General features: G+C 46.4%; 2 protein-coding genes across 6 annotated transcripts; one reads left to right on the top strand and one right to left on the bottom strand.

Moving 5' to 3' along the window:
* Positions 1 to 780: 780 nt before the first annotated feature.
* LOC307203127 (multidrug resistance-associated protein 1-like) lies at positions 781 to 78,501 on the top strand. Of its 3 annotated transcripts, XM_079953664.1 has the most exons (33): positions 781 to 922; positions 21,360 to 21,536; positions 22,551 to 22,676; positions 23,783 to 23,920; positions 25,165 to 25,290; positions 32,743 to 32,804; positions 35,186 to 35,317; positions 36,656 to 36,883; positions 38,516 to 38,693; positions 40,525 to 40,686; positions 41,722 to 41,814; positions 42,521 to 42,724; positions 45,468 to 45,614; positions 47,359 to 47,446; positions 48,086 to 48,158; positions 48,502 to 48,628; positions 49,146 to 49,322; positions 49,677 to 49,844; positions 50,334 to 50,511; positions 52,086 to 52,103; positions 52,202 to 52,225; positions 55,922 to 56,006; positions 58,202 to 58,340; positions 61,774 to 61,981; positions 63,636 to 63,946; positions 66,083 to 66,282; positions 67,877 to 68,003; positions 69,078 to 69,179; positions 70,424 to 70,570; positions 71,717 to 71,875; positions 73,604 to 73,770; positions 75,328 to 75,522; positions 77,183 to 78,501. In XM_079953664.1, the coding sequence occupies exons 1-33, from the start codon at positions 872 to 874 to the stop codon at positions 77,289 to 77,291; spliced, it is 4,626 nt and encodes a 1,541-aa protein (XP_079809790.1). In that variant the 5' UTR covers positions 781 to 871; the 3' UTR covers positions 77,292 to 78,501. The 3 variants fall into 3 exon arrangements, with proteins under 3 accessions (XP_079809790.1, XP_079809791.1, XP_079809792.1); XM_079953665.1 differs by lacking the exon at positions 52,086 to 52,103; XM_079953666.1 differs by lacking the exons at positions 52,086 to 52,103; positions 52,202 to 52,225 and having other exon boundaries at positions 782 to 922.
* Positions 78,502 to 80,639: 2,138 nt separating this feature from the next.
* On the bottom strand, positions 80,640 to 112,324 carry LITAF (lipopolysaccharide induced TNF factor). Of its 3 annotated transcripts, none has more exons than XM_079954088.1 (4): positions 112,172 to 112,324; positions 86,067 to 86,257; positions 84,382 to 84,538; positions 80,640 to 82,204 (listed from the first exon to the last, which is right to left on the bottom strand). In XM_079954088.1, the coding sequence occupies exons 2-4, from the start codon at positions 86,251 to 86,253 to the stop codon at positions 82,096 to 82,098; spliced, it is 453 nt and encodes a 150-aa protein (XP_079810214.1). In that variant the 5' UTR covers positions 86,254 to 86,257; positions 112,172 to 112,324; the 3' UTR covers positions 80,640 to 82,095. The 3 variants fall into 3 exon arrangements, with proteins under 3 accessions (XP_079810214.1, XP_079810215.1, XP_079810216.1); XM_079954089.1 differs by lacking the exon at positions 112,172 to 112,324 and adding an exon at positions 90,853 to 91,022; XM_079954090.1 differs by lacking the exon at positions 112,172 to 112,324 and adding an exon at positions 86,702 to 86,726.
* Positions 112,325 to 112,743: the final 419 nt, after the last annotated feature.

Raw genomic sequence — 112,743 nt, 5'->3', positions numbered from 1 at the left:
GTATTCAGTAAAGCAATTACTTCGAACGCCTATTATTATTGAATTATTACACACACACACATATGCACACACATTTATATATTCAGTAAAGCAAATAATTCAAACGCCTATTATTATTGAATTATTACACACACACACACACATATATATGCACACACATTTATATATTCAGTAAAGCAAATAATTCAAACTCCTATTATTATTGAATTATTACACACACACACACACAGATATATATATATATGCACACACATTTATATACAGTATTCAGTAAAGCAATTACTTCAAACGCCTATTATTATTGAATTATTACACACACACACATATATGCACACACATTTATATATTCAGTAAAGTAAATAATTCAAACGCCTATTATTATTGAATTATTACACTTACATATACACCCATATATGCACACACATTTATATATTCAGTAAAGCAAATAATTCCATTAGATAGCGCCTATAGGATATCGAGAGACAGAAGCGGCACCGTCGCGCTTCCGCCGCACTGGGCAGACGGGCCCCTCTCCAAGAGACCAGCGGGGCCTGCTGCAGCCCAGGGGGCCTACTCTGAGCAAGGCGCCCGTGGCCCGCTACGCGGCCTCCTTCCCCGGGCAGAGAGGCGGGCGAGGGCCGGGGAGGAGGAGGAGGAGGAGGGCGCGCCTAGGCCGCGGCTCTGAGGCGGCTCCTCCCTCGCCGCCCCCGGCCGCTCCGCCCAATCAGCTCCGGCCCGGCTCGGCCGGCGGCTCCTCCTCCTCCTCCCCGGCAGACGCTTCCTTTCCCTCCAAGCCGCCGCCGCCGCCGCTGCCGAGCGAGGAAGAGCTTTCGCCGGCCAGCCTGGGCAAGCGCCGACGCCGACGCCCGCCATGGACGTCCAGCGGCTCTGCAGGGGCCCGGCCGGCTCCGAGCCCTTCTGGGTGAGAGAGGGTGGGGGAGAGATGGGGCAGCAGCCCCGGACCCAGAGGCCGGGCTTTGTGGGGCGGGAGGGGGGTCCCGCCTTGCCCGCCTTGCCTTTGTGTGCGCCGCCTCCACCCTCGGCAACTGGGATTCAGTGGGGAAACTGGGAGGCTGGGACAAAGACACCCGCCCCATATCTTCCCTTTTGAGGTGCATCATCTCTCCCTCCCCCGGTTTTATTTTTCATTTGGTTTATTACAGAGCTTGGAAAAGGTGCAGGGTTTTTTTTTTTGTGGGGGTTGTTTCTTTTTCCCCTGACAAAAAAATATTTTATTGGTGTGTGTGTGTGGAGGGGGTGTTTAAAGGCAAGGAGCAGCGAGGAGGAAAAGCTGCAATGTTTGGGGAGAGGTGATTTTTGTGAGTGTGAACTCTGTGCATGCTCTGGGGAAAGGGAGGTCTTTCTCCTGGCAGCTGTGAACTGCCCCCAAGACCTGCAGAGGAAAGGCGGTATGCAGATTGAACAGGCCAATAAATAATTGGGAGATGATCCACATTTTTAGCCCGGCTGCACAGTTGGAACTCGCTGCCACAAGCTGTGGCAAATGGGGATTGGAAAAATTCTCAGGCTCGGAGCCATGTATCTGAATTTTAGTCTCTTGGGTTACAGAAGGCCAGTTGCAATTATGTCCTACTTCTGGGCTGTTGGGGTTTCTGCTTGATCCCTGTGGTAAATGGGTTGCTGGACTTGGGATGTTCTTATTCTGACTAGGGGAGTAACTCCCCATTGAGCGCACAACAGGGCCTGCTCATGAGTAAGCATATTAAGGATTTGCACTGCTAGGCAGTCACCCTTCACACTCATTAACCTGGGAGTAAGCACAGTTGCATATGCTTCTGAGTCATGTGTGTGCATTTTGGGCTCCGCTACTCTTTTTTTGGTGTCTGCTTTAGTCTGTAATTTACACACACTGTAATGCTAAGCATGTTTACTTGGAAGCAAGTCCCATGGAGCTCAGTGAGGCTTACTCCCAGGTGAGTGTGCATGGGATCATAGTCTTTCATATAAGTGGGCTTAACATATTATGTTTAAAATTGCATTAGAACTGTCAGCAGTCCCCCATCTCCCTTCATTGCCATGAATATACTGTGTTAAACTCATTCCAAGATCCCTGCATTGCATGACCCTCATGGCCCCTTCCAACTCTACAATTCTATCATGTTGCCAACTGCTCACTGGATGCAACCTGGAGCAAAGAAATCAGGTTTGCACCCGCTCTGCTTTTGCCTGCTCTCATTCAGGATCGTCAGGTGATCCCCTGGCCTGCTTCTAAACGTGGAACGGTTTTCATAAAGCAGAAAAAGGGAGAAGCCTTTGCAACGTGTCTGTTTTTTTTAAAATATCTGTTGGATCTTCTTTCCTGGTACTGGCCGCCTGGCAGTTGCTATTGTGGCTAATCTCTGGTTCATCTTTTGTAGAAGCGTTTGCTTTTGTGCTGGTGTCATGTTTAACACGTCACATGGAAGCTGTGTGTTTCAGATGGCATGTTTTACCCTCTTGCAAAACTTCAGAAGATGCCCTGAACTTGTTTTGCATTCCTTTTTTCTTGTTCTTGTTCTGAAGTGGCTTCTGTGTTTAATGTGGTTAGGGTTGTCTTTGTTACGAAGCGATGTAATATGTTACACACACACACACACAACTGTGTGCACCAACAGCTTATATAACAGGCCCACACCTAAGAGATTGTAATATTGGAGTACAGGGCAAGGAAGTGGTAAATGCTGCTGTCTTAACTCCTGTTACAGATAGGTAGCCGTGTTGGTCTGCCATAGTCAAAACAAAATAAAAGAAAAAAAATTCCTTCCAGTAGCACCTTGAAGACCAACTAAGTTAGTTCTAGGTATGAGCTTTCGTGTGCATGCACACTTCTTCAGATACAGTGTGCATGCACACGAAAGCTCATACCTAGAACTAACTTAGTTGGTCTTTAAGGTGCTACTGGAAGGAATTTTTTTTCTTTTCTTTTGTTTTAACTCTTGTTGCTTTTCTAAAAAACAAAAACCTGTTTTTGCTGACTTCTGCATCTGTTCCTTTGGATTTAATTTCTGTGTGCAGAAGCTACTTAGGCTGCAATCTTGTGTACCCTTAACAAGAAATAAACCACATTGAACTCTATGAAATCAGACTTTTGTCTGAGTAGATGTGTAGGTTTGCATTGTTAGTGGAAGTTTCTTTATTTCTGACATACGGTATATTTGTTGGCACACGTGTTTTAGAGAGAATCTGACACTTGGGGGCAAATACTTTTACTTTTCTGCTCTGTACTGCAATAATGAGCCTTAATGCTCTTGAGTGATGCAGGTATGTGAAGTGAAGTGGCATGACTCCAGTTCGGTGAAAGTTTGCATGGAGAAATTATGTCTCATCATGGCTTTCTCTTTAGAATTTCATAACCAGTGAAAGCTGGAGGTAGTTGGTTTTACCTGGTTCTTGTCATTCGTGTATTGTGCATTAATAAAGTGGCTTTCTTATTAAATAAAAGGGGCCTTATTTGGTTAAAAGCATTTATGCTGCATAATTTTTGTAAGCTGCTTGAGGGTTTTTTTTTAAACAAGCAAGCAGTATATAAATTGCATTAAAAAATGAGCAAAAAAATTTTTCTGAACCTCTGAGCAATGTACAGTCTAAAATAACAAAACTCTGTAATTGAAACAAAAAATGCAGCCTAAAACCAGTAAGCAGCAGTATGAAAAGGAAGTAAAACAGAAATTCAAAAGATTCAGACACATGAAACAGAGCCCTATCTTATGGGCCAGGGAAAACCTGAAAAGAAGTATCACATGATGTGCCATTTGATCCTTCTTTAAAAAAGAAAACTGGAAAATCCAGGTGATCAGTCTGGCAGAGCCCCCTCCCTTAGCACTGACCGTTTCCCTCCACTGTTCCCAAACTCTGGATAATTTTGGCCTACAATCCCCATTGTCCCCAATCACCAGTATCAGCTGCATGAGAGGACTGCAGCTTCTAGTTTAGCCCTCCCCAACCTAGTGCCCTCCAGGTGTGGTTGAACTACCGCTCTCATTATCCCTTCCCATTGGCCATGTTGTCTGGGGCTGATGGGAGTTGTAGGCCAAAACCACTGGCGGGCGCCATGTTGGAGAAGACTTGGTCTAACTTTGGAATTGGGGCAGAGGCACCTCTCGCACGCACTTGTATGGCTCTGTAACTGCCATACGTTAATTGCACTGTGTAAAAAAGCAGCCTTGCACCACCAGGAAGCCTGGCACTAATTTGTATGCACCCATTTGATCTGATGTAAAGCTGGGTGTGTCAACCTGCCTGCTCCTTTAGATCAGCTTCTGATGCCTTTCCCCGAGTGCACACATCCATTCTTTGAAAGAGATCAAGTTAGCTTTCGTCAACCTGGTTCCTTCCAGATGTTTTAGACTAAAAAGTTCAAATCATTGGGGAAGGCTGGGTTAAGTTACCAGAGTGGAGCCTTGTCCTGTGTGGCAGCACCCTGTTTATGAAACTCCCCCCTGGGACATGGCAGTAAATTGATTGCCTGATGTTTTATGGATCCATTAAAGCATCTGTTGGCAAAGATTCCTGCTTTTTCATGCCTCCAGAAGTTGGCTCGATGTCTGTTTTTCCTCCCTTTGCTGTTTGTACTGTTCTTGCGTCAGACTTTTGTGGGTGTTTTATAATCTGATATTCTGCATGAGATTTAAATTACTTTGATGGAATATTTTTTTGATGGGAAAAGTGGGATATAAAGGAGTTAAATACAACATTTTATAGCTTACCATTGGTGGCTACCATTTTTATGCTTAAGCAAGAACAAAAAAAGTAATGCGCTGTTAGTAAGATATTGGTTGGAAATTTGAGAGTGATTAAAATGGGCATTTCTGTCAGCCACTTTCCTTTTTTTTACCCTGTGTAAAAACTTCCTCCATGCTGAAATTTTATTAATGGTCATAAGCAGGGTGGATAAAAATCAATGATTTTTTAAAAATATAAAAATGGGTTTATTTTTTTAAAATCTTTTTTATTTAAATTGGATTTTTAAAATAAAATGTTTTTGGAGGAAAAAATCTTTCTAAAGATAGTTTTCTATTTAAGTTACATTATAGTCCAAAGGCTATTTATCAGGAAATAAGAATTTGTTTTAAGTTTTTCATGTGTGCTGAAACTCAGCCTAAGTTGAGTGTTTTGTTTTGTTTTTTTTTAAAAAGTTTAACCACATCAGTTAACAAACATGGATACATATGCTATAATGTTATTGTTTTAGTTAAATAAATGGTTTAAATTGTTATTAAGGAAATGATTATTTTCCTCCTTCCAATAAAGTACAGCAGAAAAGTTGTCCAAATATAAACAGTTAACTTATTTAACCTCACAGTAAGTTCATAATTATCTGTCTATGTATTTCTAATAGTATAACCAAATCAGTAATTTTTGATATCCCAGTAAATGTAAAAACTACTCTGAAAATTTATTATTCAAAAAATGAAGCCTTCTTCTGGTTGTAAATATTAATATTATACCAGCAGGAATGTCTTTCTGTAAAAAAAAAAAGATTTAAATCAAGTCTTACTGCCTAGTGATTTAAATTGTGATTTAAATCAAATCCACCCTGGTCATAAGGGAATTTGAGAATATGTCCAATACTGTGGGTTACTGCTTAGGTAACTGGTTTGTCTGTCCTCAGACTTGTGCAAGGGTGTATACAATGGGGTTCCTCTCCCTCATGCAAATATTATGATTTACCACTTGCTTTCTACCTGCATCTGAAAATTGCACAGAAGACTCTATATATAAGTGATCTGTCGCTGTTGGCTGAATGAGCGTTCAGAGCACCATTTGCAACAAGAAAGGAACGAGGCCTGACTTACTGGGATCACAGTGCTCTGTGTGTTCATGTTCATGGGGGTGCGTCCATGCCCTGGGGTGCTTGCAATTGCTAAGCCAATAAGTAGGTTCTTGCTCTCCTGACTTGGTAAAGAACCAGCAGCTTTGAAGTCCCACCTAGCTGCCCTTGCAAAGTCAGGGTAAGTTGTAGCTTGCTATTTTGGCCGAAGCTTTGTGACTAATGAAGGACTTCGGAAGGTTGGAACGCTTTGATAACTGGACCCACCGGCTGGGAAATAGTTATTGCACAAGCCAAAGTTGCAGCGGAGACTTGTTGAAAGGGAGGTTCCCTGTGGGGACTCAGATTTTCCTAGAAGGCCCTTCTTGTGTGTTCTGCCTTTCTTGCTATGGCAGTATTGGTATTGCTGGAGGGAAGCGTGCCTTAAATCAGATTCCAGTTGTGTGCAGCTAAACAAAATTGGTAAGGGGTGTGCGTGCAAGGCTTTCTAGAATACTTCTGCTATGAGGCAGCTCTGTAAATTAAGCAGGTAAATAGATATGGGGGAAACAAAATGTCACTTGGAGAAGGATCTGAAATATTTTCCTGGAAGCTTGAATTTGTTTTACAGTCGTACCTTGGTTGCCAAACGCCTTGGAACTCATACATTTTGGCTCCCGGATGATCGAAAACCGGAAGTGAGCGTTCTGGTTTTTGAACGGTTTTCGGAAGCTGAGCATCTGGCGTGGTTTCCGATTGACTGCAGGAAGCCACGCTTTGGTTTTTGAATGGTTCCGGGAGTCGAACGGACTCCCAGAACGGATTCTGTTCGAGAACCAAGGTATGACTATTCTGGATTGTTTCCTTTGATGTTTTAACGTGTTGCAAACCGCTTCGGGATTTTTTTCTTTAAAATATAAAGCGGAATAGAAATGAAATAAATAAGAAAAAGAAATTTCATTGAGTGGAAAACAGTGCCTATACTTTCCATTGCGGCACCAGCAACCCAGGTTTAAGTTGGCCTGGCGCCTGGGGAATTTCTAACACTGCTCCCCACTAGAAATTTGCTGTTTGCATTCCTGTACCTGCTTTGATTTTGGTGGGAATTTGTGGGTTCCTAGTTCCACTGTAGAGCTGCAGTATTATGCACTCTAGGCTAGAAAATATAGGCCTACTTAAGCCAGTTAGATGGGCATGGTGTGGCACAAGGTGTGCCATCCTCCTCAGCCTCATGGTCAGTGCTTTTTCCTTTAAAAAAAATTGTTTAGGAGTACTCTTATTTTCCTACTCATATGGAAATACTGTCCCTCAATGAGGCCAAACATTCACAAAATGTTTAGGGGTATGTGTAGCCCTGTGTCCCCCCAGAAGAAAGCACTGCTCAGGGTAACTATTAGCATGCCAAGGGCTCAAAGTATTCATAGACAGAGGGGGCTGCCTGGTGTGCCTCTGTGTGACTCACTGCTCTGGTCTTCCTTTCTGTCTGCCTCCATTTGGGACGGGTAATTCTTCCTCCAGCCTACATCCCGTGTGTTTGAATAATTCGGTCACTGCTGATGCAGACAGCAAAATGATTTGTTCTCCATGGAGGCTACCTGTTGCCTCTCTGTAGCAATTGCTGATTTCAGATTGCCTCCGACTTGCACAGACGGGGAAGGTGGGCCTATCTGCAGATGGAGAATTCTTAGTCTTCTACACAAGTTAATTGTTTCAGGTGTAAGAGCATGTCTCTAACATTGATTCTCAAAACACACGAAGGCCTAGAAGTTTCAAGAATGCAGTCATTGGAAGAAGCCTTTCAACACAGAGTTGGCTGTGGGCAGAAAGAAAGGGAGTTTATTGTTTGTTGAAGGTCATGCTAACTCCCTGCTGAGTTTCCTTTCTTATAGTTTTTAGCAAAAGTTTCCATTGGTGCAGTATGCAAAGTCCAGTGTGTCTAGTTTTCAATATGTGTGGATGTCCCTTTCCTTATACAGTACTGCAGTAACTGATTGAACATCATGCATTCTCCGTCTCGCTTCTGTTTTTGGCTTTTTTCCAGAGTTTGACAAGAAAGCCAAAACCTTTACCCAGTTCCATTTAAGTCCTGCCTTGGTGGCCTTAATTAAAAGAGCAATTACTGTTTTCTGATTCTGCTGTTTTGCCTGCTAACTTGTAGTCGTTCTAGTAATGTTGAAAAGAGAATGGCTTTGTTCTGTGTCTCTGTAGGAATGGAGCTGTGTGGCTGATTGTAACAGCCTGAGTTTCCAGTGCAAACGGATAATTCACCTAAACAGGCTCAATTGAAACAAATTTGAGCTGCGAAAAACTCAAGCCTCTTAGTTCTCTTCCCTTCCTACCAGATTATCTCCCCACATATCATGGGTTGCCATCACAGTTTTGGAAATTATAGCTGAACTGCTGGGATTGGGAGTAGGGCCAATGGTTAAATCAATAAACACCTCTTCTTTAATAATACTGAAAGTTAATGTGCATATGGGGATATGTGCCAGGCATGTAGGATTATTATAAGTTATGCAAGTATATTGGAGGCTGAACAGTAGTTATGACTGCAATTTATTTATGGCGAGAAAGATGATTAATTGGAGCGAATGTGCCATTTCTCTAGAACAGGGCAGTCTAACTTTTCTTACCAAGTGGGCCACAAGAGTTATTCAACACAGAACTCTCGGACCACACGCTTAATTTAATTTCCCCATTGTAAATTAAAAGGGTTTGCAATATATTTAATATACACAATATATTTAAATATATGAATTTTAAAAAATATTAAACAGAATTAATACACAAACAGATGGTAAGGGGAGAGAGACGTTATGCTGGCCACATAGCTGGGATAGCTCAGTTTATTAGAGCGTGGTGCTGATAACACTGGGGTTGCAGGTTCGATCCCCGAATGGGACAGCTACATATTCCTGCATTGCAGGGGGTTGGGCTAGATGCTCCTCAGGGTCCCTTCCAATTCTACAATTCTGTGATTCAGGCAATGCCTTGCCCCACCCTCTAGCCCTAGGAGCCTGGAGAAGGGAACTCCTGCTGCAGGCATTATGTATATGTGTTGCTGATTTTTTGAAGAACTGAACAGTGAGTCATGAGGATGGGGAACATGCTTGTATGAATTCAACAGTGCTTAGTTAACTTTTGGCTGCTGTTTGTTAAAGCTTTTAATGCTGCTTTATAGATTATGAATGCTGTGAATCCTATAATATGACTTTTATTGTAATTTTTTATTGTAATTATGCCATTCAGCTTTTTTTCGAGCTGTTTTGTAAATAGCGTCTTATAGATTGTAATCGTTTTACTGGTGATTTCTTAATTATTCTATATGGTTTATGTTGTATTTGTGATGTTATATTAGGTTATCGTTTATTGTTTGAAAGCCAGTTTGTGGCTCACGTGAATGAAAAGTGACATGGAAATAAAATCAATCAATCAATCAATGACGCACACACACAAAATATAAGGCTTTAAGATGCTTTTCCTTGAATGTTGCCAAGGGCCGCCCAAACAGGCCTTGCGGGCTGGTCTCTAGAGCTTTTGCTTTTGTTGAAACTGCCAAATTCCTGGAGAAAACATTTAACGGATCGGCTCCTATGTGTCTCTGCTAGAGAATATTTTTACTCCTCAAGGATACCATCTTCGCTTCTCCCTGGTATTGTTAGTTATATTTATGCTGTCCTTCCTTCGAGGAGCTCATGGGGATGCATAAGAAAACTCCTCTGCATTTTATCTTATTTGTACCCGGCTCAGGTAGGACTGAGAGACAAGAGATTGGTCCCAGGTCACCTGGTGTGTTTCATGGCTGAGTGGTGATTTGAACCGGATTCTCCCTGGTTGTTCTCGTAATACCCTAACCACTACCCCTTCTCTGGTAAACCTTGCAAGCTTCAGTAGTTGTACAGGTTTCTCATATAGGCAGAGAGCCATGGTTGCATTTGAACCTCCTTTTCCTCAAAGTGTGAGCACGAGGCACATATTGCTTGTGAGGCATCTGATCGGCCACTTTAGGACTGGGATGTAGGCCTTGATTCAACCCAGAACAGCTCTTTTTGTGGATTGGTTTGTTGTTGTTTAGTCATTTAGTCATGTCCGACTCTTCGTGACCCCCTGGACCAGAGCACACCAGGCACTCCTGTCTCCCACTGCCTCCCGCAGTTTGGTCAAACTCATGCTGGTAGCTTCGTAAACACTGTCCAGCCATCTCGTCCTCTGTCGTCCCCTTCTCCTTGTGCCCTCCATCTATCCCAGCATCAGGGTCTTTTCCAGGGAGTCTTCTCTTCTCATGAAGTGGCCAAAGTATTGGAGCCTCAGCTTCACGATCTGTCCTTCCAGTGAGCACTCAGGGCTGATTCCCTTAAGAATGGATAGGTTTGATCTTCTTGCAGTCCATGGGACTCTCAACAGTCTCCTCCAGCACCATAATACAAAAGCATAAATTCTCCGGTGATCAGCCTTCTTTATGGTCCAGCTCTCACTTCCATACATCACTACTGGGAAAACCATGGCTTTAACTATATGGACCTTTGTTGGCAAGGTGATGTCTCTGCTTTTTTGTGGATTTAGCACCCTCTTTACAACCTGTGCCACCATTCTCCTGCATTTTACCTTATATTCAGATAAGGTGCTGAACTTTTGTGTGATTTTCTCCCTCCGCCCCATAAGGAAAGATCGGAAGCTTTTGCTTCCATTTTCAGTTTAGTGTTTTGTCTGAACCCTAAACTGTGGTTATCTTAACTATGGTTTGTTGTTAGCTAGTTTCAGCCAAACATACTAAAGAATTGCCACATTTGTCTGGGTTTGGATACAGTGGTAAACTTCAGTTAATTTAAAGATAGGAGCGAGTTTTTTCCCTGTTCTTCCCCTGACTCCTTCCATGCAGCAACAGACTTTCTACCCAACTCATCTTTTTGTTTCTTTCCATGGCTTAGTGCTTTTTTCTGCAGATATTCATGACTCATGATTATGATGAATGCTGTGCAAGGAGAACTGAAGTTTGGAAATGATACTGCACAGTACTTAAAAAAAAATATTATTTTTTACTGTCACATAAAAATGCTAGGGTGAACTATGTTTAGGACACGGCTGTTCTGCTTTTTGAAGTCGTGCAGGAAACATCTCTTCCTGCCACGAGAAACTGCGTATAGCAAAATTCTACCTTTTGCACCGCTGTTGGAAGGAAAACATGGCCCTCCTGCCTTGCTTGACATCCCTGAAAAGAGACCGCTGTTTAAAGGGCTGCAGTTTGTTCCAGTAACCCGCTGAAATAGAATGCGAAAGAAAATCTGTTTACTCTGCATTTGTGTGACCCACGCTGGAGCAATCTGTTTGAGGACTGCCGCTTCTCTTTGGGCTTTAAATGCTGAGAGGGTGCCTTCGCTGCCTGCTGGTGGGCCCTGCAGCCTTCTGACTCTGGCTAATCAATAGCACCACTGTCAAAGCTGATCTGGACATTTCTCGTGTGTTTTTGGGCTGCTGATCTGGTGGTTTCCCCGTGAATGCCGTTTGCAGCAGGGGAAACGAGAGGGGTGGAGAAAAAGGCATTGTTTGAAAAGGCCAGTGTTTTTCATATGTGGCACTACACACAGTAGTGTGGCGTGGGGGACACACTGGGTTAAACCACTGAGCCTAGGGCTTGCCGATCAGAAGATCGGCAGTTCGAATCCCTGCGATGGGGTGAGCTCCCGTTGCTTGGTCCCTGCTCCTGCCAACCTAGCATTTCAAAAGCACGTCAAAGTGCAAGTAGATAAATAGGTACAGCTCTGGTGGAAAGGTAAACGGCATTTCCGTGCGCTGCTCTGGTTCGCCAGAAGCGGCTTAGTCATGCTGGCCACATGACCTCCGGAAGCTGTACGCCGGCTTCCTTGGCCAGTAAAGCGAGATAAGCACCGCAACCCCAGAGTTGTCTGCGACTGGACCTAATGGTCAGGGGTCCCTTTACCTTTACATGCAGTAGAGGCAACTCTGCTATAAGTTACATTTGAGGCAAGCTTATTGTCCACATTCTCCTTGCAACTTACAGTTTTTGTTTTGTGGCCCCCCCCCCAGTGCCTTTCATACACCCAGTAAATCTTGCCCTTAAAACAAGCTGTTGTTTCATCAGTTGCTTGGCTCTTACAACTAGCTCGCTCTTGGGTTCACAACTCCACTACACCACGACCCTTTCTCTAGGTATTTCCCATTTTTCCTTTCCCAAGAGGTGCCATAAATCAGGACACTTTGTGGAATTTCCATTCTGCTCAGAAGAGAGGAACTGTGCTCACTTAATGAACGGTTTTCTACTTACCTGTACAGCCAGTGTGTCAGTATCTTTATTACTGACACATCCATGGATTTCCTCTGAATCTTGTGCCTGTTGGTTTTTATTTTAGTGCCGGTATTATTTCCGCCTGTGGAACTCAGTGCAGAATTTACAAGGGTCCCCAAGGGGTCTGTTGAGATACTGAGCCAATCTCAGTTGCTTAGCTTCAGCATAGTGGCTGGATCATGTGCCTTCAGACTGTTTTTCACAATTTCTTTTACTTGTTTTCTCCAGGAAGCGAATTCCCTTGTGCTTCTGAATTGGGCAGGCTGATTTCAAATCTATTTTATAATGTAACTGCAGGGCTTAATGATGCACGATGCGGATAACAGTATGATTGCTCTTATTCTGAGATAAGTGAGTTGCTCTGTTAATATGTCCTAATAACCTTGCAGAAACAGATCTGGCCAGATCAGATCAGATAATAATGTTTGCCTACGTAGTTGATGGTTGCTGCAAAGTACATACATGCAGGTTTTCTGATAGTGACTTTTCTGTGTCCAGTGTCTGATATGCAAAAAAAAAAATGTAGCTTACTAATTCAGATTATATTTGTCTTCAAAGGATTAAAATTCTAGAAATACCTGTTGCAGTCTCCATTGGTGCACAGTAATATTAATTGGCTGTTAAGTGTTTTGAACTCGGAACAGGTTGCTTTGCTTTGTCCTCCTCTTTGGCTTGGAGTTTCCAACCAACATTGCTTATCTTTTTGAGCCTCTTTGTAGCAACTTGCTTGCTCTTTTCTATTTCCTTTAGTTAAAACTGCAGATTGCCAGGATCTTTCAATTTGGTGCTAGGAACACAGCAAACTTCTGAGTGTAGTTAAAGTGTAGTAAAAGCAAAATAACAGTGGCAAAGGTTGTTTTGAGGTGCTGTTTGAGGTAAAATGCATGCAGCAGATGTTCATTGATTTGCAGAGATAGATTTTTCAGGCATTTTCTTCACAGAAGACCTGGTTGAATTGCCGGTGGCTGTAATTACCTGCAGGATTTTTTCAGGGAGGGGGCAGCAGTGTTTGCCATAGGGATGGGCACACCCTGCCATGAAGTAGCAGCATATTGCAGTAATTCCATTTTCGATGCATTGCATCTTGTTGCACAGTTAAGTCATAGAAAATACCCGTGGAAGAAGTTGGTGGGGAGGTGTGTATGGTTTTTCTCAAGGTGGTCAAAGTTTTTTGGATGTGCCCTCAGATGACCTTTAAGATGACTCGGTTCAGCTGAGGGTTCTTCCTTGGGGAACCTTTCCACAAGTCACCCACCTGTTGCAAGCAACCTACTTGTTGCTTCTGCTCCCCCCAAATATAACGGGGGTCAGAAGGGACCTGCTTTAAGAGCTGGTGTTTGTTTCGCTCCTGGGATCCATCCCAGGTCGTGGTATTTTAATAGTTCACAACATCAGAGGTGGAGAGAAATATACCAAGCTCATCCCACTTGAATAGTCTGCTTTGTATCTTTTGCCAAATAAAAACATTAGTGCCTAGCACCGGCACCAGCTAATTAAGGCCACGCTTGCACAAGCAGCAGATAAGGTGGCAAGTCTGTTTCTGGGCAGTTATCGCTTCAGGCTGGGAGTTTGTGTGGCTGGATGTTTCCCTGTGAAGAAAATTCCCTTTATGTAGATAATCAGCTTGTTGAGAAAGCTAGTCTAGAACTGTCCTCTCTATGATAATCTTATTTTCTCTCTCTGGGATTTTTCTTTTTAAATATATATATATATTTCCCTTCCGCCCGAATTTTGGATGAAGGAACATTGTTGTGTGATTTCCCCTGCCGTGAACCTCAGTCTGAAGCAGCAGAGCAGAGAAATGAGCTTCCCAGGTTGACGAGCTCCATGTGCCCCTCACTTCCCGCGAGATCTGCCTTTCTCAGCCTTGGGTCCCCAGATTTTTTGGCCTACAACTCCCATCATCCCTGACCACTGGTCCTGTGAGCTAGGGATCATGGGAGTTGTAGGCCCGAAACATCTGGGGACCCAAGGTTGAGAACCACTGCGCTAGATCATGTGCAGAAACTACCTTCTTGACTGTTGGTCTTGTCTGCTCAATCTCCTGGAGCCTGTCTTTGCACGCAGGGGAAGTCCCTAACTCACTGAGGGTTTGGGACCCCACCCCTGGCTTAGCCGGCCAGTCAAAGCCATTTCCCAGAACGTGGCTGCTGTTGCCTGCTGACAACTTCTAGGAGCCACAGGTGAGAGCCGAGTGCAGGGTGGGGACCAAAGATGGACAGACTACCCCAGAAGGAGCACAACAATGGCCAGTGATGATGGGAGCTGCGGTGAAGCAACACCTTGTACTAGCCCATCCTTGTACTAGCCCTTGAAAGCTTCTGCCATCTGAAGACATCTGAAGGCAGCCCTGTTTAGGGAAGCTTTTAATGTTTAATAGAAAGGAAGACTGGAAGAAATTTAAGGACTATCTACAAAAATATTGTAAATTGTATGAATGTTAAGAAAGATGTAAGATTAGCAAAAACATGGCTTCAACAAACTAGTTATAAAGAATATAAATTTAAATTTAATTGGAAGACGAAAAGATAAATTTTGGATAAGTAACATTTTATGATTAAGTTTCAATAAGAGTATGTTGAATCCCAAAATTTGAGATATTAATATTGGAAAATTATACTATATGAATTAAACCAAGTTAATAATTTGCTGGTAAAATTTATGAATTTAGAAAGCAGGAACAGGGGTTGTGAGGAAGCCCAAAGATGAATATGAAATGTGGATATTGGAAAAGATTGTGTTATTATCTATGTATTTTATTGTTAAACTAAAATTTAATAAACATTATAAAAAAAAAATAGGCTATTGTATTTTAATATTCTGTTGGAAGCTGCTCAGAGTGGCTGGGGAAACCCAGCCAGATGGGTGGGGTATAAATAAATAAATAATAATAATAATAATAATAATAATTATTATTATTAGTCTGTTGCAACCAGACTGCTGCTGTTTTTGGGTGCCTTTCCAAGGGATGAAGAAGCAGGTGTTGACCCTAAGCTCATCCTTTAAATGTGGTGTGAGTTACTGGATTATTGCAGGATTGACAGTGCGTGCAACTGCCCTGAAAGGCTGAAGTACTGATAATGCCAGCGGAAGTGGTGCGAAAGCTTCAGTATCTCTGGAGGGCACAGGAAAAGGCAGGAAGGGCACCTGCCTCGTCTTCGTTACGTTAACTTTTAAAGTAAGATCTGGTGTGTGTGTGGGGGGGCTGTATGTGCATCCTTTTGCACGCTCAATAAGCTTCCCAGATTGAAAAGGCAGGTGCTCAAATGTCAAGCATAGGCTGGGGTTGAAAGATGCCTTGCTATATTCAGCCCCTGGGAAGGTTATGTGAGGCTTCACTCGGCGCCGGGTTCACCCAGGGTCACCCACCACAAAAAAAAAATGTGAGCTGTCATGCCTTCACCCCTCCTCTACTTTCCAGAGGCTCCTCTTAACATCTGCAGAGCTGTCAACAAAGGAGTGCAGATTCAGGTCATGCAAAAATGGCTTCCCGTCTCTTATCTTTCCGTTGCCCCATTGTGCAAATATAGTCCCTTGCGTTTGTCCTGCATTTTCCTTCTTTTAGCTCTGAGCATTCCTGTCTTTAAAAATCTTCCCCCGCTTCCTCATTTAACAAAGTCTTTGGTTTTCCCCTCCCCTTTTATATAATTGCTGCAATCACGTAAGCTGGGGCGTGCTTATTCTGTGAGAAGGGAGCTCACATTCTGGGCTTAATCTCCCCGTGGATGAATTCTAAGCAGGTTGCTGGGTGACAGGCTGGGGGTATAAAGTTATTATTTTTAATGGGTTGTATCCTATCTTAGTCCTACTCAGTGGACCCGATGAACATGGCTAACTTAGATCTGTTGACTTCAGTGAATCTGAGTTGAACTTGGCTGGACAAACTTGTTTTATTCTCTACTTGATCTCTGGAGTTTTTGTTCAGACCAGGATTTCCTTTTCCCAACAGGGCAAGGGGCGGGGAGCTTGATGGCAAGAGGGTGAAATTGGTACACAATAGAACCAACTGTCTTAAAGCTAAGTGTTGATATGCTCTGTAACGTAAGCTGTGTGTTGCATCACAAATTCTGCAAGGAATGCTGTAGGCGTGGGATAGCAATAGCCAAGAAGCCTTCGCTGCAAAAGACATGCGGTTAGGGGAGTGAAATTCTATACACGCTTTTAAGTCCTGCTGAACACGATGGGATTTATTTCAGTGTATGCGTTCTTGGGATCAGGCTGGAAGGCTTGTGAGTGCAGCACCCACCATGGAGTGCAGACTTAACAAAAGCCGCAAAGGTACTTTGTACTCCTCGTCCGATGACTGAACTACAACTCTCCACTTAAACCAAAAGCAAAGCTGTCACCCCAAAACCTGTGTGTTTGTATAGAGATTATGAAAGCTACCAGGCTGTATGAGTCTCTGAAAAGGTGGAGATATCAGCCCTGATTTCCGAGAAGAATAAACTCTGTCCTCATTGCAGAGAGGTGATCCTTAAATGCAACTTTTGCTAGATGTGCTTCGAAACTATGAAATTGTTTTAGAGTTGTTGTGTGTGTTTTGTAACGGTGCTGAAATAGCACACTGTTATTTTGCGTCATTTATATACTCTTCTCCTCAGGTTCCCCAAGAATTTGGAATTTCTAAACAGAGAACAGGAGAATAGGGGAGCTAGGTGGGCTGAAGTGATGGGAACTTGCAGAATATGTGCCTCTTCACCCAGGCTTTTCAGGGTGGCTGATTTTGTTTTAACCACCTGGAATTGATGAATTGCCACTACCTGTGCTGTCCTTTGGCCTGATTTTAATTTTTAATTTTTCAGACATTGTTTTCTTTGTGTTCAATCCTGGGATTGCACACAGTAAAAAAAACAAATAGATATGGACAGCCATGAGTAAAGGACAAGGAGTTGCATCGGGCACTGAATCCCTTGCCTTGTGCCAGTACATCTCTATCCCCATCTTTGGGCACCAAATTCCATGCATGGGACGGGACAGGAGACCATTCTACACTGCAGAGACAGACATCATGTCCAGAACCCTTGTCTTTTTTCATTTGGGAAGGTTTCGTGTACCTTCTTTACCCTGGCTTATAGAAGCCTCAGAAGGTGTCTCCATGAAAAACAAGAGTGTGTGTCGTGAACTGACCTTTGATCTTTAGATGAAGGGTAGTGTACAGATTTAATAAATAAATGAATGAATAAATCTCTGTTGAATTTTGATCCAACTTCCCATTTCCTTTGGAAGGTACTTTCTCTGTTCTCACCATCTCTCCTTCAGTTACGGTTGGCTTGCTGCTCAATTGGGTGGGAGCTTTTTAATCTTTTGTTTTTTTCCATTAAAATAGCTTTCCCTTTGCCCACGCTCTGCTCATAATTAAAAATAGCCAGCAAATCTCTCTCACAGGGTTTTGGAGGGGCTACCGGGAAAGCTAAGCTAATCTTGTTAGGGCATTTCTGGCATTGCTGTGAAGTAATCGGATGCTGTGTCATTACAAGCGCCAAAAACTCAGTGGGTGCGATCTGGAAGGCACTTTTTTTGCTGGGCGTCCTCCCCTTGCTGAAATCAGGCTGGTGCTGTGAAATTCCTTGCAGCCTCTTGCAATGCTGGAAGGACCCACAGCATAGAATTTGATAGGCTTCATAGAGAGCAGAGCTGCTTACAGGTGAAATCTTGCAGGGTAGGAAGCAATTGTATTATTGCAGGGTTGCTGAACTGAGTTGGCTAGAATCTTGATAATATCTATTACTGCCAATTTGATTAGCACTCTGGCGCGGCTTCTAGGTGTGCTTTTGAAGACGCCAGTGTATATGTTTGAAGATGGGACGCGGGTGGTGCTGTGGTCTAACCCACTGAGCCTCTTGGGCTTACTGATCAGAAGGTTGGTGGTTTGAATCCCCATGATGGGGTGAGCTCCCTTCCCTCTGTCCCAGCTCCTGCCAACCTAGCAGTTCGAAAGCCATTGCAAGTAGATGAATAGGTACCGCTGCGGTGGGAAGGTAAACGGCGTTTCCGTGCGCTGCTCTGGCTTCTGTCACAGTGTCCCCTTGCACCAGAAGCGGTTTAGTCATGCTGGCCACATGACCCGGAAAGCTGTCTGCGGACAAACGCCGGCTCCCTCAGCCTGAAAGCGAGATGAGCGCTGCAACCCCATAGTTGCCTTTGAGTGGACTTAACCATCCAGGGGTCCTTTACCCTTTTTTTTTTTACCTTTTACTTTTGAAGATGCAGGGTGGTTTTCCCCATGGAATGCACCAACACCAACACCACCTTTCCCCAATTTGGTGACCTCGGGATGTGTTAAGATTACAATTCCTTGCAACCCTGACCATTTATTGGCTAGGGAAAACAGGTGTTGGGCCCAAACTTCTGAAGGGAACAGGTTAGGGAAGGCTGGTCTAAGCTTTGGCATCCAGGTACACACATCCATAAGAACATAATAAGTGTCTGCTGAATCAGGCCAATGGCCCATCTGTTCCCACATCTGGGTAGTCATCGTGGCTACACAGATGCTTATGGACCCGGACACAAGAACAAGCTTCCCCTGCTGTGGTTTCCAGCAAGGGGTGTTCAGAAGCATATTGTTTCCAGGTTTGGGGGCAGAGCATCGCCATCAAAGCTCCTCCTCATGTTTGTCCAGTGCTCTTTTACAAGTCATCCAAAATGGGGGCCATCACTGCCTCCTGCGTGTGAGAACTCCATAGTTTATGCGCTGCCTAAAGAAGTATTTTCTTTTATCCGTCTCAAATCACCCAGCGTTCAGCTTCATTGCATGTCCACGAGTTCTATCGCTATGAGAGAGGAGGAGGGAAACTTTCTGTCTGCTACTGTTCTATGCCACGTACAATTTAATCCACCTCTATCGCGTCTCCTCTCATTCACATCTGCAACCATTCCTTGTAGGGGAGCCGCTCCATCCCCTGTTGCCCTTCTCCGAACCTTTCCCAACTCTGACAAATACAGTGGTGCCTCGCAAGACGAAATTAATCCGTTCCATGAGGCTCTTCGTCTAGCAGTTTTTTGTCTTGCGAAGCAAGCCCATTGACAGCTTAGCGGATTAGCGCTATTAGCGGTTTAGCGGCTTTTAGCGATCAGCTGTTAAGCGGCTGATAAGCGGATCCGCTGATAAGCGGATTAGCGGCTTAGGAAAAGGGGGGGGGGAGGGAAAAAACCCCGCAGGAACTCGCAAGACATTTTCGTCTTGCAAAGCAAGCCCATAGGGAAATTCGTTTTGCGAAGCGCCTCCAAAACGGAAAACCCTTTCGTCTAGCGGGTTTTCCGTCTCGCGAGGCATTCATCTTGCGGGGCACCACTGTATGCCTTTTGAGGCGAGGCAGCCAGGGAAATGGTGTGAATTGCCATTTGCCCGAGTGGCTGCAACAAGTCAGAATCGCTCTGTAGATTACCTAGTAGGAAAGCTTTGCAAAACTCGGTGTTTCGTTTTTTTTCTTTTTGGGAGAACGGCTGTAGATCAACAACAGAGCACCTGCTTTGTATGCAGAACGACACAGGTTTGTTTCCTGGCAACCCAACATAGGGCTGGGAGAGATTGCTGCCTGAAACCCTGGTGAGATGCTGCCAGTCAGTGTTGACTGTACTGAGCTAGATGGGCCTTTAAGTCCACTTGTGTTGTTGATTGTTGTTGCTGTTTTAAAGCGACAAAATAACTCACTTTATGAGTGGAGCAGTCAACTTTTAGGTCAGTGTTTGGAGACTTGACTTGCACACGACTGGAGGAGCATAATGTTTCTGAGTTGGCATGAACCAGACAGACAGGAAAACCACCAAGCAAATGGCTTGGCACAACAATACAGCAGGTGACCCTGTTGCACCCAGTTTGTCTGGGCTCAGGCTAATGAGACAGAGGAACAGGAAGCGAGCAGAGGAGCCTCCCTTAAAAGTTTTCTTGCCCAAAGACTGTGTCTGGTCTCAGTAACTTCGCCTTGACGCTCCTTGCCCGTTACGCCAGAAACCCGAGAGTTAAAAAGTGGCTTTCAGAAACGGAAAACAATTCTCGCTTCCAAATTCTTCCTCTGTTTCCCCCAGCAGCAGTGATAGCATCAGTCCGGAGTAAAGTTGCAGCATCTCAGTAAAATCTAATCTCTAGATTATCTCTTGTCATTTGTTGACAAGAGTATTGCAGGCAATACAAAGCAGCAAACAGCGTAAATAGATAAGCATTGGCACAGCCGTATCAGTAAACAGTAAGCAATATAAATTTGTCAGTCGATAGAAGCAAAAGCCGTAGCAGGCACAACTAGCAGTGTGTGGCGGTAGCAGTGAAGGTATAAGCAGCATATGAAATGCAGATATAGTTTCAAGTATAAATAGAGCCAGAGCAAGCTTAAATAGAACAACAGAAGAGCGGTAGACACCTCCCCAGAAACACACAGCCACCCACTTGCAAGGAAATGTAGTCCCATGTCTCCAGCAAAGGCCCAGGCAAGGAAGTAAGAACCCCCTCCAATTGAAATAGAAAGACGATTGAAAAGAAACGTAGGAAGCTGGCTTGTAAGAGCTCATTGGTGCATTTAGTTTCTCTCTGCAGTGACAGGCAGTGGCTCTCTGGGGTTTCAGACAGGGAGGAAGCATGCCGGTGCTAACTTAATTACATAAATATATCTGCTGACAAGGAGATTCGCCTTCTCCTGACAGCATCTTTTTTACCTTTATCACCTACAAGGAAGGTATTCAGTGGGTGCAGCTCTCTCGCTTCCTCGCATTTCCATGTGGAAAGAAAATCTTCACTGCTTTTTGGGCTTCCTCTTTGCCCTTCAGCCGTTAAAGGCATACGTACCCCACCAAGTAGCATTGCTTATCAGCAGGCCCCAATCCTCAATGTATTTACTTTCATTGACCTTTCAGTGTCACCACAAGAGAATAATGCTACTGATTTGTAACACTGTTGTTGTTCAATTGGCGGCGATTGATCAATCGATTCATAAAACTTTTGGCCAAATGGCATTCCTGAGATAGCTCAGTCGGTAGAGCGTGAGACTCTTAGTCTCATGGTCGTGGGTTCGAGTCCTGCATTGCAGGGGGTTGGGCCAGATGAGCTTCACGCTCCCTTCCAAGTCTATGATTCTATCCTGCCTTTTGATTTGAAGGCTCTCCAGGTGGCCTGCAAGAAGTGGGAACAGAGGAAACTGTCTTATGCAGAGGCAAACCACAGGCCCATGGAGCTTAGTATTGTCTGCACCGACAGGCAGCAGCTCTCCAGGGTTTCAGGCAGGGAACCTTCACAGCCCCACCTGGAGATGCTGAGGATTAAACCCAGGGCTTTCTGCAAACTCTACAGCGTGCTAACCCGTTCCCTTCTTTTCTCAGGACTGGAATTTAACATGGTACACCGAGAACCCAGACTTCACCAAGTGCTTTCAGAAAACCGTCCTCACCTGGATCCCTTGCATTTACCTCTGGGCTTGCTTCCCAATCTACTTCGTGTACCTCCAGCGCCATGACAGGGGATACATCCAAATGTCGCATCTCAACAAAGCCAAAACAGTAAGTGGTGCATGCATGCTCCGATGAAAATAAAGGTAAAGGTAAAGGTACCCCTGCCCATACGGGCCAGTCTTGACAGACTCTGGGGTTGTGCGCCCATCTCACTTAAGAGGCCAGGGGCCAGCGCTGTCCAGAGACACTTCCGGGTCACGTGGCCAGCGTGACATCGCTGCTCTGGCGAGCCAGAGCCGCACACGGAAACGCCGTTTACCTTCCCGCTGGTAAGCGGTCCCTATTTATCTACTTGCACCCAAGGGTGCTTTCGAACTGCTAGGTTGGCAGGCGCTGGGACCGAGCAGCGGGAGCGCACCCCGCCGCAGGGATTCGAACCGCCGACCTTTCGATCGGCAAGTCCTAGGCGCTGAGGCTTTAACCCACAGCGCCACCTGCGTCCCTTCCGATGAAAATAGGGACGTCCCATTCCATAATGATAATTTTACTATTTATACCCCACACATCTTACTCGGTTGCCGCAGCCACTCTGGGAAGCTTTCAACATATATAAAAACATAATAAAACATTGAACATTTTAAAAATTTAATGCTGTATAGTTTTTAACACTCGATTGGAAGCCGCCAAGAGTGGCTGGGGAAACTCAGCCAGATGGGTGGGGTATTAATAAATTATTATTATTATTATTATTATTATTATTATTATTATTATTAACAACTTCCCTATACAGGAATGCTTTCAGACGGCTTGGGGGGAGGCGGCTGTTGGATAACTTCATGCCCTCCAACATCTCTCCAGTGAAAATAGGGACATCCTAAGGAAAAGCAGGACATTCCAGAATCAAATCAGAAACTGGGATGGCTTCTCTTAAGCCCCTGGAAACTAGGGACACTTGGAGGGTCTGCATGATATATATGAAAGCTAAAGTCTTCAGAATCAATTGTTCCACCAGCCCAGTCCAAAGCAGCTCCATACAAAATGCTGCTAAGAGACCCTGTTCTCCTAATTCTTTGTTTCATGAGGACTATTCATCTGAAAACAATCTCTTTTTTCCTGTTTCAGGCCTTGGGCCTCTTATTGTGGATAGTCTGCTGGGCAGACCTTTTCTACTCTTTCTGGGAAAGAAGTCACAACATTTTCCGAGCTCCTGTTTTTTTAGTCAGCCCTACGATTTTGGGCATAACAATGGTGAGTGAAAATGATATTTTATTCTTCTGCGGCTTCATTTTAGCAGCGGAACTTGTTTTGTTTGTAACCAAGGACAATGGGGACAGCTAAAACGAGCCGTTTCCACTTGTAGGAAACCTCATTATGCTTGTGTCCTGATTGTAAATCCCAGCAGTAGCTTGTTGCTGCCTTGGTGCAGCCTCACCAGATCGGATTCCTGCACAACGCCTGATCAGAGAACCAAGGAGGAATGGCTTCAAAAGTTAATGGACTATGCGGAAATGGCGAAATCTAATGGACTACAGCGGAAATGGCGAAATCTACAGTGATAAAAGTGACCAACTGTTTATGGAAGAGTGGAGACCCTTTTCGGACTATTTGAAATACTGTTATAGTCAAATGAAAACACCGGCAGGGTTCGAATCACATGCGCAGAATGAAAACAATGATAAGTGAAACAGAGGATAATTGTATTAGATTAAAGTTTGTCATATAAAGCAGTAGGTATAAGGTGGAAATAAGAACATCACAGAAGTAAGAGCAGGAAGTCAAAATTTTAAGAAAAACATATGTTGAAATATAAGTAAATTTTTAAAACCTTTGAAAATCAATAAAAACTATATCTTAAAAAAAATACAGTCGTACCTTGGAAGTCAAATGGAATCTGTTCCGGAAGTCCATTTGACTTCCAAAACATTCGGAAACCAAAGCGGGCTTCTGGTTGGCTGCAGGAAGCTCCTGTAGCCAATCGGAAGACGTGGAAGCCACGTCGGACATTCGGCTTCCAAAAATAGTTTGCAAACCAGAACAGTCACTTCCAGGTTTGCAGCATTCGAGAGCCGAAACATTCGGAAACTAAGCTGTTTGAAAACCAAGGTACAACTGTGGATCAATAAATATCATAAAGTTGGAAGGTACCCTGAGAATCATCTAGTCTAATCCCTTGCAATGCAAGAATATATGACTGTCCCATATGGGGATCGAACCTGCAACCTTGACATTATCAGCCCCATGCTCTAACCAACTGAGCTGTGTCCAAGGGGAGGATTTGTGGCCTTGTTCTCGTTTTGCTTTGCCATCATCGTTCTGATGGAACAGTAATCTCCTGCCCTTTGATATCTCCACAGCTGCTTGCCACATTTTTGATACAGTACGAGAGGATGAAAGGAGCCCAGTCTTCAGGAGTCATGTTGCTCTTCTGGCTTATTGCGCTCCTGTGCGCCACCGTAACTTTTAGATCCAAAATTATGCACGCCTCGAGTACGGTAAGCAGCCTCCGCTAAGCACAGATGACTCTTTGGAATCGTGAAGGGAATCAGTTGCTTGTTTAATGATTTAACTCGGGATTCTTGGCAATCTGTGCAGCCACACAAGTGAGTTAATGACCCATTAAACCTCATTCCGAAGCGTTAAAGGCCACTAAAGCGTGCTCGCTTTCCTTTTTTCCTTTTTGTTTGAAACTCAAATCAAAGCCTGGATGAGCTTGTCAAGGGACTATCAAAACGGCCCTGCAGCCTCCTTGGAAGTGCAGTTTAGAGATACACCCCCCCCCCCGACCAAAGCTGTGGGCAGCGGCTGTTGAAAGAGCTGGGGAAATGTTTTGTTCTTTCTCCTGATCATTATGCAGAGAATTTTCTGCGTTTTTATTTTTTTAAGATGTGTTAACTAGTGCGTTCATGCGCATGCACATTCTAGCATGCTGTAAAACGCAAACACTTCCATTTGCTACAGCTTTTTTACATTATTATTATTAGTAGTAGTAGTATTATTAATATGATTATTATTATGATTTCTATACCACCCCTCATCATAAGCTCTCAGGGTGGTTCACAGAATAAAACACAGGATAAAAACAAGTAAATAATGAAAAACAAAACAACCCTTGAGGAAATGGTTCGTTCTCAGGTGTGTGCAGAGCTACCTCCGAACATGGCGAGTCTATAGATCAGGGGTCAGCAAACTTTTTCAGCAGGGGGGCGGTCCACTATCCCTCAGGCCTTGTTGGAGGCCGGACTATATTTTGTGGGGGGAAGAATGAATTATTGTGTCCCACAAATAACCCAGAGATGCATTTTAAATAAAAGGACACATTCTACTCATGTCAAAACATGCTGATTCCCAGACCGTCCGTGGGCCGGATTTAGAAGGCAATTGGTCCAGATCCGGCCCCTGGGCCTTAGTTTGCCTACCCATGCTATAGATTGTCATGGAATAATAGCCATTGGAATCCCCTTCTCTTCCTCCTCTTTGGACTTCTCTAACCCCCTTCAAAACCTTCTAAAACTGTGGCAGTCAGCACGTTTTACGGCGTACCATATTCCAGAAATTAGTTACACCCTGTGTGGAGACGCCCTTCTTTATCTCTGCCCTGAATCTCCTGCTGATCAATTTTGTCTGATGCGCCCAAGCATTGATGAGAGAGTTTTCTCCATCTCCTTTCTCTACGACGCACGTTATTTTGCTGGTTTCTGTCAGTCCGCTAACCACAGCATTCAATGTCTTCTTCTAGGGTTCTGAAGTCGATGTTTTTCGTTATATTACATTCTACATCTATTTCACTTTGGTGCTAATCCAGCTGATATTATCCTGTTTTCCTGAGAGGCCGCCTTTGTTTTCAGAAACAGTTCATGACCCTGTAAGTAATTTCTCTGAGGGATGCCTGGGAATTTGCTTAAGTAGGTTGCTTCTAATAATTTTGTGATTGATTGATTTTCAATTTTATACATTTCAGTAATTTTATACTCATTTTAACATTTGAAAACTTGTCTTCCTTCTCCTTTTTTCTGCGGTTCCTTAAATGTATTTTTTAATACATTCTGCATATCCAAATTAACTTAATTTGCTCATTTATTCATCCACTTTAAATATATACTCCTCTAAAACTGCAGGTTATTACAGTAACCCTGCCAATGTTCTTACCAGTTTTCTTCTAATAATTTTCTTTGACCATGTTATATGCAAACAAATTCTTAAAATAAGAATTCTGGAACTTTCTTCTTAGAGTTTCCAGAAAGAAACAAGTTTATTGGCCAAATTGTTGGTGGTGGTTTTGTTTCTTAAAGGTCATTTTCTTCCTATTTTTCTGGTCCTATAAATACTGCAGTGTGGAAACTTGTGTGTCTGTGTATCCTAAGCTGTTGTTCAAAAATCTCTGCAAAGAGGCTCATGAACTGGGAAGGGGTCATTTCTGCTATCTCGTTTGTGCACAGGCCTTCTCTCTGTTTCGTGGGATTAGCACCATTTCCCCGGCTTGACAGTTGTGATTTAGCTCTTAATTAGGTCCATAGCTGCGAGTTCTTATTTTTAGATGGTGATGTACCTTGTGGAATTAAATGGCCTCTGGTGGTTTATGTATTTGCTTAGCCAGACCATGATACTGATTTTAGTGAACAGGTGAGCTGGTTTGGGAGTTTGAGCTGGGACCAAGCGGAGGGATAAAACTGGAAAAAGAGGAGCAGTCATCGCCATTCAGCTTACTTTTCCCGATTGTAGACTAGCTAAAATCTACATACCTAACTTAGTCACAGTCATTAATTTCAGCAGGTATACAGTTGTACGTTGGTTTTTGAACAGCTTAGTTCCCAAACGTATTGGCTCCTGAACGCCACAAACCTGGAAGTGACCATTGCAGTTTGCAAACTATTTTTGGAAGCCAAACGTCCGACGGGGCTTCCACTGCTTCCGATTGGCTGCAGGAGCTTTCTGCAGCCTATCAGAAGCGGTGCTTTGGTTTGCGAACATTTTGGAAGTTGAACGGACTTCCGGAACAGATCCTGTTCGACTTCCAAGGTACGACTGTACTTTGAATAAAAGTAACTTGCAGACCACCCATAAGAATCTGATTTATACCAAGTCAGGCCCATTGGTCCATCTAGCTCAGAATTCTCTACACTGACTGGCAGCAGCAGCAGCAGCAGCTCTTCAGCTCTTCAGCTCTTTCAGGAAGGAATTATTTACCAGCCCAACAGGAGATGCCATTGAGGGTTGAAGCTGGGACCTTCAGCATGCAAAACAGATGCTCTGAGCTGCAGCCAGCAGGGGCATTCAGACACACACAAGAACAAGCTTTTGGCTTGCATACACTCCTCCTTCCTTGCACACAGTGGCTCAGTTCAGACGATGATTCTCCTTCCCGCTGCATGCTGGTTTCAGCACACTGTCACTGGGTAGCTCAGTTGGTTAGAGCATGGTGCGCATAACGTCAAGGTTGGAGGGTCAGTCCCCATACGGGACAGCTGCATATTCCTGCATTGCAGGGGGTTGGGCTAGACCCAGTGGTTCTCAACCTGTGGGTCTCCAGATGTTGTTAGACTACAACTCCCATCATCCCTGAGCTCTGGCCTTGCTAGCTAGGGGAGATGGGAGTTGTAGTCCAACAATATCTGGGGACTCACAGGTTGAGAAAGGCTGAACTAGAGGATCCTTCCAACTCTACAATTCTATGGTTCTATGATCCTGGCTTTTATTAAGCCAGAGTTCCCTGTTACATTTGGAAAAGGGGAACTGTGGATTAATGGCAACAGGTTAACGAATTAAGAGAAATAAGCCAGGATACCCTGGAATGATTACCCAACCCAGCCACTGATAGATGACTTCCTGGTTCGGTAGCAATTTATACTTTCCCAGTTCTTTCAATTAGTAAACTATGAAACCAGGTTTGAGAAGTTGCTAATCTCGGGGTGCCAAGAAAGAACAGAATATGTGAACCCAAGATTCCTTTAGTCTTATTTTTGTTATGCCCAACCACCACCTGATGTAGTGCTTGAAGAACCCCTGTAATGAGTGCGAATTCTTACGGTAGTCTTGTCCCTGTAGCGCTGCTGGCTGATTGCACACTGCGGTAGAACACGCTTCCTAAATGGAAACTGTGGCAAACGATACTCTTAATAGGTAAACAGAACAAGTTAGCAGTTATTCCGGTTAAAAACTGGATATGACCTCTAGGTTAGAAATGTTCTCCAGAAGGAAAGGGCTGTGTTCAAATCTTACCCACTCTAGGGACTTGCTTTCAGTTCCCTGTTTGTTAGTAGAGAGCTACCGTATTTTTCGCCCTATAGGATGCACTTTTTCCCCTCCAAAAATGAAGGGGAAATGTGTGTGCATCCTATGGGGCGAATGCAGGCTTTCGCTGAAGCCTGGAGAGCGAGAGGGGTCGGTGAGTACCGACCCCTCTCACTCTCCAGGCTTCAGGAAGCTATCCGCAAGCCTTGCAAGCCCGGCGGGGTTGCAAGGCTTGCGGACCTTCCCTGACCTGATCTGGAGGCTGGCGGGGGGGAGAAGCAAGTTTGCTTCTTCCCCCCCCCCCCGCCAGCCCCACAAGCTCGGGGGATAGCGGGTAGGCGGAGCGCTGCCACCCCGCTATTCCCCGACCTGATCTGGAGGCTGGCGGAGGGGAGAAGCAAGCTTGCTTCTCCACCCCCCAGCCAGCCCCACAAGCTCGGGGAATAGCGGGGAGGCGGAGCGCTGCCACCCCGCTATTCCCCGACCTGATCTGGAGGCTGGCGGAGGGGAGAAGCAAGCTTGCTTCTCCACCCCCCAGCCAGCCCCACAAGCTCGGGGAATAGCGGGGAGGCGGAGCGCTGCCACCCCGCTATTCCCCGACCTGATCTGGAGGCTGGCAGGGGGGAGAAGCAAGCTTGCTTCTCCCCATCGCCAGCCCTCAAGCTCGGGGGACAGCGGGGCAAGCCGCTGCCCCACGGAGGCTAGAGAGGCTGTCCCTGAAGGCAGAAGAGGGAGATGGAGCGCTCTGTCTCCCTCTTCTAGCTTGGGGATGGCTGCGCAAACCTGGGGGGGAAATAAAAAAATTTTCCTTGATTTCCCCCCCAAAAAACTAGGTGCGTCCTATGGGCCGGTGCATCCTATAGGGTGAAAAATATGGTACCTCACCTTAGTGGTTGCAAACCTGAAGAGATTATGGTAATTGTTGTTGTTGCTGCTGCTGCCCATTTAGAGTTATATTATTTGAGTAATATATCTTAATGAAGACACTAATGAATGGTAACATAATCCAAAGGCAGAATTTGCTTGGAACCTGAACTCGGGTCTTTTTGGTTACAGCGACTGTTTTGCTGTTAATTGATTCATTTCAAAGGGGGTGCATTTCTTCCTAACAGGAATGCAATCAGTCAGAAAGAGCAGTCAAAGCCCTTCATCGTGTTTGACCTGTTGCCACTGACTTCTGCCAACATAAATATTTGTCTTCAGCCTATTCTCTGCCTCTTTTGATCTCTGGGGCAGATAAAATCTTGCTCTCTGGCTCTTGCAAGTAGCTTAGTTTTGATAGATAGCAAAATGCTGGTGGGGCTGGCGAGCAGGCGGCTCAGGCTACCCGTCCTGTTGTGCATGTTCATCCTTTTCTCAGATCCAGAACTGAGAATCTCACTGCCTTTAAGCCATATTCATCAATGGCCACTGGCTGTTCTGGTAGTTCAGAAGGGTTTCCATGCAGATCTGCTTTCTATTACTTTTGGGAGTTGTCCGTATGGTGTGCTTCCATGGAAAACTTGAGCACACGAAGGATTGCGATAATGCGGGAAGTGCTTGGCTTTTATACTTCACAACAACGCTCTCGGTAACCAAGAGGTGGTTGTGCCGGCTGTGCCAAAGTTAGGAGAGGAAACGGGGAGATCCTTACGCCGCCCTCTTGGCATTCCTTTCGAAATAATAATCGTGGTCGGGTGGGTGGTAGCGGCTGCTGTTTCCCTTTGCTTTTAAATCAAAGCATAACTTGTGCCTGGTTTCATCCGTCTGAGATGATACGTAAGAGAATATTGGCTTTTGTTTTTTTAGCTGCTGCTTTCCGCCTTCACCAGAGGGTGGGGACCACCATGCCTCAATGTGTTGTTTTTGACCTCACAAGCCCTGCCATATGTAAACAGGCTTCCAGACGCAGATGATTAATAGGGCAGTTAGGGCTCCAGCGGCTGTTTGATAAGTTAGGGACACTCTGGTCTGTTCAACGGAAAGCAAGGACAGAGGGTGCCTTGTCTCCGGCCCGGAGAAATAACTTTCTAATGTGTTGTGTCGCTGGGCCAGGAGCAGCGAGTTCTCGCTCGGCTTGGCTCTGTGTAGCCAAAGCAGCCCTCTTCCCTTTCCCGGACCCAGCCGAATTCCTGCAGGTGCTGGTGGTGATAAGAACAGGCCAAGTGAGGTAGTCGTGAAGCTAAGAGGCCGAGACAGGTTCATGGTTGCTGGGATTGGGGTGTTGGTGGAAGCTGCCTGGCGGCAAGAGCCAGCCAGGGCTAGAGAGCAGCAGGTTGGTAAAAGCTGGCATATAAAATAGGGGAGTGGATTAGCGGGGAATGGGACAATCTGATGAAAGAAAATGGAGAATACTACTGTAAGGAATTCCCCGGAGACTCACTCCCCAAGGAGAAAGGGAAGAAACTATGTAAGAACCCAACAAGGGACAAGGATGTGTGCAAGTACAAACAGGAACAAGAAAACCTGCAGAGGGGGCATAGAAGGGACCTGAGAGCCTCAGATATTAGAACACCAGATTGATGGACAGGATATAATGGAGAAAGGACTGACACTACCCGAAACCAGGAAGAAGGGACGTTGGATAAAACTAGAATGAGAATTTCTTTTTATATATCTTTTTTATTTTTGGAATTAGTGTAATACTAATGAAACATTAGAATGTGCTGGAAAGGATTAATTGGCTTTAGCAGAAAGGTTTGAAGGAGTTAAGTTTAAATATGGTTTAAATTTTGAATTTTTAATGCTTTGAAGGTAAGATAAGGCTAAAGAAACTAACGGTAAATTGAATTGAAATTTTTTTGAATGATAATGAAATGAAATGAAGCGGTTTTAGTAATAAGGTAAAATAAGAATTTGTAAGAATGGATTGATAGTAGACGAAAATTTGAAGCTATAATACGTGAGGATAAATAATTAAGGGTAAATTAAGAGGGTATGAATTTGCTGAACCAAATTTTGAAATGGAATACAAAAAAGGGAGGTGTGAGGAAGTCAAGAAAATAAGTAAATGAATGGTAAGAAACTAAAAAGAGGGATTTTTATTTTTTATTTTTTCTCTTTTTCTTTTTATGTTAAATTTTGGGTTCTTGTGTATTTTTTTGTGCTTTTTATTGTTTATTGTCTTGTAACTTCTTTTTTTGTTAAAAATCTAATAAACTATCATTAAAAAAAAAAAGCTGGCATATAAGTACAGTGGTACCTCGGGATGCGAACGGGATCCGTTCTGGACCCCCGTTCGCATCCAGAAGCAAACGTAACTAGCGACGGCACGTCTGCGCACACGCGTCACTTTTCGCTGCTTCTGCGCATGCGCATGATGTCATTTTGAGCGTCCGCGCATGCGCAAGTGGCAAAACCCGGAAGTAACACGCTCCGTTACTTCCGGGTTGCCGCGGAGCGCAACTCGAACACGCTCAACATGAAGCATATTCAACCCGAGGTATGACTGTAGACAGCAGTAGAAAAAAGAGAAAAACCTAAAATTGAAGAAAGCCTTAACGGGATGCCAACTACAAACCTCGTTTCACTGAAGTATTCAGTTTCCTCAGAAAGAAATAGAAAAATCATAAACCTTAAACGACCTTTGCTTCACCTAAGTCGAGCTAGGATTATAATACTTCAGAATTTTTGGGAGTTCTACCCCCTTTATTTGAATTTTGGTCATATAAGGTTTATGATTTTTCTATTTCCTTCTGAGGAAACTGAATAGTTCAGTGAAACGAGGTTTGTAGCCGGCATTCCGTTAAGGCTTTGTTCAGTTTTAGGTTTTTCTAAATTTTTCCTTAAACTTTTTGATTTTTATTATTTAATCCATTCCCATAAGATAATATTTCTAGTCGATTACTTCTCCTTTCAGGGATTTTCACGGTATTTCATTTGTTTTGGGCATATAAGTAGACAGCTTTTGCAGAACAGAAAGTATAAGCTTTCTCATTCCCGGGGAAAGAAACTTGAGCAGTGTCACCGTGGGCTTTTGTGCTCACCACTCCAGGAAGGGAGTGCCAATCAGGGTTGGTACAAAGGGCTCTCCTCCTTGGCAATGTGCTCTTAGTTGAAGTTGGCGGCTGCTTTTCAGCTCTGCGGTTGGGCGTTGAGCTAGAATGGAAGTGAGGGACTGAGCGATGTCTCACCACCCGGGAGACTGCCCTTTCCGTAACCCTGACTTAATGTTGTATAATTGGCCGGGTCTTTAATCTGTTGGGAGGGACTGAGAGGCCGAATATTTTCTAGTTTGGCTGCGGGTTTCTGATGCTGGGGAAGGGAAAGTTTTTCCTGATAGCTCTAATAAAACCACTGACGTCCTTGCCATATGTGTGCTCAGGTGCTTTTGGAGCCAAGCAGCACTGATTCCAATTGACCGGAATATTTTTCAGTTTGTGGCAGGAGAATTTGAGTGAAGGGCAGTATAGTTCAGAGACAGAGCATCTGCATTGCATGTAGAATATCTCAAGTTCGGCCTCTGGCCTCTCCAGCTAAAGGCCCCTGCCTGAAATCCTGGAGGAGTCTTACCTGTCTGCATAAATAATACTAGCATCATCCAGGATTTCTATTGGGGGCCTTTAGCTGGAGATGTCAGGGTCAGCCTTGGGACATGGTACAGGCAAAGGAGGTGCTCTGAGGCCGCTTCCTGTGTTCTTGAACATGTTGTTTAAAACTTAGAGTCTAATTGCAGAGGCAGGGAGTGGGACCTTGCAGCTGATAATTAGCTAGTGGCTCCAATTTGGGGTTTCAGCATGATAAAACCTGACCTCCCCCCCCCCAAATCAGGTACTTCTCCCTATCGCTGTTAGATAGCTCTGTTTGAAAATGTTTCTCATGCATTATATACAAACACATGCTGGGGTTTTGTGAGACGCGCCATCTACGTGCTTGGTTTTAATTTGGCACACATTATTGAACTGAATTCATAATGATAAATGGGAACCCTTAGTGTTTGTGTGCAAGTTAGCGTGTATGATACAACTAAAATTTGGGATGGAAATGAGAAACTAGGTGTGGCAAGCTTTGTTGGGATTTAAAAAAAAGCACTTGGATGTTACATTCTGCAGAAAAGCAGAAATATTAAATCAGATTTATAACAGGTTGAATATTTTTCACTCCTTAGAACCCCTGCCCGGAATCCAGCGCTTCTTTTCTGTCCAGGATCACATTCTGGTGGATCACTGGGTAAGAGGACAAATGGTTCACATTTGAGCTCCATCAACCTACTTTCCCTATGCCTGTTTAAGGTTTGCTTGAGGCTCTGTTATCCTTGGCAGTTTGACATATAAGTCATATTGGGTGCTGGCTCCTCCTTAGAAAGAAATGAGAAACAAAAACGGTTGTGTATCAAGAATTCCAAGTGAAATAAACCAATGACCATATGAATAACAGCATATTTGAGGGGTGAAGCATTGAAATTCTCAAAGACAGTGGGTTGGCTGTTTTCTTTCTCTCTTTCTCTTTCATTCTCTCTGTTTTCCTTCCTTCCCTCCTTCCTTCCTTCCTTCCTTCCTTGACCACGATGGCCAATGATCTGGGGTGATGGGAATTGTAGTCCAGCACCCATCTAGTGGAGCTTAAGTTCCCTGCTGCTGGTCTAAGGCATTCACCTATGTTTGCATTTCACATGAACTGTGCTTGTGCACCTTGTGGCTTATTAGTCCCATGTTTTGCTACAGAAATCCTGGTTATACAGTGGTGCCTCACAAGACGAAAAGAATCCGTTCCGTGATTCTCTTCGTCTAGCGGTTTTTTCGTCTTGCGAAGCAAGCCCATTGACGGCTTAGCGGATTAGCGCTATTAGCGGCTTATCAGCTTAGCGGATCAGCTGATAAGCGGCTTAGCAGCTTAGAAAAAGGGGGGGGGAGGAAAAAAAAGTCGGAAAAACTCGCAAGATATTTCATCTTGCGAAGCAAGCCCATAGGGAAAATCGTTTTGCGAAGCGCCTCCAAAACGGAAAACCCTTGCGTCTAGCGGGTTTTCCGTCTTGCGAGGCGTTCGTCTTGCGGGGCACCACTGTATATACTTTTAGTTCTCTGTAAGTGGTTTTGCCACTGGGCGTTGCCCAAAGCAATATGCAATATTATTATTATTAAAAAGCAGCATGAAAACAAATACAGTGGTAACTCTAGTTGCTTTCACCTCCAGTTACGTATATGCGGCAAACCCAGAAGTATTTTTCCAGGCTTTGCTGCGCGCGCATGCGCAGAGATGCAGAAGCGGCACCTCTGGTTGCAAATTCCTTGGCATGCGACCGGAGCTCCGGAACGGATCCCGTGCACAACCGGAAGTACCACTGTACTTAAAAAACAGCAGCAGCAGCATAAATAGAATAGAATTTGATATAAATACAGTTGTGTAAAACAGCAGTAACTAGGTAAAAAGAGTTCAACTGAATACATCAAAGAAAGCTTTTTTTATTTTTGTAGAATAGACGCAAGCAGCAAAGAAAGTTCCACTCTAAGGCCAAGCCGATCTTGTTTCAAGGATAGAAGGGACCCTGAGCCACAAGCTACCCATGACTGGAGAGCTTTTGAGGGAGGCCAAATTGTTCTAGGGAGAGGGATTTGCAGTGGCTATTTGCGGTGTGGTAGCGCTACAGAGAGCTTGCTGGAGAGACCATGCATTAAAAAGGGACTCAAAAATAACTTAGACAAGGTTTTAATAACAAAAACAAAAACTCCTTATACACTAAATACATCAGCAAACCAGACCCAACCACCAACCCATCCCCCAGGGTAATGGGAGAGCTAGGTGCTGCTCCTTATATAAAAGGTAAAGGTAAAGGTACCCCTGCCCGTACGGGCCAGTCTTGACAGACTCTGGGGTTGTGCGCCCATCTCACTTAAGAGGCCAGGGGCCAGCGCTGTCCGGAGACACTTCCGGGTCACGTGGCCAGCGTGACATCGCTGCTCTGGCCAGAGCCAGAGCCAGAGCCGCACACGGAAACGCCGTTTACCTTCCCGCTGGTAAGCGGTCCCTATTTATCTACTTGCACCCGGAGGTGCTTTCGAACTGCTAGGTTGGCAGGCGCTGGGACCGAGCAGCGGGAGCGCACCCCGCCGCAGGGATTCGAACCGCCGACCTTTCGATCGGCAAGTCCTAGGCGCTGAGGCTTTAACCCACAGCGCCACCTGCTCCTTATATACTACACCCAATTGCTGACAGAGCTTAATCAATACAACTCAGCAGCACCTGCTATGTTTCACAGCTGTAAAGCTGGGTCTCGTTATTTTGCTCTGGCCCCTTAAAGACATACACATCAGGTGGAACAATGATGAACCTTTACATTTAAAGAAACAATTCAACATATATCACACTATAAAACCATGATGCCAATTGGTGTGCTATTCAGTAGAGGAGAAATTGCAGCTGTTTCTATAACTTTTGGCTTGCAGAGGGGAGGGTCTCGGTTTTCTGATTTTCTATGCACTGTTAGACTAACTCCTGCATTTTGCAGACACATGAATTGTTCCAGGTGAAACCTTGACAGCAGCTGTACACGCACCTCTCTGAGATGTGCTTCATTACTCAGTCACCTGAAAGTTGTGCCTTTTCTAACGTAGGTTGATGGTTCAAGGATATCGGCAGCCGTTGGAAGCGAAAGACCTGTGGTCGTTAAACAAGGAGGATACATCTGAAGAAGTGGTGCCTGATATGGTTCAGAACTGGGCGAAGGAGTATGCGAAGGCAAAAACGTAAGTGTTTTAAGTTTACCGTCAGGGTTAAACTACTAAGAATCTGAACGGGAGCCTGTGGCTGCCAGATGTTGCTGGACCATCCTTCCTTGTGCTGGCTGGGGCTTGTAGGGGGTAATTGCAGATCATTCTCGGTATAACTCCACTGAGGTTTCACCTTTCATTTTCTCCGTAAACTTCCTTTCTACAACAAAGTCTGTAAAACAGAAAGAATGAAGTCGGGGGGGGGGGGAGCTCCTCAACCGTTTCTGTCCTGGCTCTGCAAAAGGCGAGAAACGCTTGGTGAGTCCTGGAGAGGGGAGAAGGCAAAAAAAGTCAATGAGTAGCTGAATTGCAAACCCTGCCTTGCAGCTATTCAAAGCCTCAGACTCCGAAACACAGTTGCATGCAGGCAGTTCCAAAATTATCGGATGATTTACAGCAGGGGTCGGAAGAGTTTTTGTGGCTTGGGCCGGTTCACAGTCCCACAGACACCGCGGTGGGCCGGAGCTCCCTGCAGCCAATGAGAAGCCGGCCAGCGTCGCGGAAGGCGGTCCCCACTCTGCCCCGTGCTGGTTTAGTGCGGCGCATGGGAGCCGACTGAGCGGCCAGAGGGGGTCCCTGAGCGGGCGGCGGGGGTCCATGGGCCGGTTAAACGTCCCCCATGGGCCACCCATGGGCCTTAGGTTGCCGGTCCCTGATTTACAGCATATTTGCAAGGAACACAGGCCTGCTTCCATGCCAAGGCATTTTCCGCCTCTTCTTTGACCTTCTTGCAGATGCAAGACTTTGCATAACTTCGAAACCCATTTCCTTCTCATTTAAAGCAGCCAGATGCAAAAGAAGCCAGGGTGTGTGCACCTTTAACAGATTATTATTATGATTATTTATTGAATTTATATACCGCCTTATACCTAGGGCGTCTCAGAGAGTATTTCAGCAAGCCTAGCCTGTCACGCAAGGTAAAGCTGCTGCAATTCTCTCTTCTATACGGCTACTAAACATGCAGGCAACTTGGCTCCTTTTGCATGAGTGGCCACCGCCCTTGTCTCTCCCTCCGCCCCTCACAAAAAGCAGCAGCTAATGGCCAGGAGGACAGCTGCACCTGACCTGCCACCTGCACCTGGGGTTAGAAACTTGCTCACCAGGTGATGTTGGCTTGCCAATTCCTGGCCAGCGTTCAAGGGATGTTAGGAGCTGTAGTCCAGCAATATCTGGAGTGGGTGGCGGCGGCGATGAATTCTACACCATTTTTTTCACAGTTGTAATAAAGAAATATGAAAATACCATAAGTACATGTTGTGTGCAAATGAAGTACGCCAATGAATACAGAATCTCTGGGTGCTTCTGTTTCGATAGGCTCTCGACGCCAATGCTGTACTCGCCCAAGAAACCTACAAAATCCAGTGGCTCGAACGGGGATGTGACGGAAGAAGCTGAAGCTCTGATCATCAAACCTTCTCAAAGGGACAAGGAGCCGTCTCTTGCTAAGGTGTTATACAAGTCGTTTGGGCCATACTTCCTCATGAGCTTCCTCTTCAAGGCCTTCCATGACCTTATGATGTTTACAGGACCTGAACTCTTAAGGTAAGCAGAGCGCTGTCTTGCTCCCATCACTGTAGAGTGCATGGATAGTTGCTGCTGGTATCAAACTTTTCCATGGGTGGTGCTTGATTGCTTTTGATACTCCTCTTTCCTTTATAAAGCAGAGAGTTGGTTTACTTGGGTCTCCCAGCCCAGGCACCTCCAAACTTGGCCCTCCAGATGTTTTGGGACTACAACTCCCATCATCCCTAGCTAACAGGGCCAGTGGTCAGGGATGATGGGAGTTGTAGTCCCGAAACATCTGGAGAGCCAAGTTTGGGGGTGCCTGAGCTAGCCATTTCCCACTTTCACACTCATCAGAACCAGAAGTAGATGTCCCCAGATTTCATACAGTCTGGCACGCTTAGGAAAACTGCTGTCTAGGAGTTTACATGGTGTTTCTGTTCCTCCACTTACGACAGCGGTTTTCACAGCCTTTGGAGGCACTCTTGGCAATCCCCTTGGAAGATTTTCAAACATTCCTTGGTGAGAAGGTACAGAACATCTTCCCTGAAGATGGCTTGCTAACCCTCTCCTGACCTTCCCCTTCACTGCAGGGCAATGTGGCTGTGTTTGAGCAGGAACACTTTGTTCACATAAGTGATTGAACTCTAGTAAGTTTGCTCAGCGATCCATGTAAATGGGCTGTGCCTCATATGAAAGTCAAGCGGATTTGTTCATCTTGTTCAAAATGTACTTCTCTGGTGCACAATAGCACTCTAGGATCTTCAGCAGAGAGATGCCTTTTGCATTGCCTTCTGCCTTCTGCTTTTAGTCAGAGCTGTCTGGGGTTGACCCTTAAAAATGCAAAAATTTTGCTCTTCCATCAAACTCCGGTGCTTCTCTCTTAACATCGCACCCTGGAGTTTCAGATAGAGAACACGGGCAATGTGATTTTAAAGGAAATATTTGGGAAGGAGGTGCTGAAATCTCAGTGGCAAGCTCACACCGTACTTACTTTGGAACGAACATTGTTTTAACCGATTCTAATTTTTATATAGTTGTAACCCCTGGAATCTTACGGTGGTGGAGGGAGGGGTAAGAAAGCCAAATAAACAAATCCACAAGAACCTCCCTTATGCATGACATGCTTGGAAGTCTGTCCGGTCTCATAAGTTATGTATTTTCCCCACTTTAAATCTCCCTGGCTGGGTTATTGCACAGCAAAGGCAGCACTCTGAAATAACCAAGCGTTGCCAATGGCCTTTTTAGTAGTGGCTCTGCAGAATGCTTTACCCAGGCTGCTTGCCTGGTCCATACCATTAAGTGTCAGGCAAGGATGTTTTTTTTAAAAAAACCAAAACTTTTAATTTGCCCATGCGTTCAAGTATATTTTTTAGCAGCTATTTAATTGGATTTTAGGAGACCTTACAGCTGCAAGATTGTATTGTCGTCTGTTTCTTTCGTTAGCCACTTCAAGAATGTTTGCATTTAAGAGCTGGTTGGAATTCCACCCCCATTCTCTTTAATGGACCTGTTTCACGGCCAGAGTGTTTTCAGTCTCGCTTCCCTGCAGGCCCACGCCATCTTTGGACCTGTAGGGAACTGGAGATGATGAACTTCCCTCGCTCACTGGCTAAGCAGGGCTTTTTGCTGGCTTCCTTTCAAATGTCCCCCGGCCTGCTTCGTTTGCAGGTTGCTCATCAACTTTGTGAATGACAAGAACGCCCCCAATTGGCAAGGCTACCTGTACACAGCGCTCCTCTTCGTCTCCACCGGCCTGCAGACTCTGGTCCTCCACCAGTACTTCCACATCTGCTTTGTGACGGGGATGAGACTTAAAACAGCTGTGATCGGTGCAGTCTATCGGAAGGTAGAGACCTGCAGATGTATACCCTAACCCCGCCTGACATCACTTTATCCACAGGGATTGGCGCCCACAGTGAACTAGACTAAATATCTTGCTCAGTAAGCTTTCATCCTAAACCCCCACAGTTGGCTTTAACTTTAGGCTGGGGTAGTGTTGCTGCAATTGTCCCCAGCTGCATAGGGAGCTGCGACGGTCCTCGCCCACATCTCAAGACGCTGCCCTGGCTGCAGCTGCTTACAAATGACTTCCACCCTAGAAGCGTAGCTTAGCAACGCTGCCCCTTATCCTTTGGGGAATGGCTTACTCCAGATGGCAAATGCAGCCCATGTGCTCTAATTACTCAACTGGAAGAAGGGCTGTGGCTTCTTTAATAATAATAATAATTTTTATTTATACCCCGCCCTCCCCAGCCAAGGCTGGGCTCAGAGCGGCTTACAAGCAATAATAAAAACAAGTTGAATGATTACAACTTAAAAACAAAATTAAAATACAATATTAAAATATTGAAACATTAAAATATTAAAATGTAGCCTCATCGCAGGAAGAGAAGGAAAGGAAAAAAGAAGGAGAGGGAGGGAATCAAATTGGCTCCAAGCCAAAGGCCAGGCGGAACAACTCTGTCTTACAGGCCCTGCGGAAAGAAATCAGATCCTGCAGGGCCCTGGTCTCATGAGGCAGAGCGTTCCACCAGGCCGGAGCCAGAGTTGAAAAGGCCCTGGCTCTGGTTGAAGCCAATCTAACTTCCTTAGGGCCCGGGACCACTAGGGTGTTGCTATTTATGGACCTTGAGGCTCTCCGTGGGGCATACCAGGAGAGGCGGTCCCGTAGGTACGAGGGTCCTAGGCCGTGAAGGGCTTTAAAGGTCAAAATCAGCACCTTAAACCTGACCCTGTACTCTACCGGGAGCCAGTGCAGTTTGAAAAGCAGCGGGTGAATATGCTCCCATGGCAAAGACCCCGTGAGGAGCCTCGTTGCAGCATTCTGCACACTTTGCGTGAAGGTCCCTACCAGTTAGGGCTGAGAACGTTCCCTGTCTGAATCCCTGGAGAGCGGCTGCCAGTCATTAGTGTGGACAATACTGAGCTCAATGGGTAGATAGTCCGGCTACATATTAAGCCAGCTTCCTATGCTCCCAGTGGCATTTTCATTCCTTTCTCCTTGGTGATGTTTGTTTTGAATGGGATCCAAATTCACCTTAGAGACACTGACTGCTTCTATCAGAAACGATGACAGGACATTCTTACACCAGTTCACGCCAGCTGTTCATTTCACCCAGTATCGCCTGTCCTGATTAGTAGTAGCTCCTCAGGGTCCATGGCTAAAAGAGATCTTTCCAGTCACCTTCTCCCTGATTCTTATTAGTGGAAGATGCTAGGGGTTGGTAGTGGGAGCTCCTCCTTTCAAAAGAATGTGCTCTACCACCAAACACCGTGTGCATACCATCTAGCAAGTTAATAAACTCAACTTGTTTGATGATATATGCTTATTTAGTTAACCTCTCACTATTTAATTGATGTTTCTGGCTTATAGGTATGACCTATCCAAAACCTTTAGAGGTTATTTTTTTAAGAGAGAAAGAAGAATTCTTTTGATTTCTAAAGCTCTAGGCATGACAGTTTTTTCCATCTGAGAGCATTCTGTCCCAAACTTTAAGCCCATGCTTGGCTTCCCTTTAGTTCATGTGTTTTTATATATGTGTGTGTGTTTATCCAGCACCTTCGCTGCCAAACTCCTGCATCTAAGGAAGTAGGATTTTGCCAATCAAAGTTCTTTATCCCCAGCAAACCTTCCAGCCTCTGGACTTCTCATTTTGTCTTTCCTCTACCCTGCCAAGGCCTTGGTCATCACAAATTCAGCAAGGAAGACATCTACAGTTGGAGAAATTGTCAACCTGATGTCGGTGGACGCCCAGAGGTTCATGGACTTGGCTACCTACATCAACATGGTCTGGTCTGCACCTTTTCAAGTCATACTGGCTCTCTGTTTGCTGTGGCAGGTAAAAGTGCTGTGCGTCCATTGTTTCCTTTACTGTAGCTAAACAATGGTGCTTATTTTACTCAAGGGAAAGCCAGAATCCTGTCATTAAAGGATTAGGGCTTCAGAATCTAGGATGGGGTAGCAGGGAAGGGAAAGAAGTACAGACAGCAATTTGTCTTGGACTGGTAAGATGCAGAGGAATGGTGGATGGAACCAGCTGGGGATCCATCAAGGGAAGAAGGCTCAAAGCCCAGGGAGTGGTGATGGGATGTTGCTGAGTAGTCAGAGGGAGAAGACTGGGAAGAGGAGGTGTTGGAAGCAGAAGGAGTAACAGGGCTTAGTGAGATGGGAGAGTCTGTGGCAGATAGGAGTCCAGAATCAGAGGCAGAAACTGAAGCAGGAGAGGAGGGAGGCCAAGAAGCAGAGATGAGTCAGGCTTGACGCAGAGTCACGGATGTCTCCCCCTCCTCCTGTGTTAAGCTCCCCTCCCCGCTGGTCTCCCAGAACCAGAAGAGAGCTGAAATGGGCAGAGCAGTGGCAGGCTGCATGCAGGCACAGTCTCTGATTGTTTGGGGGAAGCCCTGGGGAAGCAGGGACTTTCAGTCTTCGCAACTGATTCATGGGGTCAGACCTGCTGAGGATGAGCTGCTGTGCTCATTAGGCCTGACAATCAACCGTTAATAAAGAGCTAGCTCCAACTTTGAATGGTGTGATTTACTGCCAGCTCGCTCTTTGACACTCTCATGCTGTAACCCTCAACTAATGACTGGACTCTGAATATGCAAAGCTGCAAATCAGACTCCTGTCTCCTCTGACTGGCAGTGGCTCGCCAGGTTCTCCCACGCTCTGTTACTTGAACCTCTTAACTAGAAACGGCAGGGGTTGAATCGGGGGACTCTGTGCCTTCAAGGCAGGTTCTCTCCCACTCAGCACCCTTCCCTAGTTTCCTCTGGCTAGAAGGCAGGAAAGTAACGGTTCACCTTCAAGGTTACTGTTTGGACTGCGGGTTTGTTTGTGCTTCCGTTATGCCACATTCTAAACATGCTCTCTTTAGAATTTAGGTGCCTCTGTGTTGGCCGGTGTGGCTGTCATGCTGCTCCTGGTTCCAGTCAATGCTGTGATAGCAATGAAAACAAAGACCTATCAGGTAAGAGACTTCCTTTCTGCACAAGAATGATTGATTCCGTCTCTGAGGCACGTGTTGAGACTTCCTGTCTATTGTGCCTCGCGGAAGAATGTTGAAAATTACCATACCAGCCAGTAATAGCAAGATCAGTATCTTGTGGTCTGATGTGACAGTCAACATGCTTGTAAATCGCTATGCAACTCTGGTGGGAAAGAACCTTCTCTTAAGTGATCTGGCAAAAGATGGTTCCCCCTTTTTCTTTCTGCTTAGACCCCAGATAACTAAACATGTATGTTTAGTGTACTCAGGGGCTAATGACTCCTCTGGACCTGTTTTGCAAGGTTGGGCAAATCACATCGTTAACTAAGATGCTGCTGCAAAACTAAGATGTTGCTAAAACATCTACATCTATCAGTGGTGTTTTCAGCCTTCCTGTCTTGTGAAGGAGGTTCTCAAGCCAGTCTAATGCTTTCACCTGCAACCATCTCTTTGTTCCTTTCCTATTGATGGCTTGCCAGCACGTGTCAGTTGTAAGTTCTACAAAACACAGTTTCTGTTTCTTAAAGCCGCCTCATTTTATAGCTCAGAGCTACAAAGAAACCCAACAACAACATTTTAAAATGACGGCTACTGTTCAAAAGTTTTATCGCAGGCCGACTTGGGAGAGAGAGAGAGAGAGAGAGAGAGCTGCCTCGACTTGCTTTTGTTTCGATTGGGTTCGTTTCAGGTTGCTCACATGAATTGCAAGGACAACCGGATTAAGCTGATGAATGAAATTCTCAATGGGATCAAAGTGCTAAAACTTTATGCCTGGGAATTAGCCTTCAAAGAGAAAGTCCTGGGGATCAGACGGGAAGAGCTGAAGGTGCTCAAAAAGTCCGCTTACCTCTCTGCAGTGGGGACGTTCACGTGGGTGTGTGCCCCCTTCCTGGTGAGTAAGTAGTGCTTTCAAAAAGCTGCTGGGAGATGGTATTCTTACAGACTGCTGTTTTCTGTGCATAGAACTCTGCTTGTCACTTGTCACACATCTGGGCGCTCATTCAAAGAGGGAGTGCTACAAGAATATTAACATACATTGTATTTTTGTCATGCTGTCGTCATTCAAGCTAGGAGATCCTTGTTGCCCAGTGTTTATTTCATTTTATGCAGCATGCAGTCCTTGTGGCCTGGGGAACCCCTGTCCGCTGTGGGAAACTTCAGACACCTTTGCCCAATTGATGTCAGTAGGACCAAAAAAGGTTGCATGCTGGGGGAGGGGGCTGGGACATGGTTTGGGTCCAAAAGATCCAAAGTTCTCCTGGTCCCCCAGAACATCACCAAACCAGAGAGAGAGATTTAGACTAGCTTAGATGCTGGCCCAAATCTTTCCCAGGGATTTTCCGTCCCCTTTTCCTGCTGTCAAAAAAAAGGAAAGGGGAAAGCAGAGCATACAAGGAGCACAAGTGCTGTCTTCTGACCTTACTTCCTCCCTGTTCCCTTCTTTTTGTAAGCTGCTTTGAGGTTTTATTACAACTAAGTGGTATATAAGTCTTGTGACATTAATAAGGGCCCAGCAAGGGCGTTGGATGGGTGTTCAGAACAGAACACCAGCTTTCCCAGCCCTGCCACCACCAGCCTTAGGATTGCAGCCATAGTACATTTTTATGCCGTCCTTCAGCTTAAACAAATCTTAGAGCAACTGCTTCCAGGAAAGAAAGAAAGAATGTAAAATAACCCAATAGCAAGAAGAAGAAGAAAGCATTAATGCTGCAGGAGCAGCAAAAACAATAACTCAATCGATCAAACAAACGAACAAGCAAACAAACACAGTTGGAGCAATAAAACCAACAGAATTTAATAAAACTGCTCTTGTCTGATAGGCTTGAGCAGTTTCAGAAGGTCTTGCGTTGAAAAGGAAGTGTTTTAGGTTTAGTGCCAGGCAAGCCTCCCTGGGGAGGACATTCCATAGGCCACCACCAAGAAAAAAATGCTCCTCCCTGGTTATCACCCATCTAACTTCTTGACAGCATCCGTCCTTGGGGCAGGGTGTTGGCAAAAAACACTTTATGGTCTTTTCCAGTCTTAATCTGTTGCTTAGAGCCGATTTGAGTCTGGGTGGTGCTGTGGGTTAAACCAGAGCCTAGGACTTGCCGATCAGAAGGTCGGCGGTTCGAATCCCCGTGACGGCGTGAGCTCTCATTGCTTGGTCCCTGCTGCTGCCAACCTAGCAGTTTGAAAGCACATCAAAGTGCAAGTAGATAAATAGGTACTGCTCCGGCGGGAAGGTAAACGGCGTTTCCGTGCGCTGCTCTGGTTCGCCAGAAGAGGCTTAGTCATGCTGGCCACATGACCCAGAAGCTGTACACCGGCTTCCTCGGCCAATAAAGCGAGATGAGCGTCGCAACCCCAGAGTCATCCGCGACTGGACCTAATGGTCAGGGGTCCCTTTACCTTTACCTTTACTGTCTTTCCAACTTGTCAGGGCAGCACACGAACCTCCTACATGAAGCCATGTTCTGTAATGCTTACTTTTCACCAGCTGGATTGGGTTCTGATTGCATGAAAATGGTTTGCTGCGCTGGGCTCAAACAAAGGGCGCCACTTGCCTGGTCTGGAGTGTGGAACATTTAGCCCTCGAAATGTTGCTGGACTACAACTCCCGTCATCCTGGGCCATTGGCCATGTTTGCTAGGGCTGATGGGAGTTGTGGTTCAGCGGTGTCTGGAGGACCAGAGTTTCCCCACTCCTGCAGTAGATGATACTGGGCAGGAGAGGCAAATAGACCAGGTCAGACTAAGGCAGCTTCCTGAAATCTTTGAAAACCAGCAGCTCTGCTTAAGCTGGACTCCAGTCATGGTTCACTCTTAGCAATGTGAAACGCCCTTCTGCACGTTCTTTACACAACACTAATATTTGCACAGTCCTGAGGACAATGAGTGACCGAGCCACGGCCATGTACAGGAAGCCTGTTAAGTCCACCACAGGTGTTCTTAAGAACAGCAAAATAATCAAGAGCTGTTTTGAAAAGGAACCCTTTGATTTAAGTGCTTTGTTGCTGAAAGGTCTTCCTAAGATGTAGGCCCAAAGAATCTTCTCGAGAGCACCGAAGAGCAGGGCATAGAGCCCATTGCAAGTGTCTCCATCCTGTAGCTTTTCGAAAGACTTTATTCCAAATATTTATACCTGCTTATCCATCTGCATTGTCTATGCCACGGGGCTGTCATGCCCCAACTGAGGGCTTACCCACACTTTCTCTTTCTTATTCAAGGGGTCTGGCCTCATGGAGATATGGCGGAAGAAACATGTCTCATGGATAGTCTCTTCCCTGGGCTCAACATTTTTCTGAAGACACTGGTTCTTTGGTACCAAAGTGTCATCTCTCTCCACCCCCCCCCCAAACCCCCCGCACATTTCTTTTTACTGAAAAAATACAGCCTTCCCAAACATGGCACCCTCCAAGATGCTTTACACTACAACTCCCATAAGCCACAGGTCTGATGGGAGTTGTAGTCCAAAACATAAAGGATATCAAGTTGGACAAAGGCTACAATAAACAGGCAAAGTGTAATCGCTCTTTCTCCCTCCTTTTTATAAAGATGCAATTTTTATACACACACACACACACACACACACACACACACACACATATAAACACAAAATCAGGCACAACACGTCATTGATTTCTATTTTTCCAGGTTGCTCTGTCAACATTTGCTGTTTTTGTGAAAACTGCCGACCAGAATGTCCTGGATGCTCAGAAGGCCTTTGTGTCGCTGGCGTTGTTCAACATCCTCCGGTTCCCCTTGAACATCCTTCCGATGGTCATCAGCAGCATCGTGCAAGTAAGGGTTTCTTTGCAGGCAGTTGCCTTGGGCCGGGGGGGCAGGGGACTGTTAAGAACACAGTTAAGAGTCTCATGCTTATTCTTTTGCTCCTGTCCTTGCTCACAAAACTGGAATGTGGTAGATTGGCCACAAGGAAACGCAACTCCTGGGCTGGAAAACAAGCGAAAGCACTCAGGGTGCAGAACAAGCCAGCGAGCGTTGTAGCCTTGCGGGGATTTCTAAAGACCAAATAAGGAGGCTGGGGTCCCTTCTGGGCAACCCTTAATTGGGGCACAAAGGCAACAGCTCCCTCCCATGGTTGACCCAGAGCAGCTGGGATTCGGTGGCCTCCTTCCTGGAGGTTGCACTTGGTTGTCACTGTTACAGTGGTACCTCGCAAGACGAATGCCTCAAAAGACGAAAAACTCGCAAAACGAAAGAGTTTTTCGTTTTTTGAGTTGCTTCGCAAGACGGATTTCCCTATGGGCTTGCTTCGCAAGACGAAAACGTCTTGCAAGTTTGTTTCCTTTTTCTTAAAACCGTGCATTCACTTCGAGGAGCAACTCATAGCACGCGGTGTGGTAGCCTTTTTTGAGGTTTTTGAAGACTTTGGTGATTTTTGAAGCTTTTCCAAAGTCCGTGCTTCGCAAGACGAAAAAATCGCAAGACGAAAAAACTCGCGGAACGAATTAATTTCGTCTTGTGAGGCACCACTGTATTAGTGTGTGATAGATCACACCATAGATTTGAATTGTACTGCTTGGCATCTGTCTGTCTCAGGAGACAGAGTGCGCCTTTGGGGGTGAAGTCAAACTGTTGGAGAGTCACAGCGCCTGCTGTGGCTGTAGAGACTGATACAGGAGGACTATATTTTGTTCCAGCTGGGGCAGATGAAGGTGTCTGGTGGTTGTGCTGCTGCAGATGCACCATGGCGTTTCTTCTCTCTGTGCTCCGCCCAGTGGTCATTCCGCCTCTGGTTGCTGCTGTGGATGCAGACCTGTCTGTCTCCAAGTGCTGCAGTCATCTGCAAGGGATTCCCCACAGGGCAGGGTTGATGTTGCCAGCCTTCATGTCCTGTTTGCTTTGGTGGGCCCGGTGCCTAGTGTATTGTACTATTGCTTTAGGATTAATGTATTGAGAGACGGGGTTTGTACAACAATGTCTGGAGAATTTACCGTATTTTTCGCTCTATAAGACGCACCAGACCACAAGACGCACCTAGTTTTTGGAGGAGGAAAACAAGAAAAAATATATTCTGAATATCAGAAGCCAGAACAGCAAGAGAGATCGCTGTGCAGTGAAAGCAGCAATCCCTCTTGCTGTTCTGGCTTCTGGGATAGCTGCGCAGCCTGCATTCGCTCCATAAGACGCACACACATTTCCCCTTACTTTTTAGGAGGGAAAAAGTGAGTCTTATAGAGCAATAAATACAGTGTTTTATAAGGCATCACGTAAATGCAAATGAGAAACTTAATAATCTCATTGCCCCGTGCCAAAATGACGAATGAGATTGTTGCCAGGTGGGTCCTTGTGGGAAGAGCAGTTCCACAAAAGAAGGGGGGAAATTCCTACAGAATACACCTAATCTGCTTCTTAAAGCCACCCAAACTAGTGGCAGCAAGCACATCCTGTTCCATCATATTCCATGTGTTTGTTTTGCATCGTCTGGCCAAAATTTTGTGAGAGCAAAATTGGCGGATGCCCGAAAACGAAATGCAAGAGGTATGCTTCATTCGAGCAACCTCTCGGCTTTGTTGCCTAGGCCAGTGTGTCTCTGAAGCGTCTCCGAGTCTTCCTGTCTCATGAAGAGTTGGATCCAGACAGCATCGTCAGAGGTTCCATCAAAGACTGTAAGTTCAATGTTTATTAGGTGGGTGGGGTGGAGTGTCCCAGTTCATTTACCTCTGCCACTTCCCACCACTAGATTATCCAGTCAGCATCGCTCAGGCTTCAAGGTGGCTTCTTCTAAGGCAGGGGTGGCCAACTCCCAAGAGACTGCAATCTACTCATAGAATTAAAGACTACTCACAGAATTAAAAACCGGCAGTTGTTGAGCTTTTTTTTAGGGAGGAGAAATGCCCCGTTTAAGTGTTTAGCCTCCCTTGCCCAGCTCTTTGATGCTGAATGGAGCATGTGACAGTGTCTAGTTTGCATCCAGGTACAGATGGACCACAAAGTTCTCCAAGTCTTCCTTTCCCTGCCCTATGCAGAGTAGTACTTTTAAGCCTTGGACCATGACCTGGTCCCCAATACAGCCAAAAAGTTCACTGGAAGACTCCTAAGAACACAGGAACCTGCCTTCCATGGAGTCAGACTCAGTATTGTCCAGGTTGGAGCTCTCTGGAGCTTCAGGCAAGAGTCTCTCCAAGCCCTCCATGGAGATTCCAGGGATTAAATCTCCCTCAGTTGTTTTTGTATGCATGTAACCTATTTTTGGTTGTGTTGGTGTTTTGACCTGCATGAAAGCAACCTCTTTCATTATTTGCTAGCTGATGGAAACAGCATTATTGTGAAGAGCGCCACCTTCAGCTGGTCAAGAAATGATCCTCCATCTTTGAACAAGTAAGAGTTGCAGCTTTCTTCCCTCTCCTCTCCCATTAAATAGTTTTAATCGCACTAATGCCAGGACAGGGAGCCTGTGACCCTCCAGCTTCCATTGGACTACAACTCCCATCATTTCCTGACCACTGTGCGTGCTGACTGGGGCTGATGGGATGACAGGTCTGCAGTGGCACCGCTCCCAGATACAGACTTTTTTCAGGGAGTGTCTTCCCTTTCAGTTGCTTTTCCAATGCCCTTTGCTCTATCCAAATGCATTCTCTATCACTGCCTCTCCGTGTCGCATCTCAGTCCAGCAGAGCTGAAGTTGTGTGCTCTTCTCACCCTCCCCTGCCCCTCGTTTCAGCATCAGTCTTGCGATCCCAGAACACCGCTTGGTCGCCGTCGTCGGTCAGGTCGGTTGCGGCAAATCCTCGCTGTTGTCTGCTCTGCTGGGGGAAATGGAAAAGAGAGAAGGGCTCGTCTCTCTCAAGGTACGACAGCTCCCCTGCAAAACATACGAGATGTAAAATTATAAGAAAAGAATATGCCGGCCCTCGATGAAATCCGTAAAGGACATGTGCAGGCTGTTTAGTGGTACAGCCAAGAAATAGACTCTCTTTTTTTAAAGTTCAGCAGCACATATCTTTGAGACAGCTGGCGGCTGAGTACTGCTGCTTGCTCAGGGGTCACCCTGGCTGGAATTAGGAAGGAATTTTCTCCTGGTTGACTAGTGACCCTTTCGGCGTGGGGTTGTCTGTTAGGGGCTTAATGTGTCAGGTGAATGTGGTGTGGTCCCAAAGAAGATTAGGGTAGTTTGGGATGAGCCGGCCAGCTAACCGAATGAGCTAGCATTGTGAGATGTTAGAATTGACTTGGGAGAGTGGTGGGGGACAGAGAACATCATGGAGAGACAGTTCTAGGGGTTGATGCATCCTACAGGTTTGTTTTTTTAAAACACCTCTCAACGTGGACCAGAATATTGCATCACTCAACCTCTCTTCTCTGCAGGGCTCCATTGCCTACGTCCCTCAGCAAGCTTGGATCCAAAACGCAACTCTGAAGGAAAACATTATATTTGGAAGAGAAGTGAAGGAGAACTACTATAAGCGTGTGATTGAGGCGTGTGCCCTTTTGCCAGATCTGGAGATCTTCCCATCAGGAGACCAGACCGAAATTGGAGAAAAGGTATTTAACGTGTTATAGTGGTCATGGGCTCCAAAATTTGTTTTCTCACATTTGCTCCTGGGGTGTGTAGATCCTGAATATGCATAGCACTGCAAGTATAACTCCCAGAGCTCACCTATCCCATTTTCTGCTCAAGCAAAGATGGATCTTTGTGCCTGCCTCTTAGGTGAGTGCTGCATGGACTGAGACCTGTGTGTGCACGCGCATCTTTATTCCATTTCTTTCCTTCCCCCATGAAACTGCTGCTTTTTAAAAGAGTCCTTGTGGAAATGGAAATCAGGCCTTTCACAAAGCAGAAGCCCTTTCCGCTGGACAGTTGCAGGGTCTAATTTCCACCCCCCTTCTTTTCCCCAGGGTGTAAACCTGTCTGGTGGCCAGAAACAAAGGGTCAGCCTGGCCCGAGCCGTCTACTGTAACGCTGATGTCTACCTGCTAGATGACCCCTTGTCAGCTGTTGATGCTCATGTTGGGAAGCACATCTTTGAGAAAGTCATTGGACCAAAGGGAATTCTCAAAAACAAAGTATGCTTGGAATGCAGGTGGCTTCGTTCTGTTCAGTGGGGGGAGATGCTTTGCAAAGTTCAGGAAAGCCGTTTGGAAATGTTTCCATGCCAGTCATAGAATTGTAGAGTTGGAAGGGATCGCAAGGAACTTCTAGTTCAACCTCCTGCAATGAAGGAATCTTCTGCCCAACTTGGGGCTCGAACCCACAGCCCTGAGATTAAGTGTCTCATGTTCTCTACTGACTGAGCCACTCTGAACATATAGTTAGACCAGGCTTTCCCAAGCTGTTTTTGGACTACAATTCCCACCATCCCTGTCCACTGGTCCTTCTAGCTAGGGATGATGGGAGTTGTAGTCCAACAAGAGCTGGAGACCCAAGTTTGGGAAACCTTGAGTTAGACAATCTAAGCCATAAACGGAGGAGTGTAGCATGTTCAACAAATGTGCAAGTTTCCAGGTCCCCACCCTGGCTCTCTTAAATGCTTTTCCTTTTCTTTGGGCACCTAGACTCGAGTGTTGGTAACCCACGGCGTTGGTTACCTTCCCTATATGGATACAATCGTAGTAATGACGGAAGGAAAAATTTCCGAGATGGGGTCCTACCAAGAGCTGCTAAAGCAAGACAGGGCCTTTGCAGAGTTCCTGCGCACGTACGCCAGTGCGGAACAGAATGTGGACAAGGAAGGTAAGGGTCTCTCTCTCCGTTTGTGTGCTTAAAGCTAAATGGGCTGCATGGGGAGACTGTGAGAACTTACCCAGCATGCCTTGCTCCCTAGAGGATTCTGATCAAAGAATGGTAGAATTGTAGGGTTGGGAGTGACTCTGGGGGCTTGTGATGCATGATGGGAATGATGATACGAAAAACAGCAACAAGGTTAACCTCTTCCATCCCCAGAGGAGGAGGAGGCTGTTGTTGTTGTTGACGACTTGTTACTTGCTTGCTACCCTAAGGTAAAAAGCATTTAAAGGCTCAATGGCAAATCTGCTCATAGGTTGGTGAAAACGTTAATCTTGGAGCAGATTAACTTTCAGACTGATGTGACCGTGTGGAGTAATTTGCCCTGGTTAGGAAGAGGACTTGTTCAGTTTCATAACTTCCTCCCATGTAATCATCACCCACCCCTGTGTAGCGCAGCATTGTTTCTGCCTCAGCTTTGACCAAAACAGGATTTGTCGTGGCCGCCGTTCTGAGCATTAAGCTCTGTGGGATGGTTTTGGGTGACAGGGTAAACGTCGTAACGTTCTAGATAAGTTTAGAACCCATTGTTATCACTCCAGGCCTTCAGCTGTTTCTTAATAAAACCACCAGGATTCGCTTTTTTCTTCCATTTGGGGAGGGCGGCATAGCTCAGTGGTAGAGCATCTGCTTTGCATGTGCAGCTCTTCTCAATGTTGGGTCCCCGGCTGTTGTTGGGACTACAACTCCCATCATCCCTGACCACTGGCCCTGCTAGCTAGGGATGATGGGAGTTGCAGTCCAACAACCCGGTGTTGAGAAACGCTGATGTAGAAGGTCCCAGGTTCAATCCCAGCAACCCCAGGTTGGGCAGAGAGAGAGAGAGAGAGAGAGAGAGAGATATCTCTTGAAATCCTGGAGAGCCACTGCCGCTCAGTGTTGGAAATGTGAATCTAGATCAAGGGTGGGAACCTCAAATCTGGGGACTGAATGCAGCCTCCAGGCTTCTCTGTCCGGCCCTCAAAACTCTCCCCAGGCCACACCTCTTCCTGGCACTGCTCCATACGAAATGTCTTTGCCCGGCTGGAATGTGTCCTTGAACTGTGGCAATGCCTCTTCCGTCTCCAGATGGAGAAGAGAGGTCCATGTGTGGGAACATATGTAGAAGCTAGTTTACAACTGCAAAATCTGCATGAATTGCTCTGCCCCCTATTGCCCCTGGCCCAGCCCTCCACTGGCATGTGGCCCTCGGATGATTGCCCAGTGGTTGATGTGGCCCTCAGGCAGGAAATGGTTCCCCATCGCTGAGCTAGGTGGGTGGACCAGTGGCCTGGCTCGGTGTGCTGCGCGTGTTTCTGCGGTGATTTTGGTGCGGCATTCTTTCGAACAGCAAAGCTTAGCCCTCGTTCATTTCAGCTTGTGCATCAAAGCTACCTGATGCATTGGTACACTTCCATAACAAGTACTTGCCATCCAAAATCTACAATTTGCTTTCCCAATCTCCCTCTCTCTCTCTCTCTCTCTCTCTCTCTCTCTCTCTCTCTCTCTCTCTTCTTTCTGCTCACTGTTGCAAAACCACACAGCCTCAGGGAGAGGAGAAGGTTTGTCTCTCTTTACCATAACAGAACAGTTTTCTCTTGAATTCAATTTGCGTTCGTTTTTCTTTTTGCTAATTTCTCCTTCTGACATGAATCTGCAGGTACCAGGTCAGATGAGGACGAAGGTTTGTGGTACTGGAAAGGTTTCCGTGCATGTTGTTAGAAGCTGTAGTTCTAAAAAACCCCGCTTCGTCTGAGATGAAAGCAAGCATGGTTTGGCAAATCCAATATGTGTGAATGATGAAGTGGTTCTTTTTTGGAACTGGCTATTCTTCCTTTGCCAACTCCCATTACCTAATTCTCTATTATTGTTGTTGTTGTTGTCAAGTTTCAAGCACTTAGGGTCACTTAAGAATTTGGGCGCGCCCTCTGAGACTTGCTTGCGTTTGGAGATCGGCACTCCCAGGTCATATCACAGTTTGCTTTTGGAAAGTCCTCTCAGCCCGACCACGGCTTGCCATGTGACATGGGAATGTTGCTGTTTGAGAAACTCAATCCCAAAGTCTCCTTGGGAACATGGAGCAACGTTGTGTGCTCCTTTGGATCCCAGCCATTTTCTCTCAGCTGTGAATTCTGCAAGGGACTCAAATGCTATTAACAGAAACCTTGCACGCTTGGAAGAATGGCTCCCGTGCTTGCTTGCTTAGTAGAAGTAGGCCGTGAGTTTGCTTCTTGCTGGTCTGACATCTACTGAACTGGCCGTTTGTGAAGCTAATTTTTTTATTTTAAAAAAATTGGCAAAAAAGATGCATGAAAAGCAACAGGATGACCTCAGCAGTTTTAAGCTGTTTCCTATCCCCACAGGGTTTGGGACTGAGTTGGTGAGGTTTATAAGAGAGAAATCTCTGCACTCTGAACCTCTGCCCCCCCCCCAAAAAAAAAAAAAATCCCACATGGGAGACTCCTGGCAGTGTGAATGGTTCAAATCTGACTTAAGTGGGCTCTGTAATTAGATCTCAGACTCTTGTCTTAATCACGAAAGGTTCAGTTTTAGATCTCACATTCATGGAACAGTTATAGGCTTCATCTTGTGAGTCTAACCACTCAGATGAAATGTAGTCAGTTGACAAGTTTAAGTTTTGTAGAATATTTATAGAGGCTTGCTTTTTAAGACATACTTCCTTCGTGTGCAACTCTGGAAGGCTCTTGTTTGCAGTGCGACTGGATCTGATTTAGGCAACGTTCACCCTCCTTTCCTGAAATTTTCTGTTCCACTACCTCCGTTGCCATCTTGATTCTTGAGGCGTTAGAGAGACCTGGAGTTTGAGATGAAACCAGTGTCTGTTTTGTAGGATCCGAGTTTTTATAGAGGTGGGGGAAATGGTTGTTAGGAATTCCTAAGCAGAACCCCTACTTTTTGTGTTTGTTTGCTTGTTGAGAAAACTACCTCAGATACTGTTACTTGCATTCCTTCGCAGGGATGGTACTCAACTGTACAGAAGTCTAAATGGGTGTTCATTGATTAGGCTGAGATTGGCATCTATAGTGGGGAACCTGTGGCCCTTCAAATGTTGTTTGGGCTCAAACTCCCATCAGCCCCATATAGCGTAGTAAATAATGGCCAGGTAAGATGGGAGTACTAGGAGGACAGCCATTATCTTCTGCATAGGTATGCAGGTGCAGCCTTAAATAACAGGCATTTATACATGTAGAGGTTGTTGCACAAGTATCTGCTGGGTTGGGGAATGATATCACCATTTATTCCCTAATGGACTCTACAGCACAGTTATTTGTATGTATGAAAAGGTTCTAGGGGTCTTAAAGGATCACAAGGTTAACACGAGTCAGCTGTGTGATGCAGCAGCAAAAAATGGCGGTTCGATTCTGGGCTGCATCAGCAGAAGTCCAGCGTCCAGATCAAACGAAGTCATAGCACTGTTCTATTCTGCGTTGGTCAGACCCCACCTGGAGCACTGTGTCCAGTCTGGGCGCCACAGTTTTAAGAAGGATGATGACAAGCTGGAACGTATGCAGAGGAGGGTAAACAAGATGATCAAGGGTCTAGAAACTAAGCCTTGTGAGGAACAGTTGAGGGCATTGGGTATGTTTAGCCTGGAGAAGAAGAGACTGGAAGGAGATATGAGCGCCATCTTCAAATATCTAAAGGGTTGTCACATGGAAGATGGAGCAAGCTTGTTTTCTGCTGCTCTGGGGAGTAGGACTTGATACAGTGGATTCAAGTTGCAAGATTCCAACTCAACGCTTCCTGACAGTAAGAGTTGTTCGACAGTGGAATAGACTCCCTCGGGAGGTTGTGGATTCTCCTTCCTTGGAAGTTTTTAAGCAGAGGTTTGATGGTGTTGGATGCTTTTGCTGAGAATCCTGCATTGCAGGAGGTTGAAGCAGATGACCCTTGGGGTCTCTTCCAACTCTTCAATTCTATGATTTGCTTGAAGAATAATAATAATAATTTATTATTTATACTCCGCCCATCTGGCTGGGCTTCCCCAGCCACTCTGGGTGCCTTCTAACAAAATATTAAAATACTGCAATACATCAAACATTAAAAGCTTCCCTAAACAAGGCTGCCTTGAGATGTCTTCTAAAAGTCTGGTAGTTGTTGTTCTCTTTGACATCTGGTGGGAGGGCATTCCACAGGGCGGGTGCCATTACCAAGAAGGCCCTCTGCCTGGTTCCCTGTAACTTGGCTTCTCGCAGTGAGGGAACTGCCAGAAGGCCCTCAGAGCTGGACCTCAGTGTCTGGGCTGAATGTTGGGGGTGGAGACGCTCCTTCAGGTATACTGGACTGAGGCCGTTTAGGGCTTTTAAGGTCAGCACCAGCACTTTGAATTGTGCTCGGAAACACCTCCTTAAACAGTATTTTTCAGCAAGAACACCAAGATGTGAGTTGTAAGCTGGAATTATGCCACCAAAATGCACATTTGCCATTAACCACTCGGGCGGTGGTTCTGAGGGTCCTTCTTTCCCATGCGAAGGTTTTCTTTCATCTGCATGAACATTCCTTTGAATCCCAAACTTGGCGTTAGAAGAATTTACGCACAGAGAGACACACCATGCCTGACAAGGCTATGCGAAGAATCTGGGGAGAGCTTATGAGAGGAAAAGGCTCTGTGTGTTGAAATGCATGGGAGCTGTGCAAGAAAGCTGCAGAGTGCAGCCCCGACTGCTCCACATCCCTTTCCTGTACTTTCGTTCCTCTCCTGAAATTAGCAGGGCCTGAAGAAGCACTGTAATAATCCTCTTCCTTGGGGCTGAGATCTTGGACTTCTGTCCCCGTCTCCCGGCCCCCACCTCAAGTTTTTAAAATGAGGTTGTTAAAGGTGTTAGAGATGGAGGGGTGGGTGGGCTGCTGGCTGTTTCTTGAACTGGCCAAGATGAAAAATAAGCACTTCTGCTCACTCAAGGAAGGGATAAGCCTCCCTGCAGTTGACTTTAATAATGTTTGAAAAGCGTCTGCTGTGCCCAGCATGCTTTTAAGGAGAAAACAGTGCATTTGACATTCCTCTCTGTCAGCTTTCTGGAGTTGAATTAAAACACTTGGTAGACTGGGTGGTCTTGTGGATTTCCTCACTCACTTCTTACGAACACAGACATTTTCTTGATGAATAAAAATGCTAGCCATGAGATCTAACCTAGACATCAGTTGGCTATGGAGCAAAAGTTCTCTGTTCCATGCATCTCATATCGGGGGCAGGTAGTTGATGGAGCTACGTGTGACGCTTAAACCAAATGCATGTGTTTAGTTTAGATGCTAATCCTGGTTGGGGGCAGCAGGTTTAATTTGGGGGTAGCCTTCTGGCACTGGGAACTAGGAATTTGCTCTCACCCTTTTTGTGCTGTTATTCATCTCGCTTCTACAGATGCAAACAGCCCAACCACAAAGGAAGGGAAGCACATGGAAAATGGGGTTCTTGTGAATGAAGCCTCGGGAAAAGAAGTCATGAGGTATGGAAGCTTCTAGGATCTGCATTGAAGTTGCTTTGACATGGTCTTCCTGGTGGCTTTGTGGGGAAAGAAACCTCTGCTGAAAAAAGCACCCTTCCCAGTCCACTACTGTAGTCAAAAGAAGCCCTCTTGGCTGTGATGTGACCTACAGGTATCCATCTCATGACCACCTTGAAGATGGGCTTTCTCTGTGATTGCACCCACTTTGTGGGATGGCCTCTCTCACCCACCTCGCCCGAATATTTAGCAGGCGCCAACAGTATTGATGTTATGTCAGCTAGTAAAAACACATCCGTTCACTCAGGGTTCCAGAATGGCACAAAGAGGTTAATGTCGTAGCTCAGTGTTCCTCAGACTCAGGTCTCCAGCTGTGTTTTGGACTACAAATCCCATCACCCTTGACCACTGTTCCTGCTAACTGGGGGTGATGGGAGCTGTAGTCCAAAAACAGCTGGAGACCCAAGTCTGGGAAACACTTCTTTAAATGAATAATATGCTCTGATAATGTTTCTGATCTGAAACAGGAATGGCCCAACATCTGTCTTCTTGGGAGCTGCTCTGACAGTGACCGGAAGACCAGAAGTGTGTGGCCTCTGCAGACTGACACCTCATGAGCCCTTAGGTTTCCTTGCTAAAGTTGGCATTGCCTGGCAGAAAGAGGCTTTGCGTCAATGGAGCACATGCTCTCAGGCTCATGTGTGACACTGCAATTCCTTATAACTTGAAAACGACTTGGAGGTTTTATTCCTTACTAGTGGAATGGTGGGCAAACTTTTAAAATCAATGGGTGTGTGGTTATCAGAAGGCCAGATGAAATTGCCAGGGTGACCAGTTGAACACCTTCAGTCTAAAACTGAAAATGCTAAACTAGCAGGTCAAGGTTCTCCCTCTTCTTAATCCGTCTGTAATCCTCCACTCTGAGCAACGCTGCTAAGGTTTCTCTGCATGGTAGGTGAAGAATGGTGCTCTGTTCTTACTTTCTGTTGCAAAGTCTCCTCCCTACCCTAGGGAGAATTATTTCTTTACCGGCTTAAGTAGCAATATGGCATGCATTTTGCGTAGCCTGGACAAAAGAGTACACCTGAGAAATTAGAGTTGTCTTCCCTGTGTAAGTTTTCACTTTGCGGTCTAAATTTGGGAAACTGATTGCCAGATGTTCACCCGTCTCCAAATGACATGTGTGATGTGTGTTAGAACCGCACTCATGGTTTAGGCCTAAGAAGAAACACGGTGTCTTCAAGACCTCAGTTAAGCTCTAGAGAAACTTTGTGAAAGGGCTTCAAATATACTCTGACCCAGAGCAGGCTTTTGTTCCTTGTAGGACACTGGATTGGTGAAAGTGGCTGTTTCTAAAACTTCAAATTCTTGACTCCCAGATTTTGCAGGGAGTGCTGTGGATTTTCCCAGCCTTGAAGTTGATTTTATTAAAAATATTTATATAATTCGTTTCAGCCCTCAAAGGGGACCCCGAGACCATAAACAGGCATCTTAATACAATGAAACGAATGAAACCACTATCAGTTTACTACGGTTAATTGTCCAGAAATACCGTATTTTTCGCTCTATAAGACACACTTTTCCCCTCCTAAAAAGTAAGGGGAAATGTGTGTGAGTCTTATGGAGTGAACGCAGGCTGCACAGCTATCCCTGAAGCCAGGAGAACGAGAGGGATTGCTGCTTTCGCTGCACACTGATCCCTCTTGCTGTTCTGACTTTGCTTCACTGGAGAGGTGCTGCTCAGAGAGCGAGAGCTGCACAGCGCCCCTTCAGCGAAGCGGGAGGAGAAATGGAAGGGACTCCGTTTCTCTTCCCGCTTTGCTGGAGAGGCGCTGCGCAGAGAGGGAGAGAATTTTTTTTTCCTTGTTCTCCTCCTCTAAAACTAGGTGTGTCTTATGGTCAGGTGTGTCTTAAAGAGCGAAAAATAAAAAATATGGTATATCAGCACAGTACACCCAAATCTTAAACACTGGTGTGGTTGTGGTTGTTTTAAAAAGTCATAGAATTGTAGAGTTGGAAGGGACTGTGAGAGTCATCTAGTCCCAACCCCTTGCAATGCAGGAATATTTTGCCCAATGTGGGGCTCAAACCTGCAACCCTGAGATTAAGGGTCTCATGCTCACGGGCAGCATCTTCAGCTTGTGCATAAAAGTAACTGGCATGCCTTGATTTCTAAGCCATCACGCATTTCCTAACAGGCAGCTCAGTAACTCTTCCATGCACAGCGGGGAAACTGGGAAGTCCTTGAAACAGAACAGCACAGCTGAGCTGCAGAAGACGCCAGAAGAAAAAGGTGCCTGGAAATTAACAGAAGCGGACACTGCCAAGACTGGAAAGGTGAGAGATGAATTGATTATTTCCTTTATTTGTGAAAATCTCTTGGTTTCCTGCAGCATACGATGCCGGCTTGTCACCGAACCACACCTTGCCTGTGTATTGTCTACACCAAGAGTACCTCGCATGGTGCTGCTCCCTCCAAACACCCAGCTCCCTTCATCCCAAGCCAGCATGGCCAGTGGTGGCCCAGGAATAATGTGCGTTGGATGACACCAAACTAGCTCCCCTTGGCCTACGCTGCTCTGCAGAGGTTCTTGAGCAGGGGTCAGCAAGGTTTACCTTGCCTGGGCTGGTTCACTCCTGCGGAGATCGCTCCGTGGGCCGGATGGATTTCCGGCATGTGCACAGACATGATTTCTGGTGTCGGCACATGCGCAGATGCGATTTCCGGCACCATGGAAGTGAGTCCCTGCTCCACGCTGCACCGGTTTAGCACAGCATGTGGGGACTCACCGAGCAGGCGGCTCGGTTCGGGGGCAGCTCATGGGCCATTTAAACAACCCCCATGGGCTGCTTTTGGCGCAAGGGCCACAGGTTGCCAACCCCTGCTCTTGAGGGTTTCAGCCAGGGGTTGAGCCTGGGACACTTTCAATCAAGCAAGTTGGTTCTCTCTCTCTCTCTCTCTCTCTCTCTCTCTCTCTCTCTCTCTCTCTCACACACACACACACACACACACACACACTGATGATGAGTGTAGCTTCAATTCAAAAAATAAATACAGTCATACCTCAGGTTGAAGTTGCTTCAGGTTGAGCACTTTTGGGTTGCGCTCTGCGGTGACCCGGAAGTAATGGAATATGTTACTTCCGGGTTTAGCCGCATGCGCAGACACTCAAAAAGACATCATGCGTGGAAGCAGCAAATCACAACCCACACATGCGCAGACATGGGTTGCGTTTACTTCAGGATGCGAACAGGGCTCCAGAACTGATCCCGTTCGTATCCAGAGGTACCACTGTAAATTAAAAGCCCTCCTCCATTGTTTTGCTGTAGGAGACACCCGGTTCTGAAGACAAGTGTTGGAGTTTGGAGTCTCTGTTTGAGGGACTGTTTTTAAAGCTCCTAGCATCTGCTCATCCCGTTTTCAAGACTTTAAGTTGCGCCTAGCTAAGTTATACTGAGAGTAGACCCACTGATATTAATGAACCTAAATTAGTCGTGCCCAATGATTTCTGTGGGTCTACTCTGAGTAGGGCTAGCACTCGACACTGCTGGAAGGGTGGGTGGGAGGGAAACAACTGCTGCCCAGCTCATCTGTGGCACCCTTTTAATTAGAGAGACTTTTCAGCCAACCAATTAATCAGTTGAACAGCACAGCCTTCATTATATGAGCGCAACTACTTTGAAGCCGTTTCGAGAGTTGTCCACCCCCATAAATGTTTTAACTCTCCGGGTTGTTTTTGTGTTTTGTTTTGTTTCTTTGAAAGATGCCACGAGCTTCTAGCTTGGCTCCTGGAGCCTGGAAGACCTGGAGTCCAGACATCTGGCCCCACTCCAAGTTTCCACTGTCAAGCGCAGGTCCTTAATTCCTGCGGGCCAAGGGCATGTGTATGTTTGTCTTTCCCTGATGGGAGGCCTGCGAACCAGGCTGCAGCTGCTTCTGCTTCTAAAGAAACACTTTTTCTTCAGCAGCCTAAATTTTTACAATGGTACCTTGGTTTTCAAACAGAATGCATTCCAGGAGTCCATTTGACTCCTGGAACCATTCAAAAACCAAAGTGCGGCTTCCAACTGGTTGCAGGAGCATCCTGCAGCCAGTCGGAAGCTGCACTGGACGTACAGCTTCCCAAAATCGTTGCTCACTTCCAGGTTTCGATTGTTCAGGAGCCAATTTGTTCAGGAGCCCAAGGCATTCGGTTTCCAAGGTACGACTGTACATTTAATTGCACCTCAGCTCTGAAGATGCAGCCCGGTTCTGAAGCACAGTGCAGTCTCACCTTGTTGGATCAACTGCAGATAATAAATAATAATAATATTGTATATACCCCACCCATCTGGCTGGGTTTCCCCAGCCACTCTGGGTGGCTTCCAACAAAATATTAAAATACAATAGTCTGTCAAACATTAAAAGCTTCCCTAAACAGGGCTGCCTTCAGAGTCTGTTATAGAACAGGGGCAGGCAACCTGTTGCCCTCCAAAGTAGCCTTCATTAATCGTGGGTCCACAGGTGTTGCTGGACCACATATCCCACCATCTCTGCTCCTTTGGCCATGCTAGCCAGGCCTGATGGGAGTTGTAGTCCAGCAACATCTGGAGGTTGCCCATCCTTGCTCTCCTTGTGCGTTTGGGTCCTGGAGGCATTAAAATGCCACTAGAATGCGCATGGTAATATGGGATATAATCTGGTGCTGGAGGGAAAGCTTTCCAGTTCAAGCCCCGTTGGAATAAACAGGCGCTATCTGCTTGCACAGCTTCTGTTTACTTAAACGGGGATAGCGCTGGAATATTTATTTTTATTATTAGTTTGTATGCTGCCCTTCGTCCTTAGATCTCAGGGCAGTTCACAATATTCTCCCCCAACCCCCGACTATTTCCCATCTGTCAGGCGAGTCTTACCACCTTTAACAACACCTCTCGCAGCTTTATGACTGAACCACCCCCAGTGTGATACTTTCAAGGCAAAGGCGTGTGGCCCTTGCACTTGTCCTACTAGTCTTTTAAAGTTGCTTCTGAGGAGTTCTTAGCTGGTGGTAGAAGCAAAAAAGGGCCATTTGCTGTGATTTGTCCCTGCAATTTCATTATGATTGTCAAGTTTGATTTTTTACATGGTTTTTAGACACCAGGGTAAAAAGAAATGGCACATAAACACACTTTAGTTATTAACTTTGTAAATAAGATTAATTATGGTAATTTGCAGCTTATATGGTTTCATACCAAGCCCAAGAACTACAAAATACCGGTAAGTGGTTGGTTAGTATATGTTTTGCCACCGCCTGCCCCCCCCATACAATTGTTGTTGTGTGCTTTTTGTTGTTGTTGTTGAGCACATTAATACCCCCCCCTCAAAAAAAAGCACTCTCCTCTCTGGAAATAGGTCTTAATGACACTTGGAGTGTGCTCTTCCTCCTTTTCCGGGTGTTAGAAATCGTAGCTCCAGGACCTTCTCAGCAGCTCTTCGTGGGCTAAGACAAGCGCTGACTCGGTTTCCCCCTTGAACTTTGAGCCTGTCAGGGCTTTGCACTCGGGTCCCACCTGTGGGCTTCCCACAGCACCTGTCTGGGCAGCTGACGGCTCGACAGCACCCAGAGGGGTCGTGTCGGGATAAAGAAACCAAGTGAGATGAGAGAGGGGAGCCGTGGAGGGTTTAGACGACTAAGAAGCCTATGCAGAGCAAGAGGGATGAAGGATTTTTGCAGGGCGGAAGCGAATTAAGTCAAAGTGGGGAGTCGCGTCCCAAGAATGGTGTGCTAAGTCTGATCCCTTCTGTGTTTAGGTGAAGCCAGCTGTCTACTGGGAGTACATGAAAGCCATTGGACTCTGCATCACCTTCATGAGCATCTTCCTCTTTCTCTGCAACCACATAGCCTCGCTTGCTTCCAACTACTGGCTAAGCCTGTGGACGGACGACCCTGTTATCAATGGGACGCAGCAGCACACAGACCTCCGACTGGGAGTGTACGGAGCGCTGGGAACGTCTCAAGGTCTGCTTGCAATCTCTCTTGGTTCTCGTCGCCTTGCTGAATTTATCCAACTCCTCTGAAGGAGTTCCGCCACCTCCAGTTTGGGCCCGGCTTGCAGTCCTGATTTGGGGATTCTCATAGGTGTAGGGATGCAGGAAGCTGCCTTAAGACAAGCAGATCATTGGTCCATCAAGCTCAGTTCAATACTGCTTGGCAGCTGCATTCCAGGGACCTCCTGCTAACAATTGGATGCTCTGCCCCTGAACTACGGCCGTTCCCTTATCTGGCTGGCCACGGTGAGGACAGGAGGCAGGGACGGATGGTCCTTTGGCCTGATCCAGAAGGGCTCCTGTCACGTGCTCATGTTCACTGCCTGCAGTAGTAACCCTACCAGTTTCCTCCTCCTCCCCTTAATAATAATAATAATAATAAATTTTATTTATATCCCGTCCTCCCCAGCCGAAGCCGGCTCAGGGCGGCTAACAACACTAAAACAGTGCAACATTATAAAGCATTATAAAAATTAATTAAAATCAAAATTGATGGCAACCATAAACTAAAGTTTTGTAAAGATTGCCAAAGGAGGGGGTCAGGCTGTGCCTTGGCCAAAGGCCTGGTGGAACAGCTCTGTCTTGCAGGCCCTGCAGAAAGATGTCAAGTCCTGCAGGGCCCTTGTCTCTTGTGACAGAGCGTTCCACCAGGTTGGAGCCGCAGCCGAAAAAGCCCTGGCTCTAGTTGAGGCCAGCCTAACCTCCCTGTGGCCTGAGACCTTCAAGATGTTTTTATTTGAAGCCCATAAGTTCCTCTGTGGGGCATACCAGGAGAGGCGGTCCCGTAGGTACGAGGGTCCTAGGCCGTATAGGGCTTTGAAGGTTAAAACCAGCACCTTAAACCTGATCCTGTACTCCACTGGGAGCCAGTGCAGCAGCCCTTGTTTGTGGGGCCTGGAATAGGGTGCCTTTGCACCTCGAATCAGCGTCAGGGGAGTTGCCCTGGGCCTCCTGGCAGGAGCACCCTTTGCTTGAGGACACGGCGACACTTGATTCTGTTTGGCAACATTTCTCCAAGCTTTTCCAAGAGCTCAGTGGCTGGGAAGGGTTCAGTCCGGGTCGTGGCTCCGAAAGATCACAGACAGGAGGGAAGCTGGGGTCAGGCTGCTTCCTGGCTTTCGTCTGCAGAGAATGGTAAACCCTTTAGAAAGAAGTGCATTCTGAGTTGGGGATTCCAGTGGTCTGGGAGGTGGAAGGGCTTAGCCTCCTCAGGGCACAACCAGTTTGCTGGCACTGGGTGCTGAGCTGAGGGGCACCACAACAATAACAGAACGGAAGGCAATAGATGGATTGCCCCCCCCCCCCCCGTTTAGGGCCTGCACCTCTCTCCTCTCCCCACCCCCCTCACACATGCACCCCTTCAACCTTAGACCACCCCACAGTCCCTCAGGACATGCCCGTCTTTATTCAGCTCCTTGCAGAAAAGAAATTCCTGGCAAACACAAAATGTGAAACCGTGCAGAAGAAAATCCTTCAGCGGAACTATGGGGTAGTTTTCAACAGCGGTAGGCTCCATTTGCGAGCCCGCTGTGTTAATAAGGGCTTCAGTCGGTTTGTTCATAAGCAAAGTTGAAGGGAAAGACACTGTCACTTAAGGGTGTTTTTTTGTGCCTGTCTCCCTAAAGGTATTGCCGTGTTTGGCTACTCCATGGCTGTTTCGATTGGAGGGATATTTGCTTCCCGCCGTCTCCACGTCAACTTGCTTCACAACATTCTGCGGTGCCCCATGAGCTTCTTTGAGCGGACGCCCAGCGGGAATTTGGTGAACCGGTTTTCCAAAGAAATTGACACCATTGACTCCATCATCCCCCAGATCATCAAGATGTTCATGGGCTCCATGTTTAACGTCATCGGGGCCTGCATCATTATCCTCCTGGCCACGCCAGTGGCTGCTGTGGTCATTCCTCCCCTGGGATTCATCTACTTCTTTGTACAGGTACGCAAAGCTCTTGTCCCTGGTTCCAGCTCTGCCTCAGACTCCCCCTTAGCCAAGCTGGTTCTTGGTGAGACCGTGTTAGAAAACTCCGCAATTGGCTGCCGCTTCAAACGGGAATCTTCATTCAATCCTTTAAGCCAGTGTTTCTCAAACGTTGGTCCCTACCAGTCGTTGTTGGACTACAACCCCCAGCATCCCTGACCACCGGTCCTGCTAGCTAGGGATGATGGGAGTTGTAGTCCAGAGCATCATGAAGACACCAGGTTGGGGAAGGCTGTGTGGCGTAGCAGTGGGTGCCACTCCTTCTAATATAATCACAACCCCTCTTGTGTGCTATCGCCTCTTCCGTCAAAGAGTAAGCTGGCAACACTTACTCCAGACATTCGCTGTGTGTCTTTCTCCATCACCCCTTTTAGGAGGTTCACTGCTCATTAGCCAAGTAACCAAAGCTTCTCAGATTGCTTATTTGGTGAAGGAACCAAATAAGAGTCTGCTGGGCAGGCACAAGGTACTTCTTGGCAGAACCAGTCTTGGATCAGTGACTGCTCAACTTAAATATACAAAGCAGGATATCAAAAATAGATGGACTGATGTCAAAGTGCTGCAAGCAAATAAACAAAATCTAAGTACAGTGGTACCTTGGTTTCCAAATGTAATCTGTTCTGGAAGACCGTTCAAGTTCTGAAACATTTGAAAACCGAAAACTCAATAGCTGACAGCTAGGCCTCCTGATCTTGCACTTGGCGGAAGCCGTGTGGCATCTTCAACTTCCGAGGTGTGTTTGAAAACAGAAGCATTTACTTCTGGGTTTACGGCGTTCAAAAACGGAAATGTTCGTCAACGGAAGCGTTCGAAAACGGAGGTACCACTGTATAATAAAAATTAATAGTTCCCAGAGTCAGTTTAATTATGGTGGTGATTTTCTTCCGTAATCATAGAACCAGGCAGAGGGCCTTCTCAGTAGTCACGCCTGCCCTGTGGAACGCCCTCTCGTCATATGTCAAGGAAATAAACAACTATCTGACTTTTAGAAGACATCTGAAGGCAACTCTGTGTAGGAACATTTTTATATGTTTCGTGTTTTATTATGTTCTTATATTTGTTGGAAGCCACCCAGTGCAGCTGGGGCGACCCATTCAGATGGGCAGAAGATAACTCCTACTATTAGTTCATTTGCTAGAGGCCTCCATATTTCTGTTTCCTCGCGTGGCCAGTTCATTGTGCCTGCAGCTGCTTCTCCATCGTGGAGGAGTTCCAGCTCCATCTTGGAAGCACACCGTCTGGCTTCTAGGGTTAAAATAGTTTATGTAGAGGTCCTTTCCCAAAAGGCAGCTAGCATCCTTTGTATTTATCGATGCCAGAGATACAATTCTGTTTCCCCATCCAGTGGCGTAGCGTGGGGGGTGCAGGGGGGGCCGGCCGCACCGGGCGCAACATCTGGGGGTTAGGGTTAGGGGGCGCAAATCCACGGGTTAGGGGGCGCAAATTACTTGCCTTGCCCCGGGTGCTGACAACCCACGCTACGCCACTGCCCCCATCCCCATGCACAGCGACAGCAGGAAATTTAATCTTCGCTTAAACGGCAGGGTGAACGGGTGCAGAATTGAAGCAGGTTTCCTGCTGTGGTTGTGAAGCAGTGCGTGTTTGTTGCATGCAGCACAGTTTCCAGTCCGCTGCAGTTCAGCTTCTGACAACATTATGCACCTTTGTGTCCGCTGCAGCAAAATGTCACATCATTGACTATGTCATAAATTACACATTTCATTGCAGCATTACATTATTCCACACCCAATCATTTCAGTGCATGGGTCATTCATTTCAATGCAGGAGAAACGCAGTGCAAATGGGTGAGGTCGGGAAAGTCAGCGTTTATATATAGTTTATGGGCTGAAAAGCAGCAGCTGCAGCAGCTAACAGGGATCGTATTCCCTGGATTGATTTGCATCTCAGAAACAGGACAATTTACACTCCTGTTTCCGTCAAGCTTCCCTGACATCCCCAGCTACAGCTCCCTGAGCATTGGCCGCACTGGGAGGGGCTGGTGGGAGTTGTAGTTCGCATTGGCTATCAGAAGCAAAGTGGGTGCGAGCGGCCTCTTACCCATCGCCTTGATTTCTCTGACCTGCCCCTTTCCAGCACTTCTACGTAGCCACTTCCCGCCAGCTGAAGCGCCTCGAGTCGGTCAGCCGCTCCCCGGTCTACTCCCACTTCAACGAGACGCTGCTGGGGGTCAGCGTCATCCGAGCCTTCGAAGAGCAGAAGCGCTTCATAAAGCAGAGCGACGTGAAGGTGGACGAAAACCAAAAAGCTTACTACCCAAGCATCGTCGCCAACAGGTAGGTGGATGACTCAAGGAGTGTTGGGTTTGAGTTACAGAAATCTTTTCCCTGCTACCAGTCTGTATGAGTACAGGGGTACCTCGGGTTAAGAACCTAATTCATTCTGGAGGTCCGTTCTTAACCTGAAACTGTTCTTAACCTGAGGTACCACTTTAGCTAAGGGGGCCTGCTGCTGCGCTGCCACCGCACTATTTCTGTTCTCATCCTGAAGCAAAGTTCTTAACCCGAGGTACTATTTTTGGGTTAGCGGAGTCTGTAACCTGAAGTGTCTGTAACCTGAAGCTTCTGTATCCCGAGGTAGCACTGTACCTGGGGGATTTCATACACATTGGTCCTTCAGCTCCAACAACACTCCGTTGGAGTTGGTTCAGAATTTGAGGCCCTCTGCTGGACATTTGTGGAGGCGAGCAGAATCGTTCCTGAGTCCCAAACTCCAACTCCTAGTTAAAACTAGGGCACCTTGAGCATGTCAGCTGGTCCTGAGGATCTGTTTCTTAAGTTTTGACCAGCTTTTAATTCCCTGTGCAAACTTTTCATGACCAACTACCGGCCCATATACACTAGTGGCCGAAATTGTGGAAACCTTTTGGGAAAAGTGTTATTTCCATTTTCCCCCCAAAAAACTTTTTTATTGATTTTCACATTTCTAACAAATATGACGTATAAACCACACACAAAAAAACCCCCATCACAATACTAAAAGAAAAAAGAAAGAAAAATATAAACAATTATTACTTTCAAAACCCATTTTAACTTTCATTGTTATCTGACTTCCTCAAATCCCCTCTAACTGAAATTCATTGTATCATGGAAAAAGTGTATTTCTGAGGTTTGATGGCTCGTAACACCAGTTTTTTTGGGGAGTAATACCATAAAATTACGTATTAATTGAAAGATAATTTAATGAAGAATGTAATGCAAGAATGTTTGTTCAATTATATGTATTCTATCAAACGTTATAGCCAAATAACCAGAAAAAGGAGTGTTTAGAGAGCCAATCAGGTGTCATCTTGTTTTGGCAATGATGGCTCATAACCCCACTTTTTTAAACTTCACTTTGCCCATGTGATTTACTGCTGGTTGGCTCCTGACACCAATCATCTGAAGACCACTGTCCGGTCCTCACTTGATGCACCAAATAAAGCAGGTTTTTGCCCACAGGAGCTCATGGCACTGTAAACCCCCCGGTCTCTTTAAACCAGAAAGATTAATATGGCTGCATTTGCAGAATGATCAATTCCAAAGGGCGTCGATGGGCTTTAAAATTCTGGCCTCATCTGCTGGATGACCACCAGGAAATGCTTGATCCAAGCCTGCATTGCATTCTTCATTAAATTATCTTTCCATTGATATATAATTTTATGGCATTACTCCAAAAAAAAAAAAAAGTGGTGTTATGAGCCATCAAATCTTTTTCCAAAAGGTTTCCACAATTTTGACCACAAGTGTATACTGCTCCCCCTGTTTCTCTCTTCCCCCCGCCCTGCAGGGCTCTCTCTCTCTCTCTCTCTCTCTCCCCCCCCCCTGTCCTCACGCAGGTAGCCTGCAAGTGCCTGGTGGGTATTAAAAGATGCCCCCTCTTTCCTTCCAGGTGGCTCGCAGTCCGGCTGGAGTACGTTGGGAACTTCATCGTCCTCTTCGCCTCTCTTTTTGCCGTCATCGCCCGCAATAGCCTGAGCCCTGGACTGGTTGGGCTCTCCATCTCCTATTCGCTGCAGGTAGCTCACGGAAAACAGGCTGGGTTTGCTTTCGGATAATCTTTTTAAGAAAACCTTTTTGAGGGGTGCAGTTCTTCATACTTGGTGGCTAGGCATTTTGTAAAGCTATATAGATAATTCAGCAAGGAGGGAATTGTGCTTTTTAGGTAGCATTTAGCGAAAGGTTAGGAGATGTTAAGGAGGCAATCCTGCTGCTTTCTGGGAAGGCGGCTGGGGGTGCTGTAGGCCCCCTCTTCAAGAAAGTGTGGTCAATCGCTGGAAGCAGTCTCAGTGTGAAGGAGGCAGGGTGTATACAAGGAGGCAGTGGACCCATAGAATCTATGCAGTCTCGTTCCCTTGGCCCTAGTACAGGAATTGGCCTTCCAGATGTTGCTAGGACTACAACTCCCATCACCCCCACCAGCATGGTCAGGGATGATGGGTGCTGTAGTCCATAACATCTGAAGGTTCTTCATCGCTGCCCTAAAACCATGCCACTCATTGAGCTGGCATGGTTAATCGGTGGGCAGGGGTGAGGAAAAATAAGCCCCCAGACCCCCTTCCCCACCACCACCTGACCTGGCAGGGGGCTTTGGATGCAACAGTAGCTCCACGGTGGCATTTCTCTTCTTTATCCCCAGCCACCCAGGTAAGATACTTGTGTTAAAAAGATAGTACTTGCAATAAAACAATTCCAGCCCCCAAACGAGGAGCTGTTCTGTCTATGCCCTGAGTCTGGGAAATAACATTCAAACGTTAGGTCTTTCCTCTTGCAATTCTGAAATTCTTCTTGATCTGACCCTGTCTCTCTTGCGTTTTCTGCATGTGCAGATTGGCTCTTAACTCTATAAACAAAGACAGCATGCCTGAGACCACCTCAGCCCTCCTTGTTAAACAAGGCAGTGCTTCATGAAGATGTAGACTTTTTAATGGTTTGCCAAAACCTCCCTGGCTTCAAAATTTTCACCCGGAGATAGAGGAGATAATGTCTGAAACAATACACAAGTCCTCAAACGTGTTCAGCAGGCAGAACTTGAATGGGCAGCTTGCTGTGATGTATGCAAAACACATATTTGGGGCCTCTGTTTTTGTTAGATCACCACTTACTTGAATTGGTTGGTTCGCATGTCGTCCGAGATGGAAACAAACATCGTTGCTGTGGAAAGAGTCAAAGAATACTCTGAGAAGGAGAAAGAGGTAAGATTAAGACCGCTCCTCTAGCTGCAGTTTTGAGGGCACATTGTAAGCCTGTAGGTTACCCAAGTACAGGGATCTGCATTTCCTGCTGGTCACCCAGCAGATGAGGGCAGAATTGTAAAGCCCATCAATGCCCTTTAGAATTGATCGTTCTGCAGATGCAGCCATATTCGTCCTTCTGCTTTAAAGAGGCCACGGGATTTACAATGGTGTGAGCTCTGCTTTATTTGGTGCATCAAGTGGGGACCGGGCAGTGGTCTTCAGATGATGGGTGTCGGGAGCCAGCAGTAAATCACATGGACAAAGTGTAGTTAACTTTATTGGAAAAACAGGATCTGCACAGGGGTGACATTTAGAAACCACCTGAAGGCAGCCCTGCACAGGGAAGATATTAATGGTTGATGCTTTATTGTGTTTTTTAGTGGCTGGGGCAACCCAGTCAGATTTGGCTCCAGGTTGCTATGCCAGAGGACTGGGGATGATATGGTGATATAAAATACTGGTAAACTGGTTGGGGATAATTCAAATGGAAATTCCCAGGTGTCCAAAAAAAGAAGACGACTATTTATGTATGCCACTACTGCGGCCACTACTGAGGTCCTAACTAAAGAAGAACGGCAATTGATGGAATATGTGCAGCTTGCAGACAATATATAGAATAAGAAAACAAGAAGAAAGTGCGTTTAGAGAAAATTGGAAAATGTTTATTAAATATATGGGGGGGGGATTTGTGTACACTTGAAAACGCTGGCAGCATTAAGATCAATTCAACAGTGTAAATAAGTTTTGATGGATGTAATAATGGAATACTGAATGGTTTGGTTTTATATAGAATGCAGGGATTTATGATAATGCGAAATGAACCATGGGAAGAGAAGAAGGGAAGTCACTGAATAGTGGAATAGCTGCCCTGCTAAGTCAGACCAGAGGTCCATCTTGAGTAGCATCCTGGTTTTCTGCCGTGGCTCTGGGAAGCTCACAAGCAGAGCAGGAAGCATGAGACTCTTAATCTCAGGGTCACAGGTTCGAGCCCCACATTGGGCAAAAGATTCCTGCATTGGAGGGGGTTGGACTAGATGACTCTTGTGGTCCCTTCCAACTGCATTCTGTGGTCATGGATGATGGGAGGTGGTGTCCCTCTACATCTGGAGGACTGCAGATTTCTCCCCCATGCTATTGGGGTCATCTGGGTGGCACATCAGAGGCCAATAATGGAAGCTCCTGGCTTTTTTTCTTGCTCTCAGGCAGAGTGGACCATTAAGCAAACGGCCCCACCAAGCAACTGGCCCCACGAAGGCAAGGTGGAGTTCAAAGGCTATGGCCTTCGCTACAGGGACAACATGGATTTGGTCCTGAGGGACATCAACATCACCATAGATGGAGGAGAAAAAGTGAGTGCCGGGACCCATTAATGGACACTGAAGCCGGGGGGGAGTTAAGAAGGCAGAGAAGGTGCTCTTGTAGGAAAGGGGAGGAGGGAGGGAAGTGGAACCTCTACAAAGCCTTAAATGGCTCAGGGCCACAGTATCTCAAGGACCACCTCTCCACATATGAACAGTCCCTGACACTGCATTCATCATCTAAGGCCCTTCTTCCTGCGCCTCCTCCATGTGATGTCTGGAGGGTGACAACACAAGAACAGGGCCTTCTCTGTAGTGGCTCTCCATCTGCGGAATGCGCTCCCTAGGGAAGTTCACCTGGCACCTTCGATGCATATCTTTAGGTGCCAGGCAAAAACAGTTCCTCTTCAACCAGGCCTTGGTCTGATTTAAAAATCTATGGCCTTTCAAAGGTGTTTTGTTTTACTGTAAATATTTTTGTGTTTTCATTCTGCATTTAATGTGGTAAACTGCCCAGTGATCTCCAGGCAACATATATAAATTTAACAAATAAAGGAAGAGCTGAGGCTGAAAAGAAGCTGTGTGGAAGGGAAAGCTGGAAAGGCAGAATTTGTGGGAGGTGAGAGGAGACAATAAAGGAGCCTTGATCAAGAAGAGTATCAATAGAGAGGGGTTTTTTTAGGGCTGCCTGGCATGTTACTTTCTGAAGACATGATGGGGGGACACACACACTGCCTCTCCATGTCTTCAGGCAACTTGAAACTTAAAACAGCAGTTTCAAGGCTGGGCGTTCTGTTTTCCAAGACTCCCGTGTGCCAAGACTGACTGCTTTGTCCACATAGCAGGGCCGGGGAACCTGTGGTCTTTCAGCTGTTGTGTGGCACTTCTGCTCCCATCAGCAGGGATGATGCAAACTGCATTTCAGCATCCGGCTCGGCCGCAGGTGTTCCCTGGCCATGCCATAACAAAGGCAGCGTCTTTTCCGCTTTGCAGAGCTGCAGAGCTTCCCAAGCAGAGCTTGCTAGTCCAGGTTTCTTAAAAGAAGTCTCTTCCTTCCTCAGTCTGGAGGGGATGGGCAGGAAGATCCCCTTCAGATACTGCCTGCATCCTTCATCCTCTTGGCTCCAGCCTTGCTTTCCAGAACTAAGAGCATCGTGACTCCTCCCCACCCCCACCCCCTTCTGCCCTTCTCAATAGGTGGGCATCGTTGGAAGAACGGGAGCTGGAAAGTCGTCCCTCACTCTCGGCTTGTTCCGCATCAACGAGGCAGCCGAAGGGGAGATTCTCATTGATGGGATTAACATTGCAAAGATTGGGCTCCACGACCTTCGCTTCAAGGTCACGATTATCCCCCAGGTAAGAGGGAATCTCTGCTCATGCCCACAATTTGACTATTTCGTTAGGAGCCGTGCTTTCTAACTCCTTTGGCCGTGTTCACTGCTGATGCCGCCTCGTTGCAGGCTTGAGTCCACGGATCGTAATGGGTGCCTGGTTTTATTTGCTTCCTTCATTCATATGCAGCTTCTCTGCCAAAGCATTTCTGGCAGTGCTTAATAATGGCCAAGAGAGAGAACGCAAACGCAGAGGGGAAGCAAATATTTGCAAGGCCATGTCAGATGGCTGATCAAGGCGGTTTCAGGAGGGAGTCGGTCTTTGCTGGCATGAGCAAAGGGCAAGCCCAGCTTTTGTGTTGGCTCAGATACGTTCTTGATGAATTTACTTTCAAATGGTCTCTGAAGTTGCTCTGTAGATGGAGGGTGGAGCCCCATGTTTTTGCACACATGTAAGGGGCAGGTAGGGACGCAGGTGGCGCTGTGGGTTAAACCATAGAGCCTAGGGCTTGCCGATCAGAAGGTCGGTGGTTCGAATCCCCGTGATGGGGTGAGCTCCCGTTGCTCGGTCCCTGCTCCTGCCAACCTAGCAGTTCGAAAGCACGTCAAAGTGCAAGTAGATAAATAGGTACCGCTCCGGCGGGAAGGTAAACGGCGTTTCTGTGCACTGCTGTGGTTCGCCAGAAGCGGCTTAGTCATGCTGGCGACATGACCCAGAAGCTGTACGCCGGCTCCCTCGGCCAGTAAAGCAAGATGAGCGCCACAACCCCAGAGTCGGCCACGACTGGACCTAATGGTCAGGGGTCCCTTTACCTTTACCTTTTTAAGGGCCAGGTGGGCCTCATCAACCTGGGAAGGAAGCCCACCTAGGAGAAGGAAAACTCTGATCCTAACCTCTGCTGCCTTGCAGGATATCTTTGGAGAAGAGAAGGCAGCTAAGGAGTAAACCCTACACAAATGTGGAGTTGGTTGGACGGCGCCTTGTACGCCTCCTTCCGGCAACTCCTGCATCCATGCTGGTGCCAAACGTCTTGCTCTGCTTTCCTTTGGGCTGAGAGGGGGGAGTTTTGTCGTCTGGGCGGCCCAGGACCCCCATGCACACTGCCCAGGGTTGCATCATGGGGGGGGGTCTCTTCGGTGCTGCAAGCGCAGCAGTTTGACTCCCAGAGGCACACTCCACTATCTTATCGAGACAGACGGATGCCAACAGGATATATACATATGAACCTAAGAGGAGATTAAACTTGTGCCTACAAAGGCCTGTTCTGGCATCTGTTTGCTCACCTTGTTTCTTCTTAAAGTGCAAATGTGCACATTAATTTCTGAAAGGAAAGGTGGCCTCTGGTTCCTACAGTACGCCCATGTTGCATTCTTGTTAGTGTGTAACCCACTGGTCCCATGGACTTGACCTCTGCTGAGATCTGCCCAGTCCTGCTGCTGAGAATGATTTCTAGATACTCAGGCTGGAAGGAGGCCTCTTGGAGGGCACTTCGCTTATGGCTCAAGCGTTTCATGTTTCCTGCATTGGAAGCAGTTGCGTGTAGGTAGAGGAAATGGGGTTCTGACTCCCATCAGCCCTTCTCCGCATGGCCAGCGGTCAGGGAGCATGGGAGTTGTAGGCCAGCAGCGTTTTGAGGGCACCATGTTTTTGTCTACCTCTGTTGTAGACTATTGTGCACACCTACCTTAGTAGAAATTTCTGAAATGTGCAGTGCAGACAGACCTGATTGATGGTTTTCTGTTCTCCAAACAGGACCCCATCTTGTTTTCTGGCTCTCTGCGCATGAATCTGGACCCTTTCGACCAATACTCTGATGAAGACGTCTGGACGTCTTTGGAACTCGCTCACTTGAAAAACTTTGTCTCGGCACTCCCTGATAAACTCAACCACGAGTGTTCCGAAGGAGGAGAGAACCTCAGGTATTGTACAGTTTCTGCCCCTTTTTATTTTCCTTTCAAATCCTGTTATCTTAGGTTTCCCCAGCTGTTCATTGGACTACAACTCCCATCATCCGTGAACCTCAGTCTGAAGCAGCAGAGCAGAGAAATGAGCTTCCCAGGTTGACAAGCTCCATGTGCCCCTCACTTCCCATTAGATCTGCCTTTCTCAACCTTGGGTCCCCAGATTTTTTGGCCTACAACTCCCATCATCCCTAACAAGCAGGGCCAGTGGGGACCCAAGATTGAGAAACACTGAGCTACAACATTAGCCTCTTTGTGCTGTTCTGGAACGCTGAGCATCTGTGTGTGCAAGTCTGGCTGAGGGTAGCAACATTTGGATACCCTTCTCACTCTCACTTCTTTTAAAACCAAGTCCCACACTGTAAAAAAAACAACCCTAACCTCTCAGTGCAAAACCCATATTTTGTCCACATACAGTGGTACCTCTAGATACGAACGGGATCCATTCCGGAGCCCCGTTCGCATCTAGAGGTAAACGTAACTAGTGACGGCACGTGTGCACACGCGCGCGTTGCTTTTCGCCGCTTCTGCGCATGCACGTGACGTCATTTTGAGCGTCTGTGCATGTGCAAGGGGCAAAATCCGGAAGTTACGCGCTCCATTACTCGTAATGCGCTCAACTCGAAGCATATTCAACCCGAGGTATGACTGTAATATGTTGTAGGGGCACACTCCCTTGCGCTGTAAAAGACTCCTCACTTTAGGAGCATTGGGTGAGGACACGTAATTGCATAAAAAGCAATATTAGAAACAGAAACTCGACCTGCCTTAGCGAGTCACATGGAACCCTGTATGTGAGAGCTGACTCCTCATTTTGTGTGTCTGTGCTTAAGTCTAATACAGTCGTACCTTGGCTCCTGAAAACCTTAGGAGTTTAACGTTCCAGCTCCCGAGCGATCGAAAACCGGGAGTGTTCTGGTTTTCGAACGTTCTTTAGGAAGCCGAACGTCCCAATGGGCTTCCGCAGCTTCTAATTGGCTGCAAGAAGCTTACTACAGCCAATCGGAAGCCGTGCTTTGGTTTCAGAAGTCGGACGGACTTGCGGAACGGATTCTGTTCAACTTCCAAGGTATGACTGTACTGGAATCCAAATCAAAGCGAAATCCTGCAAAATCTGGTTCTTAGGGTTTTGCTCGGCTTTTTAACAGAGGATCTATTTGGTAGTTTTCCTCATGATCACAGAATGCAGGTTTCTGCTTCCTGTTGGACTTAGAATAGTAAGGAATGATGTTAGATATTTTTCGAAAGAGACTGTTGAATTGAGTTGTGCGGTAGCTTTTAAATAAGCTGTTTAGATTTTGTTTTTTTTACAAGGTTGGCCTTTTCTGGGTCCCAGATCATGGGTGCACATTTGCAGCTGCTTTTTCTTTTCAAAATAAAAGTGAAAGTGGCTAATTCAAGTATGATCTTTAAAAACATGATTAATTAGCCATTTGGCCCTGAAATGAACTGTTGTTAGAGATTCAATTTTTAAAGTTTTTGTGTGTGTTTGTGTGTTTTACTTTCTGTCTCCAGTGTTGGGCAGCGACAGCTGGTGTGCCTTGCTCGAGCCTTGCTTCGGAAATCCAAAATCCTGGTTTTAGATGAAGCTACAGCGGCCGTGGATCTTGAAACAGATGACCTCATACAGTCCACAATCCGGACACAGTTTGAGGGCTGCACAGTCCTAACGATAGCACACCGGTTGAACACAATCATGGACTATACACGGTAAAATTGGATGAAAAATGCGAGTATCTGAGGAGAAGGGAGTTTGGAAAGGCTCCATTGTGTTAGCTTCTGTGTTGTACACATCTCTCTTTCTCCTGTTTTTAAAAAACTAAACAAAAAACCAACCCATTTGTGTTCTTTCATCCCTGCTTTACTGAAACCTCTGCTGTTGTTTAAAACTGCCATTTTTCTCCCAGTGTACCTCAAGACTTGCTTTACTCAAACTATTTATGTTGTTTTAAACAGTCACCATTTTCCTCTCAGTGTTCTTCCCTTCCAGCTGTACTTAAATTTCTCCATTTTTCATTCCTCAGCTGCCTCGTATGAGAGGATATAGATGAAATTATTATTATTACTATTACTATTACTATTACTATTATTATTATTAGTCTATTTATTTATTTATTTATACATACATACATACATACATACATACATACATACTCCGTCCCTCTGGCTAAGTTTCCCCAGCCACTCTGGGCAGCTCCCAACAGAATATTAAAGCACAATAAACCATCAAACATTAAAAACTTCCCTAAACAGGGCTGCCTTCAGATGTCTTCTAAAAGTCAGATACTGTGGTACCTTGGGTTAAGTACTTAATTCATTCCGGAGGTCCGTACTTAACCTGAAACTGTTCTTAACCTGAAGCACCACTTTAGCTAATGGGGCCTTGCGCCGCCGGAGCACGATTTCATCCTGAAGCAAAGTTCTTAACCTGAGGTACTATTTCTGGGTTAGCTGAGTCTGTAACCTGAAGCGTCTGTAACCCGAGGTACCACTGTTGTTGTTTATTTCCTTGACATCTGATGGGAGGGCGTTCCACAGGGCAGGCGCTCTGCCTGGTTCCCTGTAACCTCACATCTCGCAGTGGATGGGGTGGAGGTGAAAACTGGGGCAAACGGGGCTGTGGAACAGAAGTGGCAGCTTAAAAAAGGGGTTGGGGAAGGTGAAAAGTGAGCTCCATTGTTGCATAGGGCGGGGAGCGAAAGCTCTGCAGGGTTAACGTGAGGAGGGGAAACAGTAGGGAAGTCGGTGTGTGGAGTGATCAGGGGCACAGCTCTACGGAATCAAGCCTGTGGCCCATCTAGTCTGGCATGGTGCCCTTGCAGCAGCCAGCCAGTTGTCCGTGGGAAGCCTGCAAGTGGGACCAGAGGGTTCCCCAGTTGTGATTCCCAACATACTGCCTCTGACAGTGAACGGAGAACACAGCCATTGATAGCCTTGCCCTCTATGATTTGTACTTGTATTTGCAAGTTATCCCTGTGCATGGCCAGCGGTGTTGAGTCAGGGATTAGTCAGTGTGGTGTAGTGGTTAAGAGTGGTAGTCTCGTAATCTGGTGAACCGGGTTCGCGTCTCCGCTCCTCCACTTGCAGCTGCTGGGTGACCTTGGGCTAGTCACACTTCTCTGAAGCCTCACAGAGTGTTTGTTGTGCGGGAGGAAAGGAAAGGAGAATGCTAACCGCTTTGAGACTTCTTAGGGTAGTGAAAGGCGGGATATCAAATCCAAACTCCTCTTCTTCTTCTCCTCTGCCCCCTATTTTGCCCTTGGCTCCCATTGACTTCCAGCAGAGAATCAAAACAGAACCTGCATCTCTGAATTCTGACCCACTCCGCTGGAACTGTAAGTGTGCTGACTACATTTCTGTTTTGTTTTAGGGTGATTGTCCTTGACAAGGGTGAAATTGTGGAATATGGCTCCCCTGCCAGCCTAATCCAGAAGAGAGGCATTTTCTACAGCATGGCCAAAGACTCTGGCTTGGTTTAATGCCTGGTTCGCGGCTTCTCTCGCTGGGGGTGCAGCTCAGAAGAGGACTGGCGAACCAAACACGGACAAAGACGGCAGCATCTGCCAAAATCCATTGCCCAAGAAACTCCAGCCAAACAATTCCACTCCTTGCAACGTAATGGAGACACAACAGGCACAAAATCTACTTCTCTCCTCTACACTTTCCTGACATTTTAAAGGGTTAGTTTTCAAGCATAGCGATAGCGATGGACAGGTTGTTTCTTTGAGCCCCAATCCCATCTATTTACCTAGCGCAGGGGTGGCTATATTTTGGCCCTTCGATTGCTGCTGGTCTGAGTCCACTCTGACCCCGTTGGCCACGACCAAACTGAGTCGTTGGAGGAGGGCTTGGCTGAATTTGTGCCTAAAACATTGCACAGCCATCCTTGGTTTTGTGGCAAGGAGCTCTTGGAGAGACTGGATAATTTCCCTTTGAAAACCCAGCATCTCAATGGGAGAAACCTTTAGGATGGCTGCTAGAGAGGGTAGGAAAAAGCACAGTCCAAAACTTTAACACCATGAGCAGAATTGCCACAGGCTCGCACGGGGTGAGGAGGAGCGAGGGGTTTCCCTTCTATTCTGATAAAACATGCTTATTGCATACATTTATCTAGAGCAATTCTGGCTTGTTTTGAGGATGGAGGAAAAAAATGAAAATGGAAGACCAGGTGATTTTTGTTCTTGTTTTATTATTCCCAAGAACTTTACCCTATACCATAAGATACATATATATTTAACCCTGTGGGTGAAAGAATCACTCCCAGTTGTAGGCAAAATGCGTTTTTGTTGTGGTTCCAAAAAGGAAAATTCAGCCTAATCGTTTCTGTCTAAGGTCCTTTCTCCTCTCCCCCCTCCTCCAGCTGTTGTGTTCTTTTAATTGGAAAGGATCTGCAACAAAAACCCACAATTCTTGTGTTCTCCACAGTCATTTTACCAAAGCAAAGCTGGAAGGAAAATCAAACTTATCAGTGCATCTAAATGCTCACTCCAGGAGCTTGGAACAGCAGACTTTGAATTATGTTGCTGACTTTTTTTCTTTTTTAAAAAAGACACGTCTTTTCTTAGAATAAAGTTATTTATTTTTTTTGTAAATACAATTCTCTAAAGTTAAATAGATCGAAATTTACTTTGGTATTTTTGTAATGACTCATGGAAAGAGCTTTCAGTAAAAACCTTTTTGTTTGGAGAACTGTCCTTGTTCTTTGTAAACCTGCAGAAAAATAACAGTAGGGTTGCTGTATACAGAGATGGAAGGTTTTGTCTACCCAGCATGGGAATAGTGGACTTATTGTAACTCCTTGGGTGTGTGGTTTAATTTGGGTTTTGCAAGGTGAAATATGTGGGGTTTGTGGACAATTGTAAGTTGCACTTCTGTCTTTATGAATAGGCTTAGGTAACTCTGTGCTTTAATAACGATAAATGGCCATGGGGCTGTAGATTAGATAGCTTTTTCTATGGTCTTCTGACAAAGGTAGCAAAGATCATTTGTTTTGAACCAAAGCTCTGAACTTTTTAGTGTCATGTGAGGAACAGTCCCATGATAGCTGGAACAAAGCAAGCAAGCTAGGAAATCCCCTTCTGTGGCAACCCTGAGGTCAAACGTCACATGATTTCAAGAGCATGTGATCAAGAGCATGGGAGATTCTAATCAAAGGGGAAACCCATTCCTAAAAGGAAGCTGTTGGAAGGGGCCCTAACTCAGCAGGGCACACGCTGGTCATCCAAACCTGTTTTTCCCATTTGGGCCTGCATGAAACTTAAGGCCAAGCTGGAGACACAGGATGCAAATTGCAGCATCCCAAGTGAAAGGGTGCATGGGTGGTGGGGCAAGGAGAATGCTCCTCTGTTAACTCCATTGTTCCAGGTTGAAGGCTGCCAGTCCCTTTCCGAGCACAATTCAAAGTGTTAGTGCTGACCTTGAAAGCCCTAAACGGCCTCGGCCCAGTATACCTGAATGAGCTTCTCCACCCCCATCATTGGACACTGAAGTCCAGCCCAGAGGGCCTTCTGGCAGTTCCCTCCCTGCCAGAAGCGAGGTTACAGGGAACCAGGCAGAGGGCCTTCTCAGTGGTGGCACCCTCCTACCAGATGTCAAGGAAATAAACAACTCTCTGACTTTTAGAAGACATCTGAAGACAACCCTGTTTAGGGAAGCTTTTAATGTTTGATGTTTTACTGTATTTTAAATATTTTGTTGGAAGCTGCCCAGAGTGGCTGGGGAAACCCAGCCAGATGGGTGGGGTATAAATAATAAATTATTATTACTGCATTAAGACATGATAAAGGGGGGGGGGGAAGGTGGGCAGATGGAGAGGAGAGCCTTCCCCATCCTCTGTATGAATGTGGCAAAATAGCTTATTTTCAGCAGCAGCGGAGAAGACATGCCTTGCTGCATCAGACCAAAGGACCATCTGTTCCAGCATCACACACACACATCCTTTCCATGCCACTTCCTGTAGGACAGGGGCGGGAGCCTTTTTGACTCCGGCGATCAGATCTTTATCGTGGTCCCAGCCCAGGTCCAGCTTTGACAGGTGGGTGGGGCAGCAACCTGCCAGTCACATGACATCACAATAAAACCACATTTCTGGCAGGTGGGTTGTCCTACCTGCCAAAATCCCTTGCTCCCCCACCCCCAATTGCCAGGTGGAAAAAAAACCACCTTTCTCCCTATCAACTGATGGGGAGGGGGGGAAAGCCTGCATTTTGCAAGCACCAACTGCTTGAGGGCAAAGTCCCTCTCATAGCAGATGTCTGCCCACCCCCCACCCCCCAAAAAACAGGGCTGCTTGGTTTTGGCTGTTAGAGAGATTGCTGCAGAGCTGCCTTTACTTAAGAGGACATGGGAGAAATAGTTTGCCACCTGCAGATCTCAAAAACACACCATACCCCCAATTCAGAAAGCGAAATCTGAAGTAGGAAGAGCCTGCTGGATGAGGAAATCAGTCAGGCATCTGTGAAAAGTTTACACGTCAGGGTGGGTGGGAGAGTGGGTTCGGAGTGGCTTTCCAGGCTGATTTATTGAGGTCTTGGGGCTCTGGAAGGCCACGAACCCTCCTCCTCTAGAGCTGCAATAATGCCAGAACACAATAACAGAAGGCTGCTGGATCAGAACAATGGCCCATCTCCTGCAGCATCCTGTTTTCCCAGCGGCCAGGTGGGTGCCTGTGGGAGCCTGCAAGGAGGACTGTGGTGCAACAGCACGCTCTCCCCTCCTGCAAGTTGCCGCAACTCATCCTCCAAAGCATGCCGCCCCTGCAACACAGCCATCCGAGTTAGGAGCCACTGGTGGGCTTCATCCTGCACAGAACCAGCATTAACAGCCAATTTACAAGATGCACCTTTTTATTTAGAGGACGAAACCGTTGTTTAATTCAAACTAGATCACGTGTGTATAGCCTATGCAAAATAAAGCACACACCAAAAAAACAATGTATTTAAAAATCTCCAGCGGTCTGCTTTCCTTTCAGGCTTAGGTGGGGCAAATCTGGTGTAGATAAACTTGCCCAGATCTGCAGCGGCAGAGCTAAGAGTCTTTTGCAAGCTGCATCCTTCTCGTTAAAAAAGAAATAAAAGCATCTATCCAATGCTGCTACCCACAATTCCTGCAGGCGAGTCTTCAGCTCTCTAATGCGTTGTACTTTTAGTTCAGAATAGAAATAGGTTTCAAGTATCTCCATCATTGTTACATCTGCTTTCAAAGGGCGCTTGTGATGAACTCGTTTGGCAGCTGCTCGCCTGGCCTGCAACTTGCCCGTGGGGACGAAAGAAAAGCAGAGGTTTTCTCCTGTCGGGTCACTGGGGCAGGAAATTTCCGATAGCTGCCCCAACAGAGAATCTAGCCTCAACATTCACAGCATCGGTTTATCTAGATCACCTATCTGGACATTATTTTCTCTAGGATTTGCTCTACACTTTGGATACATCAGAAGCTAGTCCTCTTCAAGCCAAACATGTAAAAAGGAGGGAAGGATCTGAAGCACTGGACTGAGGCACTGAGATCTTTGACTCTTAGCAGAAAGATGATCATTTGGGTCAGAAAGACAAAATTCTAGGCCTGGAACCTATTTCCTCACATTTACTTCTCACCGGTAATTTTAAAATGCTTCGGAAATCTCGAAGCACTTATATAAAGCGCCAAATGTATACAAAAACAGATTTTGGAGCACCTGGGTAGCAAACAAGGGCACTACCAGGGGGTCTCTGAAGTTGAAGAGGCAACCTGAGGTTCTGAGGACCCCTGCAAAATAAAATTTTAAAAACCTGGTCACCAACTTGAAATCAGTTGCTGCAGAAGCCCTGAAGTGCCTCATTTTGTTAGAAGCTACCTTTAAAAAATAGGATTTTTTTTTCCACAGGGATCTCATCATTCCCCTGGGAGAGAGAATTTTGGAACCAAGTGTCTCTTGAGGCTGCATAAAAGGCCTTAGCAATTTACACACACAGAGAGAGAAGGAAATATCATTGAGGTTTCCAATTGCAACGCTTCCTCTCGATGCCAAAAAAGGAGGAGAATGGGGGACAGTGCCAAAGCACAAAGATGAATTAAGACGATGACCAGTTCAACACTTTTCCGTGGACAGTGCAGGCATGATTTTTGCAAGAAAGAACACGCACTTATTGGACGTGAGGCTGGAGGAACACATCCCACTTCTTGGCCAAAGGTTCTTCTTGCAGCCAAATCTTCAGAGGCAAAAAAAGGCACGGCGGAAAAAATTATTTCCATGTACTCCAGAAAAGGGGGAAAAAGCATATATTTAAAAAAGCACGCGCCTAATGTTGCTCAGAGACGCCTGTAGGTGCCGACAAGAGCGTTGCAGCTGGGACAGTAGTGGTCAACGTCTTGAAGCGAATCCACGCAGAAGGGGATGAGGCAACAGCCGGCGACACACCTGTCGAGAGAAAGCAGGCAGCCTTCAGAACACAGACTCTTGCCCCAGGTACTCTGTGACTGCCGTTTCTGGATAAGATCAGTAACACGGCTACAGGTGTTAACAATACTGAGCAAGGGGGAAAGGACCTTCCGGCTCAGCTCAAGGCAGTTTCCTAATGCAATAAAGCACCACCGCATCTTACTCCTGTTCTGTGGATAGAGCGTCTATGAAAACTTCGGTGCATACAAGCATCCCTGGTCTGCAGCTGGTGTGACAAAGGGGCCTTATCCCTCGCTCGCCAAGCTTAAGAATGCAAAAAGAGGCCTGCAGGATCAGACCAGTAGCCCATCTGCCAGTACCTTTCCGAGCATAATTCAAAGTGTCGGTGCTGACCTTGAAAGCCCTAAACGACCTCGGCCCAGTGTACCTGAAGGAGTGTCTCCACCCCCTTTGTTCTGCTTGGACACTGAGGTCGTTCCGAGGGCCTTCTTGCGGTTCCCTCCCTGCGAGAAGTGAGGTTACAGGGAACCAGGCAGAGGGCCTTCTCGGTGGTGGCACCCTTCTATCAGATGTCAAGGAAATAAGCAACTATCTGACTTTCAGAAGACATCTGAAGGCAACCTTGTTTAGGGAAGTTTTGAATGTTTGATGTTTTACTGGGGCAGGTTTTGAATGTTTGATGTTTTACTGGGGTATAATTATTAATATTATCATCATCATCATCATCATCATCATCATCATCTAGTCCAGGTGCCTGCGGGAAACCAGGAAACAGGACTTGCCGTGGTCTCTAGCCACTGTTACTTGGAAGCATTGATGCCTCCAGCTGTGGAGGAAGGGCAGAGCTATCATGGCTGGGAGCCACAGATACGCTTTTCCTCAATGAATTTGTCTAACCCTCTTAAGTGGTTAGTGTGTCTGACTAGGACCTGGGGGTTCAAATCCCCACTCAGCCATGATTCCTGCATTGCAAGGGATTGGACCGAATGACTCTTTGGGACCCCCCCTTTTTTAATTCATTCTTTTATTTATATTTTATACCATTATTTACATTTTTAAAATGTTTACAAAGTAATAATCATAAATAAATAAGAATAAAAATGTGCACCCCACCATCGAGACCGTTCCATTGTAACTATCCAACCTCCCAAATTTTCATTACATCCTGCGATGGTTTTGACCCCTTTCCGTTTTAACAGTACAAATTCTACAAATGCCCTCCATATCTCCTTAAAATCATTCCTCCTGCCTTTCCTTAATGGCACGTTAATTTATCGTTAATAACTACAGTGGTACCTCAGGTTAAGAACTTAATTCGTTCCAGAGGTCCGTTCTTAACCTGAAACTGTTCTTAACCTGAAGCACCACTTTAGCTAATGGGGCCTCCCGCTGCCGCCACGTGATTTCTGTTCTCATCCTGAAGCAAAGTTCTTAACCCAAGGTACTACTTCTGGGTTAGCGGAGTCTGTAACCTGAAGTGTCTGTAGCCCGAGGTACCACTGTATATCCCACACCTCTTTATACCATTCTTCCATTTTATATTCTGCTTTCCCCTTCCACTTCCTAGCTAACATCATTTAGGCAGCTGTCAATAAATTTGTGAACGAGGCCTTCATAGCCTGCGAACCTTCCGTCTCATCGAAAATTGATAATAGTACTACCTCTGGACTTCTGGTCAGCTTTAACCCAGTGATTTCTGTTATCTCCTTAAACACCCTTTGCCAAAAAAATTGTACATATTTATATCCCCACAACATGTGAACTTAATTCCCTGTTTCCTGGCATCCCCTCAAATGGGACCCCTTCTACCCCGACAACTCCAAGATTCTGTGAAACTCACTGGGTGACCCTGAGCGAGTAACTCCCTCTGGGCCTAACCTACTTTACAGGGTTGTTGTGTGGACGTTACATGAGGAATGGGAGAGCCCACGTACGCCACGTGGAGCTCCTTGGAGAAGGTGGTTGATATATGCATAATAATAATAATAATAATAATAATAATAATAATAATGTTGGTTGTGAACGTTCCCCCGATGTAATGTGGGAGCAGCCAACCTGCGGCCCTCCAAGAAACTGCGAGGCTCCTATCTCCCATCGGCCACAGCCAGCATGCCCAATGGTCACAGCTCAGCAGCCCCCGGCTTAATGCATACAAGAGATCAGTATAGAAAGGCAGCTGACAAGGACCTACTTACCCCACCAGGAAGAGGCCGCCACAAGCCAGCCAGGTCAGCGCCCCAGAGGTGTACGAGAGGCGCGTCAAAATGGTTTTTTGACACGCAGGGCAGTTCATCTGGACGGGACGGTCGTGGAAGACCAGCGGTGCCTGGACGTAAACCGCCTGAACGGTAACTGGGGCAGCAGAGGAGGCAAAGAGACAAGGGCGAGAGAGTCACACTCCTTTCCTGCTCAACCTCGTACTCCCTCCTCCTCAACACCCGGGCAAAAGTGCTTTGCAAATTGCCGTCTAGCTCGCCAGAAGCTCAGATCCGCCGGGAGAAAAGCCCACCCCAATGGAAAATCAAAATGAACCATCTCAAGGAAGAGGCTTCCTCTTCTGTCTCAACTGCTGGCTTTCAGATGCCAACATGGCTGAACCCCCAAGAAGGGAACAGGGGATGTTGCTGGGCTGCAACTCAGCCTGGGCGACGGTCAGAGACCATGATGGGAGCTGCAGCCCAACCATGTCTGGAGGGTTATGGGGCTCAGTGAGGGCTACATACTGATGCTATAAGGACCCGGGATCCCGTTTGCACTGTGCGTTTAAAGCACTACGCTACTGTCGCTTCAAGGAATCCTATCCCTCCCACGGTGGAAGCCAAGTAGAGAAACAAGAAGAGTTCTTTCCGAGTCTTTTACAGTGGTATCTTGGTACTCAAACGGCTTGGCTCCCAAACAAATCGGCTCCCGAACGCCGCAAACTCGGAAGTAAGTGTTCCGGTTTTCGAACGTTTTTCAGAAGCCAAATATCCGACGCGGCTCCTGCAGGCAATCGGGAGCCACGCCTTGGTTTTCGGATGGTTTCGGGAGTCGAACGGATTAAGTTAGAGAACCAAGGTACCACTGTATTAATATTCACAGAGAGAGACGTAGAAATGTCATCTCTCTTAGACAATGGCATTGCTCCAGGTAAAGTCCCACCCCCTCCGTCTCTCCTGTTCTACATCACCCCTGTGCTGGCTGATCTGTGTTTTCTGCCTCTGAGTTTTCTGTTCTCCTACTCTCAATGCCTGCCGGGTCCTGGGATAGTGGGGGGTCAGGAATGCTTTCTAAAGACACTGAGTCTGTCAGCTGCCTCTCCCCTGGTGCTGCTGCTTCTTCCTGCCCCTCTCCCAATATTTCCCAGCTTCTCCCATCTGCAGCCTCTGAACTATGCCCTTCTGCAAACCACTGTTCTGAATCTATACTGTCCTCCTCTTCTCAGGAAGGTTCAGGAGGGGAGGGTGGTCTCCATCATTCCTTCTCAGTCTAGTCCTTGGCAGCTACCTCTTTAAACAGCCACAACTCCCCCCAAGGAATCCTGGGAAGTGTAGTTTGTTGAGGGTGCTGGGAGTTGTTCGGAGGCCCTTGTTCCCCTCACGGAGCTACAGTTCCAAAAGTGCTTTAAACACCAATCCCAATTCCCAGGGAGCCATAGCTCTGTGAGGGGAACAAGGGCCTCTGAACAACTCCCAGCACCCTCAACAAACTACACTTCCCAGGATTCCTTGGGGGAAGTTGTGGCTGTTTAAAGAGGTATCATAGTGCTTTAGATTTAGAGCGCTGGTGGGCTCCAGTTCTGCTCAGAGGGTACCGGGGGACCTTATATTTATAGACTTCAATCTTTCAGACGGAAGGAAAGTGGTGTAAGTGGGCCAAAATGGTGCAATTGAAGGCTTACCTGGTTGGGGACCTCCTATGACTCCAGGTTGCATGCCATATGGCGGTGCCTGTTGGCCTTTCATATTTGGTCCAGGTCCAGTCCCCGGGACGGGATAGGGCTGGGGGTAGGGAGCAGCATGGATGCCGGTTGTCTCGGTGTAAGGAGGAGGCTGGGCCCCCTGAAAGCCAGGAGCGGATGGATCCATTTTTCTGGGAGACAGAAAATGAAAAGGCATGCATGTTATTATTTCCTCAATATCTCGCCCTTCGTCCCAAAGGATGCAAATGCATCAAAAACACACCTTTTTAAAAAAGTATCCTAAACGTAAGCTAGTGTTAAAAGCTTATCTTTCATATATAGATATATTATTAAATAAAATGAAGAGCATAAATAAATGTTTTTACAGGTTGAAAGCAGCAGAAAGTATTCGTTCATTTATTCATTCATCCATTCTCCACCTTTTCCCCTGATGGGATTCAAGGCAGCATGCAGATAAAACCAAGAATTGCTTAAAAACCAGAATCGCTGCAGAATTGTTGGATATTGATAAAGTTATCACTGATCTTCTTGTTCCAAAACATTACAAAAAACATCCATTTTTCCATAAATCTTAGGCTGGTTTATATGTATTCTTTTATCTCAGTCATAGTTACCATGGACCACATTTCCTCAATCCATTCAGATACAATCACAGATACGCTCCACAACGGGGGAGCCACCACCAAAAAGGCCCTGTTATGCATCAGCACCAACTAGGCAGCCCCTAGTGGTGACACCACCAGCGAGGTGGGCATAGAATGTAGGTGTCGTGCTTAGTAGCCATTTGTCTTATCCTCCACTGGTTGTCTTAACTGAAAGAAGGAACTTCAGAATTAAAGGGAGATATGGACAGAGGAAGAAGGTGGTCTGAAGAACATGTGAACCGCCCTGAGACCTTCGGGTATAGGGCGGTATAGAAATAAAATAAATAAAAATAAAATCAGACAAGCCATGCTGGACCAGGCCAAAGCCTACCTACTGTCACAATGACCAATGGTGCTGTCACAATGGGAAACCTGCAATCAGGAGCTTAGGCACAACCACAGTCTCCTCAATTGCGAGTCCCAGGAACTGTTCAGAGGCATCTATCCTCAAACAAGGCTCTGAATAATCCAAAGGAACAAAGGCAGCAGCATTAATTTTAAGGACAGCTAAAAATAGTCATGTTCTTTAACTGGCTTTTGACATGGTTGTTAATGCTGCCGCCTTTGTTAATTCTGATAAACTAAACAGAGCGGTACTTTGTACAGTAGCTCTGCAGAAAAAGCCATAAACAAAAGATTATTATTTTTTAACCACTTTCAAAAAGCCTAGAAACTGGGGGTGCCAATTTAAAGGAAGGAGACGGACTCGCCGGGTGACCAGTCACAGTCTCCTAGCCTAATCTATGCACAGGGTTGTTTTGAGGATAAAAGGGGGGAAAGGGAGGGGCAGAGAACCACCTCGATCTGTCTGCTGGAGAGGCAATGTGTGGATGTACTACTAATCATAGTGAGAAGTATCCCAAAAGGAATAGAAGAGATTTCTCCTGTTCTGACAAGACTCTAAAAGTGAATGCATTCCTGGCCTATTAGACCCAGGAAAGGGAACCTGTGGCTCTCCAGATGTTGCCCCATCATCTCTGGCCACTGGCCATGCTGACTGGGGCTGATGGGAGTTGGGAGTCCAACAACATCTGGAGGGACACAACCAGGGCTAGAAAGTCATACACAGGCATCCCCAAACTCGGCCCTCCAGATGTTCTGGGACTACAACTCCCATCATCCCTAGCTAACAGGACCAGTGGTCAGGGATGATGGGAATTGTAGTCCCAGAACATCTGGAGGGCCGAGTTTGGGGATGCCTGTGTATGACTTTCTAGCCTTGGTTGTGTCCCTCAGCTGGAGGGCTGAGCTTGGGGACGCCTGGTCGTATGTATAAGCTAATCGCCAAATGCCATCTTAAACCTAGGTTGTGGTCACCACAACGGAATGCCAGGCACCATGTTTTCCTCCAGTGGTGTTGTTGCTGTTGATTTCATTTCTTTTTTTAAAGAAAAAATCTCAAAGCGCGTTACAACACATTAAAACATCAAAGGAAACAATCCAGAATAAAACAAATTCAAGCTTCAGGAAGATGTTTCAGATCCTTCTCTGAGTGAGATTTGGCTTTCCCTATTTACCAACTTAATTTATAGAGCAGCCCCATAGCAGAAGGTAGGGACGCGGGTGGCGCTGTGGGTAAAACCTCAGTGCCTAGGACTTGCCGATCGTATGGTCAGTGGTTCAAATCCCCGCGGCGGGGTGAGCTCCCATCTTTCGATCCCAGCTCCTGCCCACCTAGCAGTTCGAAAGCACCCCTAAGTGCAAGTAGATAAATAGGTACCGCTTTATAGCGGGAAGGTAAACGGCGTTTCCGTGTGCTGCGCTGGTGCTGGCTCGCCAGAGCAGCTTCGTCACGCTGGCCACGTGACCCGGAAGTGTCTGCAGACAGTGCTGGCTCCCGGCCTCTAGAGTGAGATGAGCGCACAACCCTAGAGTCGGACACGACTGACCCGTATGGGCAGGGGTACCTTTACCTTTATAGCAGAAGGACTCTAGGAAGCCAGTGTGGTAAGTGGCCAGAGTGTCGGACCAGGACCTGGGAGATCAGGGTTCAAATCCTCACTCAGTCCTGAAGCTCACTGGGTGACCTTAGGCCAGTCACAGCCTCTTAACCCAGTGTTTCCCAACCTTGGGTCTCCAGCTGTTTGAGGACTACAAGTCCCATCATTCCTGACCACTGGTGTTGCTAGCTAGGGATGATGGGAGTTGTAGTCCAAAAACAGCTGGCAACCCAAGGTTGGGAAACACTGTCTTAACCTACCTCACAGGGTTGTTGTAGGAGGGGGGAAAGCCCTGTACTCCTTGGGGAGAAAGGTGGAGTCGAAATGCAATTAACAACAGACACTCACTCTTGAGATGTTGAACAGCCAGCTAGCTGTCGATGGGAGATTCAGAAGCAGAAGCAGCTCCTAGCTGCTTCAACATCCAGTGGTTAACCCAGAGAAAAATATGACTTTCCACTTCCAGCTAATAGCCAACCACAACCTTTGCATGGCCGCATCCTGCATTAAGCCAATCTTTCTCCAGAAAGACCAAATGGCTGTGTAAGCAAACTTGCGGCAACAGATTTCCCCATCCAGTTGGGCAAAGCATAGAGCTGTATTTGGGATCAGCGGGTTCTTTTATTGCTCATCGGTTCACTGGTATTTTATCTGCAAGTATATCTTACCATCACTACCCAACAGCTACATGTGCAATACTACCCACAAAACCCATGTAGGAAAAAAAACCACAAGCTGCAAGATGGAGCAGGTTGGAGCCACAAGCCTTCAAGAGATCAGATCACAAATGCAGGCCAGAAGACCCCACGGTGCCATAAGCAGAGTGAAAATGTGTTGTGGGAAGAACTGGGAAAGAGAATATGGATCTCTTTATGGGAAAACCTTGTGTCAGCAGCACCAGAGTGACTTTCATGGGGCACAAAGCTGGGCAATGCGTATGGTGGTCCTGGGCTACCCAGATGACAACACACACACACACACACACCTCGCTGATTATATAATACAGTGGTACCTCGGGTTAAGTATTTAATTCGTTCCAGAGGTCTGTTCTTAACCTGAAACTGTTCTTAACCTGAAGCACCACTTTAGCCAATGGGGCCTTCCGCTGCCGCCGCACAATTTCTGTTCTCATGCTGAAGCAAAGTTCTTAACCCGAGGTACTATTTCTGGGTTAGCGGAGTCTGTAACCTGAAGTGTATGTAACCCGAGGTACCACTATACAGGCACGTCCAACAGGTAGATTGTGACCTACCAGGTAGATCACTGAACATCTGTGGTTGAACACTGGTAGCTCACTGGCTCAGCAACATTGGCTCCCCTAAAAAACAGGCCGCCTTTGTTCCTAAAAAACAACTTTGACCTGAACCCCCAAAATGCGGGTCGACACTGTCAGTTTTTAACTCTGAGTAGATCACAGTCTCTTGGGAGTTGGCCACCTCTGATATAATACAGTCATACCTCGGATTACAGACGCTTCAGGTTGTGTGTTTTTGGGTTGCGCACCACGCCGAACCCAGAAGTACCGGAATAGGTTACTTCTGGGTTTCAGTGCTTTGCGCATGCGCAAAAACACCAAATCACAACCCGCGCATGCACAGGTGCGGTGCTGCGGGTTGCAAACACTGTAGGCTGAGAACGTGTCTCCTGCACGGATCACGTTCACAACTCGAGCGTCCACTGTAAATCCACATACAAACAAATGATCTTGAAAGCTGTAACGTTTAACCAGCTGTATTAGTAAACCAAATGGATTTCTTCCCACCAACCAAAGGACCCCACAATCAAATGAAGCGGCAGGTTTATTTTTAACCATTGAATCTTTAAAATACAATGGTACCTCAGGTTACATACGCTTCAGGTTACAGACTCCACTAACCCAGAAATAGTGCTTCAGGTTAAGAACTTTGCTTCAGGATGAGAACAGAAATCGTGCTCCGGCGGCGCGGCGGCAGCGGGAGGCCCCATTAGCTAAAGTGGTGCTTCAGGTTAAGAACAGTTTCAGGTTAAGAACGGACCTCCGGAATGAATTAAGTATTTAACCCGAGCTACCACTGTACATAAATGTAAAGGGTGCCATTTGCTTCAGAACCACAGGTAACCAAATAAACATCCAGCGTTTCTTTATCTGGGAAGCAGACTCAGCCGTTTCCGGGAGGTGGAACAAAAAGGAACAAGTCTAACCGCTTGGCCTGGCAAGACGCCTGCAGGTGGTTTAAGTCCTCGACCGTTCCAGCTTCCAAATGTGAAAAGGGGTTTTGCAGAGCACAGCCATGCAGAGCGAGGAATAAATAAAGCAGATGGCACCCAGATGCTTTCAGCAGCCCAAAGTACACAGTATGAAAAGAGATGCAGGCTTCCTGTCCAAGCTGGTGTGTTTGCTCAGGGAACAGCTCTATTATCTTTCCAAAGATACTCTTCCACCTGCAGTGAAGCATAAACTTCTGTGTTGTAGACATTGCATATATATAATTTATACATGCAGGCTGAAAAGGCTCCCCCCCCCTTTTTTTTTTACAGTACGCATTTAGCATCTCTCTAAGAAATTGCCAGTATAATCAAGCTGCTTGATGGCACAAATGCATTTTATTAAAAAGCATATGTCAGAGACACCAGCCTCACTTCTCTATGCTTTTTTAAAAATTTCTTTTCTTCCTCCAAACCTTTATTAGGCATTACAGATGTAGACCATCTTAAAACATCCATATGCAACATTTTAAAAAACATATACAAAGAAGCAGCAATATAAGACATATTGTTTCCGGGAGGTGGAACAAAAAGAACAAGTCTCACCGCTTGGTCTGGCAAGCCGCCTGCATGTGGCTTAAGTCCTAGTAACAGAAATTGTCATAGGAGTGTCTTGCCGGCTAAATGGTGCCAATAGGAGATACTATTGACAGAAACTCAGCCACCTCCAGCTGAATATCAGACAGGTGGAATTTGATATCTTCATTGTGCCATGATGCTAAGCTACCCAAAAAGGGGGATGCCACGTGTTTACGTAGCTGGTTGTTCAATGGACAGTAGAAAAGAATATGTTCTACAGTGCCTGGCACATTCAAATAACTTCCACAATGTCTATCATTTCTAGGGATGTTTAAATATCTGCCCTTAACAAAAGCTGAGGGAGAACCATTCAGCTAACATAAATGCCCTGCATTGGACTGGAATTACCATACTTTTCTGTGTATAAGACTAGGTTTTTTTTATTTAAAAATTATGTTCAAAATTGTGGGTCTCCACCCATTTTCTCAATTTGGAGTCCCCCCAAAATAGGGGGCATCTTATACATGGGGGCGACTTGTACACGGAAAAATACATTGTTAACTTTGAGACATAAGTCATCCTGTTATTGGTTGTATTAAAACCACAGAACTTGGGGGAGCAGATTTGATTTACAGCTGACTCAATGTTCTGTTTTTCAATATCCCTTATCTAATTTGGATATTGCAATAAATGTACTGCTCACTAGAATTACACAATGATTCCAAGTCAACACCAATAAATTGAATTTTGCTGTGTATGAGTTGGAGCCATCTGGATTTATAGGAGTCCTTAAGTAAGTCAGAAAGCAGACTCGACGGTTGGGAACGGAAATGGCAATGAAGTCAGTATTTTATAGTGCTAGTCCACGCTCAATATTCCATCATGTGTATACCTCATTCTGTACACATTGTCTCATACTTGATTGAATTTGGGAGCCTGAGAACAGGTCTTGAGTGTATCTTATCTAAATCACTATTATATAAAGGTAAAGGGACCCCTGACCATTAGGTCCAGTCGTGGCCGACTCTGGGGTTGTGGCACTCATCTTGTTTTACTGGCTGAGGGAGCCGGCGTGCAGCTTCCAGGTCATGTGGCCAGCATGACTAAGCCGCTTCTGGCAAACCAAAGCAGTGCATGGAAACACCGTTTACCTTCCCGCCAGAGCGGTACCTATTTATCTACTTGCACTTTTGGTGTGCTTTCGAACTGCTAGGTGGGCAGGAGCAGGGACCGCCGACCTTCTGATCGGCAAGCCATAGGCTCTGTGGTTTAACCCACAGCGCCACCTGCGTCCTCCATCCATATTGGGATCCCAAAAAGTAGCTGGGACAACACTTTAGCTTGAAAAATCTGAATGGCAGCTGGTATAAACCCATTACATTTCTGAAAATAAAAATGGGGTACGTTTTGCCTGTTTTATAGCACTTGTGCAGTGGTTTGACCAACTGGAGTTGCTCTGGAATAAAATTCCGAGATAAATCTGCATCTTTACTTGCTGGATTTCTTGTCCTCTTATTTTCCATTTCTCTAGTGTCCGGAAATTAGAGAAGACCAGATTTTTTTTTGTCTTCTCATAATTTATAGAGAGTTTGTTAATTTCACAGTAAGAAACCAAGGAGAGTAAAAGACGATTCAAACCTATCCTCGTCAGTGATAAGAAGGTCACATTATCTGCATACAGTAAAAGTGGGACCGGGTTTTGGTTGATTTTGGTTCTATTTTCTGGGTGTGCTCTGGAAGATCTGATGGGGGGGGGGAATTAAAAGGAAAAGGGGTAAGAATACACCCTTGTTTTACACCTTTCATGTTACGGATATCAGAAGAGCTGACCTTTTGATATTGAATTTGATTTGGCAGATGTTAAAAGGTAATTCTCTAGGTACCTGTGATTCTTTACTTTTCCCGTCACCAATTCACTCAGAATACTTTCAAAATTAGTAGGGCCCTGGAGTGAAATGTACACCAATGTTAAGAGACGCAGGATGAACTTCAAAATAGCTTATTGGTTTATCAAAAGGATATCACCAATCCTTTTTTTCTGATGCTTTTGCTCTTATCTTGAAAATATGTCTACCCCCATTCTGCAAATAAAATAAAAAAGATTGATAATATACTACACTACACACTGAAATGTTTAAATGTTTCTTTGGCCGTCCTTGAATCTTCATGCCACACTTGCCATCCTCTCTTGCCACACCCTTGGAATAGGGACCTGGGAGCTCGGCCTCACCTTTCCATCCCAAATTTCAGCTACTTTGGAAAGGGAAGCAGAGATGCCAGCTCTCCTCTCTAACCTTTCTATGGAGCGGAGAACCTTGATGTGGGCTGGGGAGGGCTTTAATCAGCTTGTGTGGGGAGAAGGCTAATAATAATAATAAATAATAATAATAAATTTTATTTATACCCCGCCCCCCACCCGACCAAAGCCGGGCTCACAGCGGCTAACACCAATAAAATTACAATAAAAGCATAATAGAAAAAAATAAAATAAAGCAATTTAAAATACAGGTTATAATGCAGCCTCATTTTAAAAGTAGCCCATAGGTCAAAACCGTAAGGGGAGGGAAACATAAGGGTCAGACTGAGTCCAAACCAAGGGCCAGGCAGAACAGCCCTGTCTTGCAGGCCCTGTGGAAAGATGTAAGAGGCAGCAGCGACTGAGCAGGACCCTGAACGGGAACCTGTAACCTTCCCGTCCAGCCAAAGGCATTGCCTTTGCAGATAGGAGCACAGAACTCACCGCGACCAACCCTGCTGTCTTGACATTCCTGCAAGGCAAGTGTGTCTCGCAAGCGAGCTCACCACTCCTCGTCTTAAAAGCTTGGCGGGACAAGCAGGGGAACTCGTTGGGACGTCCTCGCCACTGTGGAACTCCTTATTCTGCTCTTAATTCCTGAGTCGTGACTCCTGGGCCCTGCTATGCTGCTGCCCAGTCTGCCTAAAGGTCACTTTCTTACTCCTAAGAGTCTACGGCCAAAACCTAACTTCCTGCCACAATGACAGTTAACTCATAACTGAGCGGAACCCCCAGCCAATTGGAACTTGCTCTCACCCAGACCAACCAGGCTGAATTTACCTGGTCCAGGCCCCGCCTCGTAATATTGTAAAGTAACAGAAGGGAGAGAAAAAGAGAGACCCTCAGAACCTGTCGCCAAGGACCTGGCTCTGTGTAGCTTTTCAACCTCGCAAGAGTGCAAAACTTCAGAGCAGATGGGTGGGGTATAAATAATAAAATTATTATTTATATTATTATTCGGACCTTTACAGTCACAGAAAATTCCTTAACCTCAAAGCATGAGCAGAAAACAAACAGCTTTTTTCCCACGCGGAGGAAAGAATAGCTAATTAAAGTGCTTATGAATGCAGATCTATAGTGCTCTCTGTCAGTCATAAATCATCGTCTTTTGCATGCAGTGGGTCCCAGTTCAACCCTGGCAACACCCCCAGTAAAAAGGACATGTCACCATTAAGAAAAAGAGTTAAGAACAGGCCCGTGTATATGTGGACTATCCCTGGATCAAGTGACTTTTGTTCTTTAAGTTCTCAGAGTTCTTAACCAAGCTCAAGATTGTCGTATGAACCAGCCAGATATTTAACTTGTCATCCATCACAGCCAGTCCATCATCTGAACGATAAGACCTGAGAGCCGTCCTGCCCAAACATGGCAACTAGACATTCCATTTTGGCAGGGCCGTATTAAGTATATCCGGCGCCGTGGTGCAAAGATCCCTCTGGCACCCCCCCCCCTGCCCTGTTTCCCAGAGTAGTGGACCTTGCTGGCAGTTTTGTGGGGCTGGAGGAGGCGGGCAGCGGCTGGAGGGCAGCTTCTCCGGTGAGGAATAGGCGGAGGCTCCGGGCGCGGTGCTGCTTCAGCGAGGCGGGCGAGGGCAGTGAGCTGATGCCAGGAGCCACAGCACCCAGCCTCTGCCTCTTCCCTGGCGCCTGTGCCACAATGGCCACGGCAGGCAAAGGCCCGAGGCGCGGCACTGCTTTGGCGCAGCATGGCAGAGGTGGGCAAGGGCGGTGAGTTGATGCCAGGAGGCGCTGCGCCCACCCTCCGCCTCTTCCCTGGCGCCCTCCAGAACTTGGCGCCCTGCGCCACTTGCCTCTATGGGCAAGATGCCCCTGCATTTTGGCAACTGCAACCTTGATTTAAGAAGCCATTTGGTGCCTGGCCTATACAGTGGTTTCTTGGTTTTCAAAAGTAATCCACTCCTGAAGACCGTTCAACTTCCGAAACATTGGAAAACCAAAGCATTTACTTCCGGAAAACTCAATACGGAAGCCGCATGGCATGTTCAACTTCCAAAAAGCGTTCGGAAACCGAAGCAGTTACTTCTGGGTTTTTGGCCTTCGAAAACCGAAACGTTTGAATTCCGAGATGTTCAAAAACCGAAGTACCACTGGATCTGAGTTTCCTAGCGCTGACCAGGAGCAGTGCAAACTGAAATGTTTTTTGCCAGCCTCACTTGTCAGGGATTCTAAACCCAAAGCTCTAAAACGAGGCTGCAGAATTTCATAGAGCAGCGCTCAAATGCAACCACTGAATAGAGATGTTTTGCCTGGAGAGGCCAGATAAGCGATTAGCATCTAGCCAGCCGTGACAGATGCGCATGCAATGATTTAGTTGCGGTTTTATTCTTAGAAATGATGGAAGCCAGAGAACTCTCCACTCTAATGACTCTGCCTGCATCAGATTTTACGGTTATCTACGCTGCTTCCTTCCCCCCTCTCTTTCTTTGTTTCCCATAATTCTTGGAAGTGTTACTGGAAATATTAACACAAACACACTTGGGATCTTTCTCAGTGGTTCTGGGACTTCATGTGCCAAAAATTAGGCAAGAAGAAACAAGGCCACAAACCACACACACACCCAGTGTTAAGCAACTTGACATCCTCACATGCGATCTGATGCTCAATTATTTTTTAAGGATACGTTTACAGATTTTTTTGAAAATGCAGGTGCAAAAAGTCAGTAAGATATATAGCTCAATAAAAAGAAAAGTGTTAGCTATAACTGTGACCAAGCAATATCTTCAGTACAGTTGTACCTTGGAAGTCGAATGGAATCCGTTCCGGAAGTCCATTCGACTTCCAAAACGTTCAGAAACCAAAGTGCGGCTTCTGGTTGGCTGCCGGAAGCTCCTGCAGCCAATCAAAAGCCATGGAAGCCCCGTCGGACATTCGGCTTCCAAAAATAGTTCACAAACCGGAGCATTCACTTCCGGGTTTGCGGCGTTCGGGAGCCAAAATGTTTGAGAACTAAGCTGTTCGAAAACCAAGCTACGACTCTATTAGGAAATAATTATTGGTGGTATTTTGTGGTATCTGAAGAAGTGTGCATGCACACGAAAGCTCATACCAATAACAAACTTAGTTGGTCTCTAAGGTGCTACTGGAAGGAATTTTTTTATTATTTTGTTTCCAAAGTCTATATAAGGGCTTGTGCACCATTGTTCTGGGTTCTCTCCTCCCTCCTGTGTGTGGCGAGTGGGGGCCCTGTTGCAACAGTTAACAAAGATCAGGCTTACTAGCTGCTTTGCTTCTCAATATTCTCTGGTTGGCCTCTGTTATTTTCTCCTACCGATAGGGAACCCACTTAAGGACTCTATACTGGCTCTTAGATACCCCATAAGGGAAAGGGGGCAGTTTTTTCTTATAACACAAGGAAGGTGCAAGAGAGGAACTGAAAAGAGTTCCTTCCACTTTGCCAATGTCATCGGACTAGAAAGTGAACATGGGAAGAAGGAGACAGCTGAAGCATCAAGCTTTGAAGTTCCTCTCCATCAGTTTCTGGCTAGCGGTTCCTCTCTGGGGACATGCACCCATTCATAGTCCTGCTGAGTCCACGGCCGATCACAGAAATATAGACACAACACGTAGGCTAATAACTGTTAAATCATATGTAATAGAATAATGGTATCATTCAAAAGGTAGAAATAAGTCTACTGGAGTTCATATATATATAAGGTATATATAAAGTAACAGACTAGTGGCGCAGAACGTCAAGCCATGCGCTGAAGATAGGCGTCAAAGGTCAGTCTCACAATGGTTATTCAAAGGTTTCAACAAGAGACGTCTCCAAAGTCTAAAAAGTAAGGTTTTCTCAAATGTTTTTCAAAAGTTCCAACAGAAGACATCCCAAAAGTCTCAAGGACAGTGTTTCTGGAGTGATACTACTGTTTCGTGATAGTCTTCATCAGCTGAAAATACAGTGGTGCCTCAGGTTAAGTACTTAATTCGTTCTGGAGGTCCGTTCTTAACCTGAAACTGTTCTTAACCTGAAGCACCACTTTAGCTAATGGGGCCTCCTGCTGCTGCTGCGCCGCCGGAGCACGATTTCTGTTCTGAAGCAAAGTTCTTAACTTGAGGTACTATTTCTGGGTTAGCGGAGTCTGTAACCTGAAGCATAAGTTAACCTGAGGTACCACTGTACAATAATGCCCTTGTTATATTTGAACACATTTTCTATAAACACCAACTTTGTTTGGATACCGATTTGGAATGCGCAGATTAATCTGTATGTGTAAATTAAGATGGATGCAGATTTATTGTACTCTGATGTTTTGTCTTTCTTTCTTTCTTTCCTCAATAAATTTGCAGAGAGAGAGAGAGAGAGAGAGAGAGAGAAGTAAATGAAAAGCTAGCTTAGCCCAGGGCAGTTTTGTACAACTTGACCTTTACAGCTTTCTGGTGATGTCACATTCTGGAATTAAAAGTCAAGTCAGTCATACCTACACCAACCAGACCTTATGGAACATTTGAGAAGGCAAGTTTCCTACAGTCATGTTTCTGAGGCTTTTATTAGCATGAAACCAGCCTCCACCTAGGAAACTGTCCTTTCAAGGAAATAAGGGCAGAACTCTTAGATGAGGTTGGTAGTGTATGATGCAATCCTGGAGGACCCAGATTCCTGAAAACCTCACCTTTCATTAAGTTGCTAGCTGTCACGGAAGTGTCAAAAGCCCAGCGCAGTGGCTGGACAACATTTCCGGCAATCGAGAGGAGAGGGAATTCCATGTTCCAGCTGAACTGGAATGAAACACATCTTCGCTTGACTTGCAAGGGACGAGCAAAGGCTGTAGAATAACCTATGTCAACGTGGTGCACACCAGACATTTCGGACGACAAATTCCACCAGCCTGATGGGAGTTGTAGTCCAAAACATCTGCAAAGGCTGCTGCAGGATTTCCAAGCGTGCACAGGCCAAATAACACCCAGGAGCAATTGCAACCAACATAAGAAAATCTTTAATAAAAACTAGGTGTTATATACTGGGACGCAGGTGGTGCTGTGGGTTAAACCAATGAGCCTAGGACTTGCCGATCAGAAGGTCGGCGGTTCGAATCCCCGTGACAGGGTGAGCTCCCATTGCTCGGTCCCTGCTCCTGCCAACCTAGCAGTTTGAAAGCACGTCAAAGTGCAAGTAGATAAATAGGTACCACTCCAGCGGGAAGGTAAACAATGTTTCTGTGCGCTGCTCTGGTTCGCCAGAAGCGACTTAGTCATGCTGGCCACATGACCTGGAAGCTGTATGCTGGCTCCCTCGGCCAGTAAAGCGAGATCAGTGCCGCAACCCCAGAGTCGGTCACGACTGGACCTAATGGTCAGGGGCCCCTTTACCTTTACCTTTACCTAGGTGTTATGTATTCAGTGTGTCTGCCTGAGCTTGAGTCTGGACTAAGAATTCTGAGCTCATGTGTTCTGATTCGATATGTGGTGTCCAATCACAGAATATTTCAGATTTGGGCCTCTGTCATTGGCCCTTGAACTCGGAATCGTGATTCGCAGCTTGGAAGTTTAGACAGCCAATCACGGGGGGAGTGGGAGTGGCCCAGGCTTTCAGGAATGTATATAAGCAGTTGCTTTGCCCCCGTTTCCCAGTTATGTAGTTCAATAAAAGTTCTTGCTGTTATCACTGTGTCTTGCCTTGTAGGAACCCACCTACACTTCAATTAGTTCCTGGTTTTTTTGTAATGTCAAAAGCATCTGTGTTTGACTCTCTCCTTCTCTCCCTCCCGCAGTCCCCAACAAAAAGCAGTCCTATCTCATCACAAGGCCCTGAATCAGGAAGTGCTAACTACAGGTATCAGCAATAGCCGCCATGACTCAGACCTGAAGAGGAAGTGGCAGAAATGCATGGTTCATTGCACCTTCACCAAACTTTGCAAAGCATGAGAACAGAGCTCACACCAGGACAGCCTTGTGAAAATTCTCATGCAGGAGTGGGGAACAGGATTGAGCCACATTGGTTACTGCCCTCCCCTCAGCTTGTGGATCAAATCTGACAGGCAAACAGAGCTGTCAGTCCCCTGACATCACAGTGACATCAGGCGATGTTTCTTTGCAAGACCTTTGCGGTTAAAGTGCCGTGTTAAGTGCTCAAGAAAGCACTTGGCGTAGGATTTTGCTGTCTTGGCCGATCCAAAATGCCTACACACCTTCCTTGGGCTGAGCCAGGTTTTCAGCCTAGCATCGACTGTGACATCAGGTGTTGGGCAAACAGGTGTGGCTCAGGTGAAAAGGTATCACAGGCCACACCTGGATGCATGGAATGCAGTTTGGTTATCGATGCGGTACAGAACAAGAAGGAAGCTGAAGAGAAAAGCGTCATTCATAAAGTGGTGGGCATTTGCATGGTTATCTTAAAAGGAGAAACATTTCTGCAGGAGATCAATCCAGAGTCAGGCACAATTGTTTCCAGGTTCCCAGGTAGCTAAAGGAGTCTCTCAGAGGCAGCATGTCCCAACAAGGAAAACAGAGAGGGAATCGGCAACTAGATATTGCCGGATGCCTCAAGGATGCCATCCATTTGACATGCAAATCCAGCCATGATTGGCAGGAACCCAAATGCTCAGACATCACACGCTCTTGCCTCTCTGAAGCAATTTATTGAGCAGCTATAAAAGAATCACTTCTCCCAGTAAGTTACAAGGCAGAAGATTCAAAAAGGAAGCTGGAATTCCCCAAAGCGAAGTTTTAAAGAATGGGCCAAAGAAACAGGCCACAAACCAATGTCCAAATGAGCAACCCACCCCAGAAATAAAAAAACTGCCCCAGCCTCTCCTCGCCGCCTGTTCCTCAAAGTGAAAATCGTGGGTTTCGTTTTTTGCTGTTGGACATATGTTTCCTCCAAATAAGGCTCTCACCAAGACAATCATTTCATTCAGGCAGCGGCTGGTCACCCCCCACAGTAACTGCAAGGGTGAAAACTATTTTCAGAGATGAGTTGCGTGCTGAGCACGGGGGCTTTTTAGTGGTGGTTCCTCAATTCTCACTTGGTATCATAGAATCATAGAGTTGGAAGAGACCACAAGGGCCATCGAGTCCAACCCCCTGCCAAGCAGGAAACACCATCAGAGCACTCCTGACATATGGTTGTCAAGCCTCTGCTTAAAGACCTCCAAAGAAGGAGACTCCATCACACTCCTTGGCAGCAAATTCTCTTTCGAATTCTCTTTCAATGCCGTACAAAGTCCCTCTCCCCATAACCTCCGATACTTAAGGCGTTTATATACTTGGTGTTTCTAAGTGGCCTACATGCCAATAATAAATAAAGTGGCCTACATGCTGGGAACAAAGCAATTGAAAAAATCACCATAAAACCCAACGGAAGCCTGAACGCTTCAAAAAAATATTTGTACAGTTCACACATTGCTACTTGCAGTTTCTGTTGCTCCATCTGCCTGCTTACAGTGGAAAGTCCCTACACCTGTCCTCACTAACTTGAGAACATAAGAAGAGCCTGTTGGATCCACCCAATGGCTACTTTAGTTCAGCATCCTCTTGATGCGGCCAATCAGATGCCTCAATGGGAAACCCAGCACAAGAGTTCTCTCGCCTTCTGTGGTTTCCTGCAATTGCTATTCAGAAGTGTTGCTTCCTCCAGCTGTGGAGGCAGAGCTGAGACATCCTGGGTAGTAGCCATCAATAGTTTTCTCCTCCACGAAACTGCCTTTTGAAGCTACCCAAGTTGGTGACCATCACCATTTCGTACTGGAGCAAGGAGGAAAGGTGGGAAATAAAGGAGAGCCAGCTGGAATAGCTCAGCTGAGAGAGAGCACGAGACTCTAAATCGCAGAGTCCTGGATTTGAGCCACTCATTGGGCCAAAATATTCCTGCGTTGCAGGGGGGTTGGGCTAGATGACCCTCAGGGTCCCTTCCAACTGGATGATTCTGTGGTTCATAAGCAAACAATAACATAGGAAAATGGTACTCTGGGGGCTAGACGGGTATGCAAAGCAGACGTGCCTCTTCTCCATCCTGACGAACGGCCTTCACCAAGGACCTCAACAGGAAAGCAGCTCACATGGAAGAGACAACCATCTTTTTTAAAAAACCATGGTTCCAAACCAAGTTACTTATCATTTATTTGCTGTATCGATTAGGTACCTCTTAATTAAGCAAGTCCTCTTTGGGATCTCACAAATCTGTTAAAATGTAATAGATTTTATTATTGGTAAATCAGATTCCTTATATTTACATTACAAAAGATTTCAATTCAAACCTACAAATGTTTTCAGATGTTTGCAGTTTTCTTTCGTATAAAATATAAATTTGTTCCAGTCCTTTTGAAACAGTTCATTGCGCTGATGGTAAAAAAGTAATTATAGAAATGCCAAGAACTCAGAATGATGTGTGGAAGTCAGAAAGAGGGAGGGAAGGAGGTCGATGCTCTGTTAGAGCGATGTATTAAGTTATAGATTTATGTACAAAACGTGAATATGACAAAGATGGAAAACTTAATAAAAATGTTGGGGGGGGGGGGAATATAATAGATTTTAAAATCCAATCCTTCAAACCCTAGCAAATGCAGGAGTGAAAACACAAGGGAATAACCTGTAGCTCACGGGCAGAGCAACCGCCCTGCACCCAGAAGGTCCCGGGTTCAAGCCCCACAGCAACCACGAGGTGGGGCTCAGAGATGCCCTTATCTAAACCCCTTGAAAGCCGCCAGCACGTCAGCATAGAAAGAGCTGAGATAAATGGATAAAGTGCCTGACGTAGCTAAGGCAGCTTCCTGAATAATCATATTTAGATATCCTGCCCTTCCGCTTATCTGGAAATGTTACAATGTCTGGTTTATTGTATAGTATATGGAGGGCGTAAAATAAAATTACGGAACCAGACTGAAGCAGCCCAAGTGTCAACAGGCCTAGAAGAATAAGGCAAAAGGTGCAGTTTGTAAATAAAATAATTTCTTCCCAACTGAGATTAGATAAGCCCCCTCCCTGATGGACTTTCCTCCAGGTGTTTTAAAGGCAGCGTTCAGGCTTCCGTTGGGTTTTATGGAGATTTTTTTAATTGCTTTGTTCCCAGCACGGTTTATTGTCATGTAGGCCACTTAGAAACACTGAGTATATAAACGCCTTAAGTATCAGAGGATATGGGGAGAGGGACTTTGTATGGCATTGAAAGAGAATTTGACACCAAGCCAGAATTGAGGGGCCATCACTAAAAAGCCCCCGTGCTCAACACGCAACTCATCTCTGAAAGACTCGTTCAGAGGAAGACTTGGAAAGAAGCAGCTGAATGTTTGGGGGAAGTGATAACACACCCACCGGCCCATCAGCCAATGTCAGCTGATGGAGAAGGTTTAATCCTGCTGGGTGCTTATGTATGCCACTACAGCAGCAAGAATGTTGATTGCACAAAATTGGAAGACTGGAGAAATACCAACTAAAGAAAAATGGCAAGAGAAGTTGATGAACTATGTAGAACTGGCAAAGATGACAGATAGACTAAGAGAAAAAGACAACAGAGGCTTTGAAAAAGTACCATTCATATTATATTTGCAGAAACAAAGAAAGTCAGTAGACTTGATGGCAGGATTTAAATAAACATTCACATTATTAGCATTAGAAAATGTTTAGAAGATAGTGAAATGCGATGGTGTATTTACTGTTGGGAAGTTGGGGGAAGCCTTGGAGGGGAGGGAGGGAGGAATATATAGTAAATGTTAAGAATCTGAGATGTATGCAATGAATGAAAAAGAAAAATATATAAAATATTTTTTTTAAAAATCCTGCTGCGTGCTGTTCTACCAGCATGTCCCGTGTGTGGAATCGGCTAGCAACGCAAATCACTGCAACGATCAGGGTTGATGCTTCCCTTCATCAGCTTGTGGGCAGAGTCCAAACTTGCTTGGTGTTGCTTCCTGCACCCCCCCCAGCTACCCCATGGATGAACTTCTAACAGGTGGGCTCACCTATCAGTCACCTGACATCATCATGACAACCAGCGTTTGGCCGGTAGGTGACTCATCCCACCTGTCAAAGTTGGCCTGTGGGTGGGGGAAAGCTAAAGATCTGCCCGGGTGGGCCAAAAATATTCCCCACCCCTGAGATACTGGGAAACTCTTTTGACGCAGAGCTGTTCCTTCGGCCTCGTCATGAGCAAAAGTCATGAGGACGTCATATGATAACTTTGGCCAAGGTGAGCCACACCCAGACCAGTAGCAAGATGCAGGATCTGTCCCACTGATAAGGCGATGGATCATTAACCCGTGCAGCTTTGCCCCAGCCTTGACAGCTGCAAAGGAGGCAGTTAAAGGAGAGCAAAGGTTCATCTCCCAGAGAGGCTTAGATACCTTTATCTTTAAGGGCCAGGCAAAAATGTTTCTCTATAACCCGAGCTGGAGATGACTAACATCCTATGCCCTTTTAAATGTGTTTGTGGCAATGGGGGTTATTGGTTTGCTTGTATTTTATTATGTATTTCGTGTTCTCATTTTGTATTTTTATGTTGTGAACCGCCCTGTGATCTTTAGAGGAAGGGCGGTATACAAATTTAACAATAATAGCTATTTTTCTAGAAAAAGAGGTGCCAGAACTCACCATGGACACCTCCCTTGTTCTCTTATAATGGCAATGGTACCCACCTGAGAGGTGCCGGAACTGAGTTCCTATGAGTTCCAGCTTTCGAAAAGCCATAATAATAATAATAATAATAATAATAATAATAATAATAATAATAAAGAAAGCTGGAGGAGCCAGCCAGCACATTGGCAAAGGCTGCTTTTTTGACATTTAAATCAGTGGGGATGTGGGTGGCGCTGTGGGTTAAACCACAGAGCCTAGGGCTTGCCGATCAGAAGGTTGGCAGTTCGAATCCCCGCGACGGGGTGAGCTCCCGTTGCTCAGTCCCTGCTCCTGCCCACCTAGCAGTTTGGAAGCACGTCAAAGTGCAAGTAGATAAATAGGTACCGCTCTGGTGGGAAGGTAAACGGCGTTTTCGTGCGCTGCTCTGGTTCGCCAGAAGCAGCTTAGTCATGCTGGCCACATGACCTGGAAGCTGTACGCTGGCTCTCTCGGCCAGTAAAGCGAGATGAGCACCGCAACCCCAGAGTCGGCCACGACTGGACCCTAATGGTCAGGGGTCCCTCTACCTTTACTAAAGCTCTTATGGGGTGTTAGGGGAGAGGTAGTAACTCTGGCAGGGGACACATTGTGGTCCTTCTGGGGTAGTTTGTCTACCTTTGGCCCCTCCACTGCACATTGCTTCAACTAGCTGGCTAAACCAGGTGAGGGGAGCTGATGGGTCTCAAATCCTAACTGAGTTAGGGACTCCTCTGTATGTGAAGACAGGCTCCAGCAGATTGAGCGGACAAGACCCATGGCAGGTCCAACGATCAAGGAAGCTGTAAGCTCTTCTGGTGACCTGCTTAAGAAAGCTAGAGGACTTCTTTAAATCCTTTAAATAAACAAAGGATTTATTTATGTATGCTACAACAACAGCAAGAGTCTTGATAGCACAAGGATGGAAGAATGAGGAAACCCCGACGAAAGAACAGTGGCAAGAGAAATTGATGAATTAGGCAGAACTGGTCAAACTGACTTAGAAGTTGTGAGACAAGGACAACTGTGAGGAATGGGAACTTTTTACAAACTATCTAAAAAGACAACAAAATGAATTGGACTCCTTGGCAGGTTTTGAATAAACATCCAGAGTTTTGGATTTGGATTCGATATCCAGCTTTATCACAACCCTAAGGAGTCTCAAAGCGGCTAACAATCTCCTTTTCCCTTCCTCCCCCACAACAAACACTCTGTGAGGTGAGTGGGGCTGAGAGACTTCAGAGAAGTTTGAAGAGCCCAAGGTCACCCAGCAGCTGCATGTGGAGGAGCGGGGAAGCGAACCCGGTTCACCAGATTATAAATCCACCACTCTTAACCACTACACCACACTGGTTAAATAAATCCACAAATTTATTGGGTGATAACATGATGAATAGATAGGTAAGGATATGTACAATTTTATAATATGCAGAGAAAATATGTGAAGGGAGAGGAGCTGAGGGAAGTCCTGGGGGGGGGGGAGAGGGGAAAAACAATGTATGGTTTGATAATTTGTTATGTGGAAATTGATCAATAAAAAATATTTTAAAAAGAAAGAAAGCTGGAGGAGCCAGCCAAATGGAGATGTCCACTGCCAACTTGGCATTCAGAGATCTCCGCACAGTCGCAATTGCACCTGGCGGCTGGCTAATTTCTAACACTGCCTAAGATGCCCCAAAAGGAATCACAGCTGTGGATGTGGACCCCAGCCCCTACTGATTAGTGGCAATGCCCTCCTAACTGCGTCCCTCACAAACATGCTCCCCATCACTCACATTTCTGGGAAAGCTCATTTTCGGGAAGTGGATCGGCGACGGCAGCGGGGGTGGGAATCATTCTTGTTTTTAAAACACAGCATTAATATCCCAGGCGCCCAAGACACAAAAGGAGCTTTCAGAGCAGCATGAATGCAGGCCTATCAACGAACGCAGAACTGGCACAAGCGCCAGGATAGCCTCCGAGTCTCAGATGACAGCAGATCCACTCGGGGCCAAGCTGGGCACAGACAGAGCTTGCCTTCAACTAGCTATGCCAATCTCAGTTCAGCAGCAAAAAGACAAGACCAAGGAGGAAAAGGAACAGGACTCCAGTGCTGGTTGTGTCCAGCTGTGGGTCTGCAGAGCATCTGTTTCCTATGAAGAAGCATAGAACTGTAGAGTTGGAAGGGGTACCTGAGGGTCATCTAGTCCAACCCCCTGAAATGCAAGAATCTCAACTCAAGCATTCATGGCAGAAAGTCCTGGGTTTAATCCCCAACATCTCCGGGAAGGGCTTGGAAGAGGCCCCGGGCAAAATCTCTGCACAGCTGCTGCCAGTCAGTGCGGGTAATGCTAAGATAGATGGGCCAACGGCATGACTCAGTTTCAAGCAGCACCCTATGTTCCTGCCCACAGATGAGGTATGCCAACCTTACATCTCAGTCCCAACCCCATATCTGCACAAATGTATTATCCCAAAATACAGACGTGCTTTTACACTTGCAAGACTGGATGTTTTGCCATCTGCGGTACTTGAGGGTCGGTTCCAAAAGATCCCGCCTGAGAAACGTCTTTGCCCCTGTGGAGATGGTAGCACTGAAACAGCGGCACACGTCCTCCTGTCCTGTACTCTCTACAAAGACCTCAGGAACGAGATCATCACCCCACTCGTACTAACCATCCCAGGGCACTCAACCACTGCCACAATGTCCTTTCTTCTATCAGATCAAAATGAGCAGATAACAGCAAAGGTTGCTAGGTGCATAGCAGGGGCAATCAGAATAAGGGCCACTAACTGACTGCTGATTCAGGACTTTAATTTGTGCTCTTATATCAAATTTCCTTTTCCGCATATACTGTAATGTTTTACTGTTGCTGTGGCCATTGGCTAATGCGAATAAGTTTTATCTCTCTCTCTCTCTCAGTCCCAAGCTCCTGCCCCTCCCCCTTTCACCAAGAGCATTACAGAATCTGGATAACCGGCTAACGAAAATAATTAGAACTTGAAGGTTTCGCAGTTCAGCGCTCTACCGTATCCAAGCTAAATTGGCTGCATTTTTAATTGTTGTAGCTTTTCATAGGCTGTGTTCCGTCCACACTCACTGTACAGTGGTACCTCTGGTTACGTACTTAATTCGTTCCAGAGGTCTGTTCTTAAGCTGAAACTGTTCTTAACCTGAAGCACCACTTTAGCTAATGGGGCCTCCTGCTGCTGCCGCGCCGGCAGAGCACGATTTTTGTTCTCATCCTGAAGCAAAGTTCTTAACCCGAGGTACTATTTCTGGGTTAGCGGAGTCTGTAACCTGAAGCGTATGTAACCCGAGGTACCACTGTCCACCCAAAAATAAAGTTCAGAGAAGCAATCCTTTGCTAACAAATACAATCTGGGTATTGACGTCTAAACTTTCTCAAACTGTTCTGCGCTTTGCGACACAAAAAATTGCCACATCCTTGAATATGCAACAGGAAGATTTGAATGTCCTTTAAAAAAAAGGCTATTGAGAACAAACAACTTTCATGACCGCTACTCACTAGCAACCAATTCATTTTTCAAAAACCCTCCATGGAACGACTTCCAAGCTGCTAATTTTGGTGGAGGCGTCCCAATTTTGCATGAAGCCCCCACCAAATCATTCTTTCCTTCTTCTAAGCCAGAGGTTTCCAAACTGGTTAGTAGCACCCCTTGGGGGGCAGCGGGAATACTTGTTGGGGGGGGCAGACTAAGAGGCAAGTGGGGGGGCACTGGATGTGCAAATGACTACCAGACTCTGAAAAGCTGGTGTCACTGGATCAAGTTCATTAATTTCGTTGAATTAATTACAATAAATAGTTTGGATTTTGAATAAACCTGCAATTTATTTTTACTTCTTTAAATTTTATCGTGTTGTTATCTGTCAGGGTGGGTGTCGGAAGCAGCTGAGCGGTAACTCACAAAGCGTCAGTGAACTTCGTTCTTCATTCAAGGAAATAAAACAGCTGAGGCCTAGCACCTCTTCCCAGGAAATCTCAGCCTCATGAAACAGTTGTGAGGACTGAAGGTCTCTGCCTTTCCATTGCTCCCTAAAGCTCCTCCTTCTCCAGGGTTTCCCCCAAGCAATCTGAGACTATGCTAGCATGTCTGTCTTTGCTTCTCCCTCTTCATACCTCTGATGGTACTGGGAGAGCTGGCCACAGCAGTGGGTGGAACCCCATGGCTTCTTCAGCAGCCTGCATCTTCTCAGCCTTTTGGCCTCCCTCCTCTCCAGCTTCGACTTCTGCCTCTGGTCCTTGACTGCTCTCTGTCACAGCCTCTTCCTGCTCACTAAGCCCTGTTACCCTTTCAGCTTCCAACACTCCCCCCCCACAAGTCAGCTTCCTCTTCTTCCTCTTATGACATTGTTGTCCCACCAACACTCCCCGGGCTCTGAGCCTTCTTCCCTTGGGGGGGTTCCCCAGCTGGTGCCCCCACCCTTCTCCTGCATCCAATCAGTCCATAACATCACCTTCCTTAGTGGGTCATGCAAACTGCTAATTTCAATACTGCTTTTTATAGGGTAAGGGGCGCTGGGGGTGAGTTTACGGAACCAAGGTGGTGGCGGCATGAAAACATTTGGGAGCCATTGCCCTAAGCTGTTCAGCCTGTTTGGTAACCAGAGGCATTCAGATTTTGTTTCACCCTTGAACTGATTTGGACATTTCTCAAGTCAAGCCAGGGCTGGACAAAACTGTCTTTCACAACACAAGGCACCTGCTGCCCACCTTGGATACGAGAAAGGGGGGGAAGGAACTGGAACGATTCACAGCAGCACAACCGCGAATGCTCAGAAGAGATTACAAGAGGCAGAGAAAATATTTCTGTTGCACGAGGCTCCTTCGGAAATTACATATGACTCAGCTTCCCTCTGCCCATACTTATTCGGGGGTTGGTTTTCCAAGGAGCAGGACCCTTCCCTCAGCCCACAAATGGGGGGAAACCGACAAGAATTACAATGGGGAGGAGGCTGTGCTTAAAGAAAACGGGTTCCTTCGTTGCTCAGCTTCTGCTCATCAATGTGAATTTCTAAGGCTCAACCTTGGGCTAAAAGCCAGAGCAGCAGTGTTCAAAATGGTTCAGACATTCAAATATCAGATGCTTGCAACCAAGTGGGGATGCTCAAGCGCAAGGATTGTGCCTGACGTCTCTCCACCGTCTGGAGGTGCATGCCTGGGGATCCTTGGATCTGGACCATTTTCATACACTAATTCCTCATCCTGTAGAATTCTATCAGTTCTGCTTTATCTGCACAATCAGAACGAATTTCAGGAATCGAAAAGTTCCCTTGGCCCCAAAATGGCATCTAGACATTCCGTTTTGTCGACTGTAACCCTGGTTTCAGGAGCCATTTGGCACCTAGGTTATATATCTGAGTTTCTAACACTGCGTAGCACATAGGTAGGTTTGCACACAGAAGGTCCCAGGTGTGATCACTGGACACCTATGGAAGAAGAGTGTGCTGGATCAGGCCAATGGCTCATCTAGCCCAGCATCCTGTTCTCACAGTGGCCAACCAGATGCCTGCGGGAAACCCAAGGCAGGATCTGATCCCAAGAGCAATTCTCCCCCCTCCTGTGCTTTCCAGCAGCTAGGATTCAGAAATATTGCTGTCTCCAACGGGGGAGGAAGCACAGGCATCATCTTCATCATCATCATCATCATCGTCATCATTTTATTTATATGCCGCCTTTCCACAGTTAAAACAATGCTCAAGGCGGCTTACAATACGAAAAGATTTTCATAGTTACATACACAGCAAAGTAGTCATAAAAATAAATAATAATAAATAATAATAATTTTTTATTTATACCCCGCCCTTCCTGGTTCAGAAAACCAGACTCAGGATGGCTAACAACAAATTTAAAACACTTAATTGATGCAACAAAAAAACAGCATAAAATACAGTATAAAACGTGAATAAGAATAAATTCAGAATTCAAAAATCAATTTAGGGGGGGAAATCCATCCAATAAACATTAGATGATCACCAGGGCTAGCTGGATAAATTAGTCCTATTTGGGCCAGCGTGGAGACCAGGGGAGAATTAGCTGTGGGATCCCAGAGCAGGTAATCTTCATAAAAAGGGGAGGAAGGAAGGGGCATAAAAGATCAGGCTAAGTTCAAGTTGAAAGCCAAGCGGAACACGTCAAAAAACCTACATAACCAAACTGAACAATTTCCACATAAAGATACAAAAAACTCATATCAATAACAGCAAAAACTCCCAGCAAAACTTTTCCCCAAAACACTCCAGTCCTTGCTGGGCAGCAGCAGCAGCAGTTCTTATGAAGCCTTCCAGGCCCCGCCCTGGGCCAGGTGGAGAGAGGCAACAATGGGGCCCTCAGGCTCCCAGCGGGTCGGGCATCCTGGCTAGTAGCCACCAACAGCCCTCCCCTTCATGAATTCATCTCTTTTTAAAGCCATCAAGCCATGACTGCCTCCTGTGGCCGGGAGTTCCACAGGTTAACTCTGCCCATGAATTGCCTTGAAAACACCAGGGAGCCACTGTCAATTGACAGTATGGAGTCAGATGGATCAATGGTCCAATTAGATTTCATACATTTAAAGCAGCTCCCTACCCCCAAATCCTGGGAACTGTAGCTTACCCCTCCTAGAACTACAACTCCCAGCACCCTGAACAAACTACAGTTCCCATGGTTCTTTTCTTGGGTGGGTGGGTGTGTGCTTTAAATACGTGGTGCGTGGGCAGCCTTGGTTTCTAAACAGGCAGCTTCCTTTGCTCGGAAACATGAAGAACGTTAGCCAAGAGGAGAGTCACGGGTTGAGAAGAAGCCAAGTGCACTCTATGCACCACATATTGCAATGCCACATGGGGCAAGGGCTGCCAAATCCAGCAGAGCCCAGAGCTATTGCGTATCAGAGCTTAGTTTCACAATCTCCCCCTTCCCCTTGTTGCTGGAGAGAAAGCAGAGAGTCTTCCAAGAGAGAGGGGGGGGGGAAGGAAGGGGAGTTCACCTGCCAATCTTCGTTTCACCCCCCCCCCCCCACCTCCAACCCCTGCTGAGGATCCCAGAGCCTGGCCAAAGGACAGTCACTGAAAGGTTGAGGTCAGGCTCTCATTAATGAACTCCTCGCTTAATGAACTCCTCGCTGCCTCCAGAAGCTACTCGCAAACCGCCTGGCCATCTGGCATCCTTGACCAGATGCAAAATTGGAGGAGAGGCTAGCAGCCTAGACACACAAACACAAACACAAACACAAACACACACACACAAACACACACACACAGGACCCCATCTGCCACTGCTGGGCTTGGGAGGAGCTCCCAAAGTCGCCCCCAACCGCCCTCCTAAGTTGGGAAACAAAACAGAAAAAAAGCCAATCACCTCGAGCTGCCAATTTGGGTCCCTGCCTGTCTTTTGGGCTAAAACTCCCAGCGGACTCAGTTTGGCAAAGGGGCCCCTTAAACTTCCAGGTGGGTCCCATTCCGCAGAAAGCTAGGAAAGGATCGAGTTTCTCTGCGCCAGCTCTGAAAAACCCGACGGGGGGTGCTGCCTCGAAGTACCCAAACGCGGAGTCCAACCCCGCCCTGGTCCGGGTGCGTGGACTTGTCTTGTCTTCCACATTTAGAGACCCCCCTCACCCCCCAACATCCCCCTCCATCAATTTCATCTCTGCGAGCCTCTTCTCCTCCGCGTCCTCCTCACCCCCAAGCCTGAGACTCCTCGACGCGCCTTGAAGCTTCGGCGAAGAAGCCTCCCTGACGCAGCTTTTTGCGGCCACTCCCGTCTAGGGGGCTTTGTCGCTGAGGCTGCTCCGATCCACCTGCCCCAAACCCCCAGGACCCCCCAGGGACAGAAAGCGAGCCCAGGAAGATTCTGCAGTTTCGTTAGGGAGCGGAAAGAGAGAGACGCAGAGCTGCGTTGGCGGCCGCCACGTCTGAACTTACCTGCCCTAGTTGGGTGGAGCTGCTCTGCTGTGTCCGCTGGGGTTGTTGGGCCGTCGAGGAAGCGCCGGGAGGTTTTGGGAGCCTTCGTGGGGGGGGGGCGGCGCCCAGCCACACCCGGTGATGAGACCGCCCCCGGCCCGCCCCGGTCCGCCCCTTCGAGAAGGGAAAGCGCACGACGGCTTACCGCTTGCTAGGCTCCGCGCGGGCGCATCGGCTGCCCGCTGCCTTGCGCAGGATGGCAGCCCGGGGGGGGGGGGGTTCCAGCAAAACTTGTCTACTCGGGAGTCAGGCCCGGGGAGAGCTTGCTTCTTTCTCGGATTGGGGCTGGCGGGGTCCTCGAGCAGTCTGCTAGACGGTGGAGGCGCCGTCCCATCGGGGCTCACTTTGGAGCCTGGCGCGCCCTTCGGACCAGGGCGCGTTGCCTCGGAATTCTGACCCGCTGTGGATTGTTGTTGTTGTTTAGTTGTTTAGTCGTGTCCGACTCTTTGTGACCCCCTGGACCAGAGCACGCCAGGCACTCCTGTCTTCCACTGCCTCCCGCACTTTGGTCAAACTCATGCTGGTAGCTTCGA

The sequence above is a fragment of the Podarcis cretensis genome (genome assembly GCF_951804945.1).
Source record: "Podarcis cretensis genome assembly, chromosome: 14".
NCBI lineage: Eukaryota > Metazoa > Chordata > Lepidosauria > Squamata > Lacertidae > Podarcis > Podarcis cretensis.
This window is presented reverse-complemented; position numbering and strand designations above follow the sequence as displayed.

What these genes read in the sequence shown, in the direction of transcription:
- LOC307203127 (XM_079953664.1), top strand. Translation starts at nt 872, where the DNA reads ATGGACGTCCAGCGGCTCTGCAGGGGCCCGGCCGGCTCCGAGCCCTTC. An exon ending in TGAAAACAAAGACCTATCAG is followed by an intron (nt 41,815 to 42,520) that starts GTAAGAGACTTC and finishes GGTTCGTTTCAG; the next exon opens with GTTGCTCACATGAATTGCAA. An exon ending in CAGGTCAGATGAGGACGAAG is followed by an intron (nt 52,226 to 55,921) that starts GTTTGTGGTACT and finishes TCGCTTCTACAG; the next exon opens with ATGCAAACAGCCCAACCACA.
- LITAF (XM_079954088.1), bottom strand. Translation starts at nt 86,253, where the DNA reads ATGGATCCATCCGCTCCTGGCTTTCAGGGGGCCCAGCCTCCTCCTTAC. An exon ending in CATAGGAGGTCCCCAACCAG is followed by an intron (nt 84,539 to 86,066) that starts GTAAGCCTTCAA and finishes CTGCTGCCCCAG; the next exon opens with TTACCGTTCAGGCGGTTTAC. An exon ending in GGCGGCCTCTTCCTGGTGGG is followed by an intron (nt 82,205 to 84,381) that starts GTAAGTAGGTCC and finishes TTCTCTCGACAG; the next exon opens with GTGTGTCGCCGGCTGTTGCC.